Raw genomic sequence first — 121,896 nt, 5'->3', positions numbered from 1 at the left:
ACGACAAAAAAGTTGTCATTTTCAAGTTTTCGAAGGGAAATAATGAGCATGGAGGCGGGGGTGGGATTGTTTATCTCGAATCACTTTGACTCTTAAAAAGGCCACTATAGCTTCCAATTTCAAATCAAATAAGCCCCATCTGAAGTTTTGTGTTTGTGTGTGTGCAGGGGGGGGGGGGGGGGTAAATTCGCTGTTACCACTTTGACACTTAAAAAGAGCACTAGAACTTCTGATTACCAATTCAATAATTCCTGTCCAAAGCATATATGGTCACCAATCTTACATTTCCCCAGGACACAACGTACAATCTTTACCCTGAGAGCTGTAGGGGGGGGGGGGGGTTTCCTCAATGATATAATTTTCGAAAACTTCAACTACGATGAACAAAATTATTATCTCCAAGTTTTGATTGGATGTATTTGGGGAAATGGTGGGCATGGAAGGAGGGTTAGTTACTCTCAGATCAGTTTGACTCTAAAAAGAGCATTACAACTTACAATTTTAATTCAAATAAACCTAATCTGAAGTTTTTACAACCGCCAACTCCATACAAACTTTATATGACCTCATGAAACTTATAACTTACAACCCTATTCACAGGACTTGGGGGGGGGGTAGTGTCAGCCCTGGAGGCATTATTATATATTCTTTGGGCTATATTGAACAAAATCGCCATCTCTTAGTTTCAATCAGATACGTTTGGTGAAAGGAGAGGATGTCGAGGGATGGGGAACTAAATACTTTCCATCCATTTGAAGCTTAAAAAGGAACTAGAAATACTAATTTTCGACAAAATGAGTCTCTTCTAAAGCTAAACAACCATCCCTTTTATAAAAACTTTAAATAGCCCAGATCACAAATGACACCCCTCCCCCAGGCGCTGGTTTTTTTTGTCAATCCCAAAAGCCTTGTTATACGATCTTTGGACTATTTTGAATAAAGTGACTCGCTCAAAAATTTTTATTCGATGTATTTCGTGAAAAAACTCTTTTTTGGGAGGGAGGGGGGGGGGGGGTAGCTGTCTTCTGATAACTGTATCTTAAAAAGAGCACTAAAAATTCAGATTAACATTCGAATGAGTCTGTCACAAAGTATATTTGTATAAAAACCTTATATGCCCCCGAGGCAAAGCTTAAAACCGTTGCTCTGAGAGCTGTGGGGCGGGAGTGTCTTCCTAAGATATAATTTTTGGGTACATATACCCAATGTTTTGGTTCAATGGAGTTCTTTCCTTTTCTCTGAAAAACTTATTTTATTGAGTTTTCTTTTAATAAATTTTAGTAAAAAACTTGTTATGAGGAAACAGTTGTTTTGTGTGTTAATTTTAGTAAAAAAAGATTAGCATATTTAGCGATTTGGCATATATTACAGCCAGATTTTACACTAAACGCCTTAGAGCTTCAGAGTCTTTGGTAGTTCGTACGGTTACATAGTTTCAGTTTTATGCAAGTGCAGTAAGTGGTATTGGTTTTATCGGAGGAAACCGGGGGGAAAAAGTTTTCTTACTATTCAAATAATTCACCTTATTGAGACTGTGTTTCCGTAACTTAAGTAAGGACCCATCTGTAGAAATGGTAACATGCTGAAACTCAACATAGTTAAGTCATCCACAAACTCAAAAAGAATTTAGTAATTTCTTATTAAAAAAGAAGGTTACTACTACTATACCTAACAACTCACTGCAGCACCAAATCACGCGAGACCAACCCAGCTTCGCACACCCTTCCTCCATACCAATCTGTTCGAAGCTTAACACTAATTATAATTTTTCAATTTCATTTAAATCCTATCTTATGGTCTCTCCCTACCCCATCTGGGAACAACGGGCCTTAATTCCCAAGTTCCCTTGGCACACCACAGGAAATGCTGGTCCAATCATATTTATTCCCATTTAGGACACAAGGCTTCCGTCCAGACAAAAAAAAACCGTAGCAATCTTACAGTATCTTCATTGCACAGAGTTGTCTACCTTCTTCAGGGACAGTTTAGTGACACAGATCGTCAAAGACTTTTGAAACATCAGCCAAAATAAAGCCGACAAAAAATCCCTGATTTATAAATGCTCTGAGACAGTATTTAAATACCAATTCAGAGTATGGTCGTAGTCCCTTGATTCATGAATTATCACCTTGGTGGATGCGATGAGACTTGAGAACGAGGGCTAATTAAAAGTAAATATTGCAAGAGAGGTAGTCTCTGGGAGAGGCAAAGCTGACATTAGCCTTTTTCCAAAATTATACAAAAAATGATTTTTTTTTTCTTGTTCAGAAGCCAAACTAACACGGGTCAATTTTGTAATCATATTTTGAAATTAAAAAAAAAAAAAATCAAAACTCTACAGAGCTGGTGTTTCCGAATCCAGCCTAAGATAGTTAAATTTGCTAGGGACATTTATTTTAAGAATCGGAGAAATGAAAGCATTTTCAAAATACATGGAGAGACACCAGCGATAAGACACTAATTAAAAATAGCAGGTAGCTTAACAAATTTGAACACTCATTGTTTGATTTCATTAGGATAGGTGGATCTCCTAGGGTCTCGGGCGTCCATTGGGTGGTGGGGGGAGTCAATTGCATTTTAGATTTTGAACCACTTTTTTTGGCATTTTCGTTGAAAAATAAAAAACAACAGAATTGTCTCATTCCTAAGACATTTATTTTGCCCCTTCCCTAGATTAAAAAAAACATTTTGCCCCCTCCTCCTAGATACTTGTAGATGAACACCCAAAAAAAGGATCCATATTTTGAACTCTCTCGTGAGCTTGGTCAATTTTGACTATTAAAACACTGTCCGATGTGCATGACTCTTATAGATAGATTATGCTTCTATTTTTGAACATCAGCTGTTCGGAATCAAGGAATTTTTGCATTCAATGCAAAAATGAGGAATTCAGTCCTTCAAAAACCAAACGTAATTGATCAGAATAATATCTTCTGTTTTTAACCGCATCAGAGGGGCAAGGACTGCCACCTCCCTATATGACTCCACATTACGATTGTGCTCATAAGAGGACTATTTTGCGTGAATATTCAGTGAAAGCAGGGGTTCTCCAGGGCAGTGTCTTGGGACCTGTGCTTTTCCTCATTTACATAAACGGCATGGGAGACAGCCATGCAAATCCTCTGCATCACTTTGTCGACGATACCCCTACACACTCAGCCGTTTCAAAACATAAAGACCCAACAAAAGCCTCTTTTTCCCTACAGATGGATCCTTTTAAAATCCAAAAGTGGCCTGATGCATAGACAATCAATTTCAATCTATCAAAAACAAAGGAGTATCTTATTACCCGATCAAAGGTGCCACGTGAACAACTTAGCTATCCATAATAGGGCAAAAAGGGCGGGCTGCGCCTCAACATGTGACTCGATCCAGTTCTTGAATGAAAGGTTTGATGTAGTGTCGATGCCTGTTTTCTAGAAGTACATGGTTTCGTCTCTCTCAGACGAGCTCTCTCACTTTGTGCACGTCCAGCCACCAAGGCAGACACAAAGACACACAACTCAGTCCAACTACCTAAACGAGGACACGCCAAGGACTGAATACTTGAGGAACAGCTTCATCCGACGTTGCACTTCTCTCTGGAACGATCTTCCTGGGATATTATTCCTGCAAATCCCTCTGTTGACCCCTTCAAAAGAAGGTCCAACAGGCATTTAAAACCTCTAGGTTTTGGAGCGAGGTAAAGAAACAGCGGCATATCAGATGCTGTAAGTACCTGGCACTGCGAATATAAGAAAAAAAAATATACCACTTGATATAAGAATTTTTGTCTTATTCTTAAATCCTCAAGGCAATCAAACAAACACCATAAAATGTTTACTTTGAAATACAGTAACATAAAAATTGATTTTCGACAACATGCGTATATGTACCATATGTAACACAGCACCAAAATAAAACAGAATAAAAAGTTATTAAGCCGGATTTAAAAATATAATTGCCAATAGCTAAAATAACAACAATAAAATAAGAACCATTTAAAGACTTCTATGTCTTTAATTTACAGCCATTTATAAACTTAATCACATACAAGACATAAATTGGATTATACGAGATATTATGATAGAGCTATAGGAAAATCAATACATCCCATGCCAGATAAACAAAATATAAAAATCTTGTGTTAGCAGTGTTAAGCGAATACTGTCTAACTGAATTTTTCTAACCTTAGAGCAGAACAATTTTTGTGTTAGGTAACACTTTTTTTTGTGCGGTTGTTTTTTAACTTGGACACGCGAATTCAGTCCATTTGGACATGCGATTTGCTGAAGTCTGATCTTATAGCTATCAAATCCGGTTCTGAGCCATAATTATGACTGATCATTTGATGGGGAAAATGATTTCGCTGAAATTTTTCAACTAAAAAGTTGCCTGAAAATGACACTCAGTCGTCGAGAATAATTCCATTCTGAAAGTAGCTTTTTCAATTTTTAGACTGAAGCTACAAATTTCAATTACAATCACTTTTATTTTAGTACAGTAATTCTAACCACAGTAACCAGTCTACCGTAAATTTTTATCATAAGTATCAAAAGTCCACCTTCTCTAAAAGAAGTTCTCTAAAATGGTTTCTCTTAGGCAGTTTCCACACAGCGTTACATACGTCAACAATTTAATCACTCTGAACACTTCTGGTTTAGACATATTTATCTAAAAATTGGCGAATCTTCGTGACTGACTCCTTTTACAAAACTACTTTTTTAATTTTGAGATTGAAGCTTTCAATTCCAATTGCAATCGCTTTTACTTTAGAATGAGAATTTTCTTCTTTTTTTACAAGAGTGCCAAAAGCCTAGTTTTTCTAAAAACAATTTTCTAAAATGGTTTCTCTTGGGCAGTTTTCATACAGAGGTACTGATTTAAAGCAAAGAATAAAGCTTTCCGAATAAAATGCTGCATCTACACATTTGGTTAGTATCCACCTATTTATTAAACATACAAAACACATAAGAGTATATACATAACCAAAAGTTCTTTCTTATAACTATTTGAAAGTACAAGCAAAATTACCCCTCCTCTATTCTAAAAAGAACACCCTTTATTACATTGACAAATGAACTTACTGTAAATAGCATGTGCTTACATGCTTATATTATAGTATTACATTTGTTGTATAATGACAAAAACTTTAAAACGACCAAGTATGCAAGGAGTACACAGAGCAGAGAGAGAAGGGGGAGGGGTGACCTTAAGATGTTATCCCGTTGTCGATAAACTATACATTAGACATACAAATTCAAAGGTCACTAGGTATTTGAATTAAAAGTCGAAACGCATGTAAAGCTTTGCGGACCTAATGAATGATTCACATGATTTCTGTGGCAACTCAAACATATTTTCAATATACTTTAGCTTGAGAGTGGTTATTATTTAAAAAGATAAAATCATTTTAGAAGCTTAATATGTATCTATATTAAAACATAAAAAACATTCATAACAAATGCCCAAATGCCATTCGGGTATGTGCTTTCTTTAACTTGGACAAACGACAGTTATTTTAATCTTCTTAATGGCGCAATAAATTTTGAGCAGCACATACAGAACCTCGAATGACAAATCAGCTCCGGCACTTAAAAGAAGGTGTGTTTCATATCTTACAAGAGAGCCGAAGGGTTGTTTAATGAAATTCAGGTTTTTTTTATTGTTATTACGAGCCAATTATTTCTAAAAAGTTTTGTTTTGGACATCCAATAAATAGAATATAAAATTTGATGTTAACGGCTGAAACTTAAAACGATCCAAAAATTTTAGAAACAGAGGAAAAAGAAATCAAAAAATGATCCAAAAGGAAAAAGGAAAAGAGAAAAAATTATAAAAAAGACAGAAAGAGAATGATTCAAAAACTTTGAATCAAAAATAGGAAACTCTAAATAACGTAAAAGAAAAAGGTCTGAAACAATCAACAATAAGTTACACATTCAGTTGAATTACAGCAGCCGAAGTAAATGCACAGTCATGTTGTAATAGATAAAATTCATCTTTTTCTGGTCTCTAAGGTCATCTTTTTAAAACTCTCAAGCTAACAGCAACGCTAAGGTAAATCTGTATACAATAGACCTACCCCATTGAAACATTCTGCCAATAGCTTAACCCTGATATATGTGAGCACTAGCTAAAATTATTTCTACAAATATAATGTCTTTTCAGTTGCAGGATCAAGTAGCTGTTAACACCAGACATTCACTTCTTGCTGGATCTGAGGGCCTGATTCTCTTTGCGAAGCCTTTCAATTTCGGCTTTCAATGACGCATTCTAAAATGAACGGAAACAAAAATTAGTGAGTTGGATCGTAAGCTGCATGGACACCAGTAGGAGTGAGGGACCAATCCAGTGCTTCCACTATTCCTGAATTTTCGGGGTTTTTCCCAAATTTGCCGAAGAGAAAATTAGAAATCCTAAAATCGCCCTGAAAATTGACGTTTAAATTCACGAGCCTAAACGTGATATACAGAACGCTAATTTTTGGGGAGATTTGCTAGAACTGATTATCTAATAGAAAAATTTAAAGGAATGATTCAGATTCTGTGGATAATTCGCTTTGGCCTTTTTTTCTACTGCGATTAACGCCCTAGTTCGAGTGCGTATTTGCAATAGTATCAAACAGTTCGTGGTAATGAACTGTAAGTAAGGAGCGACCCGGCTCAATACTAACCGAAACTCTAAAAAACGGAATTTTGATACCAATAGATAAATCAAAAGAATGGGAATCTTATGCTGATTTTAAATATATAAATTTCATCACGTTTAGTCCTACCCTTCAAAAAATACGCACCTGAGAAAATTTGCTTGATTTTTGGAAAAATGAGGAAACACCCTCTAAAAGGCATAGAAGCTTAATGAAAATCACACCATCAGAATTAGTGGTTCAGAGAACCTTACTGTAGAGGTTTCAAGCTCCTATCTGAACAAATATGGAATTCTGTACTTTCTGCCAAAAGTAGGATAATGGATGCGTGTTTATTTGTTTTCTTTTTCCCAGGTGTGATTGTATCGACCCAGCGGTCCTAGACTTTCACGAGAGGGCTCGTTCGAACGGAAATTAGAAGTTCTAATTCCCTTTTTGAGTGACCGAAAAATTAAAGGGCAACTAGACCCCTCCCACGCTAATTTTTTCCCAAAGTCACCAGACCAAATTTTGAGATAGTTATTTTGTTCACCATAGTCGAAATATATAATAATTACGTCTTTGAGGACAACTTAATTCCCCAGAGTCCCCAGGGGAAGGACTGCAAGTTATGAACTTTGCCCATTATTTACATATAGCCTAGTATTGTTATTGGGAAGTATATAGACGTTTTCAGAGGGAATTGTTTCTAGTGTGGGGACGGGGTTACGTGGGAGGATCTTTCCAAGGAGGAATTTTCCAATGCTGAATTTCCCAACATTGTTTAAAACAATAAGAAATTAAGTAAAAAAAAAACAAACAAGTTTTTTCAACTGAAAGTAAGGAGCAACATCAAAACTTAAGACGAACAGAAATTATTACGTATATGAGAGGGTTCGTCCCCTCGTCAATACCTCGCTCTTGACGCTAAAATATTTGTAATAACTTCAAAAGAGCTATTAATTCTAATTAAATGACCTTTGTGATTCAGGGGTCATTCGTAAAAAAATGGAACAAAATTCGAACTTTAGCGTAAAGAGCGAGATATTGACGAGGGGGCGAACTCCCACATATTACATATATGAGGTAGTTCGCCCTCTCATCAATACCTTGCTCTTTACGCTAAAGTTCGAATTTCGTTAAATAATGGCCGATATAAGCAATAATTTGTTTGTGTTATTTTCCAGCCAATCTTAGCATTTAATTTCACCTTAAGCAGCTTCATAACTATGATGTTTATGTGATAGTAAACAAAAAATATTGTATGTCTTCGGTTTTTTCCAACTGAAAGTAAGCGATAACATTAAAACTTAAAACGAACGTAAATTATTACGCATATTTTTTAAAGATCTTTTCTATCATTCAGTTTAGCCATTTGAGAATTGCTCAACTTGCCACTTACATTTTCATAAAAATAGTTTCGACTTCTTTGGCCGTTTTGTTACTACGCCTTACAAAATTAGTTCTGCAAATATCGCCAACTTAAGTTAAGTGGGAGAATCTTTCCATAGAGAAATTTTTTGTGGAGGAAGGGAATTTTCCATAGAGGGGGAGCTGGATATCCCAACATTATTTAAAAACGATTAGCAATTAAATAAAACAATTTTTTCAACTAAAGTAAGAAGTAACATTAAAACTTAAACGAACAGAAAATATTACGTTTATGAGATGGGTTGCCTCTCCTCAACAGCTCGCTCTTACGCTAAAGTTTCTTTTTAAACTTTTAAAAATGGTTATTATTCTAATTAAACAGCCTTCGTGATTCAGGAGTCATTCTTAAACAACTGGAACAAAAATCAAACTTAGGTAATTATAAGGTTATTATTAGTTGAAAAAAGGAAAATTAATATGCAAATTTCGTTTTAATTACTCATGTTCGGTGAGCCAAAGTCAAAACCTGCATTAATTCAAAAACGTCCAGAAATTACATAAAAAAACAAGTTTTTTTTAACTAAAAGTAAAGAGCGACATTAAAACTTAAAACGGACATAAATTATTCCGTGTATGAAAGGGACTGGCTGTCCCTTCCTCAACACCCCACTCTTTACGCTAAAGTTTTGTATTGTTCTATAAAGTAGAGTTGTGAGAAAGAATCAAACTAAAAACTGTTGTGCGTGTAAAAACATGCAGTTCTCTCTAATTTAACTTCTTGCAACCAGAGCAAGCATACCCCTTTCTGGAAGATAACTGTAGCCTATCAATCTGTGTAATAACAATATTCACAATATTTATTGAAAATTAGAAGAAAAATGTACAGTTCTCTCTAATCTGACATCTTACAATTAGACCAACCCGACTCCTTTCTGAAAAATATATAAAAAACCTATTATTATTGAGTTATTGATCAGATTATCCAAACAAAATAATGATAGTAAATATGCCTTTCTATCTAAATTAACATCATACAATTAAGTTTTACATGCAACTCTCTCTAATGATTATAGCAGCCTATCGTTTTATATTTTAATAGTATTGACTTAAAACAGAGAAGAAGGGTAAAACAAAAAGGGTTGATTGTGGGGCAATATATTATGATAGCAAAATTAAGTATCCTTATTATGAAAACATTTGCTATTGCAAAATCGTAGGGTTTGTCTAATCCATGCAGGACATTATTTTACAGACATATAAATGTGGGGTTGGAAACAAGCACTGGGCTTTAAATCTCCAAAACCCCTGACAAAAAAAAAGGTTGTCAGAAATAAAAAAAAAGTGGTCAGGAATATAGTCTAAAGCTCCCTCCCTCCATGTTAAATTAAACCGAGTTTTTCTGGAAGCGCAAACCCTAGAATAAAACATAGAAATGAGTATAAAGAAGAAAAAATGACTATTGAATAATTATTTTATTTATTTTAGTTTTCGACTAAATCGGGAAAAAAGATTAGATCTCAATAAATGTTCTAGTATTGCTTTGTAATGTAAGCTTTGGCAATTCTAGCACAGGTTGGTTTAAAGTAATGGTTTGCATTCTTCTCCTGAGTCATGGGGATATTTTCACACGCATATTCTTTTTTCTATCCCTTTCACACGCATATTCCTTTCTCCACACGGCAGGGAGAGAGGGGGTAGTTTGTTCTTGTCCTGTATTAAACAAACATTTCTAAAAGATATTCTGTCGTTTTATATGCTTGGTTACAACCTCTTCTGTACCCCTTACTTTTTGTTTGCAACAGTCGCTTAAACAGACAATAACTCTTTTTGACCCCTAGCTTTGATATCTGCAAAATTTATGACCGATGAATATTTGTCTCTTTATCTAAAAGTAATGACCTATTGGCCAACGACGCCTTATTTTAATCTGTCACAATTGCGTCTTCTTTCTTTACCTTTTTCCATTTTTTTTCTTTTTCATAGAGAGAAACAACATATTTACAGTGTTAATGCATAAATTATAGGCTACAGTTATTTTTGAGAAAGAGATTTGTTTACTGTAATTGCAAGAGATTAAATTAGATAGAACAGCATGTTTTTTAATTTTTTTTTTTGAAAACACGTTAATATTGTTAGTGCATAAATGATAGGCTATAGTCATTATTTCATGAAATTCTATTGTTTTTATTTATATTATTCCATAATATAGTCATTATTTCACTTCATCTGATCCGATACTAATACAGAACCATGAATTTGGTTTCTTCAAAGTCATGTCAATACCGTAAACGCATAGATTGACGGGAGAATTTGACTGATCAAACTATACGATGCTAAGTCATTGAGCATCGTTTCTATCTTTTTCAAAAATAATTTGAATGAATTAGAAAAAATCTTATAGCTTTATTCTTCTTTTTTTAAGATAATCCTTTGGTAATGAGCTAATTCATTAGCCTTTGGAAAACAAAGAAAAATTTAAGATGGATTAAAGCAGAAATTATACAATTACACATTGTCAGTAACGTACAAATAAGAGCAAAGAAAATTAAGATCCAGACGAGCAATTGGGGACTAGGCTCGAATTTAGTTTTAGCTGCCACAGCTTGGGCTGGTTTTCGAAAAAAAAAGACATTAAATAGAATAGATCTACGCTATTTTTGTTTAAATTATGCAAACATGGAGGCAATGACATGAGCAGTCAACAGAAGGCAAATTCACGACTAGCACCGGGAAGAAACCAATAGTGTCATGGAGACAGGGCGGTACAATTGTCCCTCTAGATTTTGAAAACACTCTTTTTGAGTTTTTCCACTGAAAACGCGGTTTTTTAAGTTTTTCATTAAAAAATTGCAGTAAACAACAAAATCACCTTCCATCCTTGATTTCTAACAAAATATGTTGCCCTTCACCCTAATTTTTGTGAATTCACGCCACTTGAAAGAAGACGGGATATTGAGCGGCAAATTTGTAAATATTACCCTCTTAACATAAATTAAAGTTACTGATTAATTACAAGTTGAACCAAAATCAAATTTTTTAAACTAGAAACTTGGAATTTTAAACAAATAATCCCGAAAAAAAGGACAAAATTTAAAATATTATTTACGAAAATAGAGTTCAGAAACTTAATTTGAAATAACGTCATTTAATTGTTATAGTGCCCGTGCTTGAATTTACCACATCAACATAATTGGAGGAGGGGTACAGTGGACGGTGCCAAAATGAAACACAAGGGGCTCAATTCGTGAAGACCCCGTCCTTATAACAGCACCCATGCCTGTAGACATAGACAAAGCCCACTTTCATGAGACGACGCCAGTTCATCATTCTTTCAGTGGACTCAAGTATGCTTGTAAAATAAGAACTGATAGGCTGACGTTATTTTTGTGTAAAAGGGGTTGTTTTGATCTGATAGTAAACAGATAGAATCTTTTAGCAATAAGATAATTTGATTACTTTAGCCTTTCATAGTTGTGACAGAGAGGAAATTGAAGCATCAGTAAACATGTTTACTTCAACAATTGACAATTTCATTTTTTGTTCCTTTACAATGGATATGATTTTTTACGCAAAAACGAGAAGCAATCCAAAATACGGAATGATCCCAGTTTTTTTTAATCATTTCTTCTATTTGATAACAAATACAACATGAGTTATTTTCTGATTAACTCCTTGCACCACCTTGGTTCAAAACCCCTATATTATTCCTTGCAAAAAACATCCATTTTTGTTTCATCGTTTATTTTGAATTTAAAATTCAAAATTAATTTCCAAAAGATGATGATTTATAAGTATTTAAAATAGCTCTTGTTATATTTGAAATATACATCCTTGAACAGACCCAATATCTTTTTAGAACAGCTTATTGAAACAAAACAGAAATTTACACTTAATTAAAAACGCGAAAATAAAAAGGGTCTTCGACACCAGATTGGCGTAGAAATTAAATTGGAAAACGGCCAATTCAGTAGGCCTATACAGTTTATTTCAAAGGCTTGACACCATAGATCTTCATATTAAGTTTTGACCGTCTAATTTTAGAATAGTTCTTAGTATAACTGATTGTGTTATTGAAAATTATAAAGTTTAACCAGAACTAACCGATTGAAATTAAATAACAAAATAATTAAGATTAAAACTAAAATAATACATGCACTCGGCAACAGGGTGGTACTAAAATCGTATTGAAATGTTATTTTTTTTTTTAATCTAGGGGGGACCTAGGGGTAATTGCCATACATAAGATCGTTTAAGATAAAAGAGTTTAAGCTTTCACATCAGACATGAGATGGTCAAAATAATAATAGTTATACTTAAATCATTTTGCCGTATACAAAAAGCCAGAAGTAATAACACTAATTTATAACCGATAAAATAGCATCATTATAAACAAATTAGAACCAACAAATGAAGAGAAATATAGAGCCAATAATAATAAAAATTTAAACGCCTGTACAGCTACCTAAACATAAGATGTGGAAGCCTTTCAATAAAGCTTCCACATCTAATAATATAATAGTACTGATTGATCAATCAGTTATAAAAGTCTATAATTAATTATTTAAAGTTAATTATCACTAATTAAATAATTAACGTTTCAAATTTGTAACGTTTTTACCCTCAATCGGGAGTTAGTGGTAAAAAACTAGTAGAAGGCAAAAAGGTTCATTCAGATACATTCCAAGAATGCAAGTTCTATAAAAGACGCAACCGCAGTTGCAACTTTCGTTAGGAGGGGGGCCGCTGTCCCCCCAATAATTTGGAGAAAACTGTAATTTATTAATTAATTTCGTTACTTTAACTTCACTCCTCAATTCCAGCAGATGTTTTTTTTTTAAATTAGTCCGTTCTTGTTTTTAATTTAAAAAATTACGCAAAAAACAGGGGCCCTTTATAACTTGTATTATTTTTTATATGACAAAGATTCGATGCAGACAAAGATACAGTCATTCTTAATAAAATAATAAGATAATCATACGATTAACTGTAGTCTTTTCATAAAATTTCTGTAAGGCCACTTTTTACCATTAATCAAGAGTTTTAAATTTCAAACATAAAATTGAAATTTTATGTCGACAAGTCTTTTTTTCTTTATTTTCAATGTAACTAGAACAAATTTATGCTATTTTGACGAACATAATACGTTTATTCAAATTCAAAACCTATTTGTAAGGGAGAATTGAGTTATATAATTGGGAGAATATTATTAAATTCACTAGCTAAATAGAGCGCGATTCCTTACGCAATTCTTAGATTACACTGTCGTATCCTGTTCCAGGGATTATGATAGACAAAATTCCATGGATTTATATCGGTCAGATCAAATATCAGCTATATAAAACTATATGATTTTAAATAATGTAATCCAAATATTTTAATTATTGATTTTAATTATTAATCTATATAAAGTGATTTCGAACTCTTTTGGTAATTTGATCGTTAATTTGACAACATGGAGGCAAGCATGTGACAAGGGAGTATCGAGGGTGAGCTTCAGGCCAGTACTACCCCCCCCCCCGACCTTCTAGACCTTTACTATATTTTCTCCTGTTTTCCCTATAGCTCATCTTTTTTTCATTTTATCAATATTTATTGCGAGAGATTAACGGGGCAAAGGTATTTCGTTACAAGGGTGTTTTTAGAATAAATTTGTAACTTGGCAATATCACTTTAGCAGGTAAATAGTAATAATAGACACTCATTTTTAACGGGCGGGGGAGCTTCAAAGTTTTGGAAATACAAACACCTATGCAATTCTAAATCCTGGAATCTACAGATGGATAGGAACTTTTTTCTGAAAAATTATTTTTGGAAAAACTGATTTTTTCGAAAAAGTTCTGAATTTTAACAAAGTTAAGCTAATATTAGGTTATCTTAAACTACCAAAACGAAGTTAAACTATTGAAGCTTAAATTTTATTATATATGAAAAATTGAAATATTTGCTGATTAGCCTCCGAACTACGGAATCTACAAATAAAAGAAGTAACTCCTTTTCAGGAATATTTTTTTTTTTTGGAAAATCATTTTAAAATTACACAAAAATAAAGAAAGCATTAGAAAACCATAGAGTAAGTCAAGCAACCTCCAAACAGTGTTTCCACTTGTACGGATTTTTCCGTAGATCTACAGACTTTGATGTCTATCTACGAATAAAAGAATGCAGTTACGGACTCTACGGAATACCAACGGATAAACTCGAACACTATTGAAAATGTCATATTCAATTTCCCTTTTATCCCGAATCACAAGAGAAATCTTCGACAGATTCTAATTTCAGCTCAACGCCAACGCGTCGTCAGATCCAAATCGTGACTCCATGGGATTTACAAATTTTTTCTTCTGTGTTTTTGGGTATTATACTTTTTTGTTACAAGGGCTTTTGGATAAAACCCATTCAGAAAAGGAAATTTTAAAGAAACTTACTCGCCAGCAAAAGAGAAAAAAGTTTCAAAACACATGGCGAAATTCTAATCTTCTATCTGTGAACGACTACGACCGAAAAGGTTGTCGGACTTTTGCAATCGTGTACTTGGACCATTCAGACACAACCTACTTCCGGATTTATATTCCACAAAGGATAAAAAAAAAAAAAAAAAATCGGACATTTCAGCTGCTGTGTCTTTTTTAGAAGAACAATTAGTAAGTCTGTCGCTCTGGCTTGCTACGGCTAGGATCGATCCCTACACCCCGTATCGCCAAGGAGATCATCAATCGACTGTGCTACAACAGAGTGCATATTTACAGCCAGAGCTACAGGGTGTCGGGTATGCACCCTGTCAGTGTGTTAAGTTTGCACCCAGTGAGGGTGCAACACCTGTAAAACAGGTTGTATACCAGACAGGTCTAATTTTATAGGGGATACTATATGATTTGCAAAACTATACCCATGCCCGCGTTGAAGAGAGGATGCACGCCTCCATATACTTGAAAAAAATTAGGGAGGTTTGAAGGTTTTTTTTTTTATTTAACTAGATTCTATCTAGTTATTAGTTTTATAGATTCATTTTAGTTGAATTCTAATTATTGGGGTCAATTAATTTAGTTATAGTGTGATAAATTTCATTAACTTAATTGAAACTGAATGCTTATAACTTTACAAGAAAATTGGGGGGAGAGGGAGGGAACTGACTGATTTTTGAGATCCCCCACCGGAAATCTTAGTTTCCATTTGGTTGTGTATTTTGAAGTGGAAATTTCTCACTTAAATCAATGCCGAATAGTGTTACGCCTAAAATTTATTTATGAAACTTCAATCTAAAACATGTTAAAAATTGCGGTTACAGCCAAAAAAGAAGAAGAAAAAGCCCAAAATATTCAATGCACCCGAAAACTTTTTTGGATTAAAACCATTTTTTTTTTCTTGAAGACTTCGAATATTTTAAGTGCCAAGAAAATTAAACCCAACTATTTGGGTAGGCTGAGTGGAAATTTACAGAACCATATATATCTTAAAAAATTGGGAATTCACGTTAAATGAAAAGAATTTGCTAAAACGCAGTTTTAAGTAGTAGCAGGCCATGAATTAAAAAATGCATGCATGAAATGCCAGCAAAAAAGAGCTAAAAACGCATGACACCAAACGACTTAAGAGTGTAGCTTTTCTTTGATGGTGAAGTTGTCTTTGGGATAGACAGTTAGTTAATGTTGGAGGAACTTGGTTAATTAAGATCCTGAACCTATTGGGGGTTCAGCAAGTTCGGGCACCGATGGACAACCCAGTGGCTCTCACTTTCAAAGCAGATGACAGCAGACTGCACTATATGGTTCAAACAGGTCTTGAAGATGCTTGATGCCAGGCAAGATGGAAACGCCTGATTCCCGCCACAAGTACAAGCAAGCACAAGTTCAGGTTGGAATTTTTAAGGACAAAAGGCGCGGTCAAATAAAACTAATTATTTCCCAGGTTGTTTTCACTGGATTGACTGGTGAAAATATGGCACTACCAAAAATTCTTTTTTAAGTTTGAAAAAAAAAAAAAAAAAAGAAAGTATGAATAGCCCAAGATGGGTCCAGGGGACAAACAGTGTTTTATTTTGGTGTCTTCTTGTGCGTCAACAATTTAGGAGGAGCGTTTTAAGGTATTTTGGATTCTCCAATGCCATTTGAGGAGGTGGGGAGAGGGGGAGAATGTGTGCGACCAACAATTCATGCAATATCTTTCCCTTTAACTTGGAGTAATAATAACAAGATGGTGTTCTTAAAAAAGGGTGTCGTTTCTGAGATATTGACCTATTTTCCAATGTATGGGTAATTTTAAAGAGTGGAAACAGGTACTAGTTTCGACCAAAAAAATATCAATGCCATCTAATATTTGGAATTTCTAGCCGTTTATCTGTCAGTGTAATTATAAGACTAAATTAAAGTAATTAGTATAATTGCAAAGTTAGTGTAGCAATAAGTGCCAGGTCTCAGTCCTCGAAAAAGCATAATAATGAGGCTTGAAATAAATACTGATAATACCAAATACTAGATGGCGTTGGAGATTATCTTTAATGTCAGGGCTAACATCAGTCCCCACTCTTGGATGACGTACTTTTTGCTGGCATCCTTATATATGGCAATGATTAAGTTAAGAGAATTTAAAACTACCTCTTTTTCAAGGATTGTCGCTCTGATAGCCACTTGGTTTTCTTTCATGCGTCTTGCGTCACGCGACCGTTTGGCGGCCATATTGTTCTTACGGCGACGAGCCCAATATCTTTCATCTTTCATCTCGTTTGGTACATACTGCAATTAAATAAATTGGATGTAAAATATTAAATTTTTAGCAACATAAATATTTGGTCAATTTTCCTAGTCTGTCTGTCCCTCGAAGAAAATCCAAGAGAATGAAAAAAATAATTAAGATAGGAAACGATGGTGACACCACTAGTGGAAAATACCCTATTTGGTTTCAGAATTTCTTTTTGCCATCAATTTTAACATATTCCTCTATTTTACTGCTTTCGCAGACGTGCACCAGCCCCAAAATATATTTGCATGCAAATCCTCGGATAAATAGCCAAAAACTTGTGGCATAGCTGTTTAAAAAAAAAGAAAGAAAAATTGAAGAAGGAAAACTAAAAAAAAATCAGCAACACAACTTAAGGTTACCTGAAGATGAAAATCTTAATCTAAAGTCTAAATCTAAATACTAAAAAATGAAAATTTTGATTACAATAAATATATAAGAAGATTTTTTAAAATTATAGAATAATAATAAGATTTTTATAGAATAAATAAGATTTTTAAAGAATAAATAAGATTTTTTAAATTTCTAGATTTTAACAGTTTTCCCAATAATTCCTAACAGGGGATATAGCCTATTTAATAAGCCTAATTCGAGAACTTTTTTCTAAGTTGTCCAAAACCTCCCCCCTCCATTTGGAAGTCCTAAGTCACGTCTTTTATGTAAAAACAATCGTTAAGAATTCAGGCTGGTTGATACACTTTAAAGGAGAGACCACGCTTTAGAAAGTATACTATTTAGAAATTTACTAGCTACACAATACAAGACTACACAAACAACTGTTGATAGGCATAAAAAAAGAACTCAGACAAATATTTGACACCAATATTTGACACAATAGGCCTCAGACTTCTACCAGATAGGGTAGGGGGGAAGGAAAAGTAAGAGAACTCCCATTCTTATTAATTTTGTTCATTTAAAACGTGACCTGAAAATTCAGTTAATTTTTTTTCCCTTTTAAGATTTATTTATTCGTTTATATTTGTGCTTTTCATCCTTACGTTTGCTATGATCGTTTGTTCATTTTTAGTGCACCTGTAGGGGTGACAAATGAGGGAAAAGCACTATTAGTCTTAAACCGCATAAAATAAATTCCGTAGTCTAAATTTCTGTTTGCTTAACTCCCCAGGTGAATAACAGCAAAAGGTACTCTGACATCACAGAACAAGGTCCAGTGCGACATTTATATCGATCTTTTAAAATAAATAACAGCAAAAGGTACTCTGACATCATAGACCTAGACCCAGTGCGACGTTTTATGTCGATCTTTTTAAAATAAACAACAGCAAAAGGTACTCTGACATCATAGACCTAGACCCAGTGCGACGTTTTATGTCGATCTTTTTAAAGTAAATAACAGCAAAAGGTACTCTGACATCATAGACCTAGACCCAGTGCGACGTTTTATGTCGATCTTTTTAAAATAAACAACAGCAAAAGGTACTCTGACATCATAGACCTAGACCCAGTGTGACGTTCTAGGCTGAATTTTTTTAAATCATTTCTTGCGAGTGCAACAACTTTCCTCATAGGGGCAGACCTCAGAAAGGTTGATAGATTAAGAACATATACTGGAAATTTTTTTACTCTTTCTACGGAGTGAACAATACTTCAGGTTGTCAACTTGACTTTAACACATGGAAGAAGACAAAATATTTTACTTTTTAAGTAATTTTTTTTTTAAATTTGTAGAAAATTTTTATGAGAAAATTTTTTACTTTATTTTACGAGGTGAACTTAATGAGTATTTAATGAGGCGAACTTTTGAATTTTTAACTTGAGCTCAATATGGGAAAAAGACAATTTTACTTTTTATCCCTTTTTTACTTTAAAACTTTACTTTTATAGTAGATTTCTCATTTTTTAGACTTTTTTTTACGAGGTAAACTTTATACTGCGTTTTCGACTTGAGCTCAACACTGGAGAAATACCAAAATTGCAAGCAAAGATATTCATATTCAAAATTCTAAATAATAAAATGTTCATATCTACCGAAATGTTATAAAAGAGACACTTTCTATTTCGTTTGCCAAATTGCTAGAAAGATGGGCAAAAGGTGCTTTGGCCATAACCAGGCCATTGGCCATGCTTCGGCCATAAGCCATAACCAGTACTTTAAGCTATTTTTCGCAACGATAAATTTTATTTTGATTAAAAGTGTTCTTTTAAGCTTAACTGTTTAATTAACTGCTGACCCTAATTGAATCTCACAATTGTTCTTTTTCTGATAAGCTACATCACTTATTACTTGAAAAAAAGAAGAAAGAATATATACTCGTTCCTATCTATATAAAACATACTGCCAACACCTCCTCCGTCATAAAAACCAGCTGTTCGCTGGTCATATCGATTCAATCCTTCTAAATAGCTAAGGAGGTGAATAACAATGAATATGCATTGCTGATTTTCAAAAAAATTTATTACACCAATCACCTGTTGAAAAATGGAGTTTAGTTTTCTTCAATTATTAATTAATCTAAAAGCTCGATCTGGAGTTTTCCTAAAAACTCTAACGTTCAATCTAGATTATATCCTAGATATGAGAATATCATTTTCTATGGTTTCTTACATTTCCAAAAAAATTATCTATTTTAAGCGTTTTTTTTTTCAATTCCTGCTTTCTTATTTCCCAACCTTAACATCAATGACTGCGTATACACTTCTCTTTGAAAACCATCATAGTTTTGACAGAGTATTTTAAAGTTTAGAAAAAAAAGGTGAAAAGTAATTTTAAATTATATCCTCGGAGTGAGGAAATCATTTTTAAAATTTCACACTTTTCAAAAAATTCGTCATTTTCTTTACTTTAAAAAAAATTCCGCCTCCTTATCCCTTTCTCACTACAATATAAATCTCTACGCACATAGCCTTCTTTAATCAGTAACCCTCTCCCCGAAATGATTGTCTGACTCGTAAAAAAGTAACAAACATGATAATAAACAAACTTTGATATGTTTTTCAAAGGTTTTTTTGCCACCCCCCGAAAAAAATCATGGATACGACCCTGTGTATGGTATTGATAGTAGAATATATACTATAATTTATTGCGCCTCCTTTATTAAGGAAGCATTTTTTTAGTGTTAGTAATTTAGCCATTTCACTTTCAGCCGAATTGAGTGCGAGTATGAAGAACATTTTAAATATATTGGGGCATGAAGTCAGCCAAATTAGCCGATTTTGAAAAAAAAGACCATAAACACGATCAGCAACGCTGACTGATTTTTATTTGGACTAAGTCCATTCCCTCATCGCAGTCAATAACTACAAAATTTCCGAAATAAAATTTTACGGTCAGTATTTAACGACTGGGCAGTTATTTTTTGTATAAGAACAGGCAATTTTTAGTTATACAGAAAACTTATCTCATGAAGTATCTAACATAATTATCCAAATTTTATAGACTAATAAAGTAAAAAATAGAATGTACGTACGTCTTTGGGAGCACGTACTTGCTTCTTCGACTTCTTGGTTAGGGGTTGAGGTTTCAAATCATCATCACAGAATGTTGTGTACCGAGGATCAAAGCTACTGCTACAGTATGACGACATAGACAAATCAACATCTATAAGATTAAGTTAATATAATCTAAATTAATTAATGTTACTAATACAATTAATTTTGTCAATAAAATTAATTTTACGGATAGTTAAGAAACACTGGGGAAAAAAACCCAGAAAAATAAAAGCCATCAGAGTTAAATTCCTGCTCAATAAACAAATCGAACCTTTTGTCAATTCCATCACTTACATTGAAATGATTGTCTGTGCATTTACCATTGAAATAAAACCAGTAAACAATGTTTATAAACAAATCATTTGCAGAGTTTATGAGGGAAGCGAGGCGGACAGGAAGGACCTGCGGCCTTATAGTTAATTTCGTAATCAACCTACGATAACGGCTACAATCAAGGCCGCATCCGGAGAGGGGGAGGGGGAGAGCTTCCCAGGTTTGACCCCTCCCCCCAAAAAATCCGACTCGGAAACAAGCTTTAATACATTTTGTGAAGTTTTTGTAGCCCCCCCCCCTCAACCAAACGAACATCCAGGATTCAGCCTTGGGTAAGATAACCCCCTCTTTTTACTGGTTTTTAAATTGGTATGTTGCTGAAAGATAGAGATTGCTAAATTATCAGAAAATATACGCTAATATTTTACAGACATTAGTATCTGAATTCTTTAGAGATGGTATCTAAGTATATTATATATAACCCTAACGTATTAATAGCATGCTGTCAAGTTGTAATGTATTCAATTTATTGTCAAGGATTAGCCAAGGAGTTGACACTTTCTTGGATTATTCAAAGGAAGACATGATTGATATTACGACAATAATAACTGAAGAAAAAATGAATGGCCAATTTTTTATTTTTTTTTTTATTTTACTATTGCCAAGATTTTTTCTTTTTTATAAAAAGAAAACATAAAAATAAATTCGATCATTTCCCATTTCTTTTTGAAGGTCTCTATCAAGATCTTGAAACATTATGAAGAATCGACATTGCAATATATATATATATATATATATATATATATATATATATATATATATATATATATATATATATATATATATATATTTATATATTAGTTGAAGTGTATTTAAATTTTTTCATTTTTATACTCCTTCTTTTCCATTTTTGACGGGTAATAAATTAATAATAATAATATATTCCCCCCAGCATTTATTAATAATTGAAACGTAGCCTAAAACAGTCTTTTTGTGTGTCTTATGACAACAAAGTTATATACTTTTTTTTTCTCTTATCGTGTTTTCGACTAGTTATTTCATAACAGTTCAAGATAATTTGGAAAGACTGCCTGCACATAGAAAGGATAGGCAGCTCCTTCCCCTTAAGTCGACTCGGAAACCGATGGGACGAATTGAAAATGTCTGAAATATAACACTCTTTTGAGGCATCAGACACAACCCTCTTATCCCAAAAGTTCTTCAAATCCTGCTAAGTGTGTAACTAGACTTCAGAATCAAATAGAACTGATTAGATCAGCACCGCCGGTTTGGACTCTTAGGGTCTAGTGCCGTATCCTTTTTTCCCTTTATTATTGGACATAATTTCATCAGAACGTACTATTTCTTTTAAGCAATACAACTTTAAAAAAAAGAATTTGCACATCTTGTTCCTTGTTTGCACACTATGTGGAAAAATGTTAGAATAAATAAGAAAAGCAATTTTAAGATTTTTCTATTGCAAGAAATGTCACACAACATTTTATTCTTTTAGTCATAAAAGCATCAACGAAAGATGTCTGTAAAGTAAAAAAAAAAAAAAAAATTCCCTTACCATAGGGCTCAGGACTATCAACAATACGGATTGAGGTAGCCGTTTTTCTTGGTCTTCTTATAGTTGACTTAGGTTGGGGAGTAGCCTTCTCGATACTTCCCAGCGATATCTCTTCTGGAGACTCAACCTGTAATACGGATGAGGTTAAACATGGAGTGCAGAACTTACGCTTAATCAAACATCTATAAAGCAATACAAGAGTAATCCCTATAATGCGGGAAAGACCTCGCTTCGGAATGTCTACAGATCTTCCAAAATAAAAACAAATAAAAAGCCGAATGTTGGGTCTCAAAAATCACACTTTGGAATGACCAACGCTTCAATATTTCCTCCCAGTATTTCTTATATTTTCCATGCGATTTGCTTATTTTAGAAATTTTTCCTTTGGAAATCATGATTTCCCTTCCATACCCAAACATATTACTCTGTAAGCGCTTAGTAATAGAACTAGACGTTTCCATTTATTTTAGATGATTTCGAAGCGTCTTTTCCTTGCGAAAGACAAGCACATCACCATCTATCACAAAATAACTTATTTTTGTGACCCAAAAATGAGCTATTTTTGCACTTTTTTCGTTTAAAGGTTTTGAACTTACCATCCACAACAAAACTAAATTTATTCCAGCTTTTCCCAGCTTTACAGATACGCCCACACTTGGACCCACTATACATTTTTTAACCCCCACCCCCTCCCGGAAAAAAACCTGCAGATATGCCTGCATATACGAATTTTATTTCATCTTCAACCTAGCAGGGAACCCTTGTGCTAACTTGAGGTGATTTTTTTTTAATTCCTTTCACCAAAATAATTAAATTGACATATTCACTTTTTATCAATTTTTCACAAATTTTAGCATTAGTTTTTCTGTCAAAATTGTAGCTAAAAGCAAATGGTAATTAGAAATGCAAATGATTATTGATCAAGGTTAATTTTTTTTTCATTCTTAGTTCTTTAGCACCAAAAATAGGCACTTAATACGAAAAATTTTGGAAATTATAGTAAAAAAGTAATTCTCAAGATTCCAAAAGCGATACAGACCAAGAACTCTCCACCGCTTTATTACGTGCCTGCGTTGACTTGTCTACTACTCTTATTACTTTTGACAGTATCTAAACTTATTAACCATGACATCGCCTGCCTCATCACTAATCTACATACATTGTGTTAGCATTTGGTTGCAGCATTAGCTTGATGCCAGGCTACCATAGAGGCAATGCCGTATCCAAGGGGGAATTTAGGGGTCTTGAACTCCTCTCCCTCCCCCCAAAATGTTTGTCTGACTCTTAAAAACATGAAAAAAATGAATATAAACAGTTTTTGTGTTTTTTGTGAACCCCCGCCCCTGAAAAGAATCCTTGTGTAAAACACCCCCCCCCCAAAAAAAAAAATCCTGGATACGGCCCTGCGTACAGGTACACACATTCAAGTATACTTTTGTTGTATTAGCAATATAAGAAGCATTTCTTTCCTTTAACAGATTTCTCTACTACTAATAATATTCTTGAACTGAATTTGTGTTCTCATTTTTATTTTCATTTTATCGTTTACTTTTTTTAATGATTTACTTTCAATTTTTTGCCTATTTTTTCATTTACTTTTTTGTCAGAATGACAAAAGAGAACAAACTACCAATCAATGTTTCCAAACATCTGGTTTAAAATTGCGCCGCAATGGAAGTGACAATGCACCAATAGCGCTATTTATCTAGTGAAAATGTGCCGATTGAATGGTCCCTCCCACCAAAAAAAGTGCTAATTTGGAAAATTCAATCCGCAACCATCTAAAAAAAGCGTCCAAATGGCGTAAATGACCCCTTCTGGCATCTCTGCTACCCATGTCCATCTTTTTTTTTTTTTTTTGAGCACCCTACAATCACATTACACTCTTTCCTCTGATCCTCGTCTAAATGTAAAAAAAAGACAATACCTGACGGTCATAGACCGGTTCGACCGGTTCGACTAAACCGGAGATAGTTGGTAATTCTGGTATATTTGCCAAAACTGGGTCGTTATTGACGGAGGGTGGGCTGTTTGGTGGGCTCAGCTGGATTCGTTCAGGTAATTTGATGTCCACAGAGTCTTCCTCAGGCGTAGGCATACCAGTTTCATACAGAAACTCATCCAAATCCATATACTCCATCTAAAATTAAATATTTTTGTATCAAAACTTGTTTTGACACTTGTCACGTACAAACATATATACAAACGTGAATTGACGCTGAACATGACATTTTAAATTTCTGTTGGTCCAAGTTGAAAGATTAACACAAAGTATGGGTTATTCTAGAAAATAAAATGCACAGAAACGAGTTCAACATTGGGGCACATGTTCACAATGCAAGTTAAGGACCAAAAAAAAAACTTAACGCTTAGTACACTATGGATTATGGAAACATACAAAATGAAGGGAGGGCGTCATTGGGAAGTCTAATTACCTTATAGAACAGCAATAGATCTTGGAGTAAAACATATTTAACTTACAAAAAGCAAAAAAAAAACCACAAAAAACACGTTTTTGGAAGCATGAGATCGGTTTACCCACCCCTGGAGAATATTAGGATGACCAATATATTTTCTAAGGTGTTCTCAGCATGGAGCCATGGAAACCTGACCTAGTCAAACAGAGTCGCCCAGATTGACTTACAAGATCAATAAAGAACAGGTGAAAAGAAGAGGTATGTCGCTTCTTGGAAATGCAGAGCCAAGAGACAAACATTCTTTTTCATTTACAGGGAAGAATGTAATATAGAAAAATAAGGAATGCGTACATCACTTTCTTTTGTTTTCTAGTGCACTCCAAAGCTTTTGATTAATTTTTTTTCGTAAGAAGCATTGCACAAGGTTAGCTCCGTTAATTCAAAAGAAGGCATGTTAGATTACATTAATTTCACAGGAGAGCAGTAGTGTAATTTCGTGAATTTTTTTTTTTTTGGGGGGGGGGGGGGGCAAAGTTGTAGCCAATTTTCCCAAATCAAGTGAAAATGACAATGAAAAACTGAAAAATTAGTCATATAATAACTAAAAAAGGTAAAGAATACTAAATAAAACTGACCCGTTTCTATGGATGCTTGAATTATGCAGGCTTATCTTAGTTCTGAAAGATTTTGGAAAAACTCAATTTCAGCTAGGGGGCAAATTGGGGTCTGGAGGGGGAACTAAGGCCTGGGATGGACAATCACCCCCTCTGCCCCATGGGAAATTACACCCCTGCAGGAGAGTAGAAAAACTCAAAAATGTGTGTTTGGGATTTTTCTTTTAAACTTTGACGAGGGACTAGTTGTGTGCACAAAGGAGTTTCTTTGAGGCATCTAAGATACATCTTTGATATTTAAAACGCTACTTTCCTACTAATTCCTTTAGTGAGAAATGAGAAGAGACATTTAGGAAAATACTAAAAAATTGTAGCAATCTTTATGCCAAAATAAGATCAGCTAAACTTATTGATGATAAATTGCTTAGTTTTAAATATCAGTAGGGGTAGGAGTAAATGGGGGTCTTAAAGAGAATTTCCAATTTTGTTACGAAATTTTCAAAAATTTCAATTATTTTTCTGGATTCAGAAGCAGAGAAAAATGTAGGGAATATTAAAAATAATATTTTCTAAAAATGAAAATTATTTAAATAATAACAATGATTATATGTGCTAAAGTTTCAAATGTTTGTTTTGGAAGTAACGGTGGATAGTGGTCTAGAAATCCTAAAACCAAAAGTACGATTTTTTTTCCAAATAATGTGTTTTGTCGATTTTTTTTTTTTTAATTGCCAGGACTTTCGAGAAACTTCATTTTCAAACTGTTTCTGGGAGTCAGAAACTGTGATAGAAAGCATTTATGACACCACTAAAAATTGTGAATATTTTTATGTAAAAATAAGATAGATTGAACCAAATAAAATAGGAGAAAATAACTTGAACAATTAATAGAACCGAGGAGGCGCTGACTTTCTAGGACCTGGTGTACATCTTAGAATGCCGTAAGTTTCACACAGTTCCACCACGCTTGACAAAGTAATGCCACACTTGGCAAGAGCCACCAGGTGTATATGATTTCTGAGAGAGTGACCTTTAGAGTAGAATTTGCTTAGTTTTAAGAGTACGTGTATGGCTAGGGAACATTCAGCTGATGATGGATGATATATTGCAAAAGATTGACCTTTTTGGCCAACCGTCTAGTGCAAAACGGAAAGCGGAAGCGTCTAGGGCTAAACGGAATTTAAGGGAAATGGGAATTTCCTTGGAGGGTGTAAAGAGGGAGGCTTTGAATGGATTAGGATGGAGGGGAGCGTGCATAGCTGTGTTAGCCTCGAGCAGTTTGGCGCTGCGGTGAGTTGTTATTAGTAGTAGTAGTGTTTTACAAAAACAACGTCATATAACGGATTTTGAGTTTCTACAGCCGAAAGCAATGAATGTAGCTGCTTTTCGTCGCTAAGAACAGGAAGACTTCTCAACGTTACCCCCTATTATTCAGTCTTATCTTAGACTTTGGCCTCTGTTGTACTTCCAAAGATTCACAGGGCGTTAGTGAAGGGTCTCTAGTCATCTCTTAGATGCACAGCAGCATAGATACCTCCCCACTCTAGCATTAAATTTATGCCCATGGCATCCTTGTCTCGTATTTTCGGCCTTCGTCTTCGTCTTTCCCTCTCGTTTCGATAAAATAAGCATATTGGACAAACTGGGTGATTATGTGCCAACTATGAGTCCTAGATAACGCCATCTTCATTGCTTAGTTACATCCGATATGTTTGTCTGCTTTGTTATTCAGCGGTTTGAAGTTAATAATATTCCGTTTTATCGTTCAATACTGTAACATTAGAGTGGTTTTTGAGCAAATATTTACTTGAAGTAAACATAATTTGTTAGTAAGTAGTGTGCCCAAATCAGATTTCCAAAAATATCTAAGGTCTCGCTCTTTTGCTGCGATGTTAATCAAGAGAAAAACAAATCTTTTTGAAACAGTAAATATGACCTCTATACCTTTACTTTAGCTTCGAAAATAATACTTAAACTGTACAATCCGAACATCTTATCGGTAAATTTTATCGTTCTTTTTTCATCAGATTCATTATTTAAAATTACTTTTAACGAATAGCGATAGAGAACTAAATATTTCGGAGACTCTATTGTCTCAAATTGTACATGAAAGAATAATATTTCTCTAGGTTTTAGAGAAAATTCAATAGGGAGCAAGACGAAAATATGTCAATTTTCTAAATAAGATTTCAGTTACTGAAGTTTCCTATTTTGTCACTTCCTAACTTACTAGCGACACGATACTAAACAAATTTACATTAAAAATCAAATTGATGCAAAATATAAAGAATCAAATATCTGAGCCATCTTAGGATATTGAAAGCTACATATCTTCCCCCCCCCCCAAAAAAAAATCCGATACTCAAGCTTTTTTATTGTAAAAATCAGTAACAGTGACATTTCCCCAAAGGATATTTACTCATTAGTTAAAAAGTGCAGCAGTGCATTTTAGTTCTTCAGGGGAAGTTCTTCAGGGAAGTCAGGGGGTAAGGCCATGAATGGGACAAAACATTTTTTTTTCTTAGTATCTCTAGTTTAAATTCGAGGATGCCCAGCTCAGCAGAAGTGTTCCTCTAACTCGTTTTCTTATACTTAGCTGCAGCTGGTTCTATTTCTATGTTAGCCGTTTCCTTATTCGCATTTAATACTGCACAAACTAACTTAAATTCCTAGCACGCTTCAGATCACTGGGACTGCAACGTGAAACTACCTTATAAAAACAGAGAAATATTATTTGCTTTATCTTTTCAAAACACGCATTATGAATAAACTGTTTAAATTCCAGAGTCTTATTTTTCTTTAAAGCAAAAGTTCAGTTATATTTGGTATTCTTCTCAGATTATGAGCAAAACTACTGTTAGTATGAAATCTACCTGAAAATGAAAAATATACAAAATGGTTTAAGATACTTGTCAGTTATCCCAACCACACTCAAGAAGTGAATTTAGAGTAACAATAATGAAATGTACCAAAATATGACGAAAAAATAATACTTTAGAAACACAATTATGGAAACTACAACAGAGAATTATGGAAAACAGACCGCCAGGAGCGCATTATATCAAATACCTAACCTAATCTTACGAACTCTATATATTAAACATTTAATTAAAATATCGAAAGTAAAACAGTTCAAAATAGGGATGATACCTTTTTATTGACAGTGAATAGATATAAAATTATTTAACTGGATATTTCGAACACATATACAGTGTTCATCATCAGCAGAGTTTTACTGCTGATGATGAACACTGTATATGTGTTCGAAATATCCAGTTAAATAATTTTATATTTCACTGTCAATAAAAAGGTATCATCCCTATTTTGAACTGTTTTACTTTCGTAATGGAAAGGCAGTGTGGTCTTCGAAGTTATCTAATTAAAATATACCTGTATATTAGTTTATCTCTCAGAGACTAAGCTAATTATCTCCGAATACAGACAAATAAACCGGTTTTTACTCAGATCAAGAACATGATGGGGTCGGGATAATTGACAAGTACCTAGTTTAAGTTAAGCTCTGCAGCAGGTTCCCTTGCTTAGTAAATCATGTTTCTCCTTATGTAACAGGTAGCTTACACAGGTCTACCATTTTTCCCCTTAAGGAAGATTCCGCAACTTACCCAAATATTATCATCTTGGCCCAAATGCAACGCTGTATATGACCTAAACAACAAGTTATGATAAGACTTATAAGATGACTAGCTCTATTTCGACTTCTGTTTCGCTTAATCTGTAGTTTTTGCATACACTAAACGCAGCAGGAACTTGATAAAAATCTTCTTGAAAAAGAAGAAGAATAAGGAGGACAGACTAACCGGCCATCCTATGATGAAAGTATTATTATGCTGAAATTGTGGTACTAACCTTTAGGTCACTATCGGCAAAAACATCTCTGTCCCATAGATTTGGGCCAAGAAAGGCCGACTGTCCATCAACCAAACCCCAAGGATCATCATCCTTTTTATCGGCATCAGCCTTGCCTTTGAGCGCTGAAAAATTCACAATAAAAATTAAGAATAGCGAAAATCCAAATATCATCATTTCTTGTATAATTAAAAACGTAGTTCGCAACATATATTCCAACTTGATCACGACACATATAACTGTGATGTTTCAGACATGATGCTGAACTCGAAAGACTAACTAACTAGATTATACAGATAATTTTCTAAATAGCCCTCCTTGAGGTTTCGATACCCTTTTTGGGTACAAAGGGGACATGTAACAATAAGCTCGGCAGACCAGCCCCCATCCCCATAGAAGACCAAGAATAAAAAGAAAGGCAAAAAAATGGAATATTCCGAAAAAATACGACAGTTGTTTCAACTCAAGAATTGTACCATTGGTCTTCTAGAATGTATCTCTAGGATATAAAAGGTTCAGTTGCATCTGGTAGTCGGGTTTTCCTGGGAGGTGGCAAGAGATAAAACATTGAACAGTGTGGGTGGAAGAAATAGTTCAAGTTAAAGATGCTTCGGTAGGCCGCTGTCAAATGCGACAAATTTTAGTAATCATTCAATTTAATCAAAATTTGGCTAGATCTAGGTCTTATCTTTTATAATATATTCGCTAAAGAACTGGAGTTTTTAGTACTATAACTGCTTTATTAAGAAGTTCAACACGTATACCACGTCTAATCATGTTTTTAATAATAGAAGACTATAAAAAATAGAAAATTAGGTTATTGATGTTGTAGCATTTAACATAAACGTTAATGTACAAGAATTTCTAAGACCCGCTGCTCATGCAATTTTAATTTATTCATCACTATGTCTTACTGGGTCGTTCAGCAACTTCCCAGACTATATTCAAATTACGCTGTTTTTGATGATTTAAATGCATCAGAAATGTTCCAGTCCATACAGGTGCACAATAAAAAAATATAATGATGGATTAAAAAAAATAAAAAAATAGGTGAAGCATAAAAATAAGAAAAAAATACATGGTATTTGTGCGATACATCGATCACAGCAAGTACCCATGTTAAGAAAATAATTCTTGCTTCATAATACGTAGAATAATTATAGTTAACACATTTTGTATGCAGACTCGCTATACTTTAGAGACGCATAAATTTGGCTATAAATGTAATTTGAGTATTTGTTTGCAAATCAAGGGGGGGGGGGTAAAGTGCAGTGGAGCAACATGCAAAATTTGTTAACTAAGATTATTCTGCATATTATGAAGCAAAAATTGTTTTCTTAACATGGGTACTTGTAAAATACAGCTGTTGCCGATATATCATACAAGTACCAAATGCATTTCAATTTGCACAGTAAGCCTAAATTATGAGACATAATTTTGAAAACGGATTCAATATGATCATTAAATGATGTTTCGTCTAACATCCCACCTAAATTTTCAACTAAGAAATTATAGCAAAACCTTGAGAACCCTCCACCTACCAATACAGCCGCACGCGCCTGATCGCGCTTAACATTAAGGATAGCACACAAGCGAAAATATAAAGGAAAATAAAATATTATTCAGTTTATTTAATTTGTTGAAATTTAGCTTATTGCGCATCTACCGACAATACCGATCTAGCATGACCACAACTCGGCAACCGAAAAATCCGGAAACGAAGCAAAAACAGGTTTTTCAGTATTTGTGGTTTAAATTACAAACGATCAGTAAGAAATGACGAAATATGTTGCACTTTGATTTAGACAAGTTTGAAAGAAGAAATTTAGCAGTAGCCTAGACATCCTAAATGAATACCGATACTGCTTCCAAGTTAAAAACCCTGAAAATGGATTATGATCATGACAAGATTCACAATTGAAGGTTGATTTAATTGCTAAATCTCACATTAAACTTCACACTTTCACACAAGTAGGATACAATGTGCTTTACAAAACAACAGCTATTTTCCAGAACTTTCTATCTTGATTACAGGTCTTATTTAGGCCCGGCTTGGCAAGAATAAATGGCAGAAGTGCCCATAACAGTTTGACATCTGTGAGATTGTCTCTCCACTACAATGCATTTCCTCCTTAGGCTCAGATAATATTCCGGTACTTACATGTTATAGCGATCACACCCAAGAAGTGAAATTAGATTGGTCATTATCAAAGGCCAAGAACGTATATTAAACCCCTCTATATAATGTCAAAAATAATGTCACCTCTAAATAATGTCAAATATTTAATTGAAATATACCTGCATAGTAGTTTATCTCACAGAGACTAAGTTAATCATCAGCGAATACAGAGAGGGATACCGGTTTTACTCAGATCAAGAACTTGAGGGTGGGCACTATCAACCAGTTCGTAATAACGAACTGTAAGCAAGGAGTGACCCGGCTCAATAGTAACCGAAACTCTAAAAAACAAAATTTTGAAACCAATAGATAATCAAAAAATCAAATTTTTATGCTGATTTTAAATATATAAAATTCATCAAATCTAATATTACCCATCAAAAGTTAAGAGCCTGAGAAATTTATCCTATTTTCGAAAAAAAGAGGGAAACACCCCCAAGAAGTCATAGAATCTTAATGAAGATCAGACCATCGGATTCAGCGCACCATAGAACCCTACTGTAGAGGTTTTAAGCTCCTATCAGTAAAATGTGGAATTCTGTATTTTTTGCCAGAAGAAAGATCACGGATGTCTGTTTTATTTGTCGTATTTTTTCCCAGGGGTGACTGTATCGACCCAATGGTCCTAGAACGTTGCAATCAGGGCTTATTCGAACGGAAATTAAAGGTTCTAGTGCACTTTTTAAGTGACCAAAAAATTGGAGGGTAACTAGACCACCTCCCACGCTCGTTTTCCCCCCAAAGTCACTGGATCAAAATTTCGAGATAGTCATTTTGTTCAGCATAGTCGACAAATCTAATAGCTGTGTCTCTGAGGACGACTTAAACCCCAACAGTCCCCGGGAGAAGGGCTGCAAGTTATGAACTTTGCCCATTGTTTACATATAGTATTGGTTATTAGGAAGTTTATAGACTTTTTCAGGGGGAATTTTTCTGGTGAGAAGTAGGGGGGGGGGGGGTTATGTGGGAGGATCTTCCCATGTAGGAATGTTCCATGGGGGAAGAGAATTTTCCATGAAAGAGGAACCGGTTTTCCCAGTATTATTTAAAAAGGATAAGAAATTAAAGAAAAAATATTAAGTTTTTCAACTCAAAGTAAGGAGCAACATTAAAACCTAAAATGAATAGAAATTATTATGTATATTAGGGGGTTCACCCCCTCTTCAATACCTTGCTCTTGACGCTAAAGTATTTTTAGTGCTTCCAAAAGAGGTATTTATTCTAATTAAACGGCCTTTGTGATACTTAAAGAACTGGAACAGAATTCGAACTTTAGCGTAAAGAGCAAGGTATTAACGAGGGGGCGTATCCCCTCATATACGTAATAATTTCTGTTCGTTTAAAGTTTTAATAGATCCACTAAGGGGTCCACATCCGGAGAGTCAAGGGTATGGGCTATATAATAATTTTTCTCTCCAAATTATTGGGCGGGGGCAACTGCCCCGCCCCTTGCCCCTTCCAAACGACATCACTGGTTCCAGTCATATCATTCGAATCGTATTTCTGCAGGTGAGAATCCTGTAAATTGCTTAGACGTAGAATTTGGAACCCCACAGGGGCCAATCCTGGGCCCCTACGGTAACATTTGACCAAACTTTGTTGGAGACATATCTTTTTACTTTATTTGAGAGCTCTTTTGTTGTTCGATTTGAACTAGTTGTCTCTTAATGTTTCAAAGTCTAAGTTTTGGTTTTTCCTTGAGTCTCTACAGCTTGCCAGGGTATTCATGTTGCATATGCTTAACGTGATACTCTCTTTAAATCTGAATGTGGTTATGCCTGATTCCTTAAGATTCTTCCTTATCAGAATCTGTCTTACAAATTCCACTTTAATGCAACGAAGTCGAAATTACCAAGAATCTGGGCATCATATGTAAGCTGAAGCACCCCTTGATCCAACCATAGATTTCTTATTGACCTTCAATATACTTGTTTACTTTCCAGTTAGATTTAGAGAGCATAGAATCTCTTCACAAGAAGCCCAGATCAGCGAAGCTTGCTGGTGATGAGCCCTTCGAAAATCTCAATGTTCCCTTACTTTTGCACAGTTGCATGGAAAACTTCCAATCGCCTTCCAGTCTCCTACGTTTGTATCTAGCAGCTCGTCGTTTTACTTATGATATACTGACAGCATAAAGGTCCCTGCAAAGGTTTGCACTCTGTTTAATACTAGCCCTCCAATCGGATCTTCTAAAGTGTGGAATATACTCCCAGCTGTGGCATGGGGGTGTCATTTCTTTGGCACCTCCAAACGCCTTTTAGATAAATTTTTAAAGAATAGGTCTATGAATAGTTACTAATGATATTATTTACTATAGTATTATTCTTTTGCACAGCTTGGTTACATTTACTATGACTTTTCTTTTTTATATGTGCAGCCTAAGGTTTAACTTTTTGAGATTAGTTCCATTTTTCTTTTTTTTATTTGGCTGAAAGGAGGTGGTGTTACCTTTCTTTCTTTTAATTTTGCCAGGTCTGTGAAGCCCCGCACTTGAATAGATTAATGGTGATAATGATAAATTGCATCTGGTTGCTCTTTCTCTGTTTTATTCTTGGATTTTACTTCTATTTTTTTCCTCTTTTCCCTGTTTTTCAGACCATGGAACTCACTATGGGGAATGTCTACTTTCGTGTTTTTTTTTTTTATGTTGTACATATATCGTTAATAAACAAAAATGGACTTAAACAATCCTTAAATTCTGAATTTTATTTTCAAACAGTTCAAAACATAAGATTTGAAAAGAAATCGTTAGCGCTGATCATCAGCAAATAATAGTTTGTTAACAGCATGTATGTACGTACAAACTACTGGGGTTTAAGGAGCTTTTGTGAGCACTAGTGTTGAAGCGGAACCCAAATCGACAACAATAGCATACGATTAAGTGTTTTCACCCAGTGTATTGGGCAAATAGATTGCAAATCGCAAGCAATTAGTTATATTAAAATTATCAAACAGTTCGCAGTAAGGAGCGACCCGGCTCAATAGTAACCAAAACTCTATAAAACGGAATTTTGATACCAATATTTACATCAAAAGAATCGCATTTTAAAACTAATTTTAAGCATATGTTTTATCAAGTTTAGTCTTACCCATCAAAAGTTACGAGCCTGAAAAAATTTGCCTTATTTTAGAAAACAGGGGGAAACACCCCTTAAAAGTATAACAATCTTAACGAAAATCACACCATCAGATTCAACGTATCAGGGAACCCTATTGTAGAAGTTTCAAGCTCCTATCTATAAAATGTGGAATTTCGCATATTTTGCCAGAAGACAGATCACGGATGCGTGTTTATTTGTTTGTTTGTTTGTTGGTTTTTTTTTCCAGGGGTGATTGTATCGAATCAGTGGCCCTAGAATGTCGCCAGAGGGCTCATTCTAACGGAAATTAAAAGTTTTAGTGCCCTTTTTAAGTGACCAAAAAAATAAGAGGCACCTAGGCCCCCTCCCACACTTATTTTTCCCCAAAGTCACCGGATCGAAATTCTGAGATAGCCATTTTGTTCACCATAGTCGAATAACTATGTCTTTAGGGACGACTTACTCCCCCACAGTCCCCGTGAGAGGGGCTGCAAGTTACAAACTTTGACCGTTGTTTACATAAACTAATGGCTGTTGGGAAGTGTACAGACGTTTCCAGGTGGATTTTTTTTTGTTTTTTTTTTGGGGGGGGGGGAGAAGTTGAGGGGGGTTACGTGGGAGGATCTTTCCATGGGGGAGAGAATTTCTATAAAGGGGGCGCAGGACTTTCAAGCATTATTTATAAAAACATTGACAAATAAATATAAAAAGTTTTTTTCAAACGAAAGTAAGGAGCAGCATCAAAAATTTAAAAAGAACAGAAATTATTACGCATATGAGGGGTTCACCTCCTCGTAATACCTCGCTCTTTACGATAATGTTTTTACTGTTTTAAAAAGTAGAGTTAAGAGAAAGAGTCAAATTTTAGCGGAGTTCATATACGGAGTAATTTCTGTTCGTTTTAAGTTTTAATGTCGCTCCTTACTTTCAGTTAAAAAAAACTTTTTTTTTTAATTTTAATAAAAGCGACGGATGATTTGTCCCCAACCGCGCATTGGACACTCGGTCGCAGGGCAGAGAATTAGGAGATCTGTACCTGCGCTTCGCAGACCACTGGTCACCGTGCGAAAAAAATTTGTATCTCAGAAAATAGGCTGCGATTTGATTAAAATTTTATTTAGAACCAAGATATATCACTTAACTAAATTCACAGTAAATAGGCTTTCAACTCCAAGCACATATATTTTCACTTAAACCAACATTTTTTTTGTTTGTGCTTAATAATTTGTGGAAAGAAGGCCCTGGAATAGTCTTTAGGGAAAACAAGGTTATATCATTCTCCATTATGCTGGTAACAGGGAATAAAGACAACAATTAATCAAGGAAAGAACCACTTTCGAACAGAGCTTACTTAGCCATACATTATCTTTCTTTTTACGGGAGAAGGCAAGTCCATCCCAAGAGAAAAATATTTAGCCTATATAGCCACCCACGAAAATTAAAAATGCGGCTCATTTACCGCTTCTTGAGGGTAATCTTAGAAACATGAGCTCGGTACTTGTTTGTTATTGAAAACATATTCAAGAACTACGCTTAGATTACATCTCAGAAAACCGGTTTTGAAACTACAAAGAACAAATGACGGATGATACATTGCATAGGATTTCGACAGAATACATTGGACTTGTCTAACTTGGGCATTCTATTTGCACACTATGAGGGGGTGGTGTTAGGTTCGTTATGTTGGGTTAGGTTTCCATTATTTTGGGTCAAAAGGGTTGTTTTATCATCATTTTACATTCCATTAGGATTAACTTCACTTCTTGGGTGTGCTTCCAACACCCGACAAGTACCATGAGATCTTCTCTGTTTAAACATTCAGGGGAACTCTTTAGGACAAATTTTAGGGAGAATCAACTTAACCCTAAGCAGCATAAAAACCACACTTCAGACGTTTTAATTGTCAAAAACTACACTGCTTAGCTAAAAGCAGATGTAGCTAACTTTATTAAAAGCCATAAAATAGGCTATAGCCTAATTCAAGAAGAATAACCAATTCGATAATTTTTATGGACCGATTATGCTAGTTGAAAGATAGCCATGCCCTTCGTTTTGCCATTTAGCTCTCTTTCCGAACATGATGAGCACTAGGCTACCGGATAAGCAAAATTCCTTTTTTTTTTTGATAAGGCAACGAACAAAAGGCGCAGAAATAAAAGGTTAAATTCGTTAAGATTACTTAGATGGAAATCGGGTTGAAAAAACAAAAAAACATAAAATTAGCTTTTCGATTTAATGCTCTTCCAAAATATCATAACCCTAACGCCATCATTGCCCCTCACCACTAATAGGGATAGATATAGCCACAGACTGCATACAAAAGTATACCAGATTTTATGTTCAAATTGACTTTATTTAGCATTATGAACCGCCTGCTGACGAGAAATGAGCACATTCCATAGACAACGAAAAAACCTCCGATGTTTCATATACAGCGTAGAGCCACATCTAGCTCAATTGGGAGGGGGGCTAGAACAGTTACGGCAGCATGGATTGTTAAATTTAGAAATATGATGGAGAATTGAATGGTAGGCTATATCTCACTTCATTTTCGGCTAAACTAGGCCTATCTTATTTCCCTATTTGACTGTAAGACAGATTTACCGACGCACATAGCCAATCAGTTTAACAGAGGCATAAACCAAGAATAGAACATCGTGTATACACCCAAAACCACAAAAATACACCTAGGCTTGTGTTTTGGACGGCCCTACTGTCAAAAAACGCTTCTTGACAAAAACCACATTTATTAAAATAAAAACAAATATAAACCAAGAATCATAGAACCTTTTAAAGTAAAATCAGTACGTCTCAACATTGAAATCCTTCAATTTCCACAAGTAAAAAAATATTTTAGATCCACAGCCGAGGATCAGAAAATATCAGAAAACGAAAACGGTGTACACGTCAACGTGAATTCAGGAGACTGGGAGAGAAAAACATGAGTAGGCCATGTGATTTCGATGGAGCAAGAAACCGGACAAACAAGCTTCAGAGCAAGAACTGAAAACCACGTGTCAGGCGACATTGTAAAGATAACTAGGATCAACGATTTCCAAATTTGTATCGCCTTTAATTCTTTTTTAGGGGGATAGTAGATAGTATATAGTCAAGAGTACCAATGTGCAAATTTATCATTGGTGAAGAAAACATCCAATTGATCACTATGTTTTACCCCCTCCTTCATTTTCGACTGCACATGTGTATTCTTTATAGGCAATGTACAATCTGATTAGTCTGGCTAATGTATGGTGGCACCTATTCACGAAAATGTAGGGAAGTAATTAGCGGGTGGGCTAATTTTAATACTTTCAATTCTTTTAAAGGAAAATACCAAAAATGTATGATTCAACAAAAATACCAAAATATATTATAAAAATCTAGGAAGGGAGAGCAAAATCTTATTGGACGTATATGCTCCTTTCCCACAATTGGTGCCACTCCTAATCAAGTTTAGTTAAGTTCAATGATCACCATAAATGTAAGAAACAAAAATAGAAGACGCAATACATAGCCTATACACAGAAACCACTGACTCGAGATGCTAGGTATATTGGGCGGATGCAGCAAGGCTACAAAACGCGATTGTTGTATACACCTATCTTCTCAGAGAGGGAGGAATCGTTTGGAGACGGTTTCAGGCTCTGGATGGTTGAGTAGTAACAGCAAAAATGCAAGACACACAATCACTCTGCCTTTTCCTCACTGCAGTAGATGACACACATGATAAGTCTTATCAGAAGTGGCAGCCGAGCTAAGGGCACTTGCCTCTGATGCAAGGACTAAGGCATAGCGGAAGTCCAAGCATTTTACTACCTAGTCAATTCTTTTTCAGGGGCGGCAACTCGGTCAAAGAATAATCTATCAGTTTTCTTCGTTGCTTCAACTCCAACTACATAAACATGAGAAAGTTGGACTTAAGGGGTTTCTCACCCAAAATTACGATTGGGTGCAGGTTATCATTAGCAATTCTTCTTGTAATTATTTATACAATATAATTTTCTTATACATATTTATTAACCGGCAGTTCGGTTTCTGCACGCTACTTATTCTCCAGACTCTGTTTAAACCGGTTGAAACTAACTTATACTTCACCGAATGACTCAAGAACAATCCGAGTGGTTAGTTCCTTGGCCTAATTAAATAAAAAAAAACAAGTTTTTTTAAATGAAAGTAAGGAGCAACATTAAAACTTAAAACGAACAGAAATTACTCCGTATATGAAAGGGGCTTTTCCTCATCAACGGCCCGCTCTTTACGCTAAAGTTTGACTCTTTCTCTTAACTCTATTTTTAAAACAGTAAGAAACTTTAGCGTAAAGAGCGGGCCGTTGAGGAGGAAAAGCCCCTTTCATATACGGAGTAATTTCTGTTCGTTTTAAGTTTTAATGTTGCTCCTTACTTTCATTTCAAAAAACTTTTTTTTTTTATTTAATTTCTGGACGTTTTTGAATTAATGCATGTTTTGATCTTGGCTCTCCGCACATAAATAATTAAAACGAATTTGCATATTATTTAATTGTAATTAGTCAGAAGATTTTGAGAAAAAAGGAGCGAGGGAGGAGACCTAGTTGCCCTCCAATTTTTTGATTACTTAAAAAAGAAACTAGAATTTTTAATTTTTTACAAACGTTTTCATTGGTAAAAAATATACGTAACTTACGAATTAATTTACGTAACGAACTTTTATATTCGTGTGTTTTTATTGCATGTATGAGGGGGTTCAACCCTCTTCGATACCTCGCTCTTTACCCTAAAGCTTAAATTTTGTCCCAATTCATTAAGAATGACCTCTGAATCACAAAGGTCGTAGAATAGATATTTGAAATTACTAAAAATACTTTAGCGTAAAGAGTGAGGTATAACGAGGAGGTCAACCCCTCATATGCGTAATAATTTTTGTTCGTTTTAAGTTTTAATGCTGCTACTTACTTTCAGTAGAAAAAACTTTTCATATTTATTTTTTCATTGTTTTTTTTTCAAATAATGCTAGAAAACCCTGCGCCCTCTTCATTGAAATTCTCTTCCCCCATGACAAGTTTCTCCATGGAAATATCCTCCCACGTAACCCCCCCCCCTCAAATTTCCCCCCTAAACAAAAAAAAAACTAAAACGTCTGTACACTTCCCAGTAACCATTACTATATGTAAACACAGGTCAAAGTTTGTAACTTGCAGCCCCTCCCACGGGGACTGTGGGGGAGTAAGTCGTCCCTAAAGACATAGTTATTAGGTTTTTCGACTATGGTGAATAAAATGGCTATCTCAGAATTTTGATCCGGTGACTTTTGGGAAAAAATGAGCGTGGGAGGGGGCTTAGGTGCCCTCCAATTTTTTTGGTCACTTAAAAAGGGCACTAGAAATTTTAATTTCCGTTAGAATGAGCCCTCTCGCGACGTTCTAGGTCAACTTAGTCGATTCGATCACCCCTGGAGAAAAAAAAAACAAACAAAAAACAAACAAATAAACAAATAAACACGCATCCGTGATCTGTCTTCTGGCAAAAAATGCGAAATTCCACATTTTTGTAGATAGGAGCTTGAAACTTCTACAATAAGGTTCTCTCATACGATGAATCTGATGGTGTGATTTTCTTTAAGATTGTATGACTTTTAGGGGGTGTTTCCCCCTATTTTCTGAAATGAGGCAAATTTTCTCAGGCTCGTAACTTTTGATAGGTATAACTGATCTTGATGAAACTTATATATTTGAAATCAGCATTAAAATGCGATTCTTTTGATGTAACTATTGGTATCAAAATTCCATTTTTTAGAGTTTCGGTTACTATTGAGCCGGGTCGCTCCTTACTACACGAAACTGTTTGATTAAATAAAAAAACGAGTTTTTTTAACTCAAAGTAAGGAGCGACATTAAAACTTAAAACGAACAGAAACTACTTCGTATATGAAAGGGGCTGCTTCCTCATCAACGCCCCGCTCTTTACGCTTAAGTTTGATTCTTTCTCTCAACTCTTCTTTTTTAAAAAAGTAAAAACCTTTAGCGTAAAGAGCGGGGCGTTGATGAGGAAGCAGCCCCTTTCATATATGAAGTAGTTTCTGTTCGTTTTAAGTTTTAATGTCGCTCCTTACTTTCATTTAAAAAAACTTGTTTTTTTTTATTTAATTTCTGAACGTTTTTGAATCAATGCATGTTTTGATTTTGGCTCTCCGCAGAGAAATAATTAAAACGAAATTTGCATTTTTTTTTTTTTTTTTGGCTAAATGGCTTTCTCATAATTTTGATCGAATGATTTTGAGAAAAAAAGAGCGGGGGAGGAAGCCTAGTTGCCCTCCGGTTATTTAAAAAGGCAACTAGAACTTTTAATTCTTTACGAATCTTTTAATTAGTAAAAGATGTACGTAACTTACAAATTAGCTTACGTAGCGAACTTCTGTATTCTCATGTTTTTATTACATATATGAGGGGGTTCGCCCCCTCGTCAGTACCTCACTCTTTACACTAAAGCTTAAATTTTGTCCCAATTCATTAAGAATGACCCCTGAATCACAAAAGCCGTAGAATAAATTGTTCAAATTACTAAAAAATACTTTAGCGTAAAGAGCGAGGTATTAGGAGGTGAGCCCCTCATATGGGTAATAATTTCTGTTCGTTTTAAGTTTTAATGCTGCTCCTTGCTTAACGCTGAAAAAAACTTTTTCATATTTATTTTTTCATTATTTTTTTATAAGTAATGCTAGTAAATCCTGCGCTCCCTTCATGGAAATTTTCTTTCCCCATGACAAATTCCTCGATGGAAAGTTCCCCCAGCATATCCCCCTCTTCTCAACCCCTCCCCCAAACCAAAAAATCCTCCTGAAAACGCCTGTACACTTCCCAATAACCATTGCTATAAGTAAGCACTGGTCAAAGTCTGTAACTTGTAGCCCCTCCCACGGGGACTGTGGGGGAGTAAGTCGTCCCCAAAGACATAGTTAAAAGGTTTTTCGACTACGCTGAATAAAATGGCTATCTCAGAATTTTGATCCGTTGACTTTGGGAAAATAATTAGCGTGGGAGGGGGCCTAGGTGCCCTCCAATTTTTTTGGTCACTCAAAATGGGCGCTAATACTTTTTATTTCCGTTAGAATGAGCCCTCTCGCAACATTCTAGGACAACTTGGTCGATACGATCACCCCTGAAAAAAAAAAACAGACATCCGTGACCTGCCTTCTGGCAAAACATACAAAATTCCACATTTTTGTAGATAGGAGCTTGAAACTTCTACAGTAGGGTTCTCTGATACGCTGAATCTGATGGTGTGATTTTCGTTAAGATTCTATGACTTTTAGAGGGTGTTTCCCCCTATTTTCTAAAATAACGCAAATTTTCTCAGGCTCGTAACTTTTGATGGGTAAAACTAAACTTGATGAAACTTATATATTTAAAATCAGCATTGAAATGCGATTCTTTTGATGTAGCTATTGGTATCAAAATTCCATTTTTTAGGGTTGTGGTTATTATTGAGCCGAGTCGCTCCTTACTACACTTCGTTACCACGAACTGTTTGATTTGTGCATTCTTACGTGCTCCGATTACAGCTGCATCTAGTCTTTTGAGGGGAATTTTTGACTTCGGAAGACAAATATTTAAAGTATTTGAAGGGACTGCAGCCAGCAAGTATATATTATATAAATAAGTTTCTGATTGTTGAATAAAATATTATTGCTCTATATTTTGATAACCCACAACAACAGTGTCAAGTGTAGTAATCTAGAATGCAAACCCGAAACAGGTTTTATAATTATTTTGGAATTATAAAAAAAATAATTGTCGGCTTTAAGATTTGATTAGACCAAAATATTCACCAGTTTTTTTTTTATATCGGTTAAAATAAAAACCGCCGATATCTCTAATTCAGGAGCGCCAGGCAAACTCCAAATGTTTAACAGGAGAGGTACAGGGAGATTCCTTGAGAGCCCGTCCTGCCTTAACATTTTTAAAAGCAGACCTTTTTTTGTTTTGATTCTGGATGACTCACATGGCTGGTTGCAATTTGTTTCCAGAACAGGCTCTATCTGTTTCAGGTGCTAAAGCACATTTCAGCAGGTTCTACCCTTCATTAAGAAAGAGATGAGACCTCAATCAGTTGCAATTTTCGGCCACTTTGTTCAGCGAAACAAAAATATTGGTTCTAAGAGGGTGAAAATGATGTCGAGCTAAGAGGGTGAAAATGATGTCGAGCTAAAATGATGATTTTTCATGCGAAAAAAATTGCCTTTTATGCATATATTTTTGAAAAAAATAGACGGTTTAAACTGAGGTAAACGGGGGGAAGGTTAACTGCCAGCAAGATTTCTTTTTATGTCGAGAAGTTAACAGCAATGATCCCAGACCAAGTAATCGTTTTTGCAGTTTGGGATATTCTTCAGATTTTACAGTTTGGGAACTTCAGATTACTTGAAGTAACACACTTCAAGACACAGTGAACTTCAAACACACTGGATTGCACAATTTCGCAGATTTTACTGACGAAGAGGTTTTTCCAGCCCAAAAAATTCAACCAAGAACAATAGAATAAAAAGCAAAACATGATAGTATATCCCAGGTTTTATCTCCTTCCATCTTTATTATAAGTTCAGAATTTTATTTCCCGTTCAATTACTTTTTTCGTTTTTAATTACATTCTTCTCTTTTTAATTATAATCCTAGGAAACGAGAAACCTTCGCAAATCAGAATGAGACATTATTTGATATCTTACTGAGGAATGGAGCTTGATGTCCGAATACAGACTTTATGAGAAAAATTTGATTTTTCTTCATCAAAGAATATGGTGACTGGGCATCGGGAAAAGCAATGTTGCCAAGTGTTTGGTATAATGTAATATAGTGATAAGAGTAAAAATGTTCCAGATACCATTTTTCAGCAAAAAATCACATAAAGTGCGTTTTTTGAAAGACTTCGCTTTGAAAACGCACTTATTTGAAGAATTCAACGCAAAGCTACCTTGGAATAGCACTCCATTTCGCAAAACTGGGATGAAGATTACTTCAAATTCGTTCATTGTCTCTTTCCATATTAAAAAAGGCACCTGGCCACTTCCCACCTGTATGAAACGAAATTGAAAAATCCACATTCTAGTGCACAACCTTTGGGGGAGGGGGTGGACAAAACATAATACTACTTCTGATACTAACAACTCACTTTAGTCCCATGCCGCTTGAGGCCAACGCAGCTACGCACGCGCCTCCTCCAACACAATCTATTAAATATCTCCCTCTACACCCTTCAAAAACTTCCCATTTCCCTTAAAAGCTTTCCTTGCGACATCCTCCTATTCCATTCGGAGACGACTTGGTTTTGTTTCAAAAAAAAACTTAAAGACATTAATAAGCATTCATCAATAAATAACTGATAACATAACTAGACTCTACCGAGTGAGTTATTAGTAGTAGTAGTAGAAACTAAATAATTAGGCTAAGAAACAATGTTAAAGGGGGGAAGGGTCTTGAGTTGACTGCCCTGCCTTTTTTCTTTTCCTTTGGGGATGGCTCTACGCTAAAAAGGTTGATAAACACTCTATGGAAAAGCAGGTGTGCCGTAGTAGGCCTTTAAAATACTAATATTTAAATGATTTCCATGAACGCAAAGAGTCTATTAACGCAAAGAGAGATCAGATCATCAATTGCCTTTTGTTTTGTTCGGGGATGTAGTTGCAATGGTAATTTTTTCTAATTAATACGAAATGTAGCTTGTCTGGACTATCATCATTAAGAAAACATGTCGGCGAGAAAACTTAATAAATAGCTTCATCCAAGAGCCAGTCGCCATGTAAGATGACCTCTCCGCTGAGGTTAAGAAAAAAAATACTGGGACAAAAGCAATATATTTCACAACAATTCACTCTTTATTAATCTTTTCTTGGAAATTATGAGTTTAGGGGAAATTTCTATCTCCATTCGTTAAATACCAAGAACCCATAGGCTAATATTATGAAATATATGAAAGAATATTTCCAAGAATCCAGCTATTACAAATTTTTAAAGACCCTAAAGTATTGTTAAAATAAAATATATTAAAAACGACCACTTTATCTTTTTTTTGTAATTTAAACAAAGACAATTTTATATCTTAGTATTTAGTTTGAATTCTATTATAGCAATACTATAACTAAACAATAATATGTTTCTATATGAGCTTGTTTTATAAAATGATTTTTGAAGAACCATGATTGTTTTCGCCAGCAAAATTTTGACAAAATGGAACCTACGTCCCATCAACAGTTTATTCGACAGCCAAAAACTAAAGCACAATTTAATTCAATAATGGATACAGCAAAAATTTCAGGACTGGACAAGATAATTTTATTAATGGGGGGGGGGGCAGAGAAGATCTATGTTCTTGAAAATATGCTTTCTGACCCAAATATGTAAATTGACACAGTATCACCCAAAATTGTACACTTCTTGGAACCCTTTTAGCCCCTCAAGGGGCTAAAAGAGCTCAAAACAGCCTATAGTAACCAAAAGTTTGAAGGTAGGCTTCTAAAAGAAAACTGGCTAGTGAGAGAAAACTGTCATTAGTAGCTGATTCAGGAATGGCAATTATTATTTTTATTAGTCTTAATAGTAAAATGTTGACAAATTTGCAGCAATTTTTTAAAAAAAAGAGCCTGAAACCCCTCAAAAATGACGTCAATTTTGCTGTGATGTTGTTTTTGAGGGTTTCAGCCTCTTTTTAAAAATTCTTTTAGGCTGTAGCCCCTCGAAGGGGTCAAAATCTTCTTTCCCCCAGAAGCAACTACTGAATTATAAAAGAGCATAAAAAAGGCACCAAGTGATGTATTCACCTTCATCAGAGTTATACTACGTTGACAAATGCACATTAACCAACCATTTACTAAGCTGCTGTCAAAGGGAGGATCGCAAGGCAATATATGCTGTATCATACTTATAGCCTCCTGATTTGTATTATTGCTTTGAAGCTCCCAATAAGAGCAACTTAGCAAATAATTTTTGGCAATCATCCAGAGGTGGAAGATGTCGTCAGACACGATCTCTAGGCTTGACAGCGAAGATATTTAGCATAACTTTACATAGTTCATGGAGAGAGAAGGTATCAACTGAAAAATCATGGAGGGAATTTTCTCTATATGCATATTTCCAATGACAAATAGCAACCATTATGTTTTCTAACAAAAACAGGGACAAACCTAGCAACAGATGAGCTAAAGTGTCTTCCTAAGGCAGTGCAATGTGAGCTTCATCTACAGCTTTTGAAGTGTTTGAAATAATTATCTCAATAAGATAAATGTTTTAATAATTTCCCTAAGCCTGTTATAGTCTAGAGGGGGTGACTTTTTTTTACCTTTTACAGTAAACTTTCTAGAAACAGGCTCAACAAAAACCCTATGCAGTATATTTGTTTGAATATTAGTCATATATAAGAACGTTAATTTGAAAGTGTAAGTAAAATAAAAGCGGTAAGGTGAATAGAAGGTACGAAAGCAGAAAACTGACTAGTTCGAGGAAGAAAAAAAGTCAGAAGTTTTCATACCAGCATTGACTGTATTAAGGACATCTGACTTCTCAAGCAAAGATTTGAGAGTAAGTCCCATGTAAAGAGGGGGATCAATCTTCCTATCCATTTTGTTGTAACCGTCGTACCTAAAAGAAAAAATCAATAAGCAAGCAATTGAGTAGTTCCAAAACACAAAGTTGTTTTTTGTAAGGGAATATTTTGACTGTGAAGTGGCTTAGTTTTTGGGGGAGCATGATGAAACGTTGTCAGAGGGTGCCTTATCCCTAAAAAACAAAATTATGAGAAAAATAGGTTTTCTCATTCATACTGGCTATAGAAGTCTTGGGCACGTTAAGGTAGTCCTGGTTAGTTCTTGGGCCAATCCAAGCCGAATATATCTACGCTCTTCGGGTTTTGTTTTAACAACAAATATTTTCTGTGGCCTAACACAATACTACAATACCAACCAATCATGAATATATTTGTTTTTTAAAACATATAACTGTTTACTCTTATAATTAAAAACAAATCTGGAACAAAATTTCATTTCTATCTCGTTTGAGATATGATAGACACTTACACAGTATAGCCGCTTTTCATATAACCAAACGCTTCCATTTTATTAGAATGTTTCCAAACGACTTATAAGAAAGAACTGGGAATTTAAAAAAAAATTTGATTACGCTATAAGGAGGTCGGAAGTTTCCGTCCAAAGATTCCTTGAAAAGTAATTTTTTTAATAGAATTATCGATCGATTATGTAAATCAGAATTAAGCACATGGAAATTCGTAAATGAACCAAATTAGTTACTTTTGAGAGAGAAAATTAACAAACAATCTAAAAAGAAAATGAACTCTCACCCTTGTGCACTACTAGGAATGAGCGCTATGAATTCAAGTCTGAGTAGCAATGAACCTACTCAAAAATCAAGTTGGAGCAAAAACTTTCAAAAGTGCTGAAGTATTTAATTAGAATTTAAGTGCCTAAGAACCATAAGACATTGCCCAGTCCTTATAGAGAAAATGTCACTTAAACTATCAACCATCCACTGACTGACATCAGGAAAAAAGGAGACGGCTAAATAGGATCAGATCAAAAGCCCACGACAGGTAAGAATGAAGAGGAAAACAAGAAAATATCAAAATAGATTCTCAAAAGACGCTTCTAAAATTGTGTAAAATGACTGTTCCGTGAGAAATACGCGAAGGGCTGCCCCAAGACTTGGCTTTTGGGCCTTATCGCCCTAATTATAATCGTAAAAATAAAATCATTTTTTATTGCCTCCAAGGAGAAGGTCAAGTAGAAGGAAATTCAAAGGTCAAAATGCCAAAACAGAAGTATTTGGCCATGTTAAGGTACTTTTTAGGGCATATGCTCCTCTTAACCACACGGTTATTAATATTTTCGACCGAAGTGTCTTCTTTAGTTAAAAATTTGACATTTTTAGTTTCCAGCTCTTAAAACACAAATATTTATTGGCTTTGTCATTGTCAACCACTTTTTACCAGATTTATTACTCTCGCAAGCTTAAAATTGGCGAAAATGCATCGAACATGTTCATTTGATAATCCTTCCAGGAGGTCTAGACTTAGCAAATCTACAGCTTTTGCATATAACTGGCCAAATAACAGACTTAGAATTTTTATGTATCCTTATTCAAAAAAACGTACCGAAAACTAAGTTAAGCGAGTGTTTCAAGATTTATCGAAATTTATAAATTAGAAATGAGCTGGATTTAATCAGGATTAAAATGTTTTATGAAACCTTAGTATTTAAGCATACCTCTCATATAACAAAAAAAAGCTTCACGAGCTCCATCTTTTGTTTATGCAATAAAAAATACAGCACGTCAGTGTAATTACAGTGATTGCCCCGATCCGTAGCAGAAAGGACATTTTTAAAATCAAATAGAATCTGAGTTCCAACATATAATATTTTAATGTCGAAAAATAAGGACTTCACAAGCAGGAACATGCAAATTTTTGCTTGGGGGAGAAGCATATTCACCAAAACAGTGAACATTAGGCAAATCTTCGAAAAATCCCATAACGACAGGTTCTCAAGGGAACAGACATCAGCCCGCCCTTCCTCCCTGAGCATATCAAGTTCACAAACGATCGACAAAAACCTATAAAATACTTTTATTGGAAGAAAGAGCTTCTGCAATTACTCTTCATCAGCAGCTGCTCATTAGCTCACGTTGCTACTATCTAAAAATTAATAAACCTTGGGATTCCCCAAGGCAGCAACCTGGACCCCACTATTTTCCTCACATCTATCAATTCAAAAGGGAGCAATCTTACGATCTCTTTGCACTAATTTGTCACATCTGATAGTAGTCTGAAAAAAATAAGATTCTATAAGAACTTCTCTATTCCTTCAAGCAGATATCTTGGAAACTAAAACATGGCCTGATCCTTGAATGTTGTGCTATGCAGTAAAATAACTATTTGCCTATTTTCAGATCGAAGGTCCGCTATGTAGTAAAATAACTATTTGCCTATTTTCAGATCGAAGGTCCATCTTCTTCATCTGCATAGATCAAGTCATCAACAGAGTTGATATAGCTTCATTACCAAGAAATCTGAAGAAGGCTATTCTCCTGGGCTAGAAATCCAGAATCGATTATTCATTTTAAAGGCCTTCTTACATCCAGCTCGATCGCCCCTATGCAAGAGCTCTGAATAAGACCGATCATGGTTGCAACCGTGATAAAGAATGAAGACCGTAAAGTAAACCCTAAAGAGTGAACAACCGTCTCCCCCTATGGGAAACATAAACAATGATTATGTTTCCCCATAATCATCTTGAAAAATTATTTGGCATCATTTCTGCTTGTCTCTGGTTTAGTGTTCTTCTTTACTTTTCTTTCAAAAACTGCTTCTGTGGAAAAGTTTTTTTTTATTAATTCCGGTTGGGTTTTAACTGATATAGTCTTTTAATTGCATAAGAAAAAAATATTTTAGATCTTTTCAGTTTTCCTCTATAGGTGCCTAAGTTTTGGCTTATTATTTATATGTTGGACAAAGTTTTTCAACGATTTTCAAAGATATATGCCCTTTTTAAATCTGGATACAAATAGTATATTTTAACTTAGTTTCACACCTCAACTTTCCCTGAAAAGTAAAACTTTTGCCGAGCGCAGAACAAGCATTTCTAAATTTCCCCTTAAAGTTGCTACTTTAAAACCTATTTCAGTCCTTAAATATCCCATCTGGATATCTTGACAGCCTGGTCTATTTTGGCAACCTAGATGTACTTAAACTATTTTGATTTAGTTCAGTAGTGGCAGCAGTAGTAGAAATAGTAGCAAAAGTGGTAGTAATATTGGTAGCAATTGAAATTTCAGCTTAAAACCCTAAGGTGTTGCGGGGATGTTGCTAATACACCCCTTTGATAACCCAAATGCATATAGTGTGTTTTGATTTGATTCAATACCACCCTCAATATTCGCTGAAAGCTTTACTAATACCCTTGGGATTAGCAATAGCAATTATAGTAGCAAAAGTAATAGTAGAAGAACTGGGTAAATTTTGCAATCGACGGAGTTTTTCCAAACAACTCGTTTTACACGAAGTTCCTTGTTGAGAAGTAGCATTCAGTAGCATTAGAAATAGCAGTCATAGTAGCACAAGTAATAGTTGGAGGAATGGGCGTATTTTCCAATCGACTGAGCCTCTTCCGAAGTTTTTACGACAGCTCCTTTTACACGACGTACCTTGGAGAAAAAATGAATTGCAAATAATAATATATTATGCCGACTCCGCTCTTTACTTAACTCTTCTACTAAAATTTCAGGAGAAAACATGAACAATCACTACACAAATACAAAATCTCTGTAGCGTGTATTATTTTGTGAGGATAATAGAAAAATTTGTTTATCATCTACTTCACCGCAAAATCCGTAAGTCCTCTAGCCAATCCTCGAAAAAAATTCCCAGACGGCGTGCACTCGATTTCCAAGCCATGAGATAACAATGAGTACACTTGCAGAAAACAAAGTAACACATCTTTTCCAACTTATAAAGGAGGCTACTGCACCTTGCGAGAAAAGCAAAAACTCGATTAACAAAGAAAGGCTTCAGGTCTCTAGCTTATGGCCTTGTACAAAACAGAGTTGGAGTTAATTGATATAGTGAAATATTACACAGAGATTGTAAGGTTGGGTTTGTAGATGCAACTTCAAGAAAACTTGATCAGAACAAGCAAAGTCAGGGTCTTGAGGGTTTTCCGGCTATTTTTCGAGATTCCCATAAATTTATTTTCGAATAAACTTTTACCATTAAGATTAATCGAAGTAGTAGGTACCAGTTTTGAATCAACTACTAATGGCGATTTTTTCACACTTGACAGTTGTATTTTTGGTTACTATGGTAACTATAGTGGCTAGTGGATAGTACTTTACTTCAGGCAGTGAAGAGGGGGGGGGGCACAAATTTGGCAAATCATATACAAATATTATACAACACACAGAAAAACACGAATATCAATATTTCAAGGAGGGCAAATGAGCCCTCTTGCGCACTCCTGTCGACTTCTTTTAGAAAACTGTACCCTAAGTTTACCTTACCGACTGTATTTCTGAGTCACTAAATACGTTTCATAGGAGATTCCCTCCATCTGTGACACCTTCTGGGACACACAAATTGTATGTTCTAGTTTAGGACAATTCCTATATTAGTATGGTACCTTTTCGCTCTTTTTTTTTTACCATAGATGATGAGTATAGGATGATTCAGACCCATCTTAATTGACGTTTCAGTTCTACAGCCTACATTTCTAACTACACTAACGAAACAGGCATATATATAAAACAAGCACTACGTATATTTAAGCATATTCTTCGGCAAGAACCCCTCTCATAAGTTTTCCGTTGGGGGAATAAACAGAAATTTATTTGGCAGGGAGATGAATTCTAACGGTATAATACAGATGAATGTACAACAGTATACCTGACCAAACTAACCTACCCCCTCCCTAATTAATGTGCAAATATATAGCCCAGGTTATATGATTCCAATGTATTCTGTCACTCCCCACTTGTTTTCTACCGAGAATAAGCTAATTGTTTTTTTTAATAGATATAAAATTAAAACAAGAGCTAAGAGCTCACATGGCACTTGTGACGAGGCAAGAAGAGCTAAGAGCCAAGAGATCATATGGTATGAGCTCTAACAAAATTCTATGAATCAATAGATGGATTTAAAAGGAAAATAAGAGGCTTAATGCCGGTCAGGACTTAAAATAAGAGCTCTGAGTCACGATGTCCTTCTAAATATCAAAATTCATTAAGATCCGATCACCCACTCGTAAGTTGTCAATACCTATTTTTTTCTAATTTTTCCTCTCCCTTTAGCCCCCCAGATGGTCGAATCTGGGAAAACGACTTTATCAAGTCAATTTGTGAAGCTCCCTGACACGCCTGCCAATTTTCATCGTCCTATCACGTCCAGAAGCACCAAACTCGCCAAATCACTAAATCCCTCCCCCTAACTCCCCCAAAAAGAGCAAATCCAGTACGGTTCCGTCAATCACTTATCAAGGACATTTGCTTATTCTATCCACCAAGCTTCGTCCCGATTCCTCCACTCCAAGTGTTTTCCAAGGTTTCACCCTCCAACTCCCCCCAATGTCAAAAGATCTGGTCGGAATTTGAAATAAGAGCTCTGAGACATGAATTCCTTCTAAATATCAAATTTCATTAAGATCCGATCACCTATGATCGGATTTACAAGTACCCCAATTTTCACGTTTTCCAAGAATTCCGGTTTCCCCCTCCACCTCCCCCCAATGTCACAGATTCTGGTCGGAATTTAAAATTAGAGCTTTAAAGCACAAGGTCCTTCTAAATATCAAGTTTCATTAAGCTCTGGTCACCCTTTCGTAAATTACAAATACCTCAATTTTCAAAATTATCCCCCCCCCCCAACTCCACCAAAGAGAGAAGATCTGGTCCGGTTATGTCAGTCACGTATCTTAGACATGTTTTTATTCTTCCCATCCAGTTTCATCCTGATTTCACCGCTTTAAGTATTTTCTAAGATTTCCAGTCCCCCCAACTGCCCCCCCACTTATGCTAGATCCGGTTGAGATTTACAATAAGAGATCTGAGTTACGAGGTCCTTCTAAATATGAAGTTTCATGAAGATCCAACCACTTCTTCGTAAGTTAAAAATACGTCATTTTTTCTAATTTTTCAGAATTAACCCCCCCCCCCCTAATAGGGCGGATCCATTCCAATTATGTAAATCACGTATTTAAGACTTCTGCTTTTTTTCCTACCAAGTTTCATCCCGATCCCTCCAATCTAAGCGTTTTCCATGATTTTAGGTTCCCCCACGCCAAACTCCCCCCAATGTCACCAGATCCGGTCGGGATTTAAAATAAGAGCTTTGAGACACGATATCCTTCCAAACATCAAATTTCATTAAGATCTGATCAACCGTTCGTAAGTTAAAAATACTTCAATTTTTCTATTTTTTCAGAATTAACGGGCCCCCCACTCCCCCCCTCCCCAGATGGTCAAATCGGAAAAACGACTATTTCTAATTTAATCTGGTCCGGTCCCTGATACGCCTGCCAAATTTCATCATCCTAAAGTGCCTAAAGTAGCAAAACCGGGACCGACAGACCGACAGAATTTACGATTGCTATATGTCACTTGGTTAATACCAAGTGCCATAAAAACTAGTTTTTTTTTAACTGAAAGTAAGGAGCGACATTAAAACTTAAAACGAACAGAAATTACTCCGCGTATGAAAGAGGTTGTTCCCATTTCAACACCCCGCTCTTTACGCTAAAGTTTGACTCTTTCTCTCAATTCTACTTTATTAAACAGTAAAAAAAACTTTAGCGTAAAGAGCGGGGCGTTGAAAATAAAGACGAATAGATATAGAAAATACAGATGAATTCTAACGGTATAAATATGGCATATTTGAACACTTTTAGTTTTCCTGGGGGGGAATTCCCGCACCCTTTCCATGGCCACCTAACCTCTTGAGTGACCTTTGACTACACTGAATGTACTGACATTGGGAGAATTTGTTCAGCAACAAATAAAGACTTACAAAGTGTAGCTGTTCTTCGAATAGCCTAATGACTCCATAGCTATGACAATGTTTCTCAACACTTCCTCAACGAGTACTGAGAAGAATTCCCTTCTTTAAAATGTTAAAAAAGGGATAAATAGACTCCGCCCAACTATTTACAAAAATGAAGAAAATACTAACCCAATCAGGTAAACTTTGCGCAATATTCCATACCTGGTCAACTGAACACCTGAAATGCACGCACATGGAAATGAGGAGAACCAATGCGCGAACTGAATCTAACTGTGACCTGTGGAAGCGTAAATGAATTCTATAGTCTTTTATCAGACCATTACGGTTAATTCCTTTACAAAGTAAAGAGCGACCCTTGCTTATAGTAACTGAAAGTATAAAAACAGAAGTTTAGAAATAATAAATACATAAAAAGAAAACGATTTCATGCTGATTCAGAATCTTCATAATCCTGAGAGTTTAAAGTTGCTCATCCTAATTTATCAGTCTGATTTTGGAGAGAGGGACGGAATACAGATATAAATATAAGCTTTTTGCTAAAAATTTTCAAAACGCGTTTTTAAATTGTTAGTTACTATGGGCCGTGGTTCGTTTTTTTTTTTTTTTTTTTTTTTTTTTTTTTTTTTTTTTTTTTTTTTTTTTTTTTTTTTTTTTTTTTTTACTAGGGTGTAGCAGCCATTACAATATTGAATTACATGGAAGTTAAGAGCAAAGTTGAAATTTAAAGAGAAAATTTTGAATTCTATGAATAACTACCGCAAGCTCAGTTTTCATAAAACCCTATTATGAAAATATCGGAAAATATCATGAGTCTGTTTATTTGTCGAAATTTCCAGAATAAACCAAGAAGCGATATTTTTTGCCTCTTTTTTTTTTCAGAAACACACAATAAACCTTGCAAAAAGATTTTTATCTAACTTGAAAATGAAACTTTAAAAAGCCAGCATAAGTCTTACTCAAAATAGGGCATCAAATAAAGGTTTATTTTCCATCACTTCAATAGATCGTGGTAACAAACCGTAAGTAAGGAGCGATGCGGCTCAATAGTAACCGAAACTCTTAAAACCGAATATCACGAGGATTCCAAAAACCGGATTTCTGTTCGTTTTAAGCTTTAATGTTGCTCCTTACATAAACCCCGCTACAATACTAAGAGCTAGATGTGTAATATCGTCAAAATCCAAGGGGGGAGGCGCAAAGTAGAAGCCAATTTTCACAAGTCAAGCGAGAGTGATCAAATGAAAAATGAGCCACATAGTACCAAAAAGGGAAATGCATACTAAAGGAAACTGATTTTTTTCCTGTGATGCTTGAATTATGTAGGCCTATCTTAGTTGTGACAATATTTTTGAAGACACTAAATTTCAGAGGGAGGGGGGGGTGAATTCGGGTCTGGAGAAGGGTACTTCCCCCTCCCCCTGTTCTATAGCAAATTACGCCCCTGTTAAGAACCTCCAATACAATTAAGAATTTATTGCCACAAAATGACACCTTCTCAGCTAGTAAAACGGCATTAAATTAAGTTGAGAAAAAGGAAGCGATTCAGAAGTATCACTGAATACCAATAATCTCCTTAAAAAAGAGTTTTTAAACTACAAAAAAATTTTAATTTCTTTAACTCTGCTCAAGATCAAAACGAATGTTTTCAAAGTGGGCGGGGAATAAACATCACGGGATTTCTTTCCGAAAAGCACCATATTTTGCAAGATTTCGGCTTGATACAATTTTAGTCTTCTTAGAAATGCAGGGCAACTATACCAGGGTTTAACCCAAGAGTTGAGCAATGCGACAAAGAATAAACAATTCCAGAACTAAATCCCCTTGCTGCATTTAACCTACATCATGTTTCGAAATTGTTATTTCGAACCGCGAAATATATCTAGGGATAGGATCAATGAAAAGCTATCCAAGTAATTGTAGCTACGCACAAGATGAGTGTTGCAATAAAAAAAGGAAACAAAATACTTGGGTGACTTCTAAGAAGGCTTACTTTACAAGTACACGTATTTCTGCTTTTTTTTTTTTTTCAACGACAGACACGTTCGAAAGAAAGACCGCTTATGAACCAACACAAATCCGTTATAGATAAGATTTGATGAGAACGGTATGGTACATGGTGCGGGACACGAATGTCCACATACACTTTTAATTGTTTTCCTGATATTACAACACATCTGGCAGTGATTTTATAGTCAACTAGCTGTTGGGGTGGCGCTTCGCGCCACCCCAACACCTAGTTCGTGGGGGCGCTTCGCGCCCCCCCAAGCCCCCGCGCGCGCGTAAGTCGTTACGCGCCATATTAGTTAGGCACCATTGTAGTTGTGTCCCTGTGTCCCACCTGTGAATATATAGATATATATATATATATATATATATATATATATATATATATATATATATATATATATATATATATATATATATATGTTTTTAACTACGTAAAACTTGCGAATATACAACATTCTTCGCTGTTCCATTGTCTGTACATATAAATAGATTGTCAGATTGACCGACTCTTGAACATGCAACACATAATTGTCCATGGGAAAAACAATCCGTATTCAGATCTATACCTCATTATTCTAATGATTGTCCTTGAGCTTTGTTGACGGTGATTACTAATCAAACATTCCCTGTGTCCCCATCGTCATTTATATATCCCCCCTGTGCCCCCCGGCGTCCCCGTCGTAGTTGTGTCCCTGTGTCCCAGTCGTCATTTACAGTCGACAAACATGACGTCAGTCGACACACAAACATGACGTCAGTCGACACACACGTCCCAGTCGTCATTTGTGTCCCGGTGTCCCAGTCTGTAATTTCTCTTTGAGTGTCCCGGTCGTCATTTATATTCCCTGTGTCCCGGTCTGTATATACATTCGTTTTGAATTGGTATATGACGAAAAAATTTTTTGTTTTTTTTTTCCTTTTTTCTTTTTAGTTTTTTTTTGGGGGGGGGTTACCTTTTTTAGTTTTTTTTCTTTTTTCTTTTTAGTTTTTTTTTTGTAGTTTTTACCTTTTTTAGTTATTTTTATTTTTACTTTTTTAGTTTTCTTTTTCTCCTTTATTTTTCAGTTTTTTCCTTTTTTTAGTTTTTTTTTTCTTCTTCAGTTTTTAGTTTTTTTAGTTTTTTTATTAGTTTTTAGTTTTTTTTTCTTTTTAGTTTTCTTTTGTAGTTTTTACCTTTTTATTTAGTCAAGGTTCAAACCTGGAACCTCTCGGACCTAGAACCTGGAACATAACGCTTTACCAGCTCAGCTACTTCGGCTTGAATATAGTTTTTTTTAGTTTTTTTAGTTTTTTAGTATTTTTCTTTTTAGTTTTTTTGTAGTTTTTACCTTTTTTACTTTTTTTCTTCTTTTGAATTAATGCTAAAGCCAAGGTCCGAACCTGGAACCTCTCGGACCTAGAACCTGGAACATAACGCTTTACCAACTCAGCTACTTCGGCTTGAATACATTTACATTTTTTAGTTTTTTTATTTTTTTTTAGTTTTATTTTCTCCTTTATTTTTCAGTTTTTTTCCTTTTTTAGTTTTTTTTTCAGTTTTTAGTTTTTTAGTTTTTTTTATTAGTTTTTTAGTTTTTTTTATTAGTTTTTAGTTTTTTTTTCTTTTTAGTTTTTTTGTAGTTTTCACTTTTTTTAGTTTTTTGTCTTTTTAGTTTTTTACCTTTTTTTAGTTTTTTAGCTTTTTTAGTTTTTTTAGTATTTTATTTTTATTTTTTTTGTAGTTTTTACCTTTTTTAGTTTTTTTTTTCTTCTTTTGTATTAATGCTAAAGCAAAGGTTCGAACCTGGAGCCTCTCGGACCTAGAACCTGGAACATAACGCTTTACCAACTCAGCTACTTCAGCTTGAATACATTCGTTTTTGAATTGGTATATGATGAAATAATTCAGACGTCATATGCGGACAGACAGACAAACAACTTATTTTTATATATATAGATTTGGTCGGATTCGCATGTCTCACATGGTTTTGGTAAAGTTATCTGTTCTGGCTTTTTCTACAATTAGCCATGGCTTGATGCCCACAACTACTTGATTTTAATTCAATTGATTTTATTCTTGAATTAAAATAAAGTTGTTGTGGGCATCAAGCCATGGCTAATTGTAGGAAAAGCCAAGACAGAGAGTCCGATTGAGTGAGAGGCAAATCTGGTATAAGCTCTTATTAGGATTGTATCAATTGATTTTATTCTTGAATAAAAATAAAGTTGTTGTGGGCATCAAGCCATGGCTAATTGTAAAAAAAGCCAAGACAGAGAGTCCGATTGAGTGAGAGGCAAATCTGGCATAAGCTCTTATTAGGATTGTATCAAAATGATTCATCAAATCGAAAAAAAAATCTTGTTGTAAAAAAAACAAAACAAAAAATGTTTCGCTAATAATCATCATTTGCTGTCTCTTGAAAAAAAAAAACGTCAAATTCATCACTCTTTTGGACTAAACTCAACAATAACAACATCCTTGCTTCATTACAATCACAAAATATACAATCGCTGCATTTTAACAGTTGCTTCTAGTTTACCTACATCCTAGCTCCTCCCTCCTATGCCTGAATATATCCCTACAATATATACAGCATTATCTTTATATTATTTTTACTATTATTTTTTGTACATATCTCTTCTTAAAAGCTCGTCCATAATACCAAAAAATATGAATTTGAATTAGAATTAGCAAAAACACATTTCAAAAAAACTTGTGGAATTAGTTTGAAAATGTGAAAAATTTTCAACTAAAGATTTTGGGAGGGGGTCACACTTAGGGAACCTGGATGCAAGGCTACTTGTTTGCATGAGAAAGGAATCACACCTAGTTCAAAAACGGTAAACGAGCACTTGGTAATGCATGCTCTTATTTGACGAAAAATTAGCAGATGAATTGGAAATTAACCGATTATGAGGCTTTTTAGTTCCAGGTCACAGACCACAACAAGAAAATTCGTATTTTACCTCTTTTCAGACCATATTTGCTACATATAGACATCTTGCAGCATTAACTTCTGTCAATGACGCAGCTATTATTACATTTATATTTTAACAGTTATATTAAGCAAAACCATAGTCTATACAGTAATCTATTCAAACGGTTTAAATTTGAAAAGGGAATGGGCCCTCAACGAAAAAACGAAATAAAAGGTTTATTGTATGGCATATGAAGGAAAACAGAGGCGATCGCGGTAATTTTTAGAATTAGGAGGAAGCCAAAGTCATCTTCGTATACACTTGAGCAGCTAAGGGCGCTGCAACCTTCTTTTTTCTGGGGGGGAGATTCAGGGGACAAATTTTTGATTAGAAATAACGTTAAGGTAGCGATTTTTTTGAAAATGTAATATACTACTGGAAAAGGCACAAAACACAATGTTTCAGATGAAACAAATTTATGAATTATTTGATGAAACATGGCAATAAGCAGGTGTGCAAAAAGGTCCAAAGCTGCCAGTAGCAGGATTCCAAAAGCTGCCGACACTTTAGCAGCACAACTTGTGTTATAACAGCTTTACCTTGAGCAAAAAGTATTTTTATGTGCAAAACTTTCTGAAGAGTAACAGTTAGACAAACTTTCAAGAGTAACAACTTAGCATAGATTGCAGTTAGAAATATCAATAGTTTCCTGAATCACAATTAAAAATGTAATTTAATTCATTTGCAACATATTCATCTGTTATACTGTTAACCATATCTATGTTAGCCTAACCCTCCAAGTTTTTTAGTCACTTTTAAAGGGCACTAGAACTTTTAATTTCCATCAGAATTAGCCCTCTCGCGACATTCTAGGACCACTGGATCAATACAATCACCCCTGGGAAAAAAACAAACGAACAAATAAACATGCATTCATGATCTTTCTTCTGGCAAAAAAAAAATCCAAAATTCCACATTTTTGCAGATAGGAGCTTGAAACTGCTACAGTAGGGTTCTTTGACACATTGAATCTGACGATGTGATTTTCATTAAGATTCTAAGACTTTTAGGGGGTGTTTCCCCCTTTTTTTAAAATTAGGCAAGTTTTCCCAGACACTTAGCTTTTAACAGGAAAGACTAAATTTGGTGAAACGTATATATTTAAAATAAGCATAAAGACTGGGTTCATTTGATGAATAAATTGGTATTAAACTTTTGTTTTTTAGAGTTTTGGTTAATATTGAGTCAGTTAACTACTTATTTACAGTTTATTACCCAAAAATGTTTGATAATGTATACTCAACTTCATGCTTTATACTCATTGGTCGCTATACTACAACTCTAAAAAGCATCATTTATTTTCTGGGAGAACAATACTGATTGGCAGCCTGGCGGTCATATGCGCTATGAAGCTGTGATATCAGTTTCCCTGAATCTAATCCCCAAAATAAATGGAGGAATTGCTGCAACATTGTAGTGTGGCTGTTTTAGATTACTATTCTTCCACGTTTTTGCTTTCCCATTACCTGCTTTAACTGTATCAGCACCTTGATAGCTACCAGTCCTTTTAAGATTCTTTCAACTGTCAAATAAACAGTTTTGAGAGAATTTGGCTATTTGTCCGAGATTCGAACTAATATTTACTTTCAGTTGAAGAGAAGTGGAGTAAGTAAAATCTTGTCCACAAAGAAAAAGGATGACAACGACTTAAATGTGAATTTTCCCATAGCAACATAGAAACTCAATGAGCTTTTACTATGAAAAAGTTTTAAAAGTAGCAGCGTGAGAAGAGATCTATACATCTTGTGAGAAGAGATATTTCAGAAGAGATATGTCACCTGGCAAATAAAAAAGAATATAAAAAACAAAAACAGCTCTTTTTGTTTTGTAGTTGCTCTTTTTTAGAGTTTTGGTTCCTGTTGAGTCAAGTTAATTACAGTTTGTTACCAAAAACTGTTCGATCAGTTTTCAAACACAGATATCCGGTAGCAGAGTAAGAATTACAAACCAACCATTGTAAAAAAAAAAAGTCTGAAAATAATATAAAATATTACAAAAAATATCCTGCAAATAATAAATGAATTTTTACTTTTGACTATAATATTTACTTTTTGATGAATCATGTTTTTGGGTCACTTATGTTTTTCATTAACTATTCCCTGAATTTGAATATAATATATAGCTTAATTTTGTCTTATTAAGAGGGGCAGAGGGGAGGGGCTGCAATTTTTATGGTATGAAGATTTTATTTAGGAAAAACTTTAAATGACAAACTCTACCACAATTTTTTTTATTATATTGTTTTGATCTCAGGATTAGCTGTCATACAGGGTCAATAATTGCTCAAACATTAGAAGTTGTGGACGTAAGCCTGGGTATTTAAAACAATTTCCAATGCCATAATTTGAGGAAAATATCTATCCAATAAAATTACATTCACTTATTTAACAACTTCCCTAGGCCGTAAAATATCCTAGACTGCAGTTGAACATCTCAACCAAGCATGAATATCTGCCAAAAATATTGCAGGGGGAGGGGCACTAGAATAGCAATGTTGAAGGGGGATGGGGTGGAGAGGAATGCATTTGAAGATAAAAGGTTATTTGCAAAATGAAATTCTCAAGGAAAAAAGAGAAGTACTAAATTTGTAGATAACAATGCAGAAAAATTCAACAGTGAAGATTCCTGACAAAAAAAGATCAATTCCTTTAATTTGTACTTATGTATTATGCAGCCAACACTCAACATGTGAAGTTGGCTTAATTCTAATGAAAAATACCAAAATTTGATGACAATATAGTACTTTAGATAGAAATTTGGGCTATATATTTGCACATTAAGGAGGGGAGGGGGGGTAACATGACCTAACTAACCTACCCCCCTCCCTAATTAATTGCAAATATATAGCCCAAATTATATAACTCCAATGTATTCTGTCACTCACCACTTGTTTTCTACCAAGTACAAGCTAATAATCCCAAATTATATTGCAGCAAATAACAGAAAAAGGTATCATCTTAAAAGGTCTGTTTAATTTCTTAGTAAAATGACAGTTATATTTTGAAAGAGCATAAAAAAGGTCTCGAGTGGTATGTTCATCTAATTTATTGCTCAATAGTGAATATTTCTCCAAATTTATCATGATATCTTCCACCTCTCTGCACAGGTACCATGCTTTCCCTTTTACCTTTTAGAATAATTTTTTAATCTAACTCACTTATATTTTCGGACCTTTGAAAATTAAACAAAATAGCAAAAGAAAACAAAATTTTTCCAAAGTGAAAAAAATATGTCAAGTTAAGTGAAAGTTACTAGGGGCGGATTGTCACTAGTGGTAAACCACTAGAGGTGGCAACTCTGAATGACAAGGGATTTTTGGGGAACAGATTTTTTTTTCTGGAAGACAAAATTTTTGGAAAATCCCAAAAAATTTGGGGATAGTGGAAGTACTGGTATTTTCAGACAAAATCTGCCAACAAATGTTACTAGGCCATGAAAACTACCAAGTTGCATTGCTACTATGCTACTGCACTTTTTGCATGGCAGAGCAAAACTTGTGTTTTTACAGCTTTTCTTTGAGCAAAAATTATTGTTAATATGTAAAAATGATATTTTCAGACAAAATCTGTAGACAAATTTGAAAAGTGCCAAGTAGCATTGGTACTTTGCTACCCACTTTTGGTACAGCAGGCAATAAGGAGTAAGATAGCAATAACATAAATGAGATAACACTTAATTTAAGCTTAGCCTCTCCCAGTGAGGGCTAGATTTGGAATCTCTAAGCTAAACTCTGAGAAGCCTTAAAAAGAAGAAACATGAATGAACTATGGAGAATAGTGTTTACCCCTATTCTAGGCATATACAGCAGAAATTCTCTTAGAGCATGGGGGATGCTTTGAAAAAAATGTTCAAACTTTGTTGGAAATATAAAAAATTATCTACTAAAGATTTTGGGAAGAGGTTAGGCCCCATGGATATGGACCAACCAGTTTGCACAAGAAACAGGGAAAGGGTTCATACTTAGCTCAAAAAGGCTTTACCATACCTGATTATGCAGAACTGTATTTTAGGTGAAACTGATATTATTGTTTAATATGAAGAACAAGCAAATTTGAAATATAGATACTCTCTAGTTTCAGATAATGAAGAATGGAAGATAAAATGTATTTTGCCCTATTAAGACTACATTTGCAGTGTAAAACAATGCATCAAGTTGCATTAGATTTTACAATATAGTTTTGCAAGACTTGCATCAATTTTTGTCAATACTGCAGTTATGAAATGTATTGTTAACTGTTATGAATTTTAGGCATGTATGCTATGATCATGAACCAGACCAAGTGTAATATGTATAGATGTTCAAATCTGCACAGAGGCAAAGTATCTTCATTTTGGACCCTCCAAATACAGAAAATTAAAATCCTTGCATAACTTTGATTAAACAGTTTGTGGTAATAAACTGTAAGTAACAAGCAACACAGCTCAATAGTAACCCAAACTCTAAAAAACAGAATTTTGACATGAATAAATATATAAAAAGAATCAGCTCATTGTGCTAATTCCAAATATATAATTCATTAAGCTTAGTTTTATGCAAAAGGGCTAAGACCCTCAGAAAATTTACCTGATTTTTGAAAAAGGGGGAAAATACCCCCTAAAAGTCAAAAAATTGTAATGAATATCACACCATCCTACCCAGCATATCAAAAAACCCTTCTGTAGAGGTTTCAAGCTCATATCTGTTAATATGTAGAATTTTTATTTTTTTTTGTCAGAACAAAGATCCTGGATATGTTTATTTTTTTTCTAGGGGTTACTACATAAATCCAATGGTCCTAGAAAATCAAAAGAGGGCTCATTTGAACAGAAATTGGAAGTTCTATAGCCCTTTTAAGTGACCTAAAAGATTGAAGGGCAATTAGCCTTTGCAATGCCCCTTTTCCCCCAAAAACACCTGAAAAATATTTTGAGATAGCCATTTTGTTCAGTATAGTTGGGAAGCCCAATTACTATTTGGATGTAACTCAAACCACCACCCCCCCCCCCCTCCAGCCCCTGAGGATAGGTCTTTAAGTTATAAAGTTTTAAGTTTGGATTTAGGGGAAATAATTTCCACAGAAAAGGGGGATTTCCAGAGTGATCAGAAAAACAATTAGAACATAGTGCTTTTCAAATGAAAGTATGCTAAAGAGAACTTTTTAGGCTGAATCTTCTGCAAAAGAATTTTATGGAGGGTGGGGATTTTCAGCAAGGATGAAATTGTCTGGAAGGACTTTTTCAGGAGGGGGGTGTATTTTACATGGGAGGAACTTTCTGTGGAAGAGTTCCCCATTTCTTTCTTCTGATTCAAAAAATGTAACTTCTATTGCTTGATATTTATTCTTTAAATCACAAGTATTGAATATAATCTATTTTTTTCTTTTCAACTGCTTGTCAAAACAGAGACCACATTTTTAACTTATGCTGACAAATTATTGGTGAAAATTGGACCTAGAAGGTGGGGTTCTTGTTACTGCCCTTACATTGCATCATGTTGCAGTAAAATAGGGGTGGTTCTAAATGCCATTGGTATCAGAATGCCAAAGAAAAGTGATCTTTCCAAAAGAGGTCTTTTACCCTAGTCTAAAAACCATAGACAAAGTAATAAGCTATCTTTTGAAACCCCATTAAGGACTCAAAATGCAATTTGCCCCCAAAGCAACTAGGCCTGTTGAACTAACAGAGCACAAAGAAGACATCAAGTGATGCACTCCACTTTCTTCCAATCTAAATTATATGAATATGAATAAATTCATTCAGGAAGCTTGCAACCTATTGCAATGGTAAGACTTACACTATTTGGAAAGAGCAACAAATGGGAAATCAAATTGTGTAGCCTAGGCTAGTCTAGTTATTTTTCACCATCCCTGTATTACAACAGAGTAATACCCAAAAGAGCTTAATCTGAAGCTGCTAGCCTTGTAAGCCAGCTTACATCACTCAATAAAAAAAAAACTTATGTCAGCCTATTTAATGAACAGCCACACTTAATACCTTGAAATTACGTATCAATTATATAATAATTTACAGTTTATTTCTTCTAACATATGTCGAGCGTTCATCTATACAAAAATCAACAAATTTTAGGTAGCACTGAATGAAACAATGTTTCAATTGTTGACTTGAGAATGAGATTATAAGAATGACTTGGCTAGTCAGCTACCTTTGGTAATTTTGAGGAGATGGGAAAAGAAGAAGCCAAAGTTTTTTTTATAGTCAGTGTCGTTATGTTTACGTTTTGTTATGTTTGTCGACTCTAAAAGTGCAAATTCAGTCCGTCTGGGCTAGTCATAACCATTTTTTTTTTCGGATATAGAAAAATCTTATCAAGAGTGAAACAGTTCATACAACAATCGAACAACAACTATGATTTAATTTCGACCCAAAAAGTATTAAAAATTGGTCAAAGGGTTTGTAAAATAAGTTAAAACCAGAAAAAGAAACAACAAGTTCACAGTACATTTCCCGCTCGTAACTATGAATAGTTTTTACTTGACGCTTTAATAATGTTGCAGAGGAAATCCTTAAGTTTACAAAAAAAATGATTTTCAAGAAAACGGTAGAGTTTAATAACTTGTGCTGTTTGTTAATAACGTGTCGCTATCATAGCAATCCAGTACCCCACATAATGTGTCATAAGTATAAACAGAAGTAAAAAATTCAGAATTTCAATTTATATATATTCATATATGGAAGAAGAAATCCTTAATTCAACAGTACAAACATAGAAATAAACACACACTATAAAGAAACAAAAAGAAAAAAACATATAAACAAAAAAGAAAGACAGAAGGTGAAAAGAAGACTGTTTTTCTGCTTTGGTAATTAATATAGTAATTATTTGTGTCTCCGTCCTAGGTATCACCACTGAAATATATGCCTATTAAAAAACCAATGCAAAACAACTAAATAACTCCAGAACTAACTTATCCTACCTTGGTTTTTGCCCTCTTGTATTTATGTTAACCTGCATGATCATAACTATCCACCATGTCTATTAAAACTGAACATGTGTTACCATTTTACGCTATTATCAAATCCTCTCAATCAATGCAAATGTAGCCTAAATAAAATTCAAAGAAAAGAATGCAAATTGAGACCTTCTGAGAAAGTAACATATACAAAATCCACCGGAAATCCACTATCATAGGTCAGGGACTCGCAATTCTTAGTAACAAGGAAAGCAAATCATCCAAAAATTTCGCCAAGTACTTTAAGATAATTCTTTCGGTATTTACTTAAAATTTCATTATAATAAAACTAATTTTTTTAAATTTCCAAGCTGATTTGTCTGTAGAAAAACCTCTTAAAATCAATTTTTTGCTTAAAATTTTACATCTATTTTTAAAATCAATATAACTAGTACAAATCTCCTTGCATATTTAAGTAATTATGAGCAAAATGCTGAATATGTGATATTCAGTATGTGATACTCAGTAATAATTGTGTATGTATGTATTTTTCTCGAAAACGGCTCCATATATTTTTTCGGGAAAATTGGCAGACTGGTATATTCTGACACAAAAAAAATTAGATAAGTCAGAACTTTGAGAAAATTTGTTAAGAACCTGGATTTCGGTTATTCCAAATTGAAGATTTTCATGTATGGAGAAGTTTATATTAAATTGCCTAAAGAACAAAAACTGGTAATTGCCTAAATATTTGCATATATTTTGACCAGGGATAACAACAATTCAAAAACCTTAAAAGAAAACAAGAAGTTTGAAGCTTAGTAGAAATCGTTGTTAGAAATTGGACTTCGCTAATAATCAAATATCTTTGAATAGAACCTATATGAAAAAACATTAAATTGCTTAAAGAAGAAAAAACTGGTAATTGCAAAAATATTTGTATGTTTTTAACTAGGAATACAGCAATTCAAAAACCATAAAAAAAGAAAAGCAAAAGTTTGAGGCTTAGTAGAAATCCTGTTAGAAAAATATCATTACCGAATTTCTTTTCTTATAAGTAGAAGCAATGCCTTTTTAAGACATAAAAACGAGTTGAAAAATTTTTCAAGTTCAGTTCAGAGTAGCTTAAGTTATTATGTAAACTGAAAAATATTTACTGTACCTGTGCAATAATTATAATATTTTAATTCAAATTAAAAAAAAATGCCTGAAAATTTAAAGATTAGTTTGTTTTTTTTGTTAGATAAAATCCACTCGCTGCGTGATTAAGCTTATAGGTTTGAATGCAACCAGTTTTATAATTTCAGTAGGAAAGCCCAAAAAACAAAAATTTACAATTATCATAAATGATGATTCGATATATGACAAGGAACTACCAGTGGCGGATCCAGGGGGAGGGGTCGCGGTTGGTGCACGCCCCCCTGACGAAGTGGTGGATTTGTGTTTGGGTCCGCTTGCTCTGGTTTGGGAAGAAAGTTATTTTTTTTGTAATTGGTTTTTAATAGTTTAGATTGTAACAAGTTTTTAATTATTAAGACTATTTCTTCTCACAAACAAGTTTGAAACAAGCATCTAGTTACTTATTGCTATCTTTGTTAGATTTTACTAACGACGCGTACTGCCAAAATGTATTTAATTAAATTTAGGTTTATCAAATGAATCTGTCCGTTTTACCACAAAAGCCAACTGGGAGGCAAAAATCTTCATTTCATAATAACAAGGAGGGAAAATTTAAAATCCTAACTTCTTTAGGCTGTCGAAATGATATTTTGGGATTGTGCTGTCACAACGGAGCTGAAAAGCAAAATATTTAAATTCTTTTTACTGTCAATAATTTGTTTTCGAGTCTTATTATGGCACTGAGACAAAGAAATTGACATCATTATTTTTTTTGGCTGTCTGTTTTTTTGGGGGGGTTTGCTTGTTTTGCGAAGCAAGGTGTTTTTTAAAAAAAAACTGTATTTCTTAAGGGATTTGCATAATAGAAAGTCAATGTATGAGAAGTGCAAAAGTTATTTATTTAAGTTTTGGATTTTGGTGCGCAAATGCGGGCCACTTTACTGCCTATTTTCATCTAATTAAAGCTCTGTATTATTCGGCAAATCGTATCTGCTCATCCTAAACTTTAAAATAAAGGCCATATTCTTTAAACTTTACGAAAGGTTCGCATAAGTATATACTTAAAACTAAGTATATGAGGCAAAATACTCCTTCAAAGGTTGGATCAATCATTTAAGAAGAATAGATTTTCAATAAATTCTTTATAATTGAAGGCAAATAATTACGCGTTATTTTTTTATCTAGCTGGTATAGATGGGTCTCTGAATTTTCAGTTTGAATCAGTGGAATGGCATTGATTTTTATAAACCATTTAAAAATAAAAATAAATGATAAAAATGGGAAATTTACACAACTTGAGGTAACCATGGAAACAGAATGCAACTGCAATATTACTTCAGAATTTCTCACCTTCTCAATACCAACCAGTCACAAAATATAGTCATGTTTTTATATAGGGGTTGCATATCTATATGTATAAAAATAAGTTGTCTGTGTGTGTGTGACGTCATTTTTGTGTGTCGACTGACGTCATGTTTGTCGACTGACGAAATTACAGACCGGGACATCGAGACACAAATGACGACCGGGACACCGGGACATAGGGATTATAAATGACGACCGGGACACTCAAAGAGAAAGCGACCGGGACACAAGGTATGTTCGATTAGCAATCACCATCAACAAAGCACCGGGACACAAATGACGACGACCGGGACACAGGGAATATAAATGACGACCAGGACATAAGTAAAAAAAAACTAAAAAAACTAAAAAAAAGATAAAAAATACAAAAAAACTAAAAAGAAAAAAAAACTAAAAACTAATAAAAAAACTAAACAAGCTAAAAAACTAAAAAAACTAAAAAAGAAAAAAAAGAAAAAAAGGAAAAAAACTGAAAAATAAAGGAGACAAACAAAACTAAAAAAAAAATGAAAATAAAAAAAACTAAAAAGGTAAAAACTACAAAAAAAACTAAAAAGAAAAAAGAAAAAAAACTAAAAAAACTAAAAAAAAAGTAAAAACCAAACACCGGGACACAAATGACGACCGGGACACAGGGAATATAAATGACGACCGGGACACAGGGACACAACTACAACGGGGAAACCAGGGGGCACAGGAGGATATATAAATGACGACGGGGACACAGGGAATGTTCGATTAGCAATCACCATCAACAAAGCTCAAGGGCAATCATTAGAATCATGAGGTATAACTAAAAAAATTAAAAAAAGGTAAAAACCTAAAAACTAAAAAAAAAGACCAATTCAAAAACGAATGTATATACAGACCAGGACACCGGGACACAAATGACGACCGGGACACCGGGACACAAGGAATACAAATGACGACCGGGACACTCAAAGAGAAATTACAGACTGGGACACCGGGACACAAATGACGACCGGGACACAGGGAATATAAATGACGACCGGGACACAGGGACACAACTACAACGGGGACGCCGGGGGGCACAGGGGGATACATAAATGACGACGGCGACACAGGGAATGGTCGATTAGCAATCACCATCAACAAAGCTCAAGGGAAATCATTAGAATCACAGGGACACAACTACAATGGCGCGTAACTAATATTGCGCGTAACAACTTACGCGCGCGGGGGGGCTTGGGGTGGGGGGACGAAGCGCCCCCACCAACTAGGTGTTATCTATATATATATATCTATATATATATATATCTAGCTAGTATATCTATATATATAAAAATAAGTTGTCTGTGTGTCGACTGACGTCATGTTTCTCGACTGACGAAATTACAGACCAGGACATCGGGACACAAATGACGACCGGGACACCGGGACATCTACATATATAAAAATAAGTTGTCTGTGTGTCTGTCGAGTGACGTCATGTTTGTGTGTCGACTGACGTCATGTTTGTCAACTGACAAAATTACAGACCGGGACATCGGGACACAAATAACGACCGGGACATCGGGACACAAATGACGACCGGGACACCGGGACATAGGGAACATAAATGACGACCGGGACACTCAAAGAGAAAGCGACTGGGACACAAGGAATGTTCGATTATCAATCACCATCAACAAAGCACTGGCACACAAATGACGACCGGGACACAGGGAATATAAATGACGACCAGGACACTCAAAGAGAAATTACAGACCGGGACACCGGAACACAAATGATAAATGACGACCGCGATACTCAAAGAGAAATTACAGAATGGGACACCGGGACACAAATGACGACCGGGACACAGGGAAACAACAACAACAGGGACACCGGGGGGCACAGGGGGATATATAAATGACGACGGGGACAAAGGGAATGTTCGATTAGCAATCATTATCAACAAAGCTCAAGGGCAATCATTAGAATAATGAGGTATAGATATGAATACAGATTGTTTTTCCCATGGACAATTATATGTTGCATGTTCAAGAGTCGGTAAACCTGACAATCTATTTATATGCACAGACAATGGGACAGCCAAGAATGTTGTATATTCGCAAGTTTTACGTAGTTAAAAATATATATACATCTATCTATATTCACAGGTGGGACACAGGGACACAACTACAATGGCGCGTAACTAATATGGCGCGTAACGACTTACGCGCGCGGGGGGCTTGGGGGGCACTAAGCGCCCCCACCAACTAGGTGTTGGGGTGGCGTGAAGCGCCACCCCAACAGCTAGTTTTGTATAAAATTGTCTAAACTGCTACATACACCAGTGATGATTTTTATATTCGTTTTGATACATACCTTCCAATTATATTTGTTTGTAAATCAATGTTGTTTATAAATCAAAATTTTTACAGGAAAATTCTCTTCCTTAATGCTAAATCTGAGTCAAATTTAAAATTTGCATTTTTGTGCTCAACAGACATGTCGACATTTAAACGTTTGAATAGAATATCTGGAAGTATCAAGATTGAAAAAAAAATAATTAGAAACATCCACAGCTTGAAACCCTGAGAATTAATAACAGTTAAAAATAGGGACGAAACCTTTTAATTGACAGTGAAACAAATTAAAAATTTTTAACTGGATATTTCGAACACATATACAGGGTCCATCATCAGCAGTAAAACTCTTCAGTTTTGAGTTTTGACTCACTGCAATACCAAGTATCTTTGCGCAAACGCTATGCATGCTCCTCCTTGGCCCCAAACTATTGAATACTCCACTCTTTACAATATCTCAAGGAGTTCCAGCGACCTTTGAATTCTTTCTTATGACCTCCACCCACTTCGTTCTGGGACGTTCTGTTTTCTTTTTGGCCCCAGGTGGATGGTCAAAAAGGACGGTCATTGTCTATCAATAATCTTTCATCCATAAAAAGTGGCCTAGCATTGTTAGCCTTTCTTTCATCATAGCCCTAGAAAGTAGGTTTTAACCACTATTTTGATAAAGCTCACTGTTTGATAAACAGTCAATTAAACGAGTATCTAAAACTATATTAAGGCAATTTGTTAGAGAAATCTAACAAATATCAGCCTTTCAAAGTTTCCATGCTTCAGACCACTACTTCCCACTATTGTCATATCCACGGCTTCAATTTTTCTAGTTCACAGACTTGTCTTCCTATTTTTCCAACTACACACCATTGTAATTCGAATTTCTAAACACTCACTGCATCTACCGTCTTTAATGATAATGCTACCCAGGGAAGCTAAGCATTAACTTCCGCACTGATCAATTTTTCCGTTACATAGCATCACTACTTCGCCCTCATTCAACCATCGTCTTAGCGACAGAGTCTCCTGAGTATTCATTTTCAAACCTGTCCTAACACCCTGAACTCTCAAAACCTCCGAGAAGTAATTATTTTTGCAATTTTTATTGTCATTTTTTTAAATCAAGGGCTATCCATTCGACTGTTTAATCTAAATCTAGGAGTTTTAACTTCCCAGTTGACACTATGTTCTCTCCTATAGCCTATTTCATGCTCTTTAGGACAAGGTCCATCAAAACAATCTGTATTCACAGGAATAGGAAACCACCCTCATCAGCTCCTGATTCCAAGCCCAATCAACTATTAACAACACTTCCTACCTTAACTGCAGCAGCACTGTTCTCGTACTCGGCACTAATCGCTTCAATGTACTAACTGGTATACTCACACCAGGATAGAACATTCACTGAGGCTTTTCTAATATTGAAAATTGCGATAATGCACCGTTCCTCCTCCCTAAAAGCACGCTGTTCTTTTCAAAAAACTTTATCTCGAGCATCTCTTAGTTTAGTAAACATTATCTTGCTAAGTAATTTGATTCTGACAGAAACCGAGATAATACTTGCGTGATTACCACATTCCTTCTTATCCCCTTCCTTATAAAGGGGTTTAAGTTGAAGTACAAGTTTTCCTAAAATCACTTTTTCAAAGCTCATATTCATAATCTTGGGTAATTTATCACTTAACTTCGATAATTCCGAACTTTAAAAACTCACTTACCACATTATCACATCAAATGCCTTATTGTTTTTCAATCATTTTAATATTGTCTATAACCTCTCCTTACAAAATACATTTTCCTTCACTTTTAACAGTCGAATTTTTTTTTCTTCTCCGTATCTTTTTCTACATGGCATAAGACATTCTGAAAATATTCTGTCCATCTAGATTTATCACTAGTTCAGACACTGCTCTTCTCTTTAATTGGGACAAGTCCAGAATGACTAGTCCCTCTTAGTTTCTTAACAAGCCAAAGCAGTAAAATATCTTATTATGGCTGTGCCTTCCAGATCCTCGGCAATTTTGTCGTTATCCTCCATCTCCTTACAACTGCTGTTACAAACAAACCTGTAGAAACCTGTCAATTTCTTGAAACTCCTTTCTGTCGTAGCTGACCAGAGTTAAAGTATTGGGGGAGTCCCGACCGGGACACAGGGACACAATTACAAGGGGGATGCCGGGGGCACAGGGGGATATATAAATGACGACGGGGACACAGGGAATGTTCGGTTAGCAATCACCATCAACAAAGCTCAAGCGCAATGATTAGAATAATCAGGCATAGATCTGAATACGGATTGATTTTCCCATGGACAATTTCATGCTGCATGTTCAAAAGTCGGTAAATCTGACAATATGTTTATATGCACAGACAATGGGACATCGAAGAATGTTGTATATTCGCAAGTTTTGCGTAGTTAAAACATATATATATATATATATATATATATATATATATATATATATATATATATATATATATATATATATATATATATATATATATATATATATATATATATATATATATATATATATATATATATCTTTCTATATTCACAGGTGGGACACAGGGACACAACTACAATCGCGCCACCCCAACAGCTAGTAGGGAATATAAATGACGACAGGGACACTCAAAGAGAAATTACAGACTGGGACACCGGGACACAAATAACGACCGAGACACAGGGAATATAAATGACGACCGAGACACAGGGACAAAACTACAACGGGGACGCCGAGCGGCACAGGGGGGATACATAAATGACGATCGGGACACAGGGAATGTTCGATCAGCAATCACCATCAACAAAGCACCGGGACACAAATGACGACTGGGACACAGGGAATCATGCAGAGACAATGGGACAGCCAAGAATGTTGTATATTCACAAGTTTTACGTAGTTAAAAACATATATATATATATATATATATATATATATATATATATATATATATATATATATATATATATATATACATATATATATATATATATATATATATATATATATATATATATACATATATATATATATATATTTATATATATATATATATATATATATATATATATATATATATATATATATATATATATATATATATATTCACAGGTGAGACACGGGGACACAACTACAATGGCGCGTAACGACTTACGCGCGTGGGGGGGGGGGGTCTTGGGGGAGGGGGGGGGGGGGGGCGCGAAGCGCCACCTCAACAGCTAGTATATATATATATATAGCTAGTATATATATATATATATATATATATATATATATATATATATATATATATATATATATATATATTATATATATATATATATATATATATATATATATATATATATATCATCTATTTTCATTAATCTTATCATTTTATTTAACGTTTTGTTAGATACCGAGTTGGTAAAATCGCCGCATTTACTGACTGAAACCAACGTTTCGTGATGTCAATATATAAGTGGTTGTCGTGTCAGTATTTTCATTTTCTTTCGTCTAACTTATTATTCTACCTTATCCAAGTTAATTCAATAAAGCTGATCCGGTAAAATTACACTGCGATTTTACCCGATTTCACCAAAAATCGGTCATACCTCCCCCCCCCATACGAGACACTGAAAACAATTCATTACCCTGGTTCAAAAGCTGAAAACCTAAAATAATATGAACGGTATTAGTTAAAGATTGTCACATATGCATAAATGCAAGATTACATTAACTGGATTAATTTCTAAGAATACAAAAATTAAGATGCAAGATTCAAAAGCTAAGAGGGTCAAAACCCTAAAACAATAATATTGAAATCGACTTTACCAAGCCATCTGGAAGAGGAGAAAAGCAAACTAGAATATGAATAACAAAAAGACATGAAATTAGAAAAAATGAAGACTAAAACTTGCAAAACAATACTATCAGTAAACCACGAACCCTTAAAGCACCGAGGACAAGAAACAAAACTTTTTATGCCCCTTGAACCCACTTGAAGTTCCCATTAAAAAAATTTGACCACAGATACCTCTATTGAAAATATAATTCTCCTCTTTCAATAAAAATTATTAGAAACTGCAAAGACGTCTATGCCCTTTGTTGGAAGGGTTGATAAGAAGGTGAAAAGCAGCATTTGGTGCAATAGAGAGTGTGAAGAGTCTAAAATGATTATAAGAAAAAAAAATTATACTCAGTTTTGAATTTGAACTAATGATACTTGGCAATCATAAGAACATTGATAAATTTGATTTAGCAAGTACAAAAATCTTAATACAAGTATAAATGACTATTTTACATTGAGTAATGATGAAAAAAGGCTTCTACTTGATAAAGTCATTAGTAGTTTCATAATATATTTTCTGTTGTTCAAATCATGGCAGATACCATAGCTCTTTGCAATACATTGCTTTGGATACACAATTGCAAGAAAAAAAAATTATGCACAGAAACTACGAATTCAAACTACTGTTTATTTCACATATTTTTTAGCCAGAAATACGCCATAAAATTGACACTAATATATCACATTAACTGTTTCACTGACCATGGATTAAACAAATCATTTTACTTCTTTGTCTGTATCTTTGACTTCTTCTTTCTTTCCTGTCCTGGAACACTCTTGGGTCCCAGTTGTTCCTCCATTGTAGGCTCTGTTTCTTCTTCTTTTGCTATTCCCTTAGCTGTCGGTCTGAAATTTGAAATATTTGCCAAAATATCCGTTTCAACTGTCAGATCTTGAGGCAGGTTTGGATATGGTAGATGATCAAGACTTCCCACACCTTGCCCGTCTATATGTTGTTGTCTCAAATGATCATGTAAATTAATTAGGTTTGGTATGGTTCTGTTCCTAAATTTATTGGCGAACGTCTCTGTTATGGTTGCCAACGTATCGCCAGCTGTATCTTTGTCAAAACCCCGATAAAACCGCCCTCTAGCCACAACAGCAGCGAAAGCATTAAATGCTTTCAATTTCAAAATCACAATAAAACAATCAATATGTTTTCCTTCAATGAGTATTTTCTTCAGAAGTTCTATATTTTTACAGTCATCAAGAGCTATACTGATTCGAACTGCTTTTTCACCATTTGATGATACTGATTGATTTATAAAGAGCGCATACATGGTGTATATCGATAAAATCCGGGTGGGAAGATGGTATCGGGATGAAAGTCGATCAACTAAAAAATCAAACGCTTCATCTAGAAAGTGAATAGAATTTTCAGGCAGAGTTAGAGGATAAGTGAACTTATCCATACTTTTTAGCTTCCATTTATTCCGAAAAAACTCAAAGTCTGCAGCATAGTCAATCAAATATTCTTTATGTAATTCTGTAAAAGCTTGTATAAAAGGAGCTATCAATGTGTAGGTTTTAATGGAGCTTGATTCTTCATCCATGAGTAATAGTAAACAGCTTGTGCAATTTACGCAAGATCTGAAAGTAAATAGAATTAGTCAAATTGCTGAATACCAAAACAACAAATAAAGGAGACAGAAAAAATAACCTTCTTAAAAATCATCTGAAAAACCCGTAGAAAAGCAAGTGTCTGCATCAACCATGTGGCAAGATGATATGTTGGTATAATATTATCAGAAAGGATGTTGAAGCACTTGAGAGGCTCCAGAAGCGTGGCCACAAATGGGACAAGGGTTGGATTTGGACTAAAGTTTATTCAACCACACAGATAAGACATAACTCGATGGAAGTATTTGGTCTAGCACTTCTTGTTTAGAGTTGTACTGGATAGCCTGTGTCTCTTCGTAGGATAAACTTTAAACCAAGTACTAATACAAATTATTTGCCAAATGAAGGGTATTTGTTGTCACATCCAGTAAAAATATATTATAAGAGATCAATAGTCTATAAATTTGGCAGCCCTCAAAAGGTGGAACAATTAGACCAAGGCCATCAAACTGAGCAAGTGTCCACCTTAACCATTGTTTTCATGAGCTTCTACATAAATAACCTATAATCAAACAGTTCTTGGTAACGAACTGTAATTAAGGAGCGACCTGGCTCAATAGTAACCGAAACTCTAAAAAAACGGAAATTTGATACCAGTAAATATCAAAATAATTCGAGTTTTAGGCTGATTTCAAACATATAAGCTTCATTAAGTTTAATCTTACTCATCAAAGGTTACGAGCCTGAGAAGATTTGCCTTAAAATACCCCCTGAAAGTCATAAAATATCATATTGAATATCACACCATCAGATTCAGCGTATCGGATCAAAAATAGACAAATTGCATAATTTAAATTCCTTGCTCTGGGGTTATGGCATCCCCGAAGGCTTAGCTATTAGATGTTAGGACTGTTCCGAATAAAATGACTTCTTAAGATTCAAATAGTTCATGGTGACAAACTGTAAGTAAGGAGCGACTCGGCTCAATAGTAACCAAAAATTCTAAAAACAGACTTTTAAGATCAATAGATGCATCAAAAGAATCAGCATATTATGCTGATTCCAAATATATAAGATTCATCAAGTTAGTGAAACCCATCAAAAGTTAAGAGCCTCAGAAAATTTGTCTGATTTTTGCAAAAGGGAGAAAACACCCCCTAAAATGAAAGGAATCTTAATGAAAACCACGCCATTAGATTCAGCGTACTAGAGAAATCTACAGTAAAAGTTTCAAGCTCCTATCTGAAAAAATGTGGAATTTTGCTATTTTTGCCGGAAGACAAATTAAAGATGCGTGCTTATTTGTTTTTTTTTCCACAGGGGTGACTATATCGAAATAATGGTTCTTGAAGCTCGAGAGAGGACACATTCGAATTGAAATTCAAATTTCTAGCGCCCTTTTAAGTAGCCAAAAAGATAGGAGGGTAACTGGGACCCCTCCCACGCCCATTTCCCCCAAAATTATCAGATCAAAATTTTGAGATAGCCATTTTGTTCAGTATAGTAGAAAAATCAAATACTGATGTCTTTAGGTGTAAAATGACCTCCCACAGTCCGCATGGAGAGGTCAGTGAGTTATAAAATTTGCCCGTTTGAGATTTTTTTTGTTGGGGGGGGGGCATTGGGTGGATTTCTGTCGGGAGAGAATGTTTCTTAGGGAGAGAAATTTAGGGGGGTAAATATTCCAGGGGAAATTTGACCGAATTACACTAAAAAATTATTTTTAACTGTCTCATATTAAAAACGTTCTGAAAAAAGTAGAAAAATCTAGTTGCATTTTTAAGTAACCAAAAATTGGAGGGCAACCCCCCTTTTTTTTATCAAAATCGTCCGATCAAAACTATGAGAAATCCATTTAGCAAAAAAAAAAAATTAATATGTAAATTTCGTTTTAATTATTCATGTGCTGTGAGCCAAAATCAAAACATGCATTAATTCAAAAACGTTCAGAAATCAAATAAAAAAACTAGTTTTTTTAACTGCAAGTAAGGAACAACATTAAAGATTAAAACCAACAGAAATTATTCCGTATATGAAAGAGGTTGTCCCCTCCTCAACGCCTCGCTCTTAACGCTAAAGTTTTTTTTATCGTTTTAAAAAGTAGATTTGTGAAAAAGAGTCAAACTTTAGCGTGAAGAGCCAGGCGTTGAGGAGGGGACAACTCCTTTCATATACGGAATAATTTCTGTTCGTTTTAACTTGCAGTTAAAAAACTTGTTTTTTTATTTAGTGAGTAAAAAGTGCAGGGTATCAGTTATAGTAGAATATGTCCCTGTAGAACTGACTGAAAGAGATAGTAGTAACACAGACGAATTTTACTTACAGCACCAGGAGCAGATAGATAGGTCCCAGGTAGAATTATGGTGTTTTATTATGAGATTTTAATGCCTAGATTGGTAGAAACATGGGTACAAGGTATTCTAGCGATGGTAAATTTGGTGCAGGAAAAGAAAACAGCAATGGCTACAGATTGCTGAAAAGTTGTAAAGTTGTCTCATGCTAATTCACGGTGGGTTGGGTTCAACCTCTCTCAGGTTAATTCACGATCGCAGAAAGGGGGAAGCAGCATATTGACAAATGGAAATAACGAGTCCAATTCAAGGCCTACAAGGGCCTCCTGCAATCTGCCTCGACTCTTATGCAAGTGAACTTGCATTTATAAGCCAAGGGATTTGGGCAAGAAACAAAAATTTCAACTGTCTGTAATTGACAGACTTCAATCTAATTATGCAATTTTCCAAAGGTATTTTTTTTTAGTTTATGCTTGCCTCAGTGTGATAGACTTAAACAGGGAAATTTGCAGTACTTATCAATGTTAGCCTTATTACCAACAAGAGTTTACTAATGAGGATATCAGCAGATGCTCCCTCCCTTTTAAAAATAAAAATAGTTCCAAGCATCCTTAATCTCCATGGCAGGAAATCCTTCTATGCTAATGCCCTTCCAGTGCTACCTTTGCCAAAACTAAAATTAATAGTTTGCCCATCCCACCCTTTAAAACAAGAACTAAGAGCTCATATGGCACTTGAGATGAGGTCAGAAGAGCCAAGAGCCAAGAGCTCATATGGTATGAGCTCTAGCAAAATTCTAAGAATCAATAGATTGCTTTAAAAGGAAAATCAGAGGCTTAATGCCGGTCGGGATTTGAAATAAGAGCTCTGAGTCACGAGGTCCTTCTAAATATCAAAATTCATTAAGATCCGATCACCCACTCGCAAGTTAAAAATACCTCAATTTTTCTAATTTTTCCTCTCCCTCCAGCCCCCCAGATGTTCGAATCGGGGAAAACGACTTTATCAAGTCAATTTGTACAGCTCCCTGATACGCCTACCAATTTTCATCGTCCTAGCACGTCCAGAAGCACCAAACTCGCCAAAGCACTGAACCCCTCCATCTAACTCCCCCAAAGAGAGCGGGTCCAGTCCGGGTACGTCAGTCACGTATCTACGACATTTATAAGCATTTTCCAAGGTTTCTGGTTTCCCCCTCCAGCTCCCCCAATGTCAACAGATCTGGTAGGGATTTGAAATAACAGCTCTGAGACATGAGTTCCTTCTAAATATCAAATTTCTTTAAGATTCGGTCACCCGTTCTTAAGTTAAAAATACCTCAATTTTTCTGACTTTTCCAAATTAACAACCCCCAGCTCCCACAAAGAGAACGGATCCGGTCCGGTTATGTCAGTCACCAACTCCCCCTCCAACTCCCTTCAATGCCAACAGATCTGGTCGGGATTTAAAATTACAGTTTTAAAGCACAAGATCCTTCTAGACATCAAATTTCATTAAGATCTGATCACCCGTTTGTAAGTTACAAATACCTCATTTTTTAAATTTTTCCTAATTACCCCCCCCCCCCCAATTCCCCCAAAGAGAGCAAATCCGTTCCGGTTATGTCAATCCCATATCTAGGACTTGTGCTTATTTTTCCCACCAAGTTTCATCCCGATCCCCCCCACTCTAAGCATTTTCCAAGAGTTTAGGTTTCACAACCCCCAACAACCCCTTTACCGGATAAGGTTGAAATTTAATATAAGAGCTGTGACACATAATAGCCTTCCAAACATCAAATTTCATTAAGATCCGATCACTCCTTCGTAAGTTAAAAATACCTCATTTTTCTAATTTTTCAGAATTAACCCCCCCCCCCCACTCCCCTAAAGAGAGCGGATCCGTCTCGATTATGTCAATCACGTATCTAGGACTTGTGCTTACTTTTCCCACCAAGTTTCATCCCGATCCCTCCACTCTAAGCGTCTTCCAAGATTTTAGGTTCCCCCCTCAATTCCCCCCAATGTCACCGAACCCAGTCGGGATTTACAATAAGAGCTCTGAGACACGATATCCTTCCAAACTTCGAATTTCATTAAGATCTGATCACTCCTTCGTAAGTTAAAAATACCTCATTTTTTCTACTTTTTCCGAATTAATTGGCCCCCCATTCCCCCCCCCCCCCCCCAGATGGTCAAATCGGGAAAATGACTATTTCTAATTTAATCTGGCCCAATCCCTGACATGCTTGCCAAGTTTCATCGTCCTAGCGTGCCTGGAAGTGCCTGAAGTAGCAAAACCAGGACAGACAGACAGACCAACAGAATTTGCAATTGCTACAAGTCACTTGGTTAATACCAAGTGCCATAAAAAAACTGTAACTTCTCCATGCATGGCTGACAATCCTAGCTCATTACTTTTTTTCCTGTTTATATATTCAATTCCCTAGCCAGCCAGTTCAATTACCAACTAGTAGGGTACATATTGGATGTGCATATATAGGCAAAAAGCAGTTTTTGATATTAGCCACATAGTTTAACCATAATCTAGGAAGGAAGACCATGAAGATAACACACACACACACACACAAATATATATATATACAAAAACAATATATATATATGTACGTATATATTGTATATATACAATATACAAATGACGACCGGGACAGATGGAAACAACAACAATGGGGACACCGGGGGCACAGGGGGATATATAAATGACGACGGGAACACAGGGAATGTTCGATTAGCCACCACCATCAACAAAGCTCAAGGGCAATCATTAGAATAATGAGGTATAGATTTGAATACAGATTGTTTTTCCCATGAACAATTATATGTTGCATGTTCAAGAGTCGGTAAACCTGACAATCTATTTATATGCACAGACAATGAGACAGCCAAGAATGTTGTATATTTGCAAGTTTTACGTAGTTAAATATATATATATATATATATATATATATATATATATATATATATATATATATATATATATTTACAGGTGGGACACAGGGACACAACTACAATGGTGCGTAACGACTTACGCGCGGGGGGGGGGGGGAAGCGCCCCCACCAACTAGGTGTTGGGGTGGTGCGAAGGGCCACCCCAACAGCTAGAATATAAAAATAAGTTGTATGTGTGTTATGTTTGTCGAGTGACGTCATGTCATCATGTCATTATGAAGTTAGTTGTCCTCATGTTTGTTATGACGATGACGTTATTAAAGGTATTTAAGAAATTCGTTCAAAGACAAATTTTTAATTGTAAGAAGATCGTGGACGGAAAAATGTTTAATTGTAAAATGACTGAAGAACCTACAATGGCAACAGCCGAGGAAGCTGCTCAAAGAGTCTATGCCCAAAAACTTGCTGATAGAGAAAGTAAGAAAAGAAAGCGTGCCGAGGAATCACAAGAACAGCAAGAAAACAGGCTTGCGGCTGATAGAGAAAGTAAAAACAGAAAGCGTACCGACGAATCACAAGAGCAACGTGAAAACAGGCTTGCGGCTTCAAGAGATAATGCCAGATTAGGAATGTGCAATTTCTGTCAACGAAGGCGTGTCGAGGAACTACCAGAGCAACGCGAAACCAGACTTGCTGCAAAAAGAGAAAGTGAAAAAAGAAGGCGTGCCGAGGAATCACAAGAGCAACGTGAAAACAGGCTTGCGGTTTCAAGAGATAATGCCAAAAGAAAGCATGCCGAGGAATCACAAGAGCAACGTGAAAAACAAGGATTGCCACACACACATATACTAATCTGGCTACATGATAAAATTACTTATAATGAAATTGATGATGTGATTTCCGCTGAAATACCTGATGAAAATGTTGATAAGGGGTTATATAATATTGTTGTAAAAAATACGATACATGGACCTTGCAGTGCACTGAACGAAAATTCACCATGCATGGCCAAAGGAAGGTGCACAAAGCAATATCCTCGACTTTTAGTACCCAACACAATTACTGGCAATGATGGTTACCCACAATATATACCACCATCGAAGTAGATAACCAGTGGGTTGTTCCATATTCCCCATTATTATCAAAAACATTTAATGCACACATAAACGTTGAATACTCTAACTCCGTAAAGGCAATCAAATACATATGTAAATACGTCAACAAAGGCAGTGACATGGCAGTCTTTGGCTTGCAGTCCGAAATCAAAGATATCGACGAAATCATACAATATCAGGCTGGAAGATACATAAGCAGTAATGAAGCTGTTGGGCAAATTCTTTCATTTCCAATACATGAACGTAGTCAACCTGTTGTTCACTTAGCGGTACATTGACAGAATGGTCAACGTGTTTATTTTTCGGAATCCAACATGCAACAAAGAGCCCTGAATCCACTGGATACAAAGTTAACTGCTTTCTTTTCGCTATGCAAAAATGATTCTTTTGCAAAAAAAACTGTTGTATGCTGATGTGCCTTCGTATTACATGTGGAATACTAAAAACAAACTATTTGAACGCCGAAAACAGGTAAGTCAGTCGACGGCCAACCTACCATCTTCAAAGATACCACAATAGGAAGACACTACACCATTCACCCCAATCAACATGAATGCTTCTTTCTATGCCTACTTTTGGTGAATGTACCCGGTCCGACGTCCTTTGAGTATTTGAGAACTGTAAACAGTACTATACATGACACATACCGTAGTGCATGCCAAGCTCTGAATTTATTGGAGAATGACCAACACTGGGATAACTGCATCAATGACGCGTGCGAAACGTCAACTCCATGTCAAATTCGTGCATTGTTTGGAATCATACTAGAAACTTGCTCTCCTTCAGCTCCAACAGAGTTATGGGAAAAATATAAATCGAAAATGTCTGAAGATATACTCATCAAAAACGGTTACAGATGTCAGATATGACTTTTGATTTTACATCAGAAATTTATAACTACACTTTAGTTATTATAGAAGATTTGTGCGTATGTATGGCAAACAAACCTCTTCAGGATTTGGGAATGCCTTCACCTAATCATACCGCTGCTGTTTTGACATGTGTAGAATTGGATCGTGAACAAAGTTACAGTACAAGTGATCTATTGTCGTATGTACAAAATAACTTTTCCAAGTTAACGTCAGAACAAAAAGACATTTATGATACGATAATGCATTGTGTCGATAACAATGTTGGAGAAATTTTCTATTTGGATGTGCCAGGAGGTACTGGTAAAACGTTTGTGATAAAACTGATTCTGGCATCAATTTGATCAAAAAATGATATAGCGTTGGCCATTGCGTCGTCCAGAATAGCCGCAACCCTGCTGCCTGGTGGAAGAACTGCTCATTCTGCTTTGAAATTGCCTCTGAATTTGCATTCTACAGAAACTCCCACGTGCAATATTTCCAAATCATATGGGATGGGTAAAGTATTGCAGCAATGCAAACTTATTATTTGGGACGAGTGCACAATGGCACACAAAAAATCGCTCGAGGCTCTGGATCAATGTTTGAAAGATTTGCAAGGGAATTCAAAACCTTTTGGCAGCATATTAATATTGTTTGCGGGAAATTTCAGGCAAACATTACCTATAATACCTAGATCAACCCCTGCAGACGAAATGAATGCTTGCCTGAAAAATTCTAATTTATGGGCACACGTAGACATTAAAATTAACTACAAATATACGTTTCCGATTGCAAAACGATGACTCTGGTCAAACATTTTCAGATCAATTGCTGGCAATTGGAAACGGAAAGCTCCCAGTAGACTCAATTTCAGGATGTATACAACTACCTGCTGAATTCTGTAATTAAGTGACGTCCAAAAATGAATTGATTGAAAGAGTATCTCCAAATATTCTAAACAATTATAAAAATCATAAATGGCTAAGTGAAAGATCGATTCTTGCACACAAAAATATAGACGTCCACGAAATAAACAATATTGTTTTGATCAAGATTCGAGACCAGGCAGTCCTTTACAAGTCAGGCAACACAGTTTTGGAACCAAATGAGGCAGTTAATTATCCATCTGAATTTTTAAATTCTGTGGATCTCTCAGGATTTCCACCACACGTGCTACAACTAAAAATAGGCATACCAATAATATTGTTACATAACATAAACCCACCAAAGCTTTAGAATGGCACGTGACTTGCCGTAAAAAAAAAAAAAAACAATGGAAAACGTAATAGAGGCCAAAATCTTGACAGGGCCTTTTGAGGGTGAGACTGTTCTTATTCCTTGCATTCCCATGATTCCAACGGATCTGCCTTTTCAATTTAAAAGATTGCAATTCCCAATTTGATTAGCATTTGCAATCACTATCGACAAAGCTCAAGGTCAATCATTAGAAAAATGTGGTATAGATCTTAATACTGATTGTTTTTCCCATGGACAATTGTATGTTGCTATTTGAGGGTTGGTATACCTGACAATCTATTTATATGCAGTGACAATTGGACAGCAAAGAATGTTGTATATTCGCAAAAGTTATGCAGTTACTTTGAATTGTATCTACCTATCTATCTATCTATATAAAAACGAGTTGTGTGTATGCATGTTTGTTTGTTTGTAAAAAGAGCATTTGCATATGATGTCATTATAAGTACATAAGGCTTGGTATATGCATATACAATGGGAAAGCCAAGAAGGTTGTATATTCGCAAATTTTACATAGTTCAAAACACATATATAAATCTATCTATATTCATAGGTGGTACACAGGGACATAACTACAATGGCGCGTAACGACTTATGCACGCGGGAGGGCTTGGGGGGTGGGCGAAGCGCCCCCACCAACTAGGTGTTGGGGTGGCACAAAGCGCCATCCCAACAGCTAGTATATATATATATATATATATATATATATATATATATATATATATATATATATATATATATATATATAAGCTGGCTTAGAACTGGACTGGGCTATATCTAAGCTGGCTTAGAACTGGACTGGACTATATCTAAGCTGGCTTAGAACTGGACAGCAAGAAGTCCCTGGGAACTCCAGTAAGTTGGAGGCTTTGTGCAATCCTGGGCCCATCTCGGTCACAACATGGTTTTCAGCACTTGGTGATGCTCATCTATCAACAAGAGTTGAAATCCTGCACAGACAGTCCCAAGCCTATTACCTCCAACTCATTATATATTCATGCCTACAAATATTATGCTACTACGGTGAGACAACCCATAGTAGATAAATTAGCTAGGAAGAGGTTTTTCAGCCCAAAAATGCCCATTAAAACAACCAAACCTAGAAAAATATCCAATAATCAGAATCCTGTGCAAGTGCTGTGTTTATTAGGCTATAATTTCCTCAAAGGATGCCACTACTCAAGTGGGAAAAATTTACTACAAGTTTCCCAGTCTTGCAGGTACCCCAAAAGGGTCAAGGCAGCCCTTTACAGAGGCCGTTGTCCATAAATCTGGATCTTATGCCCTGCTGCAGTTGTCCTCCTATGGAGAATCCTCCCACAATGGTGTTGTGCATCACCATGGAATTTAACCCATTACTGGGAGAAGGTTTGTAACTCACGTGATGTGTGAACATGGCAGAGGGCCCTGTTGAGTCACATTTTAGGGGCCTTCTTCCTCCTCCACCTGCATTTATGACCCCCAGAAGAGGGTGCCCCAGTTTCTATTATGGACCCCCTGGGACAACATCCTTCTTGGTCTGAGCCTCCTATGGAGCTACTCTACATCTGTAGGGCATTCTCCTATCTGTTGTCCTCTACCAAAGCCTAGCATGATTATCTAATAATTAACTAACTAATGCAACTAATAAATAGTTGCAGTAAATTGTAACTTTACTTTTAGTTTAGACTATAAGGTAAAGGATAAAGATAACATATACAAGCTCTGTTTCCACTGCTAAAACCTAGCATGCAAACTAATCATTAACTAACTATTGCAACTAATTAATAGTTGTAATAAAGTGCAACTTTCCTTTTAATTTATACCCTAAAATAAAAAAAAATAAAAAAGAAAACACAAAAAAGCTCTATTGTCCTCTACCAAAACCTAACATGTTAACTCCTAGCATGTTAACTAATAATTAACTAATAGATAGCCCATTTTGCCTGTTTGAAACATCTCACAAGTCAACAGCTTATAGAAAACATTTGAGAATTTAAATTAAGAAGAATACTTATTAGAAACAATGCCAGTACTACAAAAGTAAACCTAAATAGCCAATTTCGCCTGTTTGAAACATCTCACAAGCCAACACCTTTGAGAATTTTAATTAAGAAGAATACTTATTAGAAACAATGCTAGTACTACAAAGGTAAACCTAAATAGCCAATTTGGCCTGTTTGAAACATCTCACAAGCCAACACCTTTGAGAATTTAAATTAAGAAGAATACTTATTAGAAACAATGCTATTACTACAAAAGTAGACCTAAATAGCCAATTTGGCCTGTTTGAAACATCTCACAAGCCAACACCTTATAGAAAGCACCTTTGAAAATTTAAATTAAGAAGAATACTTATTAGAAACAATGCTAGTGCTGCAAAAGTAGACCTAAATAGCCAATTTGGCCTGTTTGAAACATCTCACAAGGCAACACCTTATAGAAAACACCTTAGAGAGTTTAAATTAAGAAGAATACTTATTAGAAACAATGATAGTACTACAAAAGTTGACCCAAATAGCCAATTGGGCCTGTTTGAAACATCTCACAAGCCAACATCTTATACCCCATGTTCTTTTTCCTGTTTCAAATATAATTGCATTCATATTGTACAACCTCAACATTTCCCTTGGCTTCAAAACCCCACCCACTTTACACATTTTTAGTTTGCCTCATGGAGGGGGAGGGTCAACCAGAAATGGATGTGCTCCAAGAATTAGCATTTCTTAGTGCTCTAAACTGAAAACTATGCTGCTTTGCTGCATAGTTTCCAGTTTAGACAGCTTGTGATAAAACTAAACAATTACCATGCCATGCTTTTTAACTGGACAAGCCCACTTCCTCATGAAACTGTAGCCTAGCCTACTTGGGAATTAAAACATCTCACCATCAGACCAAATTGTTTAGCCTAGCTTGGCATTCCAATTGGAAATACTATTTCTCAGGTAAAATTCTAGTTAATTGACTTCTTGCTATCTCAGAAAGGGTTTAGGTTAGGAAAATGAAACTTTCAGGGATGAGTCTACAGGCTAAAGTATGTCATGGGAAGGTATTTTAGAGTACCCACCTCCACTGCTTCTCCTTCTAGAGGGCCCCAAAGTTTGCCTACATGACAGGTCTATACCTATTGAAATTTTTAGCATACAGCATTTACCTTAATTTTCAGTTACTAGTTGCCTTTTCTCTGCCTTTAGCTCTGAAAATGCAGTTTGTGTTATTTGAGTAGAATTTTGAGCTATATCAGTGTTTTTTTTTTCAAAATTTAAGAAATTTATTTGCATATCTTTAAAACCTCATAAAATGGAAGTGAGCAAAGTTATGAAGCTGAAAATAATTTTGTTGTACTTCAATTAAGCAAAAAATCTATTTTGCAAGGTTTCACTTTTATAACACACATATTTTTAGAGGTCATCAAAGGTCAGGGCCCTCTAGAGGGAAAAGGAGTGGAGATAGTTACTTCAAAATACCTTCCCAGGACATACTTTAGTCTGTAGATTCATCCCTGAAAGTTTCATTTTTCTGACCTAAACCATTTCTGAGATAGCAAGAAGTCAATTAACTCAAATTTTACTATTTCTCACACTTCTATCAGCATATCTCCTGACATAAGTCATCACACACTGGATATCAGCTTTCTATGGTGCCATTGTAGCCTATCTGCTAAGCTTAGGCTACTTTCATTTGCTATTACCTTTCAACACTGTCACTTTCCTCCACATCCTCTATTCCCTCACCTTCTGGAAGATTCTTATAAATGTTAGTTACCTTGTCATAGTTGTATAGTTATATTTTGGTTTTGTTATGGTTTTTACTCTTTGTAGTGCTCTGTCATTTTCTTTTTGTACAAAGATGGGCTCTCAAATAATAATGTGGTAAAATTCTAGTTAATTGACTTCTTGCTATCTCAGAAAGGGTTTAGGTTAGGAAAATGAAACTTACAGGGATGGGTCTACTGTCTATAGGCTAAAGTATGCCTGGGAAGGTATTTTAAAGTACCCACCTCCACTGCTTCTCCCTCTAGAAAGCCCTGAAATTTGCCTACATTACAGGTCTATACTGATTGAAATTTTGACAAAACAACATTTTACTTTAATTTCCTGTTACTAGTTGCCTTTTCTCTGCCTTTAGCTCTGAAAATGTAGTTTGTGTTTTTTGAGTAGAATTTTGAGCCATATCAATGTTGTTTTTTTTTTTTTGAAATTTAGGAAATGTATTTGCAGATCTTTAAAACCTTATAAAATGGGATTGAGCAAAGTTATGGAGCTGAAAACAATTTTGTTGTACTGCAATTAAGCAGAAGATCTATTTTGTAAGGTTTCACTTTTATAAAACACATATTTTTAAAGGTCAGGGCCCTCTAGAAGGAGAAGGAGTGGAGGTAGGTACTTCAAAATACCTTCCTGGAACATAATTTAGTCTGTAGATTCATCCCTGAAAGTTTCACTTTCCTTACCCAAACCCTTTCTGAGATAGCAAGAAGTCAATTAATTAGAATTTTACCATAATGTTAATAACAAAAAATTTTCCATATGCAAGGTTTGGTTTAGGATTTTTTTTTTCTAAATAGGCTATAAACTATGCTATTTTCTACTAACCATCTGACGGTAGGCCTGTTCCAAATTATGAATGACAGGCTCTTTTCGTTCTGTTGTAAGCCTAGCTAAGACTTCGTTATAATTAACAGAGCATCAAAAAATCAAAGCACAAATGACTTACAACCACTAATAAGCCCAGATTTGAATTTTATTTAGGGTTGCCAAAACTTTTTGGGACTAAAGTGTCAAATTCAGCAAAAAGGGACACTTTTAGTGTCCGTTTAGAAAATTAGCCAATATACGTTAAAAGTTGACAAAAAAGACTTTAAATGGTTTTCTCGCGACTCCAGGGCCAGATTTACGTTCTTCTTTTTCAAGTAAAAGCAAAGCGGTTCTTCAAATAAGTAAAATCCTATGTAAAACCTCAAATCGCCTAATACACGAAGAAGAAAAAGAATTCCGTACAATTTCTCGGGTTCTCTCGAACCTTCGGTTGTACTACTTATTTCTTCTTCCGAAAACTCAGTAAAGCCCTGTTTTTATTATGGCGTTTTCCGGCACCAGAATTGGCTTTGCCGCTTTTTGGACGACAGTTTTCATTTTCGTCGTTTTTGGCAAAAAATTTGAAAGTTCAGTTTTATTTCATGAACTACAGAAGATTCTGGATAATTTGTGCTGCGTTTGCGGTGTCACAGGAACGTAAAGAACAGTTGGAGTACAACTAAGATGAATGAAAAAACGTATTGTTTAGTTCTTACGTTTTTAGCCAAAATGTCTACTCTGTACGGCGAGAAAACGAAAACAGTGATAAAACCTGTCTTCACTACGAGTCGCCCCAGCCGTCTCGGCCGGAAAACGCCATAATGAAGACACGGCTTAAAAGATCTGCACAAACAGACCACAGATACGATGTCTGTCGCTGCCTACACGGCTTAATTGCCCTTGCTCCCTCTTTTCCTTCTGTAGCATATCAGATCTTCTGCAAAAGTTTGTCGACCATTTCCCGCAGACTGATATCGAAAAGCGAGTGAAAGGCGCTAGGCTTGAAACGTGCTTCACATCCCCGTGTTTCACCAGGCTTTTGCCAACAGGCTAGGTAAGGCTGCTCTCGCAAAGATGCACAACCACACCGTTATTTTATCCAAATATTAATGTATTCATGAGATCAATTAACTAGGAGATCAAACTTGACAAGGAGCGAAATAATGACAAGACAAATATCACTTATTCTGTATACAGCCAATTTATTCTTCAACAAACAAAGAAATGTCAAATTCTTTGCAAATAGTGGCGATACAAAAATCACATGTGCTCAATCAAATGTTGAAATAAAAAGAACAAGAGCTAAGAGCTCATATGACACTTGTGACGAGGCAAGAAGAGCTAAGAGCGAAGAGATCATATGGTATGAGCTCTAGCAAAATTCTATGAATCAATAGATTGATTAAAAAAGGAAAATAAGAGGCTTAATGCCGGTCAGGATTTAAAATAAGAGCTCTGAGTCACGATGTCCTTCTAAATATCAAAATTCATTCAGATCCGATCACCCATTCGTAAGTTATAAATACCTAATTTTTTCTAATTTGTCCTCTCCCTTTAGCCCCCCAGATGGTCGAATCTGGGAAAACGACTTTATCAAGTCAAATTGTGCAGCTCCCTGACACGCCTACCAATTTTCATCGCCCTAGCCATCCAGAAGCACCAAACTCGCTAAATCACTGAACCCCTCCCCCCAAATCCCCCAAAGAGAGCGAATCCAGTACGATTCTGCCTATCAAGTATCAAGGACATTTGTTTATTCTATCCACCAAGCTTCATCCCGATTCCTCCACTCTAAGTGTTTTTCCAAGATTTCCCCCTCCAACTCCCCCCAATGTCTAAAGATCTGGTTGGGATTTGAAATAAGACCTCTGAAACATGAATTCCTTCAAAAATCAAATTTCATTAAGATCCGATCATCTATTCGTAAGATAAAAATACCCCAATTTTCACGTTTTCCAAGAATTCCAGATTCCCCCTCTAACTCCCCCCAATGTCACAGAAACCGGTCGGAACTTAAAATTAGAACTTTAAAGCAAAAGATCCTTCTAAATATCGAATTTCAGTAAGATCTGGTCACCCTTTCATAAGTTACAAATACCTCAATTTTCAAAATTACCCCTCCCCCCCCCCCCAATTCCAACAAAGAGAGCAGATCTGGTCCGGTTATGTCAGTCACGTATTTTAGACAGGTTTCTATTCTTCCCATCCAGTTTCATCCTGATCTCACCGCTTTAAGTATTTTCTAAGATTTCCGGTCCCCCAACTGCCCCCCCCCAATTACACTTGATCCGGTTGAGATTTAAAATAAGAGATCTGAGTTACGAGGTCCTTTTAAATATGAAGTTTCATGAAGATCCGATCATTCCTTCGTAAGTTAAAAATACGTCATTTTTTCTTGTTTTTCAGAACTAACCCCCCCCAATAGAGTGGATCCGTTCCAATTATGTAAATCACGTATGTAAGACTTTTGCCTATTTTTCCCACCAAGTTTCATACCGATTCCTCCAATCTAAGCGTTTTCCATGGTTTTAGGTTCCCCCAGCCCAAACTTCCCCCAATATCACCAGATCCGGTCAGGATTTAAAATAAGAGCTTTGAGACAAGATATCTTTCTAAATATCAAACTTCATTGAGATCCGATCACCCGTTCGTAAGTTAAAAATACTTCATTTTTTCTAATTTTTCAGAACTAACCCCTCCCCCAACTACCCCAGAGAGAGCGGATCCGTTCCGGCTATGTCAATCATGTATCTAGGACTTGTGCTTATTTTTATCACCAAGTTTCATCCCGATCCCTCCACTCTTAAGTGTTTTCCAAGTTTTAGGTTTTCCCCTCCCAACTCCCCCCCCCATGTCATCAGATCCGGTCGGGTTTAAAATAAGAGCTCTGAGACACGATATCCTTCTAAATATCAAATTTCATTGATATCTGATCACCCGTTCGTAAGTTAAAAATACCTCATTTTTTCTAATTTTTCAGAAATAACCCCTCCCACCCCAACTACCCCAAGAGAGCAGATCCGTTCCGTTTATGTCAATCATGTATCTAGGACTTGTCTTTATTTTTCCCACCAAGTTTCATCCCGATCCCTCCATTCTAAGTGTTTTCCAAGTTTTAGGTTTCCCCCTCCCAAATACCCCCCCCCCCCCAATGTCACCAGATCCGGTCAGGATTTAAAATAAGAGCTCTAAGACACGATATCCTTCTAAAGATCAAATATCATTAAGATCTGATCACCCTTTCGTAAGTTAAAAATACCTCATTTTTTCTAATTTTTTAGAATAACCCCCCCCCCCCCAACTATTCCAAAGAGAGCGGATCCGTCCCGATTATGTCAATCATGTATCTGGGACTTGTGATTATTTTTCCCATCAAGTTTCATCCCGATCCCTCCACTCTAAGTGTTTTCCAAGATTTTAGGTATCCCCCCTCCAACTCCCCCCAATGTCATCAGATCCGGTCGGAATTTAAAACAAGAGCTCTGAGACACAATATCATTCCAAACGTCAAATTTCATTAAGATCCCATCACCTGCTCATAAGTTAAAAATACTTCATTTTTTCTTTTTTTTCCGAATTAACCGGTCCCCCACTCCCCCCAGATGGTCAAATCGGGAAAACGACTATTTCTAATTTAATCTGATCCGGTCCGTGATACAGTTGCCAAATTTCATCATCCTACCTTACCTGGAAGTGCCTAAAGTAGCAATACCGGGACCGACAGACAGACCGACAGAATATGCGATTGCTATATGTCACTTGGTTAATACCAAGTGCCATAAAAAGCACAGAAAACCAAAGGGAAAGGCTTTTTGTTGTCAAGAATAGCTTTGGTTTTTCTAAGAAAGTCCGTTTCTCTCTGCCCAATCTCTTTCTTCTGAGGAGATTTGGACGGCGTCTGTAAGAGACAAATAAAAAGGCTTATTTAATCGCAATCCTTTTCACCAAAAGCAGAATGGTGCAAAACAAATGTCTAAGCGAATCCGAAATATTTTGCGCTAGGCCTTTACCATCTTCGCGGCTCAAGAAGGATTGAACTGAAAAACCTAGACAGCATGAAAAGGCCTTTATAAGGGAAAGACTGTGTTGGATTTCACATACGCTGCATTCCATTTTATGAAGGCTTACGAAAAGTGAGCAGATACAGAATGAATCGGATTCCAATACAGGAAGCGTTATACAGAGGTCCAGCCACATTCTGGGTTCAGAAAAGGCCAAGTTTTTCAAGAAAGAAAGGAGAAAATTTCAAGAATGTTAGAGTACGAAGGGAAACTTTAATGCAGAATTCCTGTACGAGAAATCTGTTTAAAGCTTCAGCCTTCATTTTTGAAAAAAAAAAATCAATTTTTACTGGTTAACCATTTTGGAGATAAAAAAATTCGGCTACTGCAATCTGATTTCAGTTATTTGGTTTTCTGATTGGTCAGTCAAATATGTCAGGTTCAGATTCAATCTCTATTTGCTCATCCTTATCGCCAGCCTCGCAGTGCCACCTCAAAAAAATGTTAAGTGATATTGGTGGCACCGATGCAGCGTTACGAGTAACAATCTGCTTTACATGGATGAGGGAATCCACAGTTTTCACTTCCAACCGATTTCGTAACTTAGTTTTAATGTTTGTTGGTTGAGAAAACTGTCTTTCGGCACCAGCACCTGAGTGAGGTAACGCGTATAAGTTCAACAAAAAGTTTGATAGTTCAAAGAATTTGGGAGTGCCGTCAGATTCTTCACATCTAACAAGAGCTTCTAAAAATAAGATGGTGAGTACACTAGCTCTTCACCACCAGACTTCAGGATCATTTCTTCTTTGAAATCTGGCAGGTTCAGCCACTGGTTTTCGAGACTGTCTCTAGCAGACTATCTTGCTCTGGCTTTTCCCCAGGAGTTCGCTAGATCTGCTGGTCAAAGGACTAATCGTTACATCAGTGCCATTCACGGCAACTTTCGGGGCTAAGTACTCGAGAGCTTGTAATGTCTTATCTTTATGATTGAACCGGTTTCTCATCTGCTTCACCAGTTCAATGTAGAATCCCAAGGAAGTCAGCCTAAACTGTTCAACAGCTTTCCCTGATGCTCCTTCTTTATTCAGAAAAGCTTCTGTATTGGGACCACAGAACACAAATTTCACATCTTTGTAGTTTCGGGGCTCAAGAGGCAACTCAAAAGCATCACTTCTGTTCAGGATTTCTAGTTTCACAAAGCTCTTGATAGCTTTCAATGTCGATCTGAAGCTTGTTATCAAAGATTCCCCAGACTGAAACTGTACGTTCAAGGTATTTATCTTACCAAGCAAAATGGCAGATCACCAGACATTGGCTGTCAATAGACACTCAGTTTATCACCAAAGGCTGTTTATACAGTGCATAATGATGTTTCCAGTTCACAAAAATTTGTTAAGATAGTCCGTAAGGTTAGATATGAAATTATGTGCCTTGAGGGTAGATTTAAACAATGGCACAAGAGTCAGAACTTGTCATAACCATTGTCAGAAAGACGAGAAAAACCAATGTTTCATTAGGTCAGCAATAACCACGAAAAAAAAATACTGTTGATGTGTCAGATTTTACAGCCGAACTAGCAGGCCTTCCTCAGCAAAATAGAAACCTCACTTTTTCACATCTTCATGACAGTGGTATAATAAAGAGGTCAATACAGAGTCCTTTCACATTTGAACTTTTTATGTTTCGGGGTGTCAGAGAATCAAAACTGAGACACTGAGTGGTTACACAACTACTTCAATCTGAAAAACTGTCGTAACTGAACTGTGTAAACATTATGCTAAAAAAGGGTGACCACATCTTTGTTAACTACTAGGTTTATAGATATAGAATCTAAAATACTCATAGAATGAAAATCTGGCCTATACTCTCATGTAGAGATGCATCAAACTAAATGAGGAAATAACCCAAGTTGGCCAAGTTAGCATTGCCTTCGGCCAACCTGCTTGTTTACATATCTGTGGCGATTTTAGACGCTTCATAACTTGTTTTGTGTGTATAACCTTGGAAAGCTTGGTTGGTTTCAATAATAGTCTTCTGTTTCTTCTTTAAACAGTCCACCAGGTTACAGCATGTAAAGCGAAACATTTTTAACTCCCGTTCTTGCATCCTTTCATCACTTTTGCAAAAAGCACATTTCGTTAGTTAGCACTCGGTACACTGGATATGATGTTCAGACTATGATAGTATTAAATGTTCTTGACAGTTACCAGAGAATTTTCTACTGGGTTAAACTGTACCCATATGCGTGTGAACCTAAACTGCATATTTACTAAAAGCCTAATGTCTTAATTCAGGAAATCAACTGAGGTTCACCCTCGTCCAAAAAATGATCAAGCAGCAGCAAATCAGATCAGGATCAGATAGTTTGCTACTAATTACTATCCATAGACGCACCTCTGCATACTCCTGTAGACTACAAGTCATAAAACACCTTAAGCTTTTACTTACCAGCAGTTATACGCTTGCTTCAGTTTTTTTTTATCAAAAAAAAAAACTTTTTCTAAACTCTCTTGAGCAAGTCACATGTGAAAAGGAAATCAGTGCGGATACGATAAAAAAAAATCCCTAAGACGGAAACAAACCTGAAAAGCACAAAGCACAAATTAAAAGCAGTTGAAGTTAAAAAAACTGAAAATAAATACATACGGTGTTGATTTTGAAAAAATGCCAAAAAGTGTCCCTTTTTTCCAAAAAGTGGCCTTTTTCTACCTAATAGTGGCACGGTGTCACCAAGAGTGAAAAAGTGTCAAAAAAGCACTAAAAGTGTCCCTTTGGCAACCCTGATTTTATTTCCTCTCTTTCCTCTTCATAATCTGAAGCCCCGGCTTCCACTTCGAAATTGTCAAAAACATATTATCATAGCCAAAAAAACATGAGAAAACATGAGAACGTTGAAACTTGAAAAACATGAGATTTCGTATGAGAATTTTCTTTTGTTTATATTTTGGATTCAGTGTTCAAATGAAACCCAAATTTGGCAGCAGATCACTATATCACTCATTTCTTTTTAAACTCAGCATTCAACTAATTGACACGTATTCTGCGCTTCTAGTAGTGTCTGATTTTTACTCACTGGGGTTTGGTGCTGGTTTGGTGTTGCACCTACAAGGGAGATTCTTGGTCCCATCTATTTACCACACCCCACTTACCTCTTACTAGAACCTGACTCCCAAACGAGTTTTGGGGAGTCTACAATGATGAGAAAAAACTAGCCACCGAGCCCGAAAATGGGTTAAAGAAGTCACCAGCGAATAAAAAAACATATATAGGAAAAAAACAGAGTATCATCAGTTAGTTCGCTCGTTACTAAGGAACACAGCTAATATCAACTTCCAACTAAGATAATAAAAATAAATCATCCGACTAAAGTTTCATAATAGTCATTCCCCTACATTCTTCAGAATTTGCACTGGCTTTTACCATTTTAAGTCTCTTCCACAAATGAGGATTATCCACCAGTGATGGTCCAACCCTCTTGAAGCCACTCCGAGATTGCAGACATGCACCTAAAGATTCAGATGAAAGATTCAGATGTCTGTCTTGATGTTATTTAGAGAGCTCAACAACCTTTCCACCACAACATTTGAAAACGGAAGTTAAAGTAGATACATCACTACCTTCTGAAGGTTCTTAAATCTAAGTGACCCACAAGGCGCTTTCATTGACAAAATTTTCCGCCAGAAAAGCAAAGGACTTTCTAGTAGCTTAAACGGAATTTCTAGTGTACTTATGCTCCTCCACTCACTCTCTATTCTCTTCTTGTCGCAGTCTGGACTGCTGTAAAAGTGGAAGAATGGTAGTAGCGTAGGTGGTTCCATATTTGCAGCCTTACATGGTTCAAACATGACCAGGTGCTTAAATATAGGTGCTGAAAAATCGAATCTAATCCGAATTTGATTAATAAACTCCTGGTAGAACTCCCTTGCTGTTCTGAGAACAATTTGGACATTAGCGTCCTCGTATGTGAGGTTCCTTTTTTCGACATTCTCTCGAAGAATTGTAGCTGCCTCAAAGCCAATATAGATATCCTTAATTGGCAAGTATCCAATTTCAGTGCTTACATCCAAACACATTATATCAGATCCCTTTATATGATTGGATAACATGAAAGAAGAAGCGAAAGTACGAAGCAACCCTTCCGTTTCCATTTTGAGTTTGAATATACGAGGCTCTTTGGTCTGGAAGGTCTTATTATATTTTGTTGTGATTTTTGGAATATACGGAAGATAGATAATATTTGAGGGCTTATCAGTAGTCTCGCATTGTGACATATCTTCGATTTTACGGGAATTTTTTTTTGTCTACGGCTAATTATATTATTGACAAAAGGAATGAGGTATTCATTACCAAAAAGAATATATCTGATAAAATCTATTTTTGCATTTATATATGAATTGGAGCAAATGTTCAGGACACGATCAATGAAAAAGGTTACAACTGCTCTTTTAACTTGTGGGGGTTGGTTTGAATTAAAATGAAGATATCTATTGTTATGTTTTGGCTTTTGATAGATAGTAAAATCCAGTTTATCAGTATTACTAATAATTAGCGAATCTTTAAACGGTAGTTTATTTTCGATTTTCAATTCAACTTCTAAAACTTAATTAATTCACTTAATTAATTTCCACTGTCTTCAAAAACAATTTCCTATTGCTTTTACTTTGTGTTTGTTTGTTATGGAAAGGCAGTGTGACCTTCGTCGCTAATTTTTATTTTAAACATTATATACAAGGATTATCCTTATTTTTTTGTAACATCTTATCTCATTTGTAGGAATTTACTTATAATTATATTATCTGAATTATTTTTTACCGTCAGAATTTGCACGATTTCAGATTTCAAATGTAGTCGATGTAGCTGCACAGTTTTTGTCAATCGACCTTGTTTCTTCGACTTGACCCTTTTTATATTGTGCGTGTTGTACAGAAGTTGAAATAAAAATCTTGAATTTTGAACAGCGTACCCTGCTTGCCAGTGTTGCCGCACCATTTCCCAGCTTAATCCCGCTTATGCGGTAACCTTTTAGTCAGCTGGGATTTCAAAGCAGTGCTTCCACCTTTTTTTCTGAAAATCAGTGACGACTCCAAAAACTTCGGGAGATCATCGCGAGGGTTTTTTAAGTCAGGGAAAAAATCAGGAGGTTTGAAACAGATTTTTTGTCTTACATACCAGTTGTATAATACCATCAATACAACTTGTATTGGCGGTAAAAATGTCGATAATAGACAGACAGAACAAAGTAGAATCGAAAATATGTTTTAGAGCCTTAAGTCCGGTCTTCACCTCCCGGAACTTCCGGAATCTGAGCTTCCAGATTATTCTTTGACGTCTTCTTCCTGTCATCTGGAATATGAACCGATCCGAAAGTGCATCAAAATAATCCAGAAAAGGGGGCTTTTGAACTTTCAGGTTTCCGGAATTTTGGAAAATTCTGGAAATGATGAGGCTGTACCCCATTCACCGTTCAAAATTTATGCATACCTCCATATTCCAGATTCTCCCTTCGTCCACTCCCCCCACGACTATCGGACCGAGTAAAGCTTTATTTACAAGTCAGTTTGATCGGGTTCTTGATGCATCGACCCTTCCATTCCAGCCGTTTTTCGCGATTGCCCGTCTCCCCAAAACAGAACAAAATAACACACTTAGAAAAGTAAAATAATACACTTTTAATACACTTTGAACCTGTGACATAAAATTTAAACATATCGGCACTTTGAAAACAGATTTGTCCCTTTGAAGACAAATTTGGTATGGCTGGCTTTGACCCACATCTTAAGCTGATTTTACCGGCACTCGAAATCGTCATTTTGATATAGACTGGGCTATTAGTCTGGCAAATACCGAATATCTATAAGATCTGTAAGAATAGTGTATTCGAATTTGTACTATAGAATTTTTGAACTGGCAACAGCTTCAGAACTAGTTTCAAGTTAAAAAATGTTATTTTGGCAAAGAAACAGATAATGGAAGTATAAAAGCCGCCTAGCCCCTAGGAGAGGTCAGTGGTCTACTTCTTGGGTTGCACACGTGCAGGGATGTATAACTGTCCAGTTCCATCCTTTCACGTAAGGTAAAGAACGTCCTTATTGTACACAAATTATCCAGTGAACCTGATCTGACCAGATCAGATGAAGTTATAAACTGAGAATCAAATCAAATCAACCCTTTTTTGAACACAACAATGGTGAGTCACGGGACAAGCTGCCGGCAAACTCATCAATTAATGGTCACGGAAATGAAATTCACTACGGGCAATGAAAACATATTTTGCAGTTTGCCAGAAAATTGCAAAAGATCATAAACGTCAAGTTGGACAGAGCTCAAATCAATAGAAATTGGGAGATTATGTTGAATGACGGTAAATATGAGAGAAAAAACCTGAATATCTCTAAAAACATGAGAAAACCTCTAAAGGCATGAGAAAAACTTGAAAACATGAGACAAATTTTTTTCGCATGAGAAATCTTCCGAAAAACATGAGATCTCATGGGAAAACATGAGAAGTGGAAGCCCTGTCTAAAGCCCCGTGTTCTTTTACTTGTCCGATTACTTATCTGACTAATCCAAGCGTTTTATGAGACGCACATGACGTCAGAGGTTACTCGGATTACGTCCTCGAACGCACAGGAGTACTTGTCCGTGGGCTTGCACTTTCTAACCCCGAAAAAAAAGATTATTGAGGACAAGTGACGTCAATGTTACAAACTTTTTTAAATGGATAAACATGTGAAATCGTTAAGTCAATTTGTCGACTTAGTGCGGTACTAAACTTTAAGCCCAAAGCAGAGGCGCCATTTGGGGGGTCAGGGGTGGGCAAATACCCACCACAGATTTTCCAGGGGGCCCAAGCATCCACCAGAAAGGGCCCTTTTCCGGCCAGAATTATCCATTATGTCCAACATAACCCATTCTGTTCAAATGATTTGAACTAACTGCACACCTATTAGCCAAAGAGCGTAATTACCTGACGACCCTTGGGGTAATTACGCTATTTGCTATTAATTATTGTAAACTTTGAAAGTAGGTTAGATTCATAATAAAAGTCTCAAGTTCTGTCAAATGCCCCATGCCCACCCCAAGATTTGGCACAAATGGCGCGTCTGGCCCAAAGTTAGAGTACCTGTTAGCGGTACCTCGAAACATCGTTTCAACTTTAAATAATGATGATTTCCTACTAACGCGAAGAAGAAAAAGGGAAAATAGATAGAGAGATGAGGCTTATATAGAGTCTAGTTGTCCACTTAGTGCGGTGCCAAACTTTAAACCCAAAGATAATGAACCAGTTAGTGGCACCTCGAAACATAAGATAATTATTTATATAGGCATTTTAGGCATAAAGATAGTGTCATATTAACGCGGAGAAGAAAAAGAGAAAAAAGATAGAGAGATGAGTCTGATATAGAGTCAATTTGTCCACTTAGTGCGGTGCTAAACTTTAAACCCAAAGCTAGCGGTACCTCGAAACATTGTTTCAACTTTATATTTGCCTACTAAGGTTGAAAATATTACTAAGGTTATCTATTTGTTATTGCTACAGAGCAAGTGTCCTCAATAAAGTCATCTGCAAGTAACCACCCAAAACCTTAATAACACCAAATAACTGACAATGATTTTTCAGTAACGGATAATGAAAAAAAGGTTGATATGATATGTCTGGAAAAAATTAACAAGCAGAATACAGTAATGAAAGTTAGAAAGGAACATTTTTCATTTTCAAGGTGCATTTGCGAGCGCAAGGCTATCATTCTTGCTGTTTTTTGCTGATTCATCAATCAGTCGGCATATTCAGAGGCTTTGTTGAGGCAATACCCGGAAGGAATTCCTGAACCAATTGTATCACTTCTGGCTTAACCTGTAACAAGTAAAGACAAAAACTTACTATAAATTTTTTGGAGTGAAGGCTCTTTTTGTACTAGTTCAGTTTTTTTCAGACTATAAGTATTTATTTTGCGTTTTCTGATTAATATATCTTTTGCTCTTTCTTTCTCGCTCGCTCTTTCTCTCCTCCAATTTTCCGATAAAACCTAGCTTCTAAAACTGAATTGAACTGGTCTTTGGATGAAAAGCCACAAAAATGTTCTTCTTTTCCTTTCAGACAGATTTTAACTTACGCTCAAGTATAACGATGTCCATATCCCTGTTTCTAATAAATATTCCCTGGTTCTTTTTTTCTCGTGTCATTCCTATTTTTTCTTTATTATTTCCCAAGTCCGTCCCTTTACTAATTCTTTCCAGTGTCTTTGGAAGTTCCAAGATGCTTTTTTAGTATTATGCTTATGGACCAAGCCCAAACTCTACTATTATTGTCTTTATCATGCACAGAAAAAAGCCTTCGAGTTTTCTTAGATCAATAAAAAAAAAAAAAAATCCGAAAGTAATTTTTTTAAGAAAACTAAAGAGCCATATCAAACTAAGACCATCAGGAATAAATTCTGATAATAATTCAAAATGAAGACGACCTGAAATTAATTTTAAGAAACAAATGAAACTCCAAACAAATAGAAATCAATAAAAACAATCACAGAAAACATAAGAATAACATACCAAAATAAATGAATAAATAAACCTTCACATAAGTAAAAATTAAATTGAATATTCAAGGGGAGCTGAAAACGGAAATTGAATGGAAATTCAAAATGAAGACAACCAGAAATTATTTTTAAGGAATAGATAAAACCCCCCAAAAAACAGAAATCAAATGAACAATCATAGGAAATATAAATAAATGAATCAATAAATCTTAATACAAGTAAAATTTAAACTGATTTGTTATTTGGAAGTTTTCATACTTTTTCGGGTGGTGGTGGGGGGGTTAAATTTTCGGCTGATGATTTTCTCACTGAGAATTTCCCATGGGTAAGGAAGTTTCCAGGGGGTGAGCTTATCAGGAGAAATTCTATTATGGAGGAATTTGCCAGAATTTCTGTACAAAATTCTTTTAAAATGTCTTGCTTTCTCTTTTCTGTCTCAATTTTACGCGTGTAGATGTTAAGGTAATTTTCTAGGGTATTTTTTTTTTACCTGGATTGAATTGTTTAAAGGATACTTTTTTTAGGAGGGGGTTTCTCCATGGAGATCGGGCCAGATTTCCTGGCATCACTTAAAAACAATCAGAAATTAAATAAAAATTCAGTATTTTCAAATGAAAGTAAGGAGCAACTTTAAAACTAAAACCGAACAGAAATTATTACATGTATAAAGGCGTTTTCTCTCTCCTCATCACCTCAATCTTTACACTAAAGTTTGAAGTTGTCCCAATCCTTTAAGAACGACCCCTGAGACACAAGGATCGTTTAATAACAATAATCGTTTTAATAACAGTGACAATATATATAATGACAATATAACAATGAAATAATAACAATGAGACACAAGGATCGTTTAATAACAATAATCGTTTTAATAACAATGACAATATATATAATGACAATATAACAATGAAATAATAACAATGAGACACAAGGATCGTTTAATAACAATAATCGTTTTAATAACAATAAGGGGCTTTTTCAGAAGCATTAAAAAACTTTAGCGTAAGGAGCAAGGTGTCGAGGAAGGGGCAAACTCCTTCATATACGTGATAATTTCTGTTCGGTTTAATTTTTATTTTTTCTCCCTTACTTTTAGTTGAAAAAACTTGTTTTTTTCTATTTAATATGTATTTGGAACGGTTCTGGGAAAGAACTAGTGAATTGAACCGAATATTTGATATATAATGAGATTAATTGGTGGACACTCGGAAATTCACGTTTTTTTCAGTGAACGTTCACGTTCATGTTTTAAATATAAAAGAGAACATTTGTAACATAATTTATTTTCAGTACTCCTGTTTTGTAATAATTGTAACAAGGATTAAAACTCCTGTTTATAGTTATTTTTTTGGTTGAAAGTTTGACGCGAAAATCCAATTTAATGACTACTTGTTTTAAGATTTATTTTCTCGTTTATATTGGCACCTATTATTTCTATGTTTGCCATGATCATTTATTTTAATTTCCGTCTATTTTAGGTTTCATTCCATCGTATTTTTTGGCCATTTAAGTTTGAATCATTAAAGAGTTTTTTTTCTCCTGCTCCTAAGTTTTTGCAGAGCTGAATTAAAACACTTACCTTTATTTGAAAAAAATGCTTTTATTTGAAAAACTTATTTTTTGTACACACTTTTAATTAACTTTTTCTAAAAGGTGAGGTCAAATGAAACTCATAATGAAAATAATTTAAAATAAACTCAAAACGAGAAAAAATTTACGGTATGACAGTATTTACGGAATGAATACGGCTGATAATCCCCGTGACAGGAAAATAATCTGCGCTTTACTGAAAACAAAATGACCATGGATTGTCAGTTTAACAGACATATACTGATATTTACTCCCTAAAGTTTTTATTATTTTAGCATTTTTGAAAGTAAAAAATGTGAAAACATTAAAAAGTATCTTGTTTTCAGTAAAGTAAAAATTATTTTCTGGTCTTGGCAAGGCATACGGGTTATCAGCCCTACTTATGTTAATTTTTTATCAGTTTTAGTTTGACTGGGCTGTTTATCGTAGTTTCCGTTCGTTTTAAACTTCAATTACTTATGCATAGCAATTTGTAGTAGTTTTACGCTTGGAAGATTATTTGACTCTATTTTTGCTCATTCTTGGTTTAGTGGAGTTCTTTACTTTTCTTTGAAAAACTTGTTTTGTGGAAAAAGTTTTGAAAATTGATTTATAAGAAAACGGCTACCAGGACCATATGATGATAATGAGTGATGGTAATATACGTATAATAGATTATTCAAAATTAGCTTCATTTCAATAGAACTCTTGCTGAAGGTAATGCATTAAAACTTAAATACAAATTTTGTTTCTTTCTGAAAGAGAGCTTTGTGATGTAGTTCTCTTCAGAATCGAAAAATCCCTCTCGAAACCAATTAGATTCATTTCACTTTTTTATTTATTGTTAATGTCTTATTTGCAGATCTTGTCAATGCGTGTAAGGTTCAGGAATTAACGAATCAGAAAATGTTATTGATTCAGCCTTAACCAGGTTCAAACCAATTGAACTTCAGTTTTGGCTCGACCTGGCTCTATATGCTAGATATTCTTTATTGTGAATGGCATGGCTGTATCAAGGGGGGTGAGGGGGTTATACCTTATACCTCCTGCGAAAATTTAGTCTGGTAGGTAAAGACTTAACAAAAATGTATACAAATTTTTTTTGGATGCATTGAAAAAGAAATTTTGTGACCCCCCCTCCGAACAAAAATCCTAGATACGACCTTAGAAAGGGTTTGGTTTCATTTGACTCCTGATATTGGCACTAGTTAAATCTCAGCTTTATCAAAATCTCATTGTGAATGATTTCGTACAAAAATCAATTCTCTATTCAACGAAACATAAAACTTACTTCTATGTTATAGCAATTCATCATGTTTAACATGTTTAGTATTTCTGCTACATTGAGTTCAGCATCTTGAAGTTTATTGCTATTGTCATGGCTCTCCTAGAAAGCAAAATCTGTCTTAGTTAAATCTATTTTTTTATTATGACTAAAACAGCTTATCATAACCAACAATAATTTAATTTTATCATAAATAATGTCATGTTGTGCTTGTTAGATTTTGATTCGATTTGCTTTACTTTACCAAAGGATTAAACGCAATAAGACAGAAGAATTAAAAACGAAAAAAAACTAAGTGTTATGTTTTGGCGTTATATAGTAAAGCAATTTGTCATAATGGCAAACAAAGTATATTAGCAGAAAAAAACTGATAAATAATGTAACTGTCATTATGTCTTACTCATCGATAAAATAGAAAATGTCTACTGTTCCAACGCATTTTTTATGTGACTGTTATTAAATTTTAGCCCAAAGCCAAAAATTGAGTTTGGACATGCTCAGAAATAGGAAAAACAAAAACAACTTGGAAATAGATTTCATTTTGATTTCTATGTTTTTGAAACATATTTTGGAAAAAATAAATTCGAATAGAGTTAATTTTACTAAATAGTATAAGTAACAGAATTGCTAATTGAAAAAAAAAATAAAATACAAACTTTATTTACAAATTGTTTAAATGCATTGAAACATTGTATATAAATAGGAAAGGAGAAATACTACCATTTAAAACTGGTGAAAACAAAGTTTCTGGTAGGATTTGCCAACCCTCCCCCATTAATAAAAGTTTTTGGCGAGATCATTGATGGCCCATTTTGTCTTTTTTATCTGTGTGCGGGATGATCTGAGAATGCAAGATTTTATGCTATATAAAAAAAGATTATTGCAGTAGGAGAAGCACAATTACTCCCCTTTCCCCACACCAATAATACAATAGAAACGATCCAAGGAATCAAGAAAGGAACAGTCATGAGCTCCTAGTCCCCCTTGCAATAGAGCTCACTCTATATTTAGTTGAAAGGTACTTGCATGATATACCCCCTACCTTAAATTCTTCTAATATGTTTCTCTGACGCTCAATCCCAATGAAATATACCCAGTTATAATAAAAAAATAATACTTTAGAATCAAATTTGGGCTATATATTTGCACATTAGAAAGGGGGGTCAGGGTAAATTATGGTGGGTCTGCATGCCTAATGTGTTGGGTACAATTATTTTGCATATTATGTAGTAAGAATTGTTTTCTAACTTCAAACTATCTAAATACTTTACCCCCCCCCCAAATATGCAAATATATAGCCCAAATTATATATTCTTTTTCTATTCTGTCACTTCTCTTTGCCTTGTCTCACGCTAAGCTGAAAGAAACTAACGTAAAAAGCCGTTCTATCAAGTGTCAGTGAGTGAACAACTTGAGCGGTAAGGGGTTATTCATATTTGGTAATAAAATGCACCCTTAGCGTGACGTCATCATGAGGATCTTGGTGTCGAGTATTGCACCGAATACTACTAGTTTCTTTCAAATTCTCCTCCTGGAGACTACCAACTTCATAGCTCCCCGGAAGATAGATACCCATCCTATATTACAGTTTTAGATTAACCCTAGATGCTACTAGATGATAATCTTAACTCTAAACATGAATAACAGCGCTCCTATATACACTAGTATTTTGTATCTATACTATAATATTTTGTATCTATAGTCTTCGGTTTACAATAAAAAAATCAATAAGGTTAGCTGTTTTATCATCAAGAGAATACCTTGTTAACTTGTGGGTCATTTTATGAGGTAATACTGGTTTGGTTGCAGCAGTCTTTAACCATTATTGTTTTATTTTCCTTCATCAAATGTGCCTTGACTAGAATACCATCTGTCCCTATTTTTAAAGACCTTGGCTTTAAAACCCCCTTATAAAAATACCATATTTCTGCCTGGGACCCTGTCTATTGCTCCTTTAGCTGTAAATAAAATTCATCTGAGTCACTGCTAACTCTATTAGTTGCTCCTAAATGTGGATATACCACTATGACTGATACCCTGAACTTTTTAATCATAAAATGAGCAACTAGGATTTTATTGTTAATACCATCCCGACCTAAGCAAGACTTAGCAGCTACCTTATTCATTATGAGTCGTACTCCCTGCCTGTACACTCTAGCCTTCCTTCCTGAATCTATAAATTACAAATCACTTAATTCCATGTTTACTACCTCATGGGATATGAACTTATGAGACTATTAACAATACCAGTTCAACGTGTTTGAATTTGTCAATCAAAATGTCAATACGATAATTTGTCAATGCGTAAAATGTCAATAAAAATTCAATACGTTGCTAACATTCGAAGCTGTAATTCTCATATTCTTTAAATCGTTGAAATTATTACAGCTTTAGAAAAAGTAATGGCCCCAGAACCAGTGCAGGTCAATTGATGACGGTAGCTCTAATCCAGCTTTTGATGTGCAATGAAGATAACGAAGATAATGGCAAATAAATTTAAATAGCACAATATCTAGGTTTCCAGCTTTTTAACGGAGTCATGGATATAAAGTATTTTGAATGCGAACCATCAGTGCCTAACCCTACGCATGGGCTTACTTGCATCTCTATTTCCTCAAAGAAATCATAAAGTGCATTTAAATAGTAAACAAAAATAATAATACAAATAGCGAATATAAATAACTCCTTGTAAAGAATCAAATATGAGAGTAACAATCCCAAGCCTGTTCTAAGCCAATTACATTCATCCAAAATTTATTAAGAAAGTATATATAGATATCTGATAACTCTTTAGGACTACAACATTATATTATCCTCTAATGTAGGTTTTCTATCTGGTGGCAATATTCTTCACATCCCTTTTTTATGCTTCGTTCCTTCTGCATTACACTTAAGGTCAGACAAGTGAAACCTTAAAGTGAATTTACATACTTGACAGTATGCTCAATTAGCGTCACTATCAATAGGTTTCAGCTTATTAATAGGTCTTTTAGTTTCTTCAGCTTTTCCCGCTCTGTTCTGTGTTTTCTATCAAAATTTGCCCACTTTTTTATATCCGGTTTTTCAAACTAACGATAATACAAGCTTCGATAATTTAAAATTTTGGTCTTCATCTGCACCGTGAAATCTGGAACACAATAGAAAAAATTCCTATCGAGTTTGGAAAATTCCATCTGTCTTCATTGACATGTTCCTGAATCTGGCAGAGGAAGTTGTCCATAAAGACTAAAATTTACATATTTTAGAGTTTTTTTTTCATTGTTGTTGTGAAAGCAGAAGTTGCCCATTTTGTGCCAAACTATGTTGACATACACTAAATCGGTACAATGCGCCAATTTGAAAAAATCAATGCGCAAAAACCTCTAAAAAGTGCCCAAATGGCGCAAATGCGCATCATCTGGCAACACTGTTCCCTATATGTTTTTTCTGACTAGAGCCGCTAGATTTGTCCCGGCTAACAGACACGTTGAAAAATATCAAGTTTTGCAAGGTGTTTTTGGCAAGATGTTTTCTAGGTGTCAAATTGGTTTCTGTCAACTTCGCGCTGATAGAACAGTCAATTTCGTCATAATGGACCAACAAATAAGTTTTGTTGAATTTGCGCAGATGAAGGAGCAAATTTCATAGTCCTTTGCCCGACGGAAGTCTTTAATGTCATTAGGTTGAACCGAGTATGTATCAAGTTTTGCTGGGTTTGGCTCAGCAAGTCGTTTCCTATTGGGAATTGGTTTGTTTGGCCAAGTCTTGTTATAAGCTACAAGGTCTAATTAGTACAATTGAATCTCTTGGGTATTCATGGCTTCTTGCTGGTGATCTAAATTGCAATATTCACATATCATCCAGTCGATCTGAGACCCTTCTAAATGCTCTACCAGCTGGGCATAGGATGATAAATAAAGATTGCAGCTTCTCATATAATCATAATAGTGGAACAGTTTTTGATTTGGACCATTGTGTGTGTTCGCCCCTTCTTCATTCCTCTGATGTCCATGTCGACGATGAGGAAAGAGACTATGAGCATCTCCCTCTTAATTTAGATCTAACTTTTAGCTCTACAATCAGTTTCAGTGCTCCTCCGAAGTCTCAGAAATGGATTTGCAAACGTGATTGGGATAATACAAATTGGTCACTCTATTTTTCGACTCTCGCTTTTCTGCTATTCACTATTTCGGTGCCTTATCATCTTCTTGGCGCTGGTTATTTTGTCAGTGATGCTCGCGTTAAGTTAAACTCTTACTATAGAAATATTGTTTCTTCAATTAAAATAGCTGAAGCAATAGTTCTTCCGTTGATTCGCGTGCGACTTAACACCCGTAAGACCTTTTGGAACTGTGATCCGGAACTTGAGAAAGTGAAGAACCAATTCAAGTTTTGGTTGAAGATGTGGATTGCTTGCGTTAGACCTTCTAGTGGGCAATTTTTTAGCATCAAGCCGAGAAAAAATTGGCTTATAAGCGTCATCTTCGTGCAGTTCGGTTTTCGGGCGCTGAATGTCCGACTAATGGTAAACAGTGCCAAAATGTACTGAATGTGTTGAAACTCGAAGAATCTTCTTCTAGTGATATTATTCCAAGATTGTCATGGATTAAACATTATACGCGCATCTTTTCTGCTATTCATTATGATGCTCATAGCTGTTTTACTGCTTTAGTGGCGAAGGTTATTCCTAATAGAGTGAGCCAAAGGCATGTTATACCTGTTTGTAAATCTAATATTGTGAAATTTCTTTGACGGTTAAAGTCAAAGTCTTGTGACCTTGATGATATTTGTGCGGCTCATCTTGACCTGTGGTCAGCTGAACTTCTGTCACAACTTCAGTTATTATTTTAGATGTGCCTTTCAAGGTCTATTGTTCCTGATTCATTTTTATGTGGAAGTGTTACTTCTATACTAAAGAAAGGAAAACGTCTAAATTTTTTTAATTCGTAAAGACCGATTACCATCGCCTGTACTCTAAGTAAATCATTTGAGTATGTTGTACTTCCACATATCGATGAATTTGTTAACTATAAGGCTAGCCAGTTCGGCTTCAGGTCAGGTCTGAGCTGTCAACATGCTCATCGTGTTTTAGCGCAGCTTATTAAGGAAGACACTCGGAATAGTTATAGTCTTTATTTTTGCACCCTTGATATATCTAGAGTATTCGATAGTGTTTGACATGCTCAGGCATAGTATGCTCTTAGTCAGCTTGGTGTGAATGTGTCTGTGATTCTGGTTTTGAAGTTTTAGTATTCAAATTCTTATTTAAGATTAAAGTCAGGAAATGTTGATTTTTTCGCACATATACCAGTCAAGTGTGGAGTGAGACAGGGAGGAGTTCTCTCTCCTCATATCTTTAATGCTTATATTGAAAATTTTTTCCTGGTATACGTAGTTCTTGTTCTATAGGATTCTCAGACGTATCATACTTAGCTTATGCTAACGACTTGCTTCTTATTAGCCGAACTGAGGCCGGCTTAGTGCGTTCTGTCCGATCTGTCGCTGATGCATTTGCAAGAATTGGATTATTGCTAAATGTAGATAAATGGAAATTTTTTATATTTAATTGGGCTAGTTCGTCTCATCCTTTGGATTGCAGTTCTTTTTCCGTACCACAAGTCACTTCTTTTACATGGCTTGGGATTTCTGATTGCAATTCTCTAAGGTCTTTTCGTTTTTAGACGATTTGGGATATTCAATTTAAGCTTAAACTGGGGTATTCTAAAATTGTTGGAAATCGTGGACATATCCGGTGACAAGCACTTACAAAGCTGTACTCAAGTTTCTGCGACCATTCTGTGTTATTTTTACTGGTTTTTATATTCTTTTGAATAAAGGTGACGTAAAGAGGGTCAAGACGGATTACTATCGGTATTGTAGGTTCTTAATTTATTTACCACAATCATTTCGGAACCGAAGGTTAATTAGTAAATATCAGGCAACGGATATTGTTCTCTCGGTGGAAGAACTAAGTTCAAAATTAACTGATGAAGTGCCAATCCGTCCTGGTCCTAACAATCATCTTATCCGCCTCTTCTGCTAAATTGTTATTTCTATTTATTGTATTTGTGTTTTTGTGTTATTTGTTTTTGTGTTTTTTTGTGTTCTTTGTGTTACTTGTAGTTCCTTGTTTTTCTCCTTGTACTCCACTTTTCCCTTTTTGTAAGTGGGTAAGATATAAATTATTATTATTATTATCATTATATAAAATAAGTATAATATTAGATTTGTTTGAAACTCGTATCTGTTTGCTCTAAGGAGCTCGAATGTAAAATGAAACAAAGAAAAAAAAACACTGGTGAAAAAGCATCTGAATTTTCCTATAAACCACTTCAAATTCGAAACTGTACGTTCTTTGGTTAATGAAATCATTTGAGATGAAATAAAACAAGAGCCATGAAATCATACGGCATGAGCTTCAGCAAAATTCTAAGAATTAATAGATTGATTTAAAAGGAAAATCAGAGGCTTAGTGCGGGTCGGGATCTAAAATAAGAGCTCTGAGACACGAGGTTCTTCTAAATATCAAAATTCATTAAGATCCGATCACCTACTCGTAGGTTAAAAATACCTCATTTTTTCTATTTTTCCTCTCCCTTTAGCCCCCCACCCCCCAGATGGTTGAATCGGGGAAAACGACTTTATCAAGTCAATTTGTGCAGGTCCCTGACACGCCTACTAATTTTCATCGTCCTTGCACATCCTGAAGCACTGAACTCGCAAAAGCACTGGACCCCCCTAACTCCACCAAGAGAGCGGATCCAATCCGAATACACCAATCACGTATCTACAACATTTGCCTATTCTACCCACCAAGTTTCATCCCAATCTCTCCACTCTAAGTGTTTTCCAAGATTTCCGGTTCCCACCTCTAATTCCCCCTCCAATATCACTATATCTGGTCGGAATTTAAAATAAGAGCTCTGAGACATGAGTTTCTTCTAAATATCAAATTTCAATTAGATCTGGGCACCCGTTCTTAAGTTAAAATAAATTCAATTTTTCTCATTTTCTGAATTAACGCCCCCCCCCCTCAACTCCCCCAAAGAGAGCGGATTCAGTCCGGCTGTTTCAAACACGTATCCAGGACTTGTGCTTATTTTTCCCATCCAGTTTTATCCCGATCCCTCCACTCTAAGTGTTTTTCAAGATTTTCTGCTTCCCCCTCCAACTCCCCCAATATTACCGGATACGGTCGGGATTTAAAATAAGCGGACAAATCCTTCCCAATGGAGGACATTCTTATGTCCTCCTTTGGGAGGATATAAGTATATGCACTTTGGTTTAGATCATAAATAATGATCTAAACGATCATTATTTATTTTGATTGCCTTGAAGCATAGTACTCCATGCTAGTTGGTTGTACTAGTGAGGATGCAATTAAAGTGCTATATAAATTTGATTATGCCACTTAGCTCCTTATGAAATTATATTATTTTTAATAGAAGCTGACACCAAATTTAAACAAAAATGACATGGTTAGAAATCAGCCAACAATAATTTAAGAACATAAGAGGTCATACAGGTTAATAAAGTGTAACTATCTTTTAAAAGGTCTAGTTGATTTTGGGATTCGTTAGGCTTTTGTAATTTGTATTCCAACACAGGAAAAGTGGTTACAGTTTCAATTAGTTAGATTTCTTATTTGTTTTTAGACTTCAACTTGGCATCTCTGGTGAAATAAGATACTATCCATTTATTTATTATAGTAATTTTTTTATTAGCCAAAAAAAATCTTAAAAAATTCTGATCTAATGATATGAATCCGTATTGGTGGATTCAGGAGGCCCGAAAATACTTTTATTTTGATATTTCTGCTACTTAAAGTTAATATTGGAGAGCAAAATAATCTTTTATTCGATTTATTGAACACATTTTACTAAATAATACTAAAATATACTTCTAACCGTTCTCAGAGGCAGTTTTAGGGGAGAGGCAGACTTTTATTTTTATTAAATAAATTAGGCAGAGGGTGTAGTTAATAGACGAAAATAATTAACGAATTATTGAATTTTAAAAATAATAATAGGCTAGAAAATTAAATAATTTTGGAAGACGGGGGGGGGGGGGGGAGTGTTTATCAAGATTTTGTCCGGGACACAAGAGAGGCTATAACAGCCACTTACCTTTCTATTTTCCATATACTTCGTACTTTTTTCTATGACAACTTGTTGAATCGAATTTCCTAGTACTTTAATCCATTCCTTGCAGTGGTCAATAGAATTTTGAACCATGTCCTCTTGGTTAATTCTAGAAGAAGGGATTCATAAAACAGGAACTGACAGAAATATCAGAAGTGTAAAATATGCATCAGTACAGTGAAGAAAAAGCCACCAGAAATACCAAAAATAAAACAGACAAATCAACTCAATTATCAAAAGTTCTTGCCAAATAGAAGGAGATTAGCAGAGTGTACAATCTCAAAGGCATATTGTTTGAAAAACATAAGGAATTATAATAAGAATCATACAGGTTCTGGTTTATTTCGGGATGAAGGTGTCTCTGCATTTGTGCCTGCAAATGCATTGCCCATTTCAGTTTCAAGGGGCGAATATTTGCTATTAAACTATTTTTTGGACGGTTGACCAATAGAACACCATAGACCTTACCAGATTAAATGTTTATTTGAATTATAAGGGCTAGTAAAACATTACGATGGTCAACCAAGGCTGGGACTCGTAAAAATTTTAAGATATCGAATCTCATTAATACCAGAATAAATATAACAGACATATAACAATATAAATAATTTTTTTTGTTTTTACACCCAAAAAATACTTACTGAATGGGTCCACAATATTTATCATGAGAAATAACTCTTAGATCTTCAATTAAGTCCAAATAGAATTGAAACTTTTCATCCCAAGACTCTATGGTAGGATTCGTCTTTCGAAAAATCCTAACAGTAGCCAGCTTTTCTGATTTCCAAAGACTCTCGTAAACTCGCCATATCTTCGCCTGGTGTTCTACTTCTTCTACAAGCTCACGAGATCTTGCTTGTATCTTCGCATTGAGCGAAATGATTTCCTGGTTTTCTTTCAGCTTCCCCAGGAAATTCCATTTTGATCCTGCTGCTGAGTCATCATGATGGTAACAAACTTCATGCATAATAACTTTTTTCGTCCTAGAAACAAAATAATTAGCTATAGATAAAAATTGATACGTTAGTAGTGTCGCCACAGGCACTTCCGCCGGGGCTCCATCCCTGCGATCCCCAGTGCCAGCACTTTTTTAAGCTTATTTGGCAAATTTTATTCAAGATGTCGGGGCTTGTTGCGCATTACCTATGCTATTGTTACCTTCTAGAATTCATTGGCTGTTACGTAATATTTAATAAAAAAAACTTAAGGGTCTAGGAAAAACCCTCAGGACCCCGGTTGTAAAAATTGATCTTAGTGTAATATTTACTTATGTAGATTACATAATCTTGCTCGACTTATTTCGGTTCGGGGGACCTTTATAATCCAGTGGAAACAGGTTTTAAAGGTCTACGACATTTGTTTATATATATCGTACGGTCCACTTACTTCAGTATTGGAAAAGACTTCAGTTGTCAATATTTTTTTCTTGTTTGATATTATACTGGTGACGAGTTAGTACAAACAATTCATTCTTTGGCTTGTTAGTCTATGCTCGGCAGCGAGAGTGCAGGATTAAATTTGGTTGGATTTGAGAAACAAAAACCGTACGCAATCTTGTGACTTTAGAAAAATGTTTTATCCTAAATGTTGATTTTCAAGAGTTATCAGTTCAGAGGAAAATATTCTCTCAAAGAATACTGAACGATAAAATAAAAATGATTCCCTGTCTTTGGACTATTGTATGACGATTTCATATCGCGGGCCAGAAGCATTTACTCAATTTACTAATACATTAAGAAAAACGAGATAATATTTTAGATTTGCTTTTTTACATTATCTAGACCCTATCCAACAACAAATAAGTCGAAAAATCCTACTCAAACAAGTTTTGTGACGTTATTTGATTCTTTCCCATAGAAGTAAAAGGAACACTCATTTTATCGATCACAGGTTAGCTTCTTTTTGTAAGTTTAGAAAGTCAACACTGAAAAATGGTCTACATGTGTTCACTATGTTTGTTTACATGGGCAGCTGGTCATCCTGTGAGAATTGTATTATCGTAGATGACTATAACAAAAAGTGTTGATTGCACAATCCATGTATATTGCATAGACAATATGCAGTGCAAATTAAGGACTTTAATCCCTATCTTGAACATGTTTTGACTGTCACACAAGAGGTTTCTTATGTTCCAATTGTCAGTATGATAAACGTGACCACTGGGAAAATAATTACCCGTAAATGAACAGAAAAACTCCTAAACGGGGTTTTAGTTTGTTTTTAGGAGATTGGCATCGTCGTGCTTTTAAATTGTTTTGGATGGAAGAACCTGGTTTTCACTTCAATTGTTAGAATAATAAGAGATTCTGGTATTTACAACATCGCTGTAAAGACAATGGCTACTATGACTGTAAACCTACTGATTTTATTTTGCTGTTACAGAAAGTAATTCTTCATATGACTATGTCGTGTTAGACATTGCTTCAAAACAGAAATGTAAACACGATAATTTTGTGATATGAATCAGAATAGTATTATTGACTTTACAAAGAGATATAATAAAATGAATTTACATGGTATTGTAGAAAGTCTGACCCCTGTTTTGCATGCCAAGAGGAGTACCAGTTGAATCCTGACGAGCTACCGCCACTTATCGTTGCCGAAGTTTGCCTGTACTATTGAATGAATACTTTTATTGTACATACATTTCGTATTAATAAACAAATTCACAAGCATATTTAAAGCACTTTACTCTAAGGGCACTGAAATCTACATTATGGAGGTAAGAAAGAGTATTTTCAACTATAAAGTCGTCCAATCGAGGATTGTCAACATAAATGCTGAGAAATTCAGTATAATATAACCATGACATCAAAAATAAAATATAGTATATGAAAATTACAGTTTTGGGTTGATAAATCTTGTACTCAAATCCGATTTTGAGCAATAGATTTTCTACTTATGCTCAAGAGAATTTTTGAAGTTAGGCGTGTAGAAGGTAGGCCAAGAGGATCAAAGAATTTAATATTCATTTTTGTTTGATAGATGCATAGCCAATGACCCGTCCTTACAGTTGACGGACTACTATTAATAATGATAATGCTATCGCTAGCCTTACGAATATGTACAAGTAATCCAAGGGTATGCAATAGGTTTTGTATTTGGACATGTACCGATCCAAATAGAATACATTGATTATTTGATGTGTGTTCATGGTGCCAAGTCTAATAGAATACTGCCATTGCGGGTAATTTCCCAATAGGTTTCAAATTGATTTAGCGATTATACTACTACACTCTCCGTCAATCCCTCGACAAAGATAAACACTAAACGTACGGTAACCGTTCGGAAAATACTCATATCTTAAGTAAAAGACAAATCCGATACGATGATACCATGAGGTTTTGCAAACATTGTATTGATAATACCATTTTCAAACAGTTAAAAATCGCAATTTAGGGATTGCATTGTCAATTCATGAAGGGTTCCATAGGGTTTGTCAAATAACTTCGAAGACCACACTGCCTTTCCATGAGGAAAGTAAAACAGTTCAAAATAGGGATGATACCTATTTATTGACAGTGAATAGATAAAAAATTATTTAACTGGATAATTTGAACACATTTACAGTGTTCATCATCAGCAGTAAAACTAAAAGACATGTATAAAAATAAACAACATTTATACCTAATAAACTAATTACGTATAGTTTATTGTTCTTATTTTTTCAATGGAACAGCCGAGGCAAATCTCTTTGACCTTTTCGGTTCCGGTTCATTAGAATTATCTGACATATTACGTGGACAGAGGTCATAGCTCTTAGGTGAGGTGATATTTACTTTATTTGACCTCAGTAAATTATCATAAATTGAGCTCAATCCAAATTCACCTGTATCTCTGTTTATGGAATTATTCTTGAATAGAATTCTTTAATTTCTATTGTTTCCCTGAAAGTTTGCTTTAAACCTTGGTCCCTAGAAATCAAAGAAACATTTTCAAACAAAATAAAGTGGTTCGGAAAATTAAAGATATGCTCTGAGAGGGCCGACATGAAATCTTCAGGTTCGGTATTTTGCTTTAAAAACGATGAAATATAATTATAATGTTGCAGTAATCTTGTTTTTAAATTCTGGTTAGTACGTCCCACATAAGAGCTTCTACAAGTACATGGGATTTTATAAACCCCACTTTGTTGTTCTACGGAAGTCCGATCCTTTCCAGAATTTAAAAAAACTAGCCAAAGTATTACTGCCTCTTAAAGCTACCTTTAAGCCATTATTTTGTAAAATTCTTTTAAGTTTTTCACTCAAACCTGGAACATATGGTAGAGAACAAAAAATATCTTTCTTTTCTGTTGTTTCCAGAATATCTTCAGAACATTCTAGAAATATTTTCCTTCTTTTCGAAAAAGTATGGTCAATTAACCAACCCAGATAATGGTTATTTATTAAAATCTCTTTTAACAACAATAATTCCTCCTCAATGAATTTTGGAGAACAAATTCTAAAAATGCGGTCAGTTAAGGATATGATTAAACCAATTTTTACTTGGCGAGCATGACCGGAGAAAAACGACAAAAATCTATTATTGTTAGTAGGTTTTCTGTAAATCTTAAAATCCAGACTATTTTCATTTTTTAAAAGAAAGACATCCAGAAAAGGAAGTTTATTATCCTCTTCTAATTCTATTGTAAATTTTAAATCCCCTCTCCAAAAATTAAGATGTTCTAAAAAACTTTTTAATTCCTCCACCCCATAATTCCATACTGAAATTATGTCATCCATATATCTCCCCCAAAATTTATGTTTTAAAAAGTATGAATCTAACGCTATTGCTTCAATATTTTCTACAAAACAATTTGCTAATAAAGGACTTAAAGGGACTCCCATGGGTAAACCATTTACTTGTTTGAAAAAACCTCTGAACTGAAAAAAATAAGAGAACATGTTGCACAACCTAACTAAATTCATAATTACACCGACTTCCAAAACTGTTTCACCACCAATTAAGTCCAAATTTCTTAGTATCTTTCTCTCAAGAAGAATTTCTGCAGCTTTTACATGAATACTCGCATACATTGACACTATGTCGAAACTTGAAAGTATAGAATTTGAAGAAATCTCAACTTCTTTTAGTTTTTTTACAAGCTCTGACGAATTCTTAATGTAAGAAATTTGTATAGACATGAGTGGTTTACACAATGACACTAGCCACTTACTAAGAGCACTTGCTGGTGACTTGTTACTCTCAACAATTGGTTGTACTGGCAGATTTGGCTTATGTATCTTTGGAAGTCCATATAATTTAGGGCACAAAGAACTTCTTGGTAGGAATTTGTAGAAAAGTTGAGGTGTAATCTTCCCTTGTTCCTTCAAACTCTCTAACTCGTTTTTAAACTTCTTTGTGTATGAGTCCGTCGGGTCAAAAGAAAGTTTTTGTAAGTTTTTTCATCTTTCAGTAAAACGTTTAATTTTGAATCGTAGTCATTGGTGTCCATTACCACTAAAGTGTTACCCTTGTCTGCTTTTGTAATAATAATAGATTCATCCCTTCTTAAATTATTAAGAATCTTTATGTCTTTGATAGAACTGCTAGGGATTTCTGGTCTTAAAGCAAACTCTGACAGGGTTTTAACTGTAGAAGCTCTTACTAGGCTAACATCTTTGATTAGGATGGGGTTTCTATTTAAAGATGTTTCTATTGAAGAGATAATTTCTTCTACTGGGACTTTATTGGTTTTAAAACAAAATTTTGGATCTTTTTCTAATACGGACTTTTCTTGTAACGTTAAAGTCCCTGATGAAAAATTAATTAAACCTGGTCCAAAAGTTGACGAACGTATTACGTCTTTATAATCAGATAATTTTGAAAACTTTTTAAGCAATCTCTCTCTGGAAAGATGAAAGTCATGATTGAAATGATTTTTTGCTGTCTTTTGAATAAGACAAAAATCACTTGCACTCACCTTTTTTTATATAATATTTTCCTGGAAAAGTTAATCTTTCACTAATAAAGCTCTTCTTGTCCTTTTATCTTTAATCAGATGATTTAAAGTCTTGAATTGTAAACCTCGTTTGAACTTTTTTCCTTTAAAAGTGCCTAAATGTAGATTGAATTTTATTGAAGTTGGCAAAATCCTTTTCTTCTTACATTGATGAAGAAAATCTTGTTGATTTATAATATTTGCGTGTCTCTTATGGGTGTTATCCCCATATACTCGAGGTAGATAACTTCGAAGACCACACTGCCTTTCCATGACGAAAGTAAAACAGTTCAAAATAGGGATGATACCTTTTTATTGACAGTGAATAGATATAAAATTATTTAACTGGATATTTCGAACATATATACTGTGTTCATCATCAGCAGTAAAGTGAAATAAAGCCGTAATACCTTCGTCAACTCTTTTTTTTACAAAATCTCTTTTTTTAACAAGAATTTTTACAAAATAATGGCTTAAAGGTAGCTTTAAGAGGTAGTAATACTTTGGCTAGTTTTTTAAATTCTGGAAAGGATCGGACTTCCGTAGAGCAATAAAGTGGGGCTTATAAAATCCCATGTACTTGTGGAAGCTCTTATGTGGGACGTACTAACCAGAATTTAAAAACAAGATTGCTACAACATTATAATTATATTTCATCGTCTTTAAAGCAAAATACCAAACCTGAAGATTTCACGCCGGCCCTCTCGGAGCATATCTTTAATTTTCCGAACCACTGTATTTTGTTTGAAAATGTTTCTTTGATTTTTAGGGACCAAGGTTTAAAGCAAACTTTTAGGGAAACAATCGAAATTTAAGAATTCTATTCAAGAATAATTCCATAGACAGAGATACAGGTGAATTTGGATTGAACTCAATTTATGACAATTTAATGAGGTCAAATAAAGTAAATATCACCTCACCTAAGAGCTATGACCTCTGTCCACGTAATATGTCAGATAATACTAATGAACCGGAACCAAAAAGGTCAAAGAGATTTGCCTCGGGTGATGCATTGAAAAAAATAAGAGCAATAAACTATATGTAATTAGCTTATTAGGTATAAATGTTGTTTATTTTTATTCATGTCTTTTAGTTTTACTGCTGATGATGAACACTTTATATGTGTTCGAAATATCCAGTTAAATAATTTTATATATATTCATTGGCAATAAAAAGGTATCATCCCTATTTTGAACTGTTTTACTTTCGTCAGGGTTTATCAAAGGATAAATTTTAGAGCGGGATTCAATTTACCTTACATACAAAAGAGAAAAGTCCAAACCTATCAAATTTGTGTGTGGGTGAAATGCGCTAGCACTTTTTAGAAAAAACAAAGCAAAGTTTGAAGAGATTTCACCACTAATAAATGAAGAGTCGATGTAGATACGTGAAACCGTAGCAATATGTCGTTGTTTCATGATTTTGTGCGGAACAAGCAGCATTGTATTATTTCCGCTAGGTGTTAATTTTTCAATTGCCAAAGCAACAGAACTCATAACCTATTGTTTTCTTTCATGAAGCATTGCTGAATTGAGAGAGAATGTTGCATCAGGTGGAGTGGCAAGTACTTTTCGCAAAATAAAACTAGACGGGGCAAGTTGTAACTTTATATCAATCTTAACATTGGGAGGCGTCCATTGGGGTATACCATATATTTCATGATTTATTTTCCCAACCAAGTGTAAATCACTTGCTATATTGGCAATCACTAAGTATCACAGACGTAAATCACTAAGTATATTGGTAGTGTCAGTGTCCGTTTTATATTCATATCCAATTGCTAAGCCCCTTCATTTTTTTAGGACTCCGGAGTCATCAACATGTATTGTATTTAATTTGCATAGTTTGAAATATTGTTGCTTTGTTCTCACCAACGTTCCATTTATGTAGACACTTATTTGGCAAAAACAAATTGTGGAGCACACAATTTTCATAGGATAACCCCTCGGCAGCACTATGTTTTTCATTGCTAGATTTTTTGACAATGGCAATCAAATCTATAAATGTGGAATTCAAATCTATGAAATAGTCTGCACTGGAATAAGTTTAAAAATGTAAATTTTCAGAGATCGATTGTTGCGGATAAAAATGTTCACAGTAACCATGTTTTACTCTCAAATCAAAATTTTCAGCATTTAAGAGATTCAGTAATGAGGTGACCAAGGGATAAGACTCTTTGTGTGGTAAATATACCTTTTCTAGGAAGAGAAATCTCTTTTCGATCTAACAATTAATACTCTTGGTCTCTTTTTCTTCTCTGACAAATGTGATGTTTTTCACTTCTGACCTGAGTAGAAACACAAGAGTGATGAGGTGTTTCTCGCCCTTTTTAAACTTTTTCCGCTTTGTCGTGATTTCAATTGCTCACCGAGAGATCGCGCACTAGCCCTTAGGCTTTGTGAAAAACTTTCTCTAAAATCCTTCCCTGAGCCTCAGTTGTACAATTTAGCCAATACAAACGGAGCAATATATTTTTTAGCCAGAGGTAATGCAGAGCGAAACAACTTAGCAAACCAATTACCAAGACCATAACCCGAAATTGACGAACGACCATTTTAATAGTCCATTGCATGGCTCAATGGTCGTGGTCTAAAAATAGCAATATAGCAATCAGTATCAGGACAAATAACTATCTCACTGAATGGGTCGAAAATGACATGTAATCACAAACAGACATTTTGTTATTGCTAAAAGATCGCTCAATTTACTCGTTAAAGATATCTGACAGAGTTGCAAATATGCACTGTTTGCAGGAATATATTGAAGGTGCTTTATATTGTAGTTTTTAATGTATTCATGAACGGCTTTTCGTTCAAGAGCCCGTAGGAGGGGAATATTGGTATTACCGACTCGCCATGTCTCAACAATGGATTAATAAATAAGTATATAATTGTCCGATGGGAAGCCGAGTGGATGATTTGCAATAATAAAACCTTCCATCCCACAGATGGTTGCAGCAGTTTTAACATTGATTATATTATTTTAAAAACCAAGAACATCTCCCAAAATATCGTTGAGATGACCCATTTCTTTCTCGATGTAAGAGCTAATGTAAACCCTACCATGTACCACTAAAAATTCAAAGTGGAATGACTTTTTAGTGGAGCATTCTTAGAAGCAGAGAATTTTCTATTGATTGCATGACACAAAGTACTCATGCTACCATATTCTTTGTATTTTATTGTGACATGCGGGTAATATCAGAATTAAGTGATTTTATCCGTTCCTCTGCATAGACATACACTGCCCAATCGCTTCGTCTAGCTTTTATATTATATGTATGATATTTTCTCAGGATATCATATGTATTTTTGAGGATACAATCAGCAAGATCAACTTCATACTTTCTATCAAATGTCGGGGAGTGGGAAAGTTTTCGTCCAAAAATCACTTGTTTTATTCAAATCGTCATAGAGTGGGCAAGAGACATTTGACATGAATGTCACATAGAAATAATTAGGAATTGCGAATATCTTCAGCGGCATTCCAAGCATCAAAATCAGAGTTGCATCCTAGCCAACGAACAATCAACTGTTTCTTACCTTTGCGAGTTCAATTCTTTATTATCTTTTCAATCTGATACATTCCATTGTTTTTAACTTTGTAATTCATACTCATAGAAACTGCCAAGAATATCTACATCCTTTAAATTACGTAGGCCATACGTTACAGGTCTAGTGTCTAAGACACTTGACAATTTTAAAGAGTGGAGTGGACTGTATTGCGGCTGCTGCGGGCACACCTCGTATGATGAAAAAAAATCAGATTGTTCAGGAGACAAAAAAAAACTGATTTGCGGGTCCGGTTTTCTACATAAAACACCAAAAAACTCCACGTAACTCGGAAAAAATACCTTCTACGTAAATATAAATTTTAGCTACCATAAGCAGTTTTAGATTGTATAGACAGCTCATACAAGGTGTTTGCTCATCAAATTTCCTTTATGCAAGGTGTGATAGCCAAATTTTTTCAAAAATACAAAAAATACGAGGTGTGCGCTGTTTGAACGTACAAAAGATAACTGTTTAGTGGTTTGCACATGTTATAAAGGGTTGATAAACTGTTAACAAGTTGGGCCGGGTATAGTAACATTGTAGTCTATTGGCTACAGATTTAAGATAGGTTATTTTCATTTAAAACAAAGTTATTCTGGGCGTGCTTGGAAAACAAAAGTCGCTTATAATTGAATATAATCAAGATGCATCATTTAACTTTTATACCCTTGTTGATAGCATGAGTGTCTTATGGCAACATATCCAGCAATCTTATGAGGTCATTTACCTTGCATTGTAACAGGGTTTCCGTTCCTGTTCCGTTATGAACATCTTTCGCTCCTAATAATTATTGTCTCAGTGTTTGAGCATGACCCTAGCAGGTGTTATTACCTGTAAATAACACACGAAAAAAAATCGGATGCATTGAACTGGCTTTCAGTCTTCTCTCATACTATATTCAATATGTCACAACTCACAATATCGTAATAAGTAGTAATATATACAACAAGTTTCTGTTAGTAGTAGAGACACGATACTTACGTTGAGACAAAGCAACGTAGTGTCAAGGTCATGAATTGTCACCACAAACACCCCTAAACTCACTTTCGCTTTGTTTTTGTCACTATGTTTTTCCATCGTAGCTTCTTTCTTTCTTCAATATGTGGTTAAAATAATCCTCTTCGGAAAGATTCTTCAACTTACGTGCCATGCATCTATCACACTGGTAGTTCTTTGGCTTGAAAATCCCAATGTATTTCTCTTTTAATAGTTGTATAAAAAGTCATAG

General features: G+C 35.2%; 3 protein-coding genes across 9 annotated transcripts in view; all 3 read right to left on the bottom strand.

Moving 5' to 3' along the window:
• Positions 1 to 3,802: 3,802 nt before the first annotated feature.
• On the bottom strand, positions 3,803 to 63,731 carry LOC136037743 (thyrotroph embryonic factor-like). Of its 6 annotated transcripts, none has more exons than XM_065720542.1 (8): positions 63,621 to 63,731; positions 45,657 to 45,766; positions 28,906 to 29,030; positions 23,935 to 24,147; positions 22,008 to 22,134; positions 20,140 to 20,270; positions 16,570 to 16,707; positions 3,803 to 6,255 (listed from the first exon to the last, which is right to left on the bottom strand). In XM_065720542.1, the coding sequence occupies exons 2-8, from the start codon at positions 45,745 to 45,747 to the stop codon at positions 6,184 to 6,186; spliced, it is 897 nt and encodes a 298-aa protein (XP_065576614.1). In that variant the 5' UTR covers positions 45,748 to 45,766; positions 63,621 to 63,731; the 3' UTR covers positions 3,803 to 6,183. The 6 variants fall into 6 exon arrangements, with proteins under 6 accessions (XP_065576614.1, XP_065576622.1, XP_065576629.1 ...); XM_065720550.1 differs by having other exon boundaries at positions 63,421 to 63,629; XM_065720557.1 differs by lacking the exon at positions 63,621 to 63,731 and adding an exon at positions 63,516 to 63,615.
• A 10,041-nt stretch (positions 63,732 to 73,772) lies between these two features.
• On the bottom strand, positions 73,773 to 88,007 carry LOC136037736 (uncharacterized). The gene is made up of 2 exons (XM_065720515.1): positions 87,965 to 88,007; positions 73,773 to 74,754 (listed from the first exon to the last, which is right to left on the bottom strand). The coding sequence occupies exon 2, from the start codon at positions 74,715 to 74,717 to the stop codon at positions 73,887 to 73,889; it is 831 nt and encodes a 276-aa protein (XP_065576587.1). The 5' UTR covers positions 74,718 to 74,754; positions 87,965 to 88,007; the 3' UTR covers positions 73,773 to 73,886.
• A 9,330-nt stretch (positions 88,008 to 97,337) lies between these two features.
• Positions 97,338 to 121,896, bottom strand: part of LOC136037710 (dynein axonemal heavy chain 10-like) — a 205,826-nt gene continuing 181,267 nt past the window's right edge. For both annotated transcript variants that reach the window (XM_065720475.1, XM_065720486.1), the window contains 4 exons: positions 111,833 to 112,174; positions 111,177 to 111,300; positions 103,078 to 103,173; positions 97,338 to 99,538 (listed from right to left, as the gene is read on the bottom strand). In XM_065720475.1, coding sequence (XP_065576547.1) covers positions 99,455 to 99,538; positions 103,078 to 103,173; positions 111,177 to 111,300; positions 111,833 to 112,174 — 646 coding nt within the window. In that variant the 3' untranslated portion in view covers positions 97,338 to 99,454. The remainder of the gene's footprint in view (positions 99,539 to 103,077; positions 103,174 to 111,176; positions 111,301 to 111,832; positions 112,175 to 121,896) is intronic.

Source organism: Artemia franciscana, chromosome 2, assembly GCF_032884065.1.
Source record: "Artemia franciscana chromosome 2, ASM3288406v1, whole genome shotgun sequence".
NCBI classification, from domain to species: Eukaryota; Metazoa; Arthropoda; class Branchiopoda; order Anostraca; family Artemiidae; genus Artemia; species Artemia franciscana.
This window is presented reverse-complemented; position numbering and strand designations above follow the sequence as displayed.

Excerpts from the sequence above, each read along its gene's own strand:
- LOC136037743 (XM_065720535.1), bottom strand. The coding sequence starts at position 52,726 with ATGGAGTCATTAGGCTATTCGAAGAACAGCTACACTTT. Across the intron at positions 29,031-45,656 it reads CCTTAATACAGTCAATGCTG|CGCTCAAAGGCAAGGCTGAT; the intron begins GTATGAAAACTT and ends TGAATTTTTCAG. Across the intron at positions 22,135-23,934 it reads AACCGGTCTATGACCGTCAG|GTTGAGTCTCCAGAAGAGAT; the intron begins GTATTGTCTTTT and ends TCCGTATTACAG.
- LOC136037736 (XM_065720515.1), bottom strand. The coding sequence starts at position 74,717 with ATGGATGAAGAATCAAGCTCCATTAAAACCTACACATTGATAGCTCCT.